The sequence below is a fragment of the Arvicanthis niloticus genome, chromosome 18 (genome assembly GCF_011762505.2).
Source record: "Arvicanthis niloticus isolate mArvNil1 chromosome 18, mArvNil1.pat.X, whole genome shotgun sequence".
Classification (NCBI taxonomy): domain Eukaryota; kingdom Metazoa; phylum Chordata; class Mammalia; order Rodentia; family Muridae; genus Arvicanthis; species Arvicanthis niloticus.
Window position 1 is genome coordinate 14,286,949 of NC_047675.1, and position 144,179 is coordinate 14,431,127.

Sequence of the window (144,179 nt, forward strand, 5' to 3'; positions counted from 1 at the left end):
ATTAATAATTATATATGCTGCCCTAAGAGATTTCAATCGTTATTAACAGCATGGTGCCTCACAGCTCCGTGCAGTTCAGTGTCAGCAGCCCTGGATGGTGACAACACTATGCCCATTTCACAGACTAGGAAGGAAGGAAACAGTTTCAAAGGTTCAGACCATTATCATCCTAGCAGGAAGCATGGCAGTGTGCAGGCAGACGTGGTGCTGGAGGAACCAAGAGTTCTACACCTTGATCCGGGGCTTGAGTATGTATATGAGACCTCAAAGCCCACCCCCACAGTGACACACTTTCTCCAACAAGACCACACCTCCTAGTAGTGTCACTCCTCAAGCATTCAAACAGATGAGTCTATGGGAGGGGGCAAATGTATTCAAATTACCAGAGGGAAGAACAAAAATGAAGAATAAACAGTTATTGCATCTATGGGGCTTACACCCTGGGTGGGGGAAAAAATAACAGCACACAGAGGGGAGCCCTGTGACAGGAGCAAGAGGCCCCTGGCTCATGTCAGCTCTGTTTCTGCCTTTCCAGGAAAAGTCTTTCCCACCCTCAGCAAGACTCTCCACATCTGCTGTGCTCAGGAGGGCTCCACGGGGCTCCGTGCAAGCAGGCACCAGGAAGCTCTTGGAAAGACAGCTTTCTCCACTCAGCTCTCCTGCACCCCTGACTGGAAGCTCCCTGTCCTGCTCTTCAGTCACCTGCCCGCCCCTCCCAAGCCCTACAGCCTCTTCTACAGCCTCTTCTGTCTCATGCCCTCCAACTGCAAGGCCCTTTCCTCTTGGAAGCAGGGCCTGCCATCTTTCCTTTCTTGACTTCTCTACGTGCTCTCACGTGTTTTGTGTTCTTTCTCTCCTATTCCCTGAGAAACTTTCAAACAGAGCAACATTGCACTAATAATTTAAGTTCACTGCTGTTTCCTGTACCTCAGTGTGTCTGCGCTTTGACAGGCTTTATTGGCAGAGCTGTGGAGAGTAAATTAAAGCCCCCGTGACTCATCCCTTGTAGTTTCAGCTGTGTTTTCTAAGAACAGGACATTCTCTTACATAGCTACAATTTAAATGTCAATGAAAGAAACCGTATATCAACACACTATTCTTATATAAAATAAGTTTCGTATTTAAAGATCACAGTTGCCCTTAAAATGTCTTTTTTTTTTTTTTTAACTTTTTTACTCTTTTTTGACCCAGGAACCAGCCTGAGAATACATATTGCTATGAATCAGAATGCCTGGCTTCCTCCAGAGTCGCTGTTCCTAAGCTGTCACTCAGTGAAACCCTGTCTCTATGTCAGTCCTCAACCCACAATCGGTGGCTCCTGGTCCCTCTAGTCTTGTTTTGGCCCCTTTGCTCCTTTTTCTCCTTCCCATGTTGGCATTTCTGCAGGTCACAGCCTCTGGTTTATCTCCCCTCCCCGAGCCATGTCTGCCAGAGTCTGGGGAAAGAAAGCTTGCCTGGAGTCAGCCAGACCCAGATCTCAATTGTGGTCTCTCCTAGTCCCTGCCCTGTCTCTGCTTTTCAGACTTCCGTGTTGTAAGCTGCTCTGAGTGCATAAGACAGTGGACTTTGCAGGTATCCAGGAGGATCTTCCTGGGTGCTGTCAGGATGCCTGGCTCAAAGTACACCTGGGTGGATGGAAGATGTGTATGGTACCCGGCAGAGTTCATGAGGCAGGAAAACAGGGCATTCATTCTCTGCTCCTGAATGTCCTTCTCCCCCAGCTCTACCCAGTCTGACCCTCCCAAGCTTGATGGAGTCCAGGCTTCAGACGAAAAGCACATTTAATAACAGCAGGAGTCAGGGTGTCTGGGCCTGCCGTACATACCTATAATGCCAGCACTTTGCATGCAATCCCACCCATTCCATGAGCATGATAATCACCCATAAGTTAAGCCAGCCAAGGACCTCCCCTCACAACTCCCAGCTTGCTACACCAGAAGTATCCTTAAACCTTTGCTGGGTTTGGGGACCTGAGGCTTCTGTCCACCCACAGTAGGAGTGACAAACTGCCTGTGGAGTACTCTTGACATCAGATTCCTAAGCAACATCTGGGTCCCATTAAGCAGCAGAATATTAAAAACCAGGGCTGGCTGGGATCCAGCAGGAGGGGCAGGGCCACCACTCCCTTTCCAGGGTGATAGAGTTGCCTGGGCCTCAGGAGGCCCACCCAGTTTCCACAGGCATTCTGAGGAAGGAGAGGGGAGTAGTGTTTGCCAGCAGCCCAATACTGAGTTCTATGCTGACACGCTGGCAGACTGCTAGGGGGCGCTCTGCCTGTATGAGCTTGGAGTTGATGGCTGCATCTCCACCTTGTGCAAAGGACCGTGCAGTCACATGTGCACATGGGGACATCAGGCCACTCCTTGCCACTCGATGCACTGGGTCCCTTTTAATCATGCTCTGATATCTGATTCCCAGAGCAGCCAGAACATCCAGTTCAGTCTTCACTACCCAGAAAGGTCAGGGGTCCAGCAAAGGTCATGCAGCAACGCAGGTCTCCACCCAGATTACTGCACTGTGAATAGAGAGTAATGCTGCCTTCACTGGGTGCCAACTTAAACCAGATCTCAGCGACTATTTGAAAGATCTCTCAGACACTGAGCCACCAACCAGGCAGCATACAGTAGCTGACATGAGGCCCCGACACATATACAGCAGAGGACTGCCTGGTCATGGTCTCAGTGAGAGAAGATGCACCTAACCCTCGAGAGACTTGAGGTCCCAGGGAATGGGGAGGTCTGGTAAGGTAGGGTGGGGTGGAGTGGGGACATCCTCTTGGAGATAGGGGAGGAGGGATAGGGTGAAGAACAGTCGAAGTGTGGACTGGGAGAGGGATAACGACTGGACTATAAAAAAAAGATAAAGAGTAAATAATAATAATAATAATAATAATAATAATAATAATAATAATAATAAAGAAAGCCTCATTAAATTATCCTCAAAATAATTGGTGCCAAAGCTAGGAAGATGGCTCAGAAGGTAAGGCTGCTTGCTATGTAGGCGAGCATGAGAATCTGAATTTGAGTCCCCAGCACCTACACGACAAACTGGGCTTGGCTACACAGAACTGTAACCTTAGTGTTGAGGGATAGAGTCAGGTGGACCCTGTATGGAAGGAATAAGACAGAGATTTAGGAGAAAGATGCCAGATATCCTCTTCCAGTCTCCACATGTACTTACTGACATGCATGTACCCCATCACACTCACACATGTGCACACTCACACAAGGGAAAATGAAAAACATTTCCAGGCTGTTTTAAGCCACCTGCTGAATAAATTAAGCTGGGAACCAAACTGACCTTGTCATGGGTTGGTATGATGCTGTTCTGTGTTCAAATGCTAAACACTGTATCCCAAGACCTGGTCGCGCCAAAATGAGCTTTTTAATATAAACCTTGCTCTCCGAGGTATCCATGATTGGTTACTAAAGATGCCTATAGCCTGGGCTGGGCAAAAGAGAGGTAGGCAGGGCTTCTGTTTCCAGCTTGGGGTCTGAGACAAAGGCCACAAGGGAGGAGGAGAAGAGGAGAAGAAAGAAGGCACCATGGGGTAGGTGGATCATGAGGGAATGGCCATTTGGAGTAGGAGCAGCCCAGGTGAAACATGGCAAGTGACACCTCAGGATTACTGACAGGGAAGTAGACAAAGTAGCATAGGGGGTTGATATCTGCCCAATTCTAATGCTTTGAGGCTTATCATAAATATAAAGGTTTTGTGTCTTTTATTTAGAAACTAAATGGTCTAACGTGGGAAAAAAAAAAAAAAAAAAAAACCCAAATAATATTTGCCACTACATGACCTGGCATCAAGTGATTGGATTCCTGCATGAGTTCCTGATACTGGAATTCTGCCAGGGTGTCCCTCTAGGCTATGCTTTCAATAAGGAAGTGGGGTGGGGCTCACCTACTCCTCAGTACGTTCAGGACATGTCATAGGCAGGAAAATATGCCCAAGTCACCCAGCATCACCAGCTTTGGGAAATTTTGCCTTCAGGTGAGACTCCAACAGAGGCATGAATCACCCTGTTTCTCTGTTCTGTTTCTGCTCTCAGTTGGATTTAGGCCAACGGAATCCCTATGGTCTATAAGGGAAATGTCTGCAACTAGCACTCACATGAGCAGCTTACAAGGACAAGTAAGTGGCTAGGAAGAACATGCTGGGTTTCGTTGCATAGGGACGTGTGGAAAGACACAAAAAAAGCAGCCTTTGTTTGGGAAGCAGAGCCTGGCAGCTGAAGCTAAGCAAGGCACATGGGCAGTGCCTCTGCCTGCTGCTGAAGCCGTGCCTGCCAGGCTCAACCCAGCAGCTGTGCTGATGTGGTGACTGCAGGCTCATGCACAAGGAATCAGGGCAGAGGAGACGGAAGAGCCCTCCAGGACCAGGCAGGCCATGCTTCAGTCTGCTATTGGGGAAGTTGAGGCACAAACACATTGTCAAGTATGGACACTTGACAAGATGATTTCCTGAGCCATGTAACTTGGGGATTTCACTGCACACGCACCATCTCCACAATGCAGAGATCAGGTCTGTGATCTCCCTTAAGGCAGGGGGGAAGTGAGTGAGTTCTCCAGTCAGAAATCTTCAAAGACATGCTCTCTGAAAGCATCTCACCCACTGGGAGGACTGCACTGAACAGCTGTCTAAAAGATATACCTAGCTCAAAGAGCTAGCTCTAGAAAGGCAGGGAGATGTCACAGAAAGGGGTTGTAATATTACAGCCATTCACTTCTTGGAGGTGCCCTCATATTGTACAAAACCAGCTGTCAACTGGGCCCTAGTCATCTCTTCCTTAGTCAACCAATAATAAGGCACACCCAATGTGGTGTATATGAATGCTTGGCAGCAGATAAGCATTGTAATGGAAGTAGAAACTGTAGGCATTTGAGCAACTTCTTCATGTAACTTGCTTGTGCCCTCAGGATCTCCTTAGGCTTGATCGCATATATATCACTGATATTTGATACTGGATCACTGATGTCATGTCCTATTGTGTGGTGGTCCTACTGATATTTTCCAGTTTATGACGGGCAGCTCAGGTTGCATGGTAACTTGGTGGCCCATTATCTAACTTTCAGTTACCACTAAAGCCCATAGCAGGCCAAGAGCTGTCTTTCAAAGAAAGAATAGTCATCTGCAGATGACGGTAGAACCTTGCTTCAAAATCCAAAGGTATCCTTTGTGATCTGTAGGCTTAGATTTGTTTTCAAAACCTAGTTTATTTAGGGTTCCTAAACACTTTAGCCTCCCTTCTAGCTCACCAACCAGAGGTAGGGGAGAAAAAAAGTTAATAAGAAAAAAATGTTATGGACCTATTTAGAAGTAGTTCCTTGGGGGCAATTCCACTCTTTGATATCAGCAGTCCATTTCAATAAAAAACACCAAACATTAATCAGTAGCAAAGGCGAGATCCAGCAGAAACAGCAAGGATCCTCTGAATCCCCACAAGTCAGCAAGAGCAGCCAGAATCAGCCAGAATACCATGAGAAGTTCCTTGGTATTTCTCTCTACAAAGTGAAGACCAGCAAAGACCAGCAAAGACCAGCAAAGACCAGCAAAGACCAGCAAAGACCAGCAAAGACCAGCAAAGACCAGCAAAGAAAGACCAGCAAAGACCAGCAAAGCGTTGCACCAAGTAGCAATGCAAGAGCATCTTCTCGCTGTTTTTTTTTTTTTTTTGGGGGGGGGGGTCCATTTACATTCTTTCTAAACATCAGGCATCCTCTCAAGTGTCTGTTTTCAGCAAAACACCACACATCCTCCCACAAGACAGCCTCCAGAAAAACATCACATGACACACTGAGTTGTTAAAGAAATCAGAAATTTCTTCTCCTGCCAAAGGCTCCAAACAGCATCTGTATCCCTCAAGTACCAGTCTGATGGATCACATGACCCAAGTGGTAGAGCAGCCTGTGAGGCAGCCTGGATCTGCTGAAGAGCCTCCTTTTGGTGCAGACCCCACACTTAAAGCTAGCAGTTTCCCAACTCACTTGGTATTTGAACTGGAGTAACTCACTGAAGTGAGGAATATGATGTCTCTAGAATCCAAATAGACCCATTAAACATGTGCTTCTTTCTTGGTGATAGAGGGGCCAGATGCAGTAACATATCCTTTGTCTTAGAAGGAATATCTCTGCAAGCCCCATAGCCCAAGAGTCCTAGAAATTACACTGAGGTAGAGCACCTTGAATTTTTGTTGGATTTATTTCCCGTTGTCTTAGTTAGGGTTACTATTGCTGTGATGAAACACCATGACCAGAGCAACCTGGGAAGGAACAGGTTTATTTGACTTATACTTCCACATCACAGCTCATCATCAAAGGAAGTCAGGACAGGAACTTAAACAGGGAAGGAACCTGTAGGCAGGATCTGATCCAGAAGTCATGGAGGGGTGCTGCTTACTGGCTTGCTCCCCATGGTTCGCTCAGCATGATTACTTATTGAACCCAGGACCACCAGCAGAAGGATGGCCCCATCCACAATAAACTAACTGGGCCCTCCCACAAGATTATCTTGTGTCATGTGACATAAAACTAGCTAGCACAGCGATCCTCTGGTATTACCAACAAGTCCAAAGTAGTTGCTGCCTCTTGCTCACTGGGTCCAATCAGCATAATGTCATCAGTATAGCGGATCAATATGACATCTTGTAGAAGAGACAAATGACCAAGATCCCTTTGAACAAGTTATGACACAGGACTGACTGAAGCATTAATGTGTCCTTGAGGTGAACTGTAAAGTGTGTTGCTGGCTTTGCTATATAAGGGTAAATTACTTTCTGGTACCTTTCAGACAGGTACTGAGAAAAAGGCATTTGCTAGACTGATAATTGCAAACCATGTACCAGGAGGTGTGTTAATTAGCTCAAGTCAGGACACTACATCTGGTACAGCAGGAGACTGTACCAAATAGGAGACTTAGAAGATGTGGTTGCTAGGCAGTGTCATCACATGCAGGAGTCAGAGGCAGGTGGATCTCTGAGTTTAAGGTTAGACTTGGTTTACAGAATGAGTTCTAGGACAGCAGTGGCTACACAGAGAAACCCTGTCTCAAAAAACTTAAAAATAAAATTAAAAGAAATTCATCTTTATGATCCTGTTTCTCTAGAAACAACACTGATATGAATTTCTGTATTAGTGGCTGTGTTAAAATTGCCATGACCAGGGGCTGGAGTGGCTCAGTGTTAAGAGTACTGACTCCAGGGTTCAATTCCCAGCACCCATATGGCAGTTCACAACTGCCTGCAACTCCAAGATCTGACACTCTCGTACAAACATACATACAGATAAAACATCAATGCACATAGAATAAAAATAGATTATTTTTTTAAATGCCCTAAAAGTGACTTACCAAAGTGTTTTGTTTTGGCTTATGGATGCAGAGGGAAAGTCTGCAATGGTGGGGAGGTGTGGTGGCAGGAGCAGGGAGCTGAGATATCACATTTCTACTGCACATAGGAAACAGATGACATACTGGAAAGGGGGTGAAGTCACAGCTTTTTAAAAATAGCTTTTTAAGATTTATTTGATGTTACATGTATGAGTGTTTTGTCTGCATTTATGTATGTGTACTGTGTATACCTTGTCATGATAGAACATCAGATCCCCTGCAACTAGAGTTACAGATGGTTGTGAACCACTGTGTGGATGCTGGGAATTGAACCTGTGTCCTTAGCAAGAACAATAGTGCTAAGGACAAATTATTTCAAATTATTAAAGAATTAAAAAATGCAGTGGTCCCCCTTTTTAATTTTTTTTTTTTCAAAAGGGAAGGTTGGGAAGACTTACGGAAACACTGCCTGTCTTAGGTTGGAACAAATGACCCAGCCTCCCTTTCCCATCTTTGGATACTAAACAGCCATTGGTTGAGCTCCTGTCTTAGGATGGTGAGGCCTCCCTTTTTAGGGGTAAGGGTCTTGAAGTGTTCTCTTACCTGTCATTGACTAACCGGCTTAGTGTGTAAGTTAGGGGATAATCCTCGTTAGTCTTGATGACAGAGGTTTTACAATCCCCTACTTCCAGCCTATAATAATGGACCTGTATGGGTTTCGTATAAAAGCCATCAGTTTGTTGAACAGCATGGACCCGAGAGACAAGAGACTTAACAATGCCTGAATAGTCAGTATAACAGCAACACTCTTTTTTAAGGGCAACACATAACTCCCTTTGTCCAAGGAGTAAAAAGTATAAGCCTCTTCTATTCTGTTTACAAATGTGTTATAGCAGAATCTAAATCTATCATAGCTTTGATCTTAGCAAAACAAGTGAGGAAATCTCCATCCCTGCTCAGTCAATCTCAGACCCAAAAAACAACTACAGTAACTGTGGTAGTGGGTCTTCCCCTGGGTCTAAACAATGTTCTCCACTAAATCATAAGTTGGGGAATTAAGAGTTCAATAGAGCCACCCTGGAGGTATGGGTGGTGATGTCTCCTTCCACACTGGGGACTTCCCAAGTCAGGTTTGCTGGTTGATCTGTTCCAGTTTGAAGGCAATTGAGAAGCATCTTCATGTTTCCTGTGAAGAAAAAATATGCTTCTCAGGGGGTTTTCCTCCCTGGATCTGTTATTATTGTCTATTTGTTTAATCAGTCTCTCTGGCAGCCAGAGTGCAGCATCTGCAGTTTGGGAATATATGCAGACAGAACCTCTTCCCCAGATAAGCACTGGATCTGGCCCATTCCAGGTTCCAGTTAATGGGTCTTTCCAGAGGACTGTTGCAAAATTCTTTTTGGTATCAGGATGTCAGAATCTATCTGCAGCAGATTTTCCTTCAGAATCCAAAGTTTAAAAATTTAAAATAAAGAGTGTGTGATGAAGGATATTTCTGGGGGATCCCTTGGTAGGGTACCATTCCCCCTTTTTAATTTTTTCAAATTGACATTTAATGGTTCAATGCACCCTTTCTACCATATCTTAGCCCTGTGGATTATATGGAATACCCGTTTTATGTAGTATTCCCAATTTTTCACAGAATTGGTGGAAACTGGAGCTTATATGACCTGGGCCATTGTCAGTCTTTATCTGTTTAGGCACACCCAATACAGCAATTGTAGCAAGTATATGAGTGATCACATGCTTGCTAGTTTCTCCAGATTGTAATGTCGCATAAATGAAACTACTGTATGTATCTACACATACATGTATATATTTTTGCTTGCCAAATTCATTATAATGAATAACATCCATTTGCCAGATACTGTTTGGTATCAGTCCCTTTGGATTTACACCCAAATGAGGAACTGGTAAAAGTTTAACACATGATTGACATTGTTTAGCAATTTGTCTAGCTTGTTCTCTGGTAATTTTAAACATAATTTTTAAAGTTTTAGAATTAAGGTGATGTAACTCATGAGCCTTTATGGCCTGATCCAAGTTAGATAATCCCTTCTTCACTTTTTCCTAATCCTTTCCCTGGGGGAAAATACAGAGTTTATCATTTGAGCCGTGATTACTTCATCAGGGCTGCACATAATCAATCCCAACTGGGATAAAAAAATCTCTGCCCCAGAGATTAATAGGAAGGCCCAGGATGACATACAGTTGTATATTCCCTGTATTACCTTCTTTATCTTTCCACATCAGCACCTTAGAGCTTTGTTGTTGATTTTGACTTTGGCCAATACCCCTTAGATTGGTTAAGGTTGGGGTCAGAGGCCAGGTGGCAGGCCAATCACTTTGTTTTAGAATAGTCACATCGGCTCCTGGGTCAACCATGTCTTGGAATGCCTTTCCATCCAGCCATAGTGTCATCATAGGTTTTTGTATAACTATAGGCTGTACCCAGTATGCATCAGAGGAACCAAAGCCTTGATTCCCTCTTTTAGGATTCTTATATTTGTGATTAGTAGGGTACAATGGAAGTAACAATAGTTGAGCTATCCTCATTCCTGTAGGAATGGTGACTATGTTCTGTATTGCCTGTGCCATTACCTTAATCTCACCTTGATAATCATTATCGATTACTCTAGGAAAAATTTGTAATCCCTGCATTGTAGTACTGCTTCTTCCCACTATCAGACCAAACACATTTGGATAGAGTGGTCCAAACACTACAGTGGGTAAGGCCTGAGGTCCCATTTTGGGGATTAATACTATGTGGGTGGCAGAACTGAGGTCTAGTCCTGCACTTCCTGGTGTTGCTCAACTAAGTTCAGACAAGGATTGTTGTTTGTTGGTAAGAAACTGACTGCTCCATAAGCCTGTTTTGTCTTATGTTGGTTCAGGGCCTGGAGCTGGCCCCTGTTCCCGTTTCCCTGGTTATGGGAAAGGGTGTTTCCTTGTGCGTCTCGTTTGGACCTACATTCACTAGCCCAATGCCTTCCATGTTTGCAAAGTGGGCAGAGCCCAGGCTGTTTTCTGGGCTGTCTCTGGGTTAACTCATTTTCTGCCTTGCAATCTCTTGCAAAGTGTCTAGGCTTGCCACATTTAAAACAGGCCCTTTGGTTTCTACTTGCCAAAAAATCTCTTACTGATTGTCCTTGCATGGCAGCCACCATAGCTAAGCCCTGTTGGTAGGAGGGACCTATGTCAGAACAGAGTCGGATATACCCTGTAAGGTCTGTCTTTTTCCTGTAGTGTCTAACGGCCGCTTGGCAGGTAGGATTGGCATTTTCATATGCAAGTTGTTTCACATTATCTATACCTGCCTCTGCATTACCAAAAATCCTCCCTGCTGTTGTCATTAATCGATGAACAAAATCAGAAAATCGTTCATCAGGTCCTTGTCTGACTGCTGTTAAGGATGCACCAGGGTCTCCCTTTGTCGGGAGTTTATGCCAAGCCTTCATGGCTGCATTTTGAATTTGAGCAAATAAGCCTGGGTCATATTGCATCTGGTTATCACTAGAAGCAAATTGCCCTTCTCCTACTAAGGAGCCGGGGGATTTTAGCAGTTTACCTCTTGAGACATCTTCCCTGTCCTTAATTTTTGTAGCTGATTAATTAAGTTCTGATAGTCTTTTTTCTAACTCTATTTGTTGTTTAAGAACAGATATTTTTTTCCTGTAACTCCCATCTGGGATCTATAACCACCATCTCCATTGGGGGAGCATTTGGAGGCAGAGGTGCATAGGGAGGGGGTCTTTGGGAAGAGGGCCATTCAGGGTCATAATGTTCGGCTGCCTCTTCCTCTAAGTTAGCACAATCTGGCTCTGACAAATCATCATCAACCTTTGGTTGTATTTTAGATTCTAATTTCGAATAAATATGTTTCTTTTTACTTTGAACATGAAAGATAGCATTCAAACAACGAAACAAAAGCAGACAATTAACACATGTGAGCAGTAAACAGCAAAATAAAAACAGAGAGTTGAGTTCCGGCTGACTTATTTCTTTCCCCATTTTCATTAACATGACTTACCTTTCTCGAAGTGTCAAATTCCCACAGTGACCACCTTCGCTTCACTTTTGAATTTTCAGCAGATCCTTCTTCCAGCAACATCCCTCACTGGGTCTCTCATTCTTGCTGTCCCACGTTAGGCGCCAAAATTGTTGCAGCCCAAGCTGCCCTATGTTTGGGGGCCAGAAATGTTGAGGACCGCTCTATCAATGTTGGAACCCCCACTGCCAAAAGCCTTGGGGGTTAAACTGTTAGAGCTCACACTGCCCCAAGCTGCTCCAGTCCGCGGGTCGGGGTTCAGCAAGGGAGAGAGTGAGGATGGACGTGAAGAATGGAGACCAGACAGAGTGTGATTCAATCCCATTTATTCTTCAGTCTCTCTTCTTCTCTACAAGTCCCTAGTCTTGGGTTCCTAGTCCCTAGTTCTTAGTCCCTAGTGCCTCCAAGTTCCAAGTTACTTCTTCCAAGTGCTAAGTGCCTAATGTCTAATTCCAAGTTCTTCCTCCAAGTGCCAAGTGCCTAATACCTAATAATAACTCCAAGTTGTAGTGAACTCTTCTGTCTCTTGCCTTTTATATGTCTCACTTCTAAGCCACACCCTTAAGTCACATCCTTAAGTCACACCCTTAGGTCTTATCTCTAAATCTGATCTCTAAGTCACACCCTTAAGTCTCGGCTCTAAATCACAGCTTTAAGTCTCACATACCCAAGGCAAGATCCTGGGTATCTAAAACAAGATGTTATCAGAGTGTGCTCAGCTGTTGTAGGCTAATGTAATCAAATCTCTTGTCAGGGTATATAGCTCAAGATGGCTGCAAGGATGATAGCCGCCTTTTGTCGGCTCCCCACAACCTTCCTTCAGCTCAAGGGAGAAATGAGTGGGTCCTATGTTCTCCAGGCAGAAGTCCTCAGAGAACTCTGGGACCTGTCTCTCCTGACTAACCCACTCTCCACGCAGCCCAGACAGAATATCGTAGAAGACCTGTTTGGGGAGTTTGAACCACTGTGTAGTGAAGAAGTGGGTAGTTGATGGGGCTCATGTGTCTGACCTGCCCTCCTTCTGTCTTTTAAAAAAGATCTCCTTTTACTGATATGTATGTATGTGTGTGTATCTGGTCAATATGGTGATTCCAGTGGGCTGTATCTCTGTAATGACCTCTAAACAAGTTGAAAGTTTGCTTAGCTCAACTTCCTCTCTGTATTTTAGCCTTTACCAGATTCAGAAGCTATTCTGAAGTAGAATGTTTTGTTGAGTTTGACTGAATTTAGTAGTCATTTAGGAACAGGATCTTGCTATGTGGCCCAAGTTGGCCTTCAATTTGCAATTCTCCTGTCTCAACCTCCCAAGTGTAGGGATTTAGGTATGGGCCACCATATTGACTGTTTTTAATAAACTGGATTTTAATTGTGATGCCGAGGTTATAGTTACCAACATTTGGTTTTGTCCATTCTGGTTTATGATCTCAATGGGCTGGGTGTGTGAGATTTGTGAGGCCTGTGTGAGTCTCTGGGTTCTATCCTAAGCCCTACAAAAGGAAGAAAGAAAAATGGGTGAGGAGGACTGAAGGGAGGGCTGGAAGGAGAGAGGGAGGGAAGAAAGGAACAAAAAAAAAAGTTAATAATTTGATTACATTAAAAACGAAATAGCAAGCAACTGCCCTATCAAGTCACTTCACAGAATCCTCAGGCTCCAGGTGTCATCCACCCATAGTCTGCAGGGTCTTGCACAACCTCATTCTGAAACACCAATCTTCCCACTGGTGTGCAACTGGGCCCACTTCTCCCCCATTCCAGGTGTCCTCAACTTTTCCTACTGCCCGGAAGACCTTGGTACCTGGCCCACTCAGCTTCTGACAGCTCAGTCCCACGGGAGCAAATGGGCTTTCAGACAACCCCAGAACCTTGCCTTCAAATCCCTGCTGAGTACCAGACATAACAGAACCAGACTAGTGCCATTGTGCTCTTCCTGTGTTTTGGACCCACAGAACCCATAAGAGCTAACAGTAAGGCTAGGGACGGCCCAGTGTTAAGAGTACTGGCTGCTCCTTAAGAGGACTTGGGTTCAATTCCGAGCATCCAAATAGCAGCTCATAACCATTTGTAACTCCAGTTCATGGTATCTTACACTCTCTCTCTGGCCTTCGAGGGCAATGCCCAGAAAGCAAAACATGAAGTAAACATGAATACATGAAGTAAAAATTAGCAAATATTTTTTTAAAATTAAAAAAGAGCTAGTAATGGTTTTGTTTGCCACCTTTGGGGGAATTTTTGTTATATAGCATTGGATACCATGGCCATCACTCTTCTGACTCAGTTGTGTACCCACAGAGTGTTCTTTGTACTCATCCATCATCACCACACATGCTAATTTGAGAAATATATCATTCTTCCACAAAGACAGATGGACACAGGCTGTTCCCCTTCACATACTTTCAGTCTCTGGTCTCGTATTCAATTCATACATCCTCCTCCATGTTCCTCCTCCAGGAAGTCTTTCAGGATGAAACCCCTATTGTCTCTGGTTGCCTCGATCACTTGTCACAACTGGACTCAGGTAGTATTAGTGCCTGTTACAGCAATATTAGGCCAGTAGACAGTATGACATCCTCAGGTCATGTCAAATGAATGTAAGTTGGCAGGAGTTCGTGGGAAATAGTACTCCCCCAACATCAAACTTTGTCCTTTGAAAGCTTTTTGCAATTTCCTTGCTCCTATTACTGTTTCTGTCCCCACATTCATTTCTCAACAACAAAGTACAAGCCTCTGACCCCATCTATTCTCAGAGGTCCCCCTCCACACCTAGATTATCTCTGAGGCTTCCTCTGAGATTGGCTCCTCCCATTTCATATGCTAGAGACCTTCATTCTTGTTTTCTAGTTTGATGAAAATTTTGACATGCACAAGGGGGTACAGAACAAAATGCATTAGATTTTCATGAAGCCAGAAGAGGGCATCGGATCTCCCAAAGCTGAAGTGACAGTTTTGGGCTGCTTATTGGGGGTTCTGGGAACTGAACCCAGGTCCTCTGGAAGAGCAGTAGTGCTCTTAGCTGCTGAGCCATCTCTTGGTGACCTAGAGGGCTTCCTGTAGAGAAAATCTCTTACAAGCATCACCTGTCAATATAAAAGCTGATGGCCAATGAGCTGAGGCAAGAAATAGGAGGTGGAACACTGGCAGGAAGAGAGAGGATTCTGGGAAACAGGGAGAGAATAAAAGGAGACACGGAGACACGGGAGAGATTCAAGCGAGATGCTGAGGGACTAAGGGGACAGACATGGGAGACAGACCTAAAGTAGCACTCAGGATAGAATAGAGAGATTGGAGAGAGATGTGGGATGACAGGGGGAGGGAGGGACATTGAGAAAGACACTAAGGAAGAAGCAGACCGGGACTGAAGGAGAGGTGACTAACGAAGTGGTAGACATAGAATAGTTTGAATGGGTTAAATAGATTACGAGCTAGTCAGAGAATAAGACAAAGCTGTGGCCAAGGAATTTATTAATAAATAATTGGTCTCAGAGTCTTTGCTGTTGGGAAGTAAGAGGCCAGGAGGGGAAAACTGATTTATTATTTTACAGCTATATTGGTGTTTCTGCACATGAACTACATGCCAAGATAGGTCAGCCAGCTAGGAAGGCCCTAGGTTTGGACCAGAATAAGTATGTAGGGATACAGAAGCTGGAAGCGGGGGACTGGGAGGGACTGGGGATGCCATCAGGGGTCCTGGAGCCAGGGCTACTGCCACACAATACCACTTGAGGATCTGTCACAGGGTGGTTGAGCTTCACTGTATAACACTGGTCCTTTCTGTTCCTTCTCACCAGGGTGCCATCTTGGTCCCCACCTGCTCAGCAGGGTCAGTACTTAGGGTTTTGTCTTCTGTACATTTTACTTTAAGTATATGAGCCATCTTGAGCTCTTTCTGCTCTACCTGCTCTGAGACAAGGTGGACATTCACATTTTGTTTGGCGTATGGGTTGTACTAGTTTTCTGTGCCACATAATGAATGACCACACTCTTATTCACTCGATAAACACACGCTTGTCATCTTACTTCCTGAGGGTCAGGAGTTTGAGTGGTGGCAGAGCCTCTCCCAGGCCACCACCAGGCTGTGACCATGTGGTGTTCACCGCTGAGGTTTGCTAACTGTGGTGGTTGGATAGGAATGGCCCCACAGACTCATGTGTTTAAATGCTTGGCCACAGGGAGTGGCACTGTTAGGAGGTGTGGCCTTGTTGGAGGAAGTGTGTCACTGGGGTGTGGGTTTTGAGATCTCAGATGCTCAAGCTGCACCCAGTGTGACACATAGACTCTTTTTGCTGCCTGTGGATCAACATGCAGAGCTTTCAGCTCCTTCACCAGCCTCATGTCTGCCTAGATGCTGCCATGCTCTTTGCTTGCCATGATGATAACGAATGAAACTGTAAGCCAGCCCTATGGGGTTGGGAAGCCATGGAGCCATGGGGAGCAGGCTTGGAGCAAGAGTGGGGTCGAGACATGTCCAAATCCCAGAAATCTCATCCTGAGGATCAATCCCCCTCTGCCCCAGACCTGTGTGTCCCCTGTGCACATAGCCCTGTGCCCCTACCTCCACCCCAAGGATGTCACAGAGCCCAATAGCCAGGTTAAATTTCCTCTCCCCTTATGCAAATGAGTCATCCCCAGCACTCTGGCCTTGGCCAATGATGTACAATCATCCCAAAAGCCCCTATCCCCTCAAAGGTTTTAATAGCATTTGTCCCCCACACCCCCACTAAATGAGCTGTCCCACTGAAGCTGTCTCCTGAGAGTCTGTTCTTGCCACACTCCCCACTCCCTGACGGCTTGTTCACTCCCAGCCATTCCTGCCTTGCTTCCCTTGTCAAGATCTATCCGTTGTGACCTTGGGCAATCCCAGGGGAGTAGAGTTTCCCTGGTTTTTTGTTTTTTTGTTTTTGTTTTTTGTTTTTGATAAGAGTTGCCACGGTCATGGTATCTCTTCACAACAATAAAACTCTAAGACACCAACAAAGAATCCACTTCCCTGCAGTGGTAAGAACAAGGGCCTGGCTGGTCACAAGCCACCCTCTCACTCCTACAGGCTCCTGACAGATCCTTATTTCATGAGCTTCCCACACACACACCACCTTCCTTATCAGCCAGCAAAGGGAGTCTGGGGCAGCTGCCTAGGGCAGAGTGTTATCCCTCCCCTAAGAAATCCCCAGATTTCTGGGATTTGGACATGTCTCAACCTGATGGTTCACACTCACAGTCAAGGTGTGAACCATCAGGTCACCATCCGTTTATATCTCCCTACCATGGGGGCTCATCGTGTGCTGAACATATCTTGTTTCCACCAACCAGTCTGAGCACTCCATTAAAAAACAAAACCAACCAACAAATAAAAACTATAAACAAGAAAAATGTGCACCCATTTTTACTCCACTGGCCTGTCTGTCTGTCTGTTAACCAAGAAGATGAGTTCTGATGATTGCTTTTAGACCAATTTGAAACCAGAAAATGTAAGTCTTCGTTGGTTGTTTCTTTTTTCCGAGAATGGTTGGGCATCAAACAGGGGCTCACCCTGTAGCCCAGGGTGGGCCCCAACTCAAGATTCTCCTGCTTCTGCCTCCATTGTGTGTGACCCAGAGTTAGTTTGACCCTTTGCCAACCTGCTGGGAGCATGAGTTGCTTTGACTGTTAAGAACATTCTTCTACATGTTTCCTTTCTCTTCACTTCTTTTCACCAAGGATTAGAAGAGCTGGGTCAAGGGCAGATGTGGGTTAATTCCGTTGTGTGTGAACTCTTGCTATTGGTCTCCTCTGCTCTGGGGAAGAAGAGATTCCTCCAATCAGACTAAAGAGTAGCAGTTTTCAATCAGGCTAGAGTAGCAGTTTTCAGAGATTAGCTCCTTCCCCCAATTCCTGGGTTGGAACCCTTGCCCAGTGTGGGGGTTTGTCCTCAGTTCTGTGAGGCCCTGACAGGGTGGGAGCTACCACTGGGCTCTAGACAAGCCTATTAAATGGTCAGGCATCTGAAAAATAAACCATAGTCCACCTAGTTCTGGGCCTGGCTCTGGGTCCTCCATGGAAATCTGCTCTGCCCTCAGCCAGGTTGAGAGGGAATCTACTCCAGCAACCAAGTTCCTCACAGACACATCTTGTATCTATCAGCTGCTTGCTGCCATCAGAAGGCAGAGAGGTGCTGGCCAAGTAGGTGGCCAAAGTCACTGCCCATAAGGAGAGTACATTGCTCTCAGCCATGTGTCTCTGTGCTCTTGTGCCTGCCCAGAATGCTGCTAAAACCCACAGCTGTAGCAAAGGGCAGTGACCTTGCCTTGGGGACCCACAGCCACCCAGTCCAGCAGCAATGAGGTCACTTGCACATGTGTCACATTCTGAGGTACTAGCACACACAGGGGAAGAATGAGCCCAAAGGAATCCAGAGCTGAGCTGGGGCCAGGATTGGGTGTCCTTGACCAAAGAGGAGATGTATTGTGGATGACAGGCAGGCACTTCTGCTAATGGTCACCTAGTCATTCTTCAGTGGACAGCAGGCACCTCTGGGCTCTGGATGCAGGAAGTTCTGCTCTGGACAATTACAGAGTTTGGGAGGACAGAGCTTTGAAGAGAAAGCTTTCTGGCTGGGGCTTGGAGAGGGCACTGCAGAAGGACCTAAAGTGTAGGCTAGCTGAACACTAAGGTTCAGAGTTAAAAATATGAAGCCCTGTATGTATGTGTGCATGTGTGGGTGGGTGAGGTGAGGTGTGCGCCATAGGGGCAATACAGCCTTCCTTTTCTTTATTTTCTCTGGTCTACCAGATGGCACAAGGTTCTAACCTTTCATAAAATATACCTTTTCTTGGGAAGCTGTGGTGTTGGTTTTCTGTAGATGGGCTCTTAGGGGGTCCCTCTTGGGGCTGCCCAGGCGAGAAGTCCAGGCCCTGGGGAAGGTAAGTCCTACTTAGGCACAGAGACCTAGAGTCCCACACAGGGGACTCGGGGCCTGCCTTGATTGTACTCTGCCTGATTCCCATTTGAGGGTCCTGGTCAGCCTGTGCAGAAGGAGCTAGAAAAGACCTTTTCTTGATTTTTTTGAGATTGGGTTTCTCTGTGTAGCCATTGGTTGTCCTAGAACTGACCATGTAGACCAGACTGGCCTCAGACTTACTGAGATCCGCCTGTCTCTGCCTCCCAAGTGCTGGGCTCGAAGGCTTGCACCACCACTGCCTGGCTTCAGAAGAGATTTTTTAAAGCCTGCTAGAAGTCCAGGCTGTGGGCGTCATGGCAGAAGTGAGGACCGAGAGGTGAAGGGGACTCTGGTCCTGACAAAGTCTTTTCTTCTGGGTGTCAGTGATGTACAATGTTGCTTTTTGACAATGTGGCAAGCATGTGCTTATGACCTGTTTCCTTTCCTATATGTCAGTTATGTATCCACAGGTTAGCATAGAGAAAGGAACTTGCTCACAGTGATATTTGGGCTTTGGGGGATAAAATGACAGTGGTGGTTTTTGTCTTTCCTTCCTTCCTCTTTCTCCCTTTCTCCTCTCTTTTTGTCTCCTCTCCTCTCCCTCCCTCCCTCCTCTCCTCTCCTCTCCCTCCTTCCCTCTCTCTCCCTTCTTCCTTCCTTCCTTCCTTCCTTCCTTTCTTTCTTTAAGCAGGCAAACCAAGTATACAGAGTGATTAGGGGACTCTGTAAGAGAGGCTACATCTTATGCCATGGTTAGTAGTCAATCTTTGCCCTCCACCCCCAAAATTCATTTGCTCTGTATGAGGTAGGTAGGTAGGTAGGTAGGTAGGTAGGTAGGTAAGTAAGTAAGTAGACAGATAAGTGATAGATTGTTAGTTGGGGATGAGTCCTTATGCATGCTATCCAACAAGTAGTTGCCCTACTCTAGCTTCACTTCATAGCGCTCTCAAACAGGAAGCATGCATTCTTCCTACTATCGAGGAATGGTTTCATCCCGCCTAACCACACATGGAGACTAGTGATGGCTTCCTACTGGGGCGATGACCCATCTCCCTTGATATCCCCGTTATCTGGTCCAAGGCACCCTTGGGCCACCACATACTATTGACAGGCCAAGCCACTGAAAATGCATCCCCTGGACTCAGCAGTGCACGTTGGAGAAGCGACCCCAGCACTACCCCTCAACAGCCACTGCAGTGGAGGTGGCTTGGTTGGAAACTGAGGCCATGTTCCTAGTCCTACATCGGGTGTCTCTGAAGTAGAGAACACAGGAACAGGAAGGGCTTTCCAAAGAGCTTGGAGCTCACTGACTTTCCACAGGTCTCCACCTGAAGAAGGGAAGCAGGCCTTACCCAGGTCTTCTTCCCCATCTTTTCAGCTTGAAGTGCCTAAGTTCTTTGAACCTCCCCGTGATGTCCATTTCCTTGCCAGGACAGAACTCGGAGGCAGGGCCTGCCTTACCTAGCCTTGTTCCTTTCCACACACTTCCCTTGCCTAGACACCATGGAGATGTTCCCCATGGATGCTTAGGCTTAGGTGTTTGTGGAAGGTTGCTGCCATCATAGAATGACTGAAAGACACCTGGCTGTGGCTTCTGGGCCATTCGGTGGACAGAAACAATGCCACTCTTGGAGTGTGCAGACCAGGGTACAGGTCTCAGTTCTGCTGTCCTGCCTCTCACCTGCACTGAAAACTAGTTCTGCTAGCCCTACTGGCTGTGGCAGAAATGGAGATGCAGCACTGGCTGGGGATGGGGAGGACTCCTGAGGAGAGACAGGAAGCCTGGGATGGTCAGCTTTGCGGGAAGCAGAATGCCTCACTGCCAGTTGGGCTGGGGTAGCTCTTTGCTACTTTGTGGGTCCTTCTTTTTCCCACCCTTTATCCCACACCTGCTCCGGTTTCACCCTCTATCATTAGATAGGAAAAAAAGAAGGATAGAGGAGGGGGAGAGAGAAAGAGAGATCCCTGAGTCTAATTTCTTTCCTTTTGTTTCTTCTTTGAGCATGACTACTGATACCACAAACAACCTCCCTGAACAACCAACAACCACTCACCCCATCTCTAGGGCCCTAGTCTCTGAAGAGTTCCCAGAATTCCAAACATCACACAACCCCAGAACCTATCTGCCGATAGCAAAACCATGTCTCTGTTAGAGCACAGAGCAAATTATAGCTGCTGCAGACAAGTCTGAAGCAGCCCCGTATCCCCACACCTGGGATTAAGATGAAAACATATTCTTCTAATATCTTTGTGCTTTTTCACGATACTGAAATTGTAGAATTGTCACTACAGGTTGGAGCTTGCTCTCAGGCCCTGAATCTGTGACGCTGGTTTCTTTGGTTGTCTGTGGCAGGAACGTGGGGCTGCCATGCCTACTGGGGTACTTCAGGATAAGGATACTAGAGTAGTAAACAGGTGCAAACCTGAGTCAGGATCGGAGATACACAACCATCTGAGCCAAGGCCACTTCTATGGCAGTCCAGGACCTCTCCCACCAGCACTCCATAGTGTCCTAAGCCAGGGCTCCGGGAAGGTACAGGGAGCTCAGCGTCACTTTCCACTGTCCACTGAGAAGGGGCTCTGGTTGATTCTGGTCTTGGGGGTCCTGAAAGTGTCAGACAATGAAGAACACTCTGAGGGAAATACCACCACCATCTTCTGGGAAGACAGAAAAAAAAGGGGGGGGGGGTTGAACTCTGTGGTGGTTTGAACAGGTTTGGTCCCCACAGACTCATGTGTTTAAATGTTTGGCCCATGGGGAGTGGCACTATTAGGAGGTGTTAGCTTGTTGGAGTAGGTGTGACTTTGTTGGAGGAAGTGTGTCACTGTGTGGGTGGGCTTTGAGTTCTCTATGTTCAAGCTCTACCCAGTGTGGGATTCCAGTCTATTCCTAGCTGCTGGCAGAAGGCAGTCTCCTTCTGGGTGCCTTCCAATCAAGATGTAGAACTCTCAACTCCTCCAGCACCTTTGTCTTAGGGTTTCCATTGCTGTGAAGAGACACATGACCATGGCAACTTTTATAAAGGAAAACATTTAGTTGGGGCTGGTTTACAGTTTCAGAGGTTTAGTCCATTACCATCATGGCAGGAAGCATGGAAGCCTGCCGGCAGACACGGTGCTGGAGAAGCAGAGTATTCTACATCTTGATCTGAAGGCTGCCAGGAGACTAAATTGCACACGGGGTGGAGCCTGAGCACAAACCTCAGAACCCACACCCACAGTGACACACTTTCTCCAGAAAACTACACCTCCTAAGAGTGTCACTCCCTATGGACCAAGCATTCAAATACATGAGTCTATGAAGGCCAAACCTATCCAGACCACCAGAGTTCAAGCCCTGCCTTACAGGATTGCTGGTGGTTGTGAGCAACCAGAGCCAGCTGGGTCTCCACACACTGTGAACCATGGCTAAGCAAGGTAACGAACAAGTTTGGTGAAAAGATCCAACTGTTCCTTTCCCTTGTTTCTCTTCCTTCAGAAATTGCCCTAGATGTGATTAGTCGTTTCTTCTAGGATGTGAGGACACAGGGGTGGAGACGGGATCAGGAAGGGCAGTCAGTGGCAGCCAGCCAAAGCAGGTGCTGAAAGCCAGCTTCAAGGCTTGACACATAATCCTGATCCCAGTGCTGTCCCCTTCTCCCACCTCTTCTCAGACAGAATCTCACATTGTATTCTAGCCTGGCCTCAGACTTGCAGCAACTTCTTTGTCCCAGCTGCCCAAGTGTCAGGATTTCAGGTACACACAGCTGCTATAGCTTGCAGCAACACTCCCGTAGGGCAGTGTTCAGCTCTGAGGGCATGCTGGGATCTGTGGGGGCAGTACCCCTGTCATTAAGCCTTCCAGAGACTTGAGAGGCTGAGGAACTTTCTCAAGGTCACACAGCACTAGGTCTATCAGACCAGGGCCCACACATTCACAACAGGACCACTCTAACTGCATCCTTCCTTTCCTCCAGCACTGTCTCTGTGGTTTCCTTTGGGTAGAAGGGACTCGGAGAACATGTAAAGTGACCTGCTGCTATACCCCTGTAGGCCACTCAGGAGGACCCTTCTTGCTGCCTGTTTAGGTTACTGCAACTTGAGACTGATCCAGGAGCCAGACAGATGGCAGACCAGTGCAGGCCTGATTCCCTTTGCTGGGTCTAAACCCAGACGGTGTGAATGAGCAGGGCTAGCTGAAGAACTGGAGGGAGATGGCAAGCAAAATCCTAGAAGCTGTTGACTACAGTATAGAGTTCTGTGATTTGCAGCAAAAGCCACCCAAACAGGAAGCAGAGTGGCAATTCCAGCCCCTGGGCCACACCTCTGGCACTGGTGGTAGGATTCGGGCTCAGCTGTTTCCCAAGAAGTCCTCCCTGGCCTTGGCAGCACCAGGTGTCCAGAGAATAGAAATGTGAACTGCTTTTAGTTTATACAACTGGCATAGCATGGTAGCCCTCATTTGGAACTCCAGCACCTGAGAGGCTGAGGCAGGAGGACGACCATGAATTCAAGGCTGGCCTGGACTAGACTTGAGTGTGTCTAACAACCAAGCAACCAAGCAACCAAGCAACCAAGCAACCAAGCAACCAATCAAAACCTGCTGGGCATGGTGGTATTCACCTGTAATCCCAGTGCTTTGGAGGTTGACACAGAGGCAAGATGATCATGTGTTTGGGGACCCAACCCCCAACCCAACCCAACCTCTAACCCAACCCAACTCAACCCTCAACCCAACCCAACGACCTCCCTAGACCTAGAGCTGGGTGTCTCCCATCTAACCTGCCATGCTTTGTATAGGACAGTGGGGTGCTTCACTAGAATTAGACATCTGATTTCAACGGATTAATTCCAACATGAAACTGCTTCACCAACAGGACTTAAGAGAATCCTGGGACTGGTGACATCTGCGAAAGCGCTTCCTTGACAAGGGAGCTCAGAACTCAGGGCCAGGAGTCCCTCGATCATGCTTCTTCCCCATGGCAGAGAACAGTGCTAATGGCTGCTCTGGATCACCCCATGGCTCCTACTTACAGTGGGGAAAATCCCTGAGGAAGACTGTCAGGAGTGGCCTGGGCCAGCCGTCTGCTCTAGATGGTTCCATCTGGTCAGGATTCCAGGTCTAGGCAACTTTGCCCAGGATGGTATGTGCTGAAGTACCACCCACCCCCACCTCCAAAGGGGGACCCAGGCAATCGGACCCACCCCTAAACCTAACAGAAGTGGGTCCTGTCTCTAAACACAATCACCACAGATCCTTCAGGGACCTGCTGCCAAAGCCGCAGTCAAGAAAGCACCATCCTCCAGCTCACTTGAACAGACATTTATTGAGCACCTACCAAGTGCAAGGCACTGTTAGGTGCCACAAGAGATACAGAGTGACCATATGGTCCCTGCCCACGAGGAGCTCACAGTCTAGAGGGAGGCAACACAGTACACAGTTGGCTGCAGCTACACCTGCCAGAGTGGTAAGAGCCAGAAGCGAGACACCAAGTGCTGTGGGGCCACAGAATAGCATAGGGCTGCTTCTGCTCAGAACACAAGAGAACTCAGGGCTGGGCCTTTGAGGAGGCAGGCTGTAGGGCAGAAGGGCATTTCTAGAAGAGGAATAAACATGAACAGGGCTCATGGGGAACCTAGATCTGGGCGGCTGGGGTGAGGATCATGGCGAGAGACAGACAGTCAAGTATGGCCACAGGGCAGTAGCCATGGACACAAGGCTCAGAGGGTAGGAACTTGATGCTCTAGTGCAGCTATAGATCACAGAGGAAGAGGATGATGCAAAATGGTCCTCTGGAAGATGAACTTGGAGTCCCCGGAATTAGGGGGAGGGAAGAGCTGTAAGGTAACCAGTGAGGGATCAGTGTCATGGAGGATTGTGGGAACAAGTGATGGGCAGTAGCAAGCCAAGGGCCAAGAAGGATACATGGGACCTCAGGGTTAGGTGAGAAATGGCAGGCTGTAGGCCGAGGTTCTGGGAGGCAGGATCCCACAGGGCTAGCTAGAGGACTGGTGTCACAGAGTGGAGGAGAGAGTTAGGAGAGTGGTTACTCCTACCTAAGTCCAGTTCAAGACCACCTACCACAGCAACTCAGGGCGTGTGGCAGTGACAAGCCTCCAGGCTCTCCTCTAGAGCACTGAGTCCACCTGTCAAGGTGGTGACTGACAGCCTGCCTTTGAGCAAGGGTTGCCCTTTCTACTGTGAGGCCTAAGGGTGGTTCAGCTTGAGAACCACCTGCTGACAAACTGCATTAAAGATAAGCAATTAAGGAGAAGAAAGGAATGGAGGGCTTCAAGAAGGAAATCAAAGAAAGTAAGGCCAACGGCTTTGCTGTCTGTAGCTGCTTTATTAACGAGGAAAATGGCAAGCAGTGATTTCCAAGGCTACTCCCACATGGTGGGCAGAAGCCAAGTTTCCAAACTGGGGAGGGGAAAAGTGGGAAGGCAGAGTGAAGCCTTAGAAGCAGAACGAGGCGTTTTAACTAAAGGGATCAGAGGGACCAAGTAACGATGCAGGAGAACAGTGCAACTGATGGACCCAGTTGAGGTGGCTCAGAATGCTGAGGAGGGACAACACTGGGGAGGGGTGGGAAGCAGGCAGAGCCTGGGTGAGCCTGGTGCAGAGGACCTGCCTGCAGCAGATGCCCCTCCCAGGGGGAGGGCTAGGTACTTGGGACTAGCAAGGAGAGATGGAGTTCTCTTTCATGCCTTAAATGGTCAGCAAGTCCTAGCGATACAGCTGAGTCTGCCAACCTCACTGGACCAGGACAGCTATGGCACGTGTGCGCATGCACACACACACACACACACACACACACACACAGTCTACCAGACCCCTTGTCAAATGACCAAAGGTGTCAGCCTTAGCTGTGCTGGCCACCTCACCCAAACGTCAGGATACACAGGAAGCAGAGGCACTCCACACAGGGAGGAATTCCAAGGAACTCAATGAGGAGGCACTGAAGGATGGAGGTCAGCATCTACAAGCACTTAGCAGCAACAGAGCTTTGGATGAGGCAAAGAAGCAAGTTGTGAGCTTTCTTCAGTGGCTGGATAACTGGGCTTTAAATGTTATACCTAAATGTGACAGATTTCACAAAGAATCTAGAATTATATTTCACATTATAATCTACAAAGTAATTAATGCCTTTTGGTTTCCTCCAGCTTTTTCTTCCCTCCTATATGGAACAAGGGGAGATGAGTAGGTATCTCTCAGAAACAATACTAAGAACACAGAAGCACACACAACTCAAAGCTCAGGCTGCCTGCAGGGCCTTTGAGAGCCTGTGCTCCTCCCTGCCAGCATCAGGCTGAGGTAACTACAGAGCATCCTGGCTCTCCTGGTTCCCAGCAACGCTGGACTGGGAAGCCCTGGAGACAGCTCCACCTTGGTACCTTTGCTGTGCTCCCAAGCTGAGGCACAGGGTGGGGAGCTGTGGTGGGTCAACTCCTGGGGCTGGCCAGAAGTCTCTGTTCTCTATTTGCACAGCCTGCAGGACTGAAAACCCCTAGTGACAGATGACAAACAGCTCCCCAGCAGGCTGGATCATCAACAAATTCAGGAGAGAATAAATATGGCCACCTAGAAGGCTCTGTATTCATCTCCTGAGGGATGCAGGGATCAAATGAACCAAGACACAGCATGGTGGCAGCATTCTGTGATCTACAAAGTCCCTGCACCACGAATAACAAACCAGCACCAAGTCCTCGGTTACTTGTGGGACCAGGAGAAAGACACTCCACAGGGCAGTGTATTTAACCACGAGGGCCTAGAGACAGCACGGATGGAAAACGCAAAGCCCTTTGAAGGTCCAGGTGAGTCAAGACGCTAAGAATGACCAGGAAGAGTTTCACAGACAGACTTCAAGCTAAACTGAGAAAGGACAATACTGAGATAACTGGTTCTGACAGACTCAGGAAGAGCTAAGGAGCCTCTAAGACAAAAGAAGGGAAATACAGGAACTTTGATGTCCCCTCTGAAACTACTAATGCTATTTATTGGCTTGGGTCATCCTTGAGAATAGAAAACTTTTTGGCAAAGCTGTTCAAACTCCACTTGGGGGGTCTCCTCACCAGAGGCTTCAGTGCCTACCTTGCCTTCTGAGGCTAAGGTAGCTGTGGAGCCAGGTTGGGAGCATGGCGGCCATGGCTGGTGAGTGCACTATGGAGCTACGCAAGTCAGAGAGTATGCTGGGACTCAGTTCCCTTCTCTGTCCAGCGGAGGGGAAGGAGGGCAGGGCCACGTGGCCTCTAAGACTTCCCACCTGCTCTTCAGAGTCTGACTTTGGCCACTGGTGACAGCCCAGGCATCAGGTGCCATCTAGTGGCTCTGCTTCTCCACTCACAATGGCTCACTGAGAAAGCCCCACAAGAGTGGAGCTGGCCAACTCTAGGGATAAAGGAGGGGAGCACACGCCATCTTTAGCGGACAGGACAGATTACCTCAAGAAAATAGACTTTAAGAAGTCTTGCTTTCCTTAAGGAAGCAACTCCTTTTTTTCTTATATATTTTTTTAAAATTTTATTTAGAAAGGCTAACCATATTCATTTGTCAATTTTTCTTCTGCTTTAAGGAAAATAGTTTAAAAAACATAAAATTGTAAATACACTCGAGAGTAACCGCTATTAAACAGTTCTGAACAGGCAGAAAATGGACTTTCCTTTTACAGAAAATGTTAAATCTGTAATAGCAGCATAATTTATATATAGAAAAAAGCTGGCTTTGAAAACCCAGATTTTTGTGTACACAAAACATCTCCCTCCTTTTTCTATACAACACAGCAATGTTTTCTGGGAAGGCGTCTTCACATCACAGTACTTCCCACAGTCGGTGGCTCCCTCGTTTGCCACCATCAGCGGGCTCTAGCCCAGCCGTCAGTCCAACACCAGGGCAGACAGGGCATTCAGGTCTTTCATATACGGATGAGCTCCCAGGATCTGATCAATCTTCAGTTTCTGCTCAGAGTCAGGAAAGATCTTCAGCAGTGCCTCCCTTAGCTCGCTGGTCTCTGCAGAAGATCTCTGTGCTGGCATGGGAAGGTTCTGCTGCATATTGGGAAGGGTGGCCAGGGGTGTGAAGTGGGGCTGCTGGGGAAGCCAAGGGCTTGAAGAGGCCTGGATCCGGGGTGGAGGCTGGTGGCTGGTGTTGGCTACCTGGGTGCTGGGACTCCGGAAGCCAGGGTCAAACGTGCCCACACTTGGCAAGGCATTGAGTAGCGGCTGCATGTCTCTGTGGACGAAGTGAGAGGGACAGTAAGAAACCCTTTCAAAGCACCTATGGCTAACACTGCAGGCCTGAGGAGAAAACCATGGGGTGGTGAAATCAGCCCCCTAAGAGTGGCCTATATAGGGTACCCGGTACCATTTCCAGACTCATAAGGGAGCAATCATCCCTAGGTTTGACAGCACCTCACCAGTCTTCTGTCTTAGGGCTGGTCACACTTGTTGGTTTTTTAAGGTTCCTATTCTTCTGTACAGGGTCAGCTTACAGAACTAAGGAGAGGTAACTCTCCTTGCACATAGAGGCAACTCCAACAGGCTCATGGAATTCCTGTCTTCAATGAGGTCTAGACGGGTACGTGAGCTCTCGATATACATGCATGTGGTGTTCTATGTGCATACAGGGGACATCTGTCCTGCTCAACAACTCCCACCAATTCTAGCTGCAGCTGAGAGCTGGGAGAAATAGTGTCAATTTCAGAAGCTCAACAACCTACAAAAGCTACATTAAACTTAATGGCATCCCCTCACAAAAGAGTAATGGCAACGGGCCAGCAAGCACTTTGAAAATGACACTAGATGGGACGCAAAATGACCTGAAGGGCTGATCCTGTCACCTGGCTACTGCAGGACTGTAACAGGTAGCCAAGAACCCACCTCTAGTTTGACCTGGGCCTTAGCTCAGCACGGGGCCCAGACATAGCCTCAAACACAGGCCATGAGGCCTAAAATGCAATGCGGATTTCCAATATAAGACATGGGGTAGAGGGGGAAGTGAGTGAGCACATGGCAGGCTGTCATTTCCTCAGTGTGGACAGATGATCCTGTCTGGGATTTAACATCTCAACTGTGATAAAACCCAAAGGCTCAGAGAGAAATGATCAGCAGATTAGGAAGCTGAATGCACGCTGGTCTCCATTATAGAAGATGCCTCTATGACAATCAACCCACCTCTGTGCACCATCAAGTTCCAACAGATGGTCCCCAAAGGCACAAATGACAGATTAGCAGCCTTGGAAGTTGGGAGAGAATATGCCTTCTCCTTTTAGGTACCCAGACCCACCCTATGCAAAAATCTGCTAGAGGGTCCACAGAAATATAGGTTCTTTTGGTTTTAAAACAGAAAAGATCTGCCACTGGTTAGCATGAAGGAAGCTGTGGTTAACAAGGTCACCCGAGAATTCTGAACATAGAAACACATAACCCTCACTTGTCAGTCAGTGTCAGACAGGCTTTTCCATTCAGTGACGGTAAACTGTAGCTGTCTGCTCTCTAGCAGTGATTTCTGAGCAGGACGTGAGTTCACATCAGCATTGCACACTCCAAACAAACAATTCCAGACAGTTCATAGAAAAGCACCCCACAAAAGCAATCTGATAGCACCAACTGAAGTTATCACCAGCTTGAAAATCTGCTGCTCGGAGACTTTCGAGAATATTTGTGTTCTCTTAGGATTAAAATGAGAAGGAGCCTCACACAGGGCAGGCCTGGACCCCCAGCATTCAGGAAGCAGAAGCAGAAGGATCAGAGTTCGAGTTCAGCCTGCTGGCACAGAAATGGTCTAAAGCAGGTGGGCAGGCAAAAGGAAAGTGAAAGGCGCATACTGAAGACTAGCCTTGGAGTGACTGCTTGATTGGGTTCCGTCAGTCACATATCATTAATCTAAATAAGGCTTCAAAAACCATGCCATTTCCAGTTATCAAGAACAGCGCCTGCTCTGAAACATAACATTTGAATGACATAATAAACCTTGACATACAAGGGAATGCAAAGAAATACCTAAGAAAGACCTCCTTTCGAAGAAATTCTTCTAGCCGAGGTCCGTTTCTTCCCAGAGGGTCATCAGGAACCATAAATATGTCCCCCACGAACGTGTACTGAAGCAGTCTACAACACAGAAGGTCACAGTGCTGACAAACAGTACCCTCCACTATTGTAGGAAATGGGACATATCTTAAAGTAGCCTCCCCATCCTGGGGCAATGGTCAGTCTAAGAGTTCTGACTGCTAACTGACCCCACACTCAAGTGAAGTAACTTTGGTAATGGACACAGTTACACAAGCAGCTTTTCTCAGCATCTTCTACCAGATGAGAAACGCTGTTAGACTGTCTGCTTGGGACTCAGCAGGTGGACCACAAAGATTTAGTTTAAGTGAAACTGGAGACAAATGTGTTCCTAGGCGAACCTCTGAAAACAAGGTTCTAGGAAGAGCAACCCAAGGGTGAGCAGGCATTACTCATCAGGGACAGGTTGAAACCAGAGCCTGCTCATCAGGAAAGTCTTGCCTGGCACACCCGGAGCCATGGGTTCTAGCACCTTACAAAAAATAAAAAGTAAAAAATTAGCTGGGTGTGGTGGTATGTGCTCTTAATCGCAGCACTCCAAAGTAGAGGCGGGTGAGGTGGAGCTCACCAGAGCTACACAGTGAGATCCTGTCTCAAATAAATGAATAAACAGTAAAAAACTTCTACTGTGTATGTCTGTCATCCGCATTTTGGTTTCTGAGTTGCTTCTCTGCCATCTAGGTTGTTTTGAGCCCCCTTGTGTGCAGACTCGTGTAAAACACACACCAGTCCGTGCAGTTAACAGCTCACTCAGCAAGTGCCCACCAGGTCAAAGACCAACGCTTCTCCACTCAGCCCCAAGACCTTTGTAGCAACACAGAAGTCAAAATGTAGATAGTAACTCATTTTTATACAGGAGTTTGTGACCAAGCTGTCTCTCTCTGTTAAACGTTTAAAGTTACACTGTTTACTGTCTGTGTGCAGCATGCCTCTGGAGGTTACTGTCTGTGTGCATGCATGCGCCCCTGCAGCATGCCTCCAGAGGTTAGAGGGAGCCTCTCCTCCCTTCCCCTGTGTGGTTCCAGGGGCTGATCTCAGGTCCTCAGGCTCGGCACTGCTCATCAGCCCAAGCCAAAAACCCTGTTAGGATGTAGCAGGCTATAAGGATGCAGCAGGCAAGGGGCAACTGTGAAATCCCAAGAGAAATGAACATGGGCACATTCACTTCACGTTCATATTCGAGGTGTGCGCATGTCTGTTTTAGTCCTGGAACCACGGCTTCTTGAGTGAAGCGGCTGCTCAAGTACACAGGTCTTCAGACATTCAGCAACTGAACACACCCACAGAATCACCAAGAAAGGCTGCACACGAAACTCATGGAAAACACCAGACACTGAAACTAAAACTTGAAAGACTCGCCTGTGTACCCTCAGGTGCCCCCTTCCCTCAACAAAATGTTTGTGTCCTATACTCTTGCTGAGTCACAGAGCTGACATTTCAGATGTCACGAGGTCCAGTCTTGCAGGTACTCTTAGAAGGCCAACCCTGACCCTTACTTAGTCCACCACCCCAGCAAGCAGAAGCTACACAAAATGCAAACAACAAACTTCTGATCAAAGCAAAGAAGAAAAGATTACCTTTTTGTAATAATTTCTCTCCAGGACATTGACTCAGTCACAAACTCTCTGAAGTTATCATTTGTTACAATGATACCCCCAGTCTTGTCCGCTAAGTGCAGAAGGAACCTATGGTAACAAGAGGGGTCAGAATGAGCCAAGATCACACCTAGCTGGAGCAGCTAAGGAAATGAAAGGCTGTTCTCTTCTTGGAAAACGGCCAGTTGAGCCCAGGCTGGACACAGTTAGGCCCCTGTCAACTGAAAATGTTCAAATGATGAGTATTTCTGGAATTATTGGTGTGATTATAAAACAACTTTTCATGCAATCTAATTGTACAAAAAAGGATTGTAACTATGAGTCCTACATTTTCTAGAAAAGCTCCTACAATAAACTGTAGTAAGGACGCATGAAGGCTTGAGTGAGTTAAAGGTAACAGGCCTGTGAAATCTCTACCTTTCAGCTGCTTGGCTGCCTGAGTTTAGTTCAGTGTTAGTTACTTGATGGTCAGCTGTGCAATTTTAAAAAGCAATCCATTTTCTGCTTTGCTTTAAGAAGACAAAATACAATTATGTTCTAATTGTATTTTGAGAGAAAAGTTTCATTTTAACAGGAAGGGTGATATGTAGGAGGAGCTAAGGTGGAAGGAAGAGAAGGAGTAAGAAGAGGAGGAGGAGAAGGAGAGGAGAAGCTAGGTGATGAGAGAAAGAGGGGGGAGACAGGGAGACAGATGTTCATGTATCTCCACTAGTCAAAGATAGTTGATATATCTAGGTTGGGTAGTGGGTTACACCTCTGATTGAGCATTACCAAACTTATAAAGCCTTTGATTAACATTTAAAAAAAAATGTATAAGTGCAAAAAGGAAAAGGGGACATGGGATAGGGGTTTTCTAAGGGGGGGGATGGGGAAAGGGGATGGTATCTGAAGTGTAAATAAAATATCCAATAAAAAAAAAAAAGAAAAAAAAAAAGACATCAGTCAGAACCACCCTTCAGTTTGGCTTAAATATAGACAGATTCATTTGGTTAGGAAGGGCCCAGGGTGGTGAGACAGGTTTGCATTTTAACAACAGTCCTTACAGTGCTGGTGATCAAATGGAGGGAGGGCCTGGCATGCTAGGCAAGTGTAAGTGAGGCGGAAGTGCAGTAGAGAAACTACCAGGATGGACGCTCCATGGCTGGGGAGAAGGGTTTTATTAGAGGGTCTTAAGTCTCCCAGGTTGGCCTTGAACTAAGTAACTTGAGGATGACTCTGACCGTCTGATCCTCTTGCCTCTACCTTGTGATGCTGGATTACAGTGTGTGTCATCATTCCTGATTTGTAGGGTGCTAGGAATAGAACTAGGGCCTCATGTAATGGTGCTGAAAAAAAAGTAAGAATTAAATAATAAAGAGTTGTGTCATACTGCTGAAGATTAGTCCTGTTCAAACCCTCTCAAGATCTTTGTGAATATCCAGGCATAGCAGTGCACACCTTTACATCCAGCACTTGTGGAACAGAGGCAGAGGTAATCTGTGAAGTCTGAGGACAGCCAAGACTACATAGTGAGAACCTATTTAAAAAAGCAAAACAAAACAGAACCAAAACCTGTGGAGTTGATGGAAATGTTATTTTTTGAATGAGAACAAAGAAAATGAAACAAAAAAGAGATCTCTGGCATCAAAGGTACGAATGACTGTCCTCCTTAGCAGCCTCTAAGTATGAATGAACACCGTTCTTAGCAGTCTCATTTCCAAGATCTCAGGAACCTTAGAAGGTGTTTTGTTTATTTATTTGTTATACCTGCATCCCACCCGCCTCACCCAGGGTCTCATATATTCCAGGCAAGCTTAGAATTCATTGTGTAGCTGAGGATGGCTCTGAATTCCTAAACCTTCTGCTTCTGCCACTCAAGTGTTGAGATCATGGGTTTGAACTACCACGCTTGGCTGACTTCCTGATTTAGGAACATTACAGTTTATTTTTAAAGCACATACATTTCAATGCTGCTATTTACCCAAATGTCAATAAAAGTAGATTGGAAGGCTTCTCTTATATCCACTGGGATACACACCCATGTTCTTTAATACCCAGAGAGCTGCAGAAGCCAAGCAAAAGCCTCAGCTGCAGGTCTGGCTGTGAGAAGAAAGGTCAGGACCTGAAGGCTTCCTGCCTGAGCTCCAGGGCTCCTGAGCCTGTTACAGCGGTCACACAGGGTTCCCTCAGGACAGATTCCCAGGGCTGCTCTGAACCCTGTCCAACCCTTGCTCAGCTCTTCTCACTGTTCTACAATGGCAGCTTGGATCCACCCCACCTAACACAGTCTCTTTCCTGTCAGTAAGTGAATGTCTACTGTGGCCCTAACTCACCTCTTTCCCATTCAACCATATACCAGCTTGGGTAACAAATAAAGCCCTGCCTTCACTGGGAGGGATGTGGAAATGGACAGAGTAACCTGGAGAAGAAGGGACAGACAGCCTGAGGAGCCCAGACACCATGCATGTTACTACAGACACGATAGCATGAGAACAGAGTTGTAAACTACATACTACGGGTAAGGTTGGAATCAAAATTCCTCCTTTTGGGGATGGGGATTTCACTGTGTTAACCTGGCTGGCCTGAACCAACACAGAGATCTGCTTAGATCTGAAATCTACAGAGTGAGTTCTGGGCCAGGGCTGCATGGTGAGACCCAATCTCCAAAAAGAAAAAAAGAAAAAAAAAAAAAAAATCAACCAACTACACACCTGCCTTTTCCCATCTTAGACATATTTACTAAAATAAACAAACTCCAAACAAACCACCCAAGTTTCTTCTGTGCCATTCCTAAACTTACAGATTATCTTAACGGTCTTGATAATGAGTTTGGAACTGAGTTAAGCAGATCCCTTCAGAGTGCAGACCTATCTGGTGGACAGGAAGCTGGCTCCTTACCACCCCACTCCCACCTTGGGAAGAAAAACAGCCCTTCATACCTGTCATCATGAGAAGCAATTCTTTCTCCAAAGACCATCCGGGCAGGAGTTAAAGATAATATTCCAAGCTCCTGGAGCTGGGTTAAGAAGTGCTGTTCTGTTCATGGAAGAAGTTGATATGTATTCAGCAAAGACTATCTTCCCAGATGTGTAAATAAATGAATGCAAACCCAAATATTTCACTTGGGGACTTGCAGAAAGACTCTTTTCCCCATTTACTCAACTTTACTAACTCACCAAAAGAAGAAAAATCAATGAAGACTCACACTAAGGCAAGCCCAGCATATGAACTGACTGGGTAGATTTTAAACAAGCTAACAAAATATTCAACTCAACTGCCTCAAAATGACAACTAAACCAGAAACCTATACTTAATCCTGCCCCCAAGAACTTTCCCAAAAGTAAGTAGAGTATAAAAAGAGAAATGACAAGAGTCCCCCAAAGCGGGGGTGTGGGAGTGGGAGGGGAGAAGCCCTCTCAAAACGGGGTTGCAGGAGTGAACTGCCATTGTACCAGCTGAGAGAGGCTGCTCGCTCTCCTGCCTGGCTGCAGCTTCCTCTTACTCTTAGCTGTCTGTACAAGTATTTACTGGTTTTCACAGGCTTGAGTAGTGACAGAATGGAGGGCCAATGCCATACTATGGAAAAGCAGACATAGGCAAGAGAAGCTGAGAGCTGAAGCATAAGATTCCCGTGTTTGCATTTCTTACCAAAGCGGTGGCCAGTGACCTGACCTGACCTGACCTGTCCCAAATGGGAGGGCCCCCTGCCTCCAAGCTACATGCTATGTAAGTCAGTACTGACACTTAGAAAAGAAAGGAGTGGATCTGCCTCGATCCTTGGGGAGCTTCTGTGCATTTTCTCCCAAATAAAGGAAGCTGGGAACACTCGGAACTGCCATCTCCCTCATGTCTAAGTTTCACTTCCTGTTTCTGTGCTAGACAAATCTATAAAATTATGACCACCACTCCCACCCTGTTTTACCTTCTTCTCTAGGTGCTCTGACTACTGTGCTAGGCACAGCCTTTTCACCTAAGACAAAAACAACCTGAAGTTTCTCTGGAATATTTCACAATTTATATGAAATTTGAACCTTTTATGTGGGGCCTGTAGGTTAGCCACAAAGTACTATATGGCAAACAGAAATGATTCATAGTAAGCCATCAGACTACTGAAAAGACATATTTGAAGGTTCTAAATGTACCAAGCAACCATTTAAAAACTATCCTTTAAACACTCAAAAGCCCAGGCTGGTACAGCCTCTCTAGCAGCTAAGCTCTCTCTCCACCCTTCCCCTCACTTCTTACACTACAACACTGTTCACCTGAGGTGTGTCTACACTAGGCCCCTTAAAAGTCCTACTTCATACTTAAGATGACCCTGATCATCCAGACTTCTGCCCTTCCTGCTCCATCTCCTGAGCACTGACATCACAGGTGTGCATATCTAAGCGGAAATACGGGAAGATCACTGGGACTCACCTGTGATATGTGAACAATTCTATTCTAAGCACTAACTATCTAACGGGAAATATGGAAGATCACTGGGACTCACCTGTGATGTTAGGATCCCGTCTTGTTCTCCACTGCGGGACAAACACTGTGATGTTTCTGTTGCCGAGCTTCCAAAAATATTCAACTGCAATTGCTATTCCACGGCAACTAAAGAACTTTTTCAGACCATGGCTGGAAGGAAGGACAATTTCTTTCAGGTTAAAGTGTATAGAAAATCTAGGTTTTACCACAGAAAAGAGCAACCATACATAACAAAAACAACACAAACATGCCTTTATGTTCACATTTGTTGCACAGTTGGCTGCTTTGCCACGTTAGACCTGCTGACCGAGCCCTTCCTGCAGCTTAGAGTCGTGGGTCTTTTCCCTGTATCTGACTGAGTATGCTGTTTCAGTGGAGGGCGGCAGGCTTGCTGTAATACTTGCTGTAATATTGTGGGTTTTAAATGTATTCTACTGGGGAAAAAATACTATTCCAAATTTCTGTCCAATCACTGGCCTCTAAGAACTTTAACTTCTTGTTTGAGACAGGGTCTTGGTATATCATTGAAGCTGACTTAAATTTGTGATCCTCCTGCCTCAGTCTCCTGAGGTTTGGCATTACTGATGTATATACCTCCACTGAGAGAGTATCCTGGCGGTGGTGGTTTTTTGTTCCGTCTACCCCACTGTGGATCTGTGTTGTGGGTCAGGCCTGGGTCCTCACACATGCTCTGTCAGCACTCCACCACCAAGCTCCACTGCCAGTGTACTTCTTAGAGCTTCTTATGAAGTTTATTACAGAATTTGTCCCTCAAGCAAAAACAGTTCAGTAGCTGTGACAATGCCTGTGCTGTGCCTTCCTGTGGTTGAGGACAGGAATAAAGATGTGACTCTGCCAATACCACAGTACTCAATGTTGCTGCTGCTGCCTCTGATGGGTGGTAGGTACACCACCCACTTTCCAGGGAACTGAAAAGTTTCCTAGTTCAAAGCTTATAAAGAACAATTTGAAAACAAGATTCAAATGAAACTAACTAGGGCCACGGGGACTGTACGGAATGAAGCAAAAAGCAGAGAAAAAGGTAAGCATGTAAGAAGCAAGCTGGAACCTGTCAATCCGTAACAGTCACCGTGCTCACTGTCACCACTCAACCCTGCCATAGCAATGTGACAACAGTCAGACAGCTGTAGATGACAAATATGGCTGAGCTCCTGCTTGTGAAACAAAAAGGGGCTGCACTCAGACCAGTGTGTGACCTCCGCCCCCCTCCCCCAAGTCTGGCAGTTCATTTCAAAATACAAAGACAGAAGCTAGAGAGACAGTTCCTTGGGTAAGAGCACTTGCTGACCTTGCAAAGGGCACAGATTCCATTCTTAGCACCCACATGGCGGGTCACAACCATCTGTAACTCCAGTCTTAGGTGATCAGAAACCCTCCTCTGACTAGGCATGTATATGGTACACATGTAGGCAAAACATTCATGCACAATAAAAATGTGGGTATACAGCCCCCATATAAAAGTACAACACGTGCAGCATGGTGCACACACTCCTCATACATACTCACATAGTAAGTAAATGAATGCAATAAAAATAAACAAAGCCCCTTCATTTTTGTCTCAGGCAATTAAATAAAGGTGAAGGAGAGAAGTCCTTCCCACACACATCCTCTGCCAGCGTTGGCTTCCAGGTCCTTCTACCTCTGACAGGTCAGAGCCAGCAAAGGCAAATTCTCCATAATACATGTGCCAGGTGGTTGTCCTCTGGTTACTTAAGCCTCACCCTCCCTCCAGCCCTCTGAAGGCTCAGTATTGTGGGATGCAATCCGGCAGAAGACCCGTTCTGACCTTTCACCACCCAGCTTTCATCTACTGTGGGGGCAGGACAGAATGGCCTGTCTACAGCATGGGGCTAGCTGGAAAGTGGTGTGCTGGGGCAGACTCAAATTTCCCCACTCCTGGCCAAGGCCCTCATGCTATACTATAGTATGCTGCCAACCCCATTTGCATCCCTGACCCTTGAGAGCAGGAAGAGTGGATTCAAACAGCTGGTTTGTCAAGAGGTTGAGCTGCTCACAGTTCCTGCCCTTCGCTACAAGATAAAGCCTACTCTCTTTTTCCAGAGACCCATTAAAAACAAAACAAAACAAAAAAACAAAAAAACCTGAGATTAGATCTTATCCCAGAAAACACATACAAGCAATTAAACTCACTGCTGCTACTGTAAGGATGTATCTGCATGACACTTGTTACTGGGGGAAAAAAGGAGTTAACTGGGGATCCTGTTGTTTTTAAAGAATAACACAAAAATCGTTTAACACCAAAGACAGGCCTGGAGTTAAGTCAACCAGTTCTGACATGAAGACCCCAAATCAAGAGCCTCCTACTTTTTAAGGGAAACCTGTTTAGGCCTCTAAAACCTTAAAAAGGGTCTCCACGTTAAAAACAAACACACACACACATGCACACATGCTATCCTGGCCTTCTGAGGGGGTGTGACAAAGTCTCTGGAAGCACTAATGCTGCCCCAGTTTTTTTCAGTGTTCTCTGAGGTAAGATCGTAACATGTTTCTACCCTGAAAGTCTCCAGCGTTAAAAACAATGTTTCCAAGTTTGGGTAAGTAAGTATATAGACTTATCTAGAAAATAAAACTACATAAAAAAGAAAAAAATAAGATGGCATGTTGGGGATGTGGTTGAGTTTAAGCCTCAGCCCCAGGGAGGACAAACTTTAGTCGTGTGGAGCTAAACGGCTGTCCTAACAGTGGACAGTCCAGGAAGGACTCTGTTTACACACAGAGACTCTGCAACGGAGAGGCTGGCAGACAAGGAAGTATAGACCAGGGGTCTACCCTGACCTAGAGAGCATATATTCAAGGTGCATAGAATACCTTCTACATTGGGGGCCAAACCATGAGGCTCCCACACATGCAGGAAACACCTCTGAGCCTGGGAGGGTAGGTGTACCTGCTCTCCAGGGAGACTGATTTCCTGTTCCATGCCTCTGGAAACAAATTACCTGGCTGTTTTTCACACTATAGCAGCCAGTCAACATGTCTAGAGCAGAGAGCTGACATTACTAGCACAGGTCATCAACCCAGACAGGGCAGTGTGGGAAAACAGTAGAAAGCCCTTTCTCCCCAAGTTAACCAGGAAAGCATGATTTCTTTCTGCTTCCACTTAATAAAAAAATCGTTGTGGAACCTGCTATAGAAAGATCAGCAAGAAGAATGGACAGAATGTAGTTCTGACAAGTAAATGGGCAAACCCCATCTACACGGAAATCACCAAAGCAGACAAGTCAGGTGCTCTCGGGCTGGGGTTTCAGCCACCACTGCTGTGGAGCCAGATACCGCAAACACGTCCACTGACTCATTACTGACTCGTTCACGGTAACAAGGGGGAAACGAACCAAAACCATACAGAGTCAGCAGCATAAGGCAGGTGTTCTGGAATCTTTCATCATATATACGAGCTGCAGACATCATGGCAGACAAATAAACAGCAGCAATCCAGGGTGGAGCAGTACCCCCTTCTGCTTCAGGGGAGTTCCCACCAAGATGGCCTTGATGCTCTTGATGGCCTCAGATTTCCTTCTCAATTATGACAGCACCTAGCTAGGTCAAATGGGTGAGGGTCCTCTGAAGCACTTGTGTGTTCAATGATGATAAGGTCTGGACATTCTAATCTTAACTTCTGTGAAGACACAGGCAGTCCAGATGCAAGGGAAGACATTGTGGCCCCAAGTGTAGGTGTGACCCTGGGCAAGGTTATGTAAGTTATTCCAAATTCTTGTTCCAAAAAAACTCGTGGAAGATTCCATATCACACACACACACACACACACACACACACACACACACACACACACACACAAAGCAGCAGGCTGAGAATGAAGTTTTAGAAGCAGAGAATTTGCCCACTGTGTATAAGAACCAAAGTTCAACTCTCAAACAGCACTGCCAAAAACATTAAATTAAAAAACATTTGGTCTCAGTAAAAATGATCAGAATGACAATCGTGTCATCAAGTTATAAATTTTGATTTGTAACTTCTAGCTTCCACTTAATAAAAAGTCATAAAACCTGCTATAGAAAGATAGGCAAGGGCAGGAAATACGACTACTAACATTCCATGTGAATCCACTCTGTTTTAGGGTAAAATCTTTTACTGTTGTTTTCTAAGAGTTTCTCTGTGTAGCTCTGCTGAGTACGCTGGCCTCAAATTCAGAGGTCTGACTGCCTCTGCCTCCTGAGTGCTGGTTATAGGCGTGCGCCCTCTTAAACACAGACATCAGTAAGTCTGAAGAAAAGTCAAATCCTTTAGAAAGAATCAGTATCCAAAAACAGTAAGTGGCTGGGAAGAGTTGGCCCAGTGGTTAAAAACACTTGCTGCTCTCGCAGAGGGCTGGAGCACAACCCTGACACTATTGTGTCAGGCTCACAACCAATTGTAACCTCAGCTCCAGGGGATCCAACACCTCTTCTGATGCCTGCATGCACCAGCTTGCGTGTGCACAGCCTCCCTGTGTCCCTATACCCATACACATAAATATAAAACTGATTAAGATAATGGGGATAATATAATAATTCATCTCAGCAGTTAAGAGCACTTGTGGTTCCTCCAGAGGACATGAGTTCCTAGCATCCACGTCTGAGTGTTCACACACCTGTGTTACTACATACGGCATACACAGACACAGACACAAACACAACAAGCAAACAAATATTAAAAATGCATGTTAATACATGTTTGATTTAAGTGATAACCACTGTTTTTCAAAAACAGCAGCACTATATCCAAGTGCTGTCTGTGGTGTCTGTCTGTGGAGGCACACTGTGTGCAAACTGGAAGGAATCAGAGATGGAGCCCATCCTGTCTTGGGGGAGCAGCAGCACTGCACTCATGGTGACCACTGTGAGAGGTGCTATGACTGGCCCAGGGGGAAAGTACCTGCGGAAGAAGCATGAGGACCTGAGTTCCTATCCCAAGCACCCAGGTAACAAGTGAATGTGGGGGCGCCCACCTGTAATCCTAGCACTGGTGAGGAAGCAAAGGCAGGAGGAACCCTCGAGTTCCCTCAACCAGCTAATTTACCCTCAACCAGCTAATTTAGCCAAATTGGTGAGCTCCAGGTTCAGTAAAAGACCCTGAGTCAAAAACAACCAACCAACCAACCAACCAACCAATTAACCAACCAACCAACCAAATAACTAACCAACCAACCGACCAACCAAACAGCCAAGGGGGAATGCAACAGAAGACACTAATCTTAAGCTCTGGTCTCCACATACACACAGAGACACACACATACAGCATGCACACACAGCATCATTCCCATGCTCAGCCTTGGTTCGTCTGCGTTTATTGTTCGAATATCAATTTGGGAAATCTTTCCATAGGTAGAAAGGTTTTACAGAGGAATTAACTTCTTCAAAATCACGACATTAACTCTGTGCAGTCAGTCAGTTTAAGAACTTTGAACAGTGAGGAAGAGGAGCCAGTCCTGGACCACAGGTACTTGAATGGTTCTTCCAGTTTTACTTAGGTAAACCAATGTGAGGTGACGATGGGCAGCTGCTTGGGGACAAGGACACAGGCACAGCACTTTCAACCTGCCTTTCATTTCCAACCTCGATCCTCCTGCCTTCACCTTGGCAGGGCTGCAGTTCAGGAAGGGGCTACCACACCCAGCTTACATGGTGTGGTGGATAAAACCCAAGGCTTCAAGAATATTAGGCAAGCATTCTACCAACAGGGCCGCATGCATCCCCGGCCCAAACTGCTAAACTTCTAATATTGAACATGGTGACACTTTTTTTTTTTTTTTAAACTATGACAATAAATGAAAACATAATCAATGATTTATTTTTTAAAAAAGAAAAGCAAAACAATGCTTATACTTGTTAAAATTCATACCACTAGGCATGCACACCACTGAAGTCTTGCACATGGTAGGCACAGACTGGAGGGTCTCCATGACTTTGGAGCCTGCCTGGTTAACAACATAGCAAGCCAGCGAGAGCTATAGAGTAGGGCTCTGACTCTAAACCAACAGGCCAGGTGTAATGGGACATGTCTATAATCTGAGCACTTAGAAGGCAGGCTAGATCTTTTTTGAGTTTAAGGTCAGCCTGGCCTTCAAAGCCATCTCTAGACCAGGGATACATGGTGAGTCCATGTTTTAAAACAAAAACTACATACCAAAAGTTACAAGTCATAAATCTGGGCTGTGTAGACTGTAAGGCAGGATGAAGGATGACAAACAACTTAATGGATCAAACCCCACCAACTGGGCCTTTCCACTCGTGGACCACACTGCTGTCAGCAGCCATGACTCTTTGCCACCCTACGGCTCCAGTGCCACGAGCATGGCAGGAACAGTTGCTGCTGGAGGCACCTCACCAAGCACACCAAGTTCATATGGGACTTGACCTAAGAAGTGTGTGGCTTTGCTCCCCATCAGCAGTGAGCTCTGTCCTGCTGCCAAGGACAAACAGGTCCCAGAGTTCATCAAGAAAAGGACACATACACACTGAAAGAAAGGGAGAGAAACTGAGCAAGAATTCTTACCACCACGAGGAAGGCAGTTGCCAAGATACAAAGTCCCCTCTTTCCTCTGAGTAAGAAATAATTCCCAGAAAGCAACACGGACTGTATCTGAGACATACTCTGAAGTACTTATGGATGAAATACGTATCTGAGATTTCCTTACAAGCACCAAAGGGCTAGAGGAAGCGCAGCAGCAAAGCGCTGCCCGAACCAGCAGAAGAGCCTGGCTTCCAAACCCAGTCGCACAGGGAAAATGAACAGAATAAAACAAAAAATAAAATACATTAAATGGCTTAAAGTGGTAGGTAAGAAGATTCCAGATGAAACAAGATTGGTCATGAACTACCAACTGTTGAGGAAGCCCACGAAGAGTCTTCTTGTTTATATCTGCTTGTAAATTTTAATGAAACAAAAAAAGAAAAGAAAAAAAAAGTAGTACTAGAGATATTGAAAGTGCTACTGCTCTTTCAGGGAGGCTGAGCTCAGTTCCCATAGCAACACAGGGAGGTTTGCAGCTGCCTGGAGCTCTGACTCCAGAGGAGCCAGTGCAGTTTTCTGGCCTCTTCTGGCACCTGCAGATATGTGGCATGCATTCACACAAACACACATGCATACACATGAGGAGGAGGAGGAGGAAGAGGAGGAGGAAGAGGAGGAGGAAGAGGAGGAAGAGGAGGAGGAAGAGGAGGAAGAGGAGGAGGAGAACTAACGTAGGTGGCTGGAGAGATATCTCAGCATCCAAGAAAACTTACCACTACTGCAGAAGACTTGGATTCGGTTCCCAGCACCCACACAGTGGCTCAAACGGTCACTGTAGTGTTAAGGAATCTAACACCCTTTTCTGGTCTCTGTGGAAACCAGGTATGCACTTGATGGACATAGAAACATGCAGGCAAAACTTATACACATAAAACAAAATAAACACATGCCAATAACTAATTTTTCATGCTTGTAATAGAAGCACTAGTGGAGACAGGGCAGGAGGACTGTGACTCTAAACACAGCCTGGTCAGCCAGCCTGGGCAACTTAGGAAGAGCAGCTCAAAACGAAAGATGAAGAGGATTTGGGAGACTGACCAGGGTGGAGTGCTTGTCTCACTCAGAGAAGGCCCTTGCCCAAACATGAGTACCAGAAAAAAAATGCCATAGTTTAGTATTCCTAAAACTACAAGACATGAGTGGATCTTTTAGGATCCCAGGAAGATGCCATAAAACACTCAGTAGCACAGAAGACTCCTCTCAGGGTCTACCGCCTGTAGGAACTGGGAGTCAAGAAAGACTTGAATTCTGTTTCCAGCACTCACAGCAGGTTGCCCAATCCACCCACAACTCTAGCAACAGGGGATTGGAGACACTTTTCTGGCCCCTGTGTGTAAGGTATTCATGTGTATAAATCGACTTTCAGAAACACAGATACACTTAATTAAAAATAAAGTATTCTTGAAAATGTTTTTGAGGGAGCCGAGACAAGGACCACCATTAGCAGGCAGACTGGGCTCTAAGAGACTGTCTTACGTCTTGTACTGGGAGTTTAATGGTAACACAAATTTCCAAGTGTAACTCACTTACAGCTGTATCCTATGTGCCAGAGTGATGTGTAATGTGAAAATATAGACTCTTACCCACAGGAATAGGGTGAAGGGAAAGTTCAGAACCCCAAAAGACCAAATGTCTGGCCTAATGCTACTTCTATTCTAAATGTTAATTTGGGTCCCCAGAATTGTTTACAAGAGTCTTAACATAAGACACTGAGGGACCCTGTCCCCAGTTGGTTCTGACTGGTAAATAATGTTACAGGCAACCAATGTCTAGGCAGGGCAGAGAGAGGCAGGACTTTTAGGCTTCCCAGGCTTGGGACTGGGAGGAGGAGAAGGAGGAAGGAGATGCTCCAAGCCAGAAGAGTGTGGAGGGGAGGGAAAGAGAGACATGACTGAGAAGAGTGCAGGACAGAGAGGCATGGCTGCCATGTGAAGTAACAGGGAGAGTGCGGCCCAGAACGCAGCCCAGTTGTGCAGCCCTCTGGGCCCAGAGCAGCCAAGATAGTTTAGTAAGTAATAACTGCATGGAGGTTAGGAAACAGCCCAGCTATTGTGTTGATTAAGGCATATTAAAATATAAAGGCTATGTGTGTGTGTGTGTGTGTGTGTGTGTGTGTGTGTGTGTGTGTGTGTTTAATTCATTCAGGACCATAAACCTTGTTGGGGCAGGTAGCAAAGCCTACTGTTGGGATTTATATTTTAAATAATTATTTCAATATCAAATGCAAAACTTTACAAGCAGCTGGTCTTCCCCAAGAAAGGATGCAGATCCACTAGAATATATAGGACAGTCTATGTACATATACATACATGTACGTGTACACACACACACACACGTGCCCCTCTGACACTGCTTAGAAAACTAAGAGTACTCTGCAGAGTGACTTACGTAATTGCAACATTACTCCCATCAATAACAATATGCTTCAAGTCTGCTCTTCCTGGTTCATTTTTTAATTCCAGCTTGTATGGTATTTTTAAGGTATCTCGGAACCTTTGAACCCCCGTAACTGAGGAATCAATATGATCAGAGGATCCTCCCAATCGAGTCTCAGGAACTGAAGGTATCAGCTTGGGCAGCGGCAGTGGTGGAGAAAGTGGGGGAATATTTGGCTTGGGCTGAGGAGAGCTACAGTGGCCAGACCGCTTCTCACAGGCAGGCTTCGCATTATTTGGAAGCAAAGGTTCTGTTTGCTGTTGAAAACCATTTTCAGGAAAAGCTGGGTTTCTCTGTTGGTGCCCTAATGCTCCCCTTGAAACAAAACTGACATCTTTAGGGCTGGCAGAGGCAACAGAGACCGAGGGGCCATCAGTCTCCAGGTCTACAGGACAACCTGAGTTCTGTTTTGAGACCCAGATCTCATGTTTCTGTCCCACTGGCACTGTTCTGAAAGAATTAATTCTGCAATTTGAGGTACACTGTTTAGAGTCTTTGAACGGTAACTGAGAGAATCTTTCCACCATATTTTGCTCTGTGGGACTCTGTGTTTTCTTTGGAGTGGAATCTGCTGTGAGTTCATTTGTGGTGTTCCCTACTCCTGTACTTCTGCTCTGACTGGCCTCTGGATACCCAGTGCAAGGTGGAAAGTCTCTGTCTTCTTGGAGCCTTTTATTTTCTTTTTCAATCTCCTCTAAGAGCAATAATGGTTCTGTAGAAGGCCCATACTCCCTAATGACCTTTTCAACAATCTCTTGGGAATAGCCCATGGTTTTAAAGAAGTTAACAAGGATATTGTATTCCATTTCTTCTGTAGTGTCTTTTCCATCAGGGCTTAGATTTGTAGAGTTCATAGCAGGATCAGACAGGTCAATGACTTCATTTCCAGCTGATGCCTTACCATCTTGCAAAAGCTCCCCTTCTGGAACATTCTCTAAGGAAAACTGCTTCTTGGTATGCCTTTCTTCCGTATCAGAAGACCTCCTCTTGTGACAAACTCTGTCTTTGGAAAGAGCATCTTCATTTGGACTTAGACCATTCACTGGAACAAAAAGCACATCTGGTGAACTAGAAAAGACAGTGTCCATTTGTTTTGTAAGCTCAGAAACAGGGGTCCTAGCTTTATTTCTGGAATCTTCCTGTACAACAATTTCATCTCTAGCAATACTCGGTCCTGTGGCAGCACTCTGTGTGAACTCTGGTGGCCGCACATCTCCAACAGTAATGACATCATCATCTCCTGTTTCAAACAGACTCTCTTCCCCCTGTGTGAGACTCAGTAGTTCCTTCTTCAAGGAAGTAGGCAGAATCAACAGGTCCATTGTGTAACTGTCTGCATGGGCCTCAACAAACTGTCTGAATTCCCGTTTGATTTCTGACTCTCTCTGATTACTGGGGAGGTTCTCATTATTCTCAAAGAGCTTCACAAACTGCTGAATGTGACTCCTGGCCATGACCACAGCCTCAGCGCTTCCTCGGATGCCAAGAAGCCCAGTATCTAAAACGCAGAGGTCAGCACAAGTGTCCTGAATTAAGCTCTTCAGAAAGAGGCTCTGTGCCCCCACAAAAATGCAGTGCATGGCCTTGGGGTAGCACTCCCTCTCTTCCAGCTCAGGCTCGCACAGCCCCTTGATATACTCCTGTGAAGAGAAGACAAAGTTAGACCAACTCACCGTGTTCCCCAGGACATGACTGTCAACAGCCAGGCTCAATTTTTTTAATCATTAAACATATCTATAATTTGGAGCAATATGCCTTGATTTCAACGAAAATCTAAAAAGTACAGTTCTGAACTTTGTGAGTGTGTGGGGGCTATTTGTCTGTTTCACTCTGACCTGTTTAATCATCTTTAGAGGAACTAAAACTTTGTCTAACGTACAGAGTGGGAATGTATAACCTTTTCACTGTGTTTTGCATTGTGATCTCAGGGGCTTGCCTAGTTACACAGTGGATAATCCCAAGGATGGATTCATTTACATTTAGAGAACATCTCCCTGCTACCCAGTCCTTTATCACAGTGGGGTCATCTCCCTAGAAACAATAATCTGATCAATGAGTTAGGAGAGAATAAAGGCCTCTGGTTTCCGGAATCAACAAAAATGATTGTCCTGCTTCCAGGTCTCTTGAAGACATTAGAAACGATAAGGCTGAAGTATACAGAATGCTCACAGGACTGCCACTGGCTGCTGCTGCTGCTACTGAAGAAGGCTTTAGTAAGGTTAAGGTAGGGGGCCAGGGCTGGTGAGATGGCTCAGCAGTGAAAGAACTTGCTGCCAAGCCTGCTGGTGACCTGTGGAATCCACGAGGTAGAAAGATAGGATCAACTCCTGCAAATCATCCTGACCTCCACACACATGCTGTGGCAGCACACACCCACACACCCATGTGTGTACACACCTACCCACACATGGACATATACACCCAATAAATAAATGAAAGAAAACTTTTAAGGGAACTAGTTTCTTTAGCAAGTCCACTGCTACTGGAGACAAAAATCAAGTCAAGCAATTAAATGTACACACACACACACTCACACACACACAGTGAAAAACAATTGTTAATATCTCCACCAACTTTGGCTCTGGAATGTGGTCTCAAATTCCACAAATACTTGTGGTGTAGTCTTGCTCAAGCTACCAAACCGAAGCTCAGACTCTTCAATAGCAAAGGTAAGAATGGCGAGGTCATGTATAGCTAGGGGACCTAAAGTCCTTATAATGGCACCTAGGCACACGGTGGGACTATTTCTTCGATGATCAGTGAATCTTCTGGATCATTTGTGAGAAATGAAATCTAACCTATACCTTCAACTAAAATTAGAACACCATCCCCCAAAGCATTGCTATTTAAAAGCCTGGCCTGTGCAGCACCAGTCAGCAGGTTTTTGAGCTCGAACTTAATATGCACTTGCTGCTGACAGCCATGCCCCTCAAGTAAGAATTCATATTCGCATATACACAATACACACACCTACCTCTAACCTTTGTGCATATATTTAGAACCACTAAATCTCAGTAAATCAAAAAGTAGAAAGGAAGAAATTCCTATCCAAATAGTATGGTGTGTCCCCAGGCTGTCACTGCTCTGGAGTCCTGTCTGTACCGAGGTCTGTGGTCTTAATGATGAAGCACAGAGTCGTCTTGTCTTTTTAATAAACATAATCTTCTATTTTTGTTAACATGAAAATTTAGTTAAACCAAATAATGAATTGTCTTCTCTTCCTGAATATCCAAGCAGTGTTAAATACTGATGCCAGCAGCCTCAAGAGCTCCACGTGGGATGTGAGGACATGGCTCAGCTGGTAGGATGCCTACCTAGTACACAGGGCCCCAGTTTAGATCTGTAACCATAGAAAATCAGGCACGGTGCTGTATGTCTACAATCCCAGTAATTAGGAGGTTGGGGCAAAAGGAACAGAAGTCCAAAATCAACCTCAGCCACACAGAGGCAAGGCCAACCTCAGCCACTTGAGACTGACACAACAATTCTCTGGGCAACAACTGACTGCAACTTGTTTGAATTTATGATATATTTATATAATGGCTTTAGATTACTTTTATAGGAGCTGGCTCAGCAGCCTTTCCAGAGGTCCACAAGTTTGGTTCACAGTATTCATGTTAGGCAGCTCACAACAGCCTGTAATCCCAATTCTTGAGGATGTGACACTTGGCCTCTGTGGGCATCTGCACATTCCCATCTTCCTACCACATGCACATAAATGAACAAATTCTTTAAAAGGAGAAAATATTTTATAATGCATTTTACCTTAAGCTGATAAAAGTTTCAAAAGAATTAACTTTTTAAAAAAGGCAGTATACAGACTCTGTACAATCCATTTATTTTCCCGATCACTACCTATATGATGATATCAGAGACTCACAACATCTGCACTGTATGTATGGGCCTACAGATCTTGAATAGTCCATCACATGGCTTTATAAAATCATCATTCTGTTTCAGTGTTTAGAATCATTCTGTTACTAGAGATTTCCTTTATCTTTTTATGGTCACACCAGTTTTACCTTCAATCTCCTGGTAGTTACTTACTTGTTTTCAAAGTCATAGTTTTGTGGCATTACTACTATTATGAAAATGGAGCTATAACTTAAGAGTTAAAGATCGGGCACACACATAAAGTGCTGTGTGTGACTGTCCATGCACGGGCCGCCCTGCTCTTGACTGTATCTGCCCAGCATCATCTTCCTTCCTCTAGCTGTCCACCTCGGCCCTGTTGCTCTTCTACCCTACGGTCCCTTCTGCTTTCCCTTCTACTTTCCTATCTCTCCCTCTCCCTCCTTCTCTCCCTACACACACACACACACACACACACACACACACACACACACTCGATTAAATCCAGGTTCTACATAAGAATACTCGATATCTGTCTTTTCCAGCCCCCATCTTCCTCTCTACCCTGCCCACTTAGGTCCCTTCCTCTCTCTTACCATAGCCCTAGGTCCTTCCTACTTTCTATCTCAAGGTTGAATGGCAGATGCGTCAGAGTTCCTTTCCCCATCTGCTTGCTGATGGCATCTAGGCCGGCTCCATGCTTAGCTACTGTGAACGGTGGTGCCACGTGCATGGGTGTGAGTGTAGCGGTGCTGACTATGTTCCCTGTTCAGCTGAAGTGGTTCATACTAGAGGCTGTGGCAGAAGGGAGGGTCATGCAAGATTGTTGTGAGTTTGAGGCCAGCCTTGGCTATACAGTGAGACCTTGTCTCAAGCAAACAAAACACCATAAAGAAAAATAAAACTGCTACGAAGAGTTATATTCAGATTTTTATGTCAGTTTTCAGCTCTCTGGGATCAATGCTGAGGGGCATAGCTGCTGGCTCACATGGAAAACACACATATTTAGTTTTCTTAGAAGCTGCTCAACTATTTTTCAGATGACTATATAATTTACAATACCCCAAAATGGATGAAATCCAGTTTTCCCAAAACTGCCAGCTTTTCATACTGTGAGTTTCTATTTTTGACATCTGAGAACAAGTGTGGTACACCTTAGCTCCTATTTCCTCCTGGCTGACCAGTGGCCCTTGACCATCTTGCCTCATACTATCTGTCCTCTCTAGCAAAAATGTCCTGCTGGTCTTAAATCACTGAATTTTGAGAGCACCTTAAATATTCCAGTTTTTCATAGGAAATGTGGTTTGCATCTATTTTATATACACTGGTATTGAGACGGGGTCTCATGTAGCCTGAGTTGATCTCTACCACACCTGGCCATGTGGTGATCTATATGCTAGAAATCAAATCTATGGTTTCAGACATGCTAGAATATGAAAACCAAGCAACACCCACAGACCCTTCCTTCCATTATCTATGGATTAACAGGTGTTTTGTGGTGGCAGAAGTCTGACATTTTAAGAAAGCTGTCTGTTTGTTTTCCTTCATTAAGCTCTGACTCCTCCCAGCTCGCCTATGTCATCTTATCCAGGGTTTATATTTAAGAGTCGAGGCTTTAGCTCAGCAGCAGGATGACTGCTAAGGGAAGCACGAAGTCCTGACTTTGGTTCTCAACACTGGTTAAGGGGGAAAGGATTTTTTTTTTCCTTCAAGACCCCAAAAAAGGTGTGTGGTGGTGCCAGAGAGCTGGCACGGGAGAGCTGGTACAGCACTTTAACAGACTGCGCCTCTTCTAGAGAACCCAGGTGCAACTTCCCAGCGTCCACTCGGCAGCTCACAACCCCCAGCAAGCAGCCATATTCTAGTCTTTAGAGAACACTGCACCCAACAGCCAAAATATATTCCTCTCAAGAACCCACAGAGCTATCAAGATGAATATTATGCTGACCATGAAACAAATCTCCACAAATTGAAAAGAACTGAAATTATATAGAATGATCTGACCACAAAATAGTCAAACAAATCAGCTACAGAGAAGAAGACTCTCCTCATGACTGGAAAGTAGACACTGAACGAATGAACGGCACACTTCTAAGTAACTCATAGGTCAAGGGAATTTTCCTTTTTCTGTTCCTTTCTTTGGAAGGGCCTGGATCTTCCAGACACATGCGCTCTTTTTCACAGTGCTAGGTAGGTGCTCTGCTGCTGAGCTGCACCACAGCCTGGCTAGGGAAATTTCTTAGGAATGCATTGAACTAAATAAAAAGAACATGAACTACCAAGGCGCGACGGGAGCAGCCCTGAAAGGGATGTTTACTTATATTCTCATTGGCCTTTTCCAACAGTCTCACGTGGCCCTGACTGACCTAGAATCCACTATGAAGATCACCAGGTGAGCCTTAGCTTGGGGATCCTTCCACCTCAGCACCCTCATGCTGGGATTACACACACAAACATGACTAGGTTGAAAAAGAAATTTGTAAGACACAAATGCGAAAACAATAAACAATGGGTATGACAACTCACACCTGCAACCCACCTTAGTAGCAGCTGCAGGAGGAAATGCTGGGGGGCCGGGAGCGGGGACATGAACTCAAGGGCAGTTGGTCTACAGTGAGGAAGCTGGCCTCTGCCTCCTGAGTGCTGGGTTACAGGTGGTCTCTGTGCATGCCCACCTTTTACATGGGTTCTGGGGATTCCAAGTACAGTTGCCAAGCTCATGCAACTCGTGTTTTACCCACAGAGCCCATTCCCATTCCCATTCCCCACATGTAAAGTGTAAGACACCAGGATCAAGGCACTTGTTTTGTCTCTTCCTGTGCTGGGAACCAAAGTGTGGGACTTGTATGCATTAGACCTGCGCTCCACCACCGACTCCAGTCCCAGATCTAAGTTTATTTACTCTTGGATCCTTCCTTCTCCCCCTTTTAAAATAGCTGCCAAAGACAGATGTTTAAAACACAGCATACAATGCATACTTTTTGTTTTTAGCAATTAAATCAAGTTGAAGCACTCAGGAGCAGGTGTGGAAGTATAATCCCAGCCCTGAAGAGGCTGAAACAGGAGAATTCTGAGTTTAACAAACCAATCTACTAGGCTACATAATGACACTTTACACCAAAACTAAACAAACAAAACATCACAATAGGAGAAAAGTATCCAATTGCACTTACTGAGGCGTTTGCTACTTCCATGTAAACTGTAACAATTTAGAACTTTAGCAATTCTTTTAAAAAGTTATTTTTGTCATTTTCAACTAAGGGATGGGGAGGATACACACCAGAGAGTAGGTACCTACAGCGGACAGGGCATCTAATTCCTTGGGAGTTACAGGTGGTTGTGAGCCACCTGACACAGGTGCTGGCAATTGAACCTTGGTCCTTGCTCTTAACTGCCCACCTATCTCTCCAGCCCTCAACTTGAGCAATTCTTACGCAGGTGGCTGTTAGCAATGGTTTTCCTTTACTTTGGTTTTAAACTGAGAATGCTCCATTCTACTCTTAAATGATAAGTTCCTTTAAAAGGGAATGTTCCATAAAGGTTCTTGCTGTGTGTGATGGCACAAAACTTCAATCCCAACCCCAGGGGAGAGGGGCATGTCATCACTGTGCGCCTCAGGCCAACCAAGGATGCACAGTGAGAAACTGCCTCATGAACAGCACTCTGGAGTTGCTGGTGCAAAAGTGTTGATTTCACCAACAAACTTCATAAAACATTCATTTCTCCTTCAGAAGATTAGCTAAGGGAGACACACTAGTTTACATTCTTTGTGACCACGTACCACAATCCATGTTTGAAAAGGGACTAATGGCTGTATATTTACTTTATGAGACAGGTCTTTTGTGGTACAGGCTGGCCTTGAACTGACTCCTGAGTTTTCAGCTTCCACATTCCAAATGCTGCTATTCGAGTTTGTGTCCCCATGGCTAGTTTGATAAACTGCTTTTTTAATGTGCTGTTTGGGGCTGGAGAGGTGCTTCTGTGATTAAGAGCATGAGTTGCTTTTCCAGATGACCCAGATTGGTGGCTTACAACCCTCTGTAACTTTAGTTCCAGACGATCTGATACCCTTTTCTGGCCTTCAAGGGCACTGCATGTATGTGCTGCACAGACATACTTGCAGGTAAAATACTCATATACGTTAAAAAAAAAAATCCCTAAATAAAATAGAAACAGGGTGAAATGTCATTTTGTCAAATTGCAGGTAAAAGGTCATTTTAAATGGTCTATTTCCTTTGACATGTCACCAATAAATATCATTTACATATACAAGAGTTAGCAAATTTTTCTTCAAATTGCTAATTGTCAGATGTTTTGTCAAAGAAAATCTAAGTGCTCTCTGCTCCATGAACAATTTAGATGTACAAGTTCTCACCCCTCCAGGAAACTGGATACTTTGTACATCAGTACCTGCCCATGGCCACACCAGTCCTAATCCACACACACAGCAACTTTTTTTTGTTTTTTTTGTTTTTGTTTTTTTGAGACAGGGTTTCTCTGTATAGCCTTGGCTGTCCTGGAACTCACTCAGTAGACCAGGCTGGCCTCGAACTCAGAAATCCGCCTGCCTCTGCCTCTGCCTCTGCCTCCCAAGTGCTGGGATTAAAGGCGTGCACCACCACTGCCGGGATTTACACAGAAAAAGAACCTTGACTTCTAAGACATTAACTATAGCAACTAATATGAAATTCTTGTATTGGGTTCATTTGCTCATTTTATAAAAAACAGATTTTAGTCCCGGCAAGACGGTTCAGCAGGTAAATGTGCTTGCTGCCAAAGCCTAGTGACCTGAGTTTGGTTCCTGGGACCTACATGATGGAGAGAGAGAACAAAACTCCTGCAAGATATGAGACTGGGCAGCTAGTGCCAAAACTACACAGTGAGTTCCAGCCAGCCCAGGCTGATGGGCTAGAGATCTTGGTACCAACAGTAACATTGAGGAGGATGCCCAGCTTCTGAGGTTTTAGTTGCAATTTTGCTCTAATCTTGTGGGTTGGTTCTTTTTACACTGGTTCTTTGCTGAAACTTTTGGTTTTGATAATTACCTACTGGGGATTTTTTGTTTTGTTTCGAGGCAGAATTTCACTGCTTCAAAATGTAGTCTTGGTTGTCCTGGAACAAAGACTACCTATTCCTGCCTACTGAGTGTATACCACCATGCTCTACAACTGGGGAATTTTTATAACAGGTGGTTTAGCTTTTATCAAGTGATTCCAACATCTGCGTGTTCCTCAGTAGTAATGTTTGCACCCTTTCCTGAAAGAATTAAGTTTTCCCAATAACTCATATGCCAAGTCACTCGTTATCCACACTGAATGCTAGGGTACGAGATGCTAAACCTAAGTTCTAAGAATGTTGGCATGTTTGAGAGATAACAGATCTGTCTTATGAGTTGTGGTGAGTTTTGGAATGTCCCTATGCAAGATGATGCCATGCTGTTATGTTCAGTTCTGAAAAGCCTTTTGTTTTTGTTTGAGACAGGGTCTCTCTGTATGTAGCCCCGGGTGTCCTGGAACTTGCTATGTAGACCAAGCTGGCCTTGAACTCAGAGATTCATCCACCTGCCTCTGCTCCCCAATGCTGGGATTAAAAACATGTGCCAACCAAGCCCAGACTCCCTGAAAAGCCTTTCTTAGGCGTTTGGGAGCAAGTGTGCACATGGGCAGAATGGAGCAGTGTCTAGAAAGTCTACAAACTGTTGTCACCACCACAGGACTAGAAAAAGATGGGGGACTGGGATTTGGCAATGTCAAGTACTAGGTGCCTACTTCCTGTGCCTCCAGCCAGAACTACAGGGTCCTCTCTCAGTGCTCGGTGTGTGCCCTAGAATCCCACTTCCAGGCTGAGCTCTGTTGTACTCAGGCTAGATGATAATGGAAAACTAAAGACACCAGAGCTATGTGGCATCTTCCTTGTAAACCCAGCTTTCAGGAGGCTGAAACAGACCTGACTTCAGCTCAAGGCTTATCTGGGCTAGCAAGGACGTGGGCAGCAAGATGGCTCAGTGGATAAAGAAAGGTTCCTACTGACAAAACTGACAACCTAAGTTCTGTTTCCAGGACCCTTGCAAACTTCTATGCATATCCTCACACCCATACTCTATCTCAATAAAGAGTAAATCAATCAGGCTAAAAAGATGGCTCAGTGGTTGAGAGCACTGACTGTTCTTCCAGAGGTCTTAAGTTCAATTCCCAGCAACCACATGGTGGCTTACAACCATCTGCAAGGGGTCTGATGCTCTCTTCTGGTGTGTCTGAAGACAGCAATGGTGAGTACATAAGATAAACAAACGAATAAGATAAATAAGTAAACCTTAAAAAAAGAATAACCACATCAGTAAGTGTAGTAATAAGCCAGCTAAACTTGGTGGGGGCAGTAAACTCATTACCAATGGCTTGTGAGTCCTCTAAATTTGGGTCTCTTCCAATTTATCTGTTCCTGTTTACTTCCCAAGTCTACAGTGCCCTCCCCCACCTGATTAGATCTCTTCCTAGGCTGCAGCAACAACTGGCAAGGTAAAGGACGAGTTCTTTTTTCTAGACAGAGACCCCCAAATGCTCTCTTAAAGGGCTACTTCCTAACTGATCCACAGTAAAGCCTCCCTATGAACAGAGTCTGCCCAGATCCAAATCTCCAAACTTGACTTTGAAAAGATTTTCCATGAAACACATAAAGATGCCTGTGTGGGAAAAAAAAGCACGGCTATGAAATGAATGCAATAAACGGAATATAAAACAAAGAAAATGAGGGAGGCAATCCCGGGTAATTCAGAGTTCCTCACACAATTTCAGCACTGCAGATGGTGCCCAGGGAAAGAGCATTTGGCAGCATGAGGCTGGAGTTCCAATACTGTTTTGGTGTCAGTTTCTGTTCCTATGATAAAATACCCTTCAGAGAGCAACCCTTGGGAGGAAGGGCTTATTTTAGCTCACAGTTACAGGAACAGTCTACCAGAACAGAAAAGTCAAGGTGGCAGGAACTTAGACCAGCTGGTGACAAGGTGTCTAGAGAACTCTCGCTCACTCCTGCTCAGCACACTTTCTCTTTTCACAGTCCAGGACCCAACCCCAGGAAATTCTACCACATCAACAAATGCAATCAAGTCAGTTCCCCCACAGGCCAGCCTACTGCAGCACACGATGCCTCACGAGACTCTCTTCCCAAGTGATTCTAGACTGTGTCACACTGACAATTACAATGAACCGTCACAAACCCTTCCTCAGTACAGAAAAAAAATATTCACACTTTCTAACAAATACAAAATGATACTGAATCCATGCAACAGGAATCAGGATGTGAAAAGAAAGGAAATAAAGGAAATCAGAGTGAAGAGTGCTGGTAAGATAAGAGTCTGAAGTAACGCAAGGCACCCTACGTACGGCTAGAATTTCACCACTAAGACCGGAGCAGGAGGAATGCCAAGTGTAAGGCCAGCCTCAGATTCAAAATGACATCTGCTCTCGAAAACACCACATCAATTTTAAAAAAAGAAAAAGAAAGAAAGGAGGAAGAAGCGAAGGAGGACTGGAGAGGTGGCTCAGTGCTTCAGAGCGTGCCCTGCTCTTGGAGAGGACCTAGGGTCTGTTCCCAGCACCCATGCTGAGATGCACGATCACCACCTTAATTCCAGTTCCTGGGGCCCCATGCCAGGGTTAAAGGCAAGCAGGCGACATGCCCAGACTCTCCTAATTATTTTAAGTTTCAAATATACTTTATTCACATAAATCAAAGACTTAAAAATTCATCTCAAGAAGGATTAACAAACTTTACACGTTCATTTCTAATACAAGTTTAAAACCTAGAATAGAAAGAAACATGAAACTGTTGGTCATAGTGAGGCTGGCCTTTAGTCCCAGAACTCAGGAGGCAGAGGCAGGTGGAGCTCTGGCCCAGCCTGGTTTACACAGTAAGTGCCAGGCCAGCCAGGGCTACACAGTGAGAGCCTGACTCAACAAAGAAAAAAGGAAATAAACAAAGATGAAGACAGGGTCTTTTACAAGTAGCTTTCCTCACCACGATCAGCAAGCAAATTTAACATATTCCAGAAAAAAAGAATTTGGAGAAACATGCGCAAACAGTCCAGATTATATTAAATGCAGTTTTGCTTAAGGCATGAAAGAACTTGGCTTATTCATTCACCTGTTCATTCACTGTAGCTATTAAAGCACCTAACATGTGCCAGAAACTAGCGAAGCAAAAGGTCTGAGTGGGTTCCTGTTGGTCTAGAGACCATGCCTTGGCAAAAGTGGGACATGTGGTAAATGGGAAAATGGTAGACATGGGCTAACCTCGGCACTGCTCCGAGGAAAACAGAAACGTGGGTGTAAGACCTAGGTAATCCTGGCCATGCCAGACTTTGCTTCCACCTGAGGAGATGGCAACAACTGTACATTGTGTAAACAGTGAGAAATGTTGGAGCACTCATCCTAAATGCACTGCCTCCATCAAATCCCTTCCCTGGAGGCTCAGGAACTCTATGGAGGAGGAGACAGAAAAATGTAAAAGCCAGCAGGGATGGAGGGCACCAAGGAAACAAGGCCTTCCCAGTGCGGCAGGACTGATGGCATATGAACTCAGAAACTGGCAGCAAGAACACAGCTGCGCAAGTCCAGGCCAGATGGATACCAGTGCTGGGAGAAGTGGGCACAAGCCCCATCCCTAACTGAAAGGCCATCTCCAATTGCTAACCGCTCAGAGGAAAAATTAGTTTTCTCCAATGGGAGTCTCAATGGGTATACAACCCATACTTAAGGGCGGGCCCCATGCCCAGCAGTAGATGACCAACGCATAACTCTTTTTGGAGGGTTTTTTTTTCCTTTTTTTTTTTTTTTTTCTCATAATGCTTTGTCTGGACATATTTTACTTTAACCCTACAGGCCTTTTGCTTATATATCATAATTTCTGATTTTGTCTTTATGGGATTTCTATGTTTGTAAATGTGTATGTCTCAGCATCTCCATATGTGTTTCTTATACATTTTCTTTGGTCCCCTTTTTCTGTTTGTTTTGTCCTATTCAGGTTTACTTGGTTTTGTTTTATCTATTTTTTTTTCTTCAGATGCCTGCTTGTTTTCTAATGAGAGCAAGAAAGGGTGTGGATTTGGTAGGATCTGGGAGGAGTTGGGTGAGAAGAAATAGCAGTCAGAATATATTGTATGAAAAAATTATTTTCAGTTAAACAAAGAAAAAAAAAACCCTTCTCCGTGTTAAGCTCATTACACCTGAGTGTGTGTGTATTCTCGGTGTCACACAGCCAACAGAGAATGTAAACATGCTGACACTCCCGACTAACCATCACCTCCTCCCACCCTCCCTCGAGGGTCAACCCCAAGTCTCAGCACTGAGCCAACATTCCCCTTGTTGAGACATGTTTCCCCAGGTTGAACTGGCTGGCCTGGAACTTGCAATCCTTCATCAGCCTCTGGAATGCTGGAATCACAAGTGTGTGTCACCACGTCCCCATCCAAGTTCTCAGTTCTTAGAAAAGCATCCCATAAGCCCAGAGAAATGCTTCAGCCAACCTGTGCCACTCAGGAAGTAGCTCAAACCAGAAAAGAGCAACTCAAGAGCAGACAGGACTCCCCAGGGAAGAGCCTTTCCTAGGGCTATTCACCCTACTACAGTCTCTTCCTGAAAGCAGGCAGCGCTAAGGAGTTTTGAGGACAAACAGAAAAGGGTACAGCCTGCAAAGCATAAGAAACTGAGTGACAACTGAGAACAGCCTGAAAGCAACCACCAGAGTGTGTAGAACTCTGCTAGCTACCAGAAGCATCATGGAACAGAAAGCAGGGTGCTCAAGCCCACTGACCATCACTGAGAAGCTGTGTAGGCAAGGACGCTGTTAAGATGCCAACCTGAGCACGTGTTGGATATCTGTCTTCCCAGTGCTTCAGCCTTCTTGGGTTATGATACTCTGTCTCAAAACAAAACAAAAAGAAAGAAATGCTCTACTCTATCTCTAGGAAAATAAGCCTTTTTCTTTTGTGCACTGGCGTGTATCTAACATCAGGCCTACTCAGTGAGTTTCAGGACAGCCAGAGCTAGAGACCCATCTCAGAACAACAAAGAAATGTGTGCGTGCACGCTCCAGCATAGGCTTCTCTGTAAGCTCACAATCAGTGTGCAGGTGCCTGTGGAGGTCAGAAAAGGGCATCAGATCCATTCAGGGAATCCAGATTGGAGCCACCTCATCTGGATCCTGGGAATTGAACTCAGGTCTCCTGCAATAACAGCAAATGCTCTTAACCATCTCCAGTCCAGGCCCTCTCCACTCCTCCTGTCACTGTCTGTAAACATGCCTGGGGTTCCTGATAGGGTCACCCCCATCGTGGCCCTTCTTGCACCTTCACAGTCTATGAAGATAGTAGCTTGTGCCCCATTTCACAGTCGACCTCTTGAAAGCTGGGTTCTGTTTCTATCCAAACAGAATCACAGAATTTTGACAATGACAATTACAGAAAGCATTCTAACTTGTGTTACAGAGCAGGGCACTCTCAAATACTCCATCTTTGGTAAGTACTTCCCTCTTCACAGTTGTATATACATACTATGTATGGATACAGTCTGACATGGGTGCAGCCATCTTGAGTCATAATTGTCACAATCCTACCCCCAGTAAACCTTGTTGGATTTTCTTTCACTTTCCCAACAAACAATAAGCAAATAACCAGTCAGTCACATGTTAGGCCTTACAGTCAGACCTTGGCTCTGGGGACATGCTCTCTGCTTAGATGGTATTTTCAGATAAACCAGGTACATTCCACAACAGATGAAGTCACTTTTCTTAAATACGATGCCTCTTTCCTACCCAGACTGTGGAAATACAACTGGTCTTGCTGCCCCTCCCCTCTGTTAGCAAGCACTCAGCAAACTGAACCCTAAGCAATCAAATCTGTCTGCCTCTCTGGACTCACAGGACCTGAGGACTACTCTTCGTAGAGGAAAACTGGGTTTGTCCAGGGGATATTACTTAAGTTGTCTTCTCCTGACTGTGCTCCAAATCCTTTGCTCTCATTTTCTACTGCTCCTAAGACGTGTACAGCTCTCAAAACTATCTCCAGGTACACACCCACTCTCAAGTACACACCCACTCTCTCCAAGCTCCAATCCTAATTTTTATTATCCTAGTGATAACTTCAAATTTCTGCCTCTAGCTCAAGCTATTAGAGAGCAAGATTACCTACTCCCCAGCCTTCTCATCCATCACTCTATTCCAAAAATGCCTCAAATTCTCGCCTGACTTGCAGCTGACAGCTCCCTCCAACCTGGCTTTGGTCCCAAGTTCTCTTTTAATGAACAGTGGCTTAGACTCATCATAAACACTACAATCAACTACAAATATAAACCTCTTTCTACCCCCCGATTTTACTATGCCCTTACTACAATAACTTGTCTACTTCCTTGTTACAGTATAAGAGGTATTTCTGAAAGCACATTCTAGAAAGCTTCCTGCTAGGCAAGACCAGTATTCAAGATCTGCAGGGTGTCTGCTCGAAACCTCTGGTTTGGATTAACATGTCCACTTATTTTTGCTACTTTAACTGTTTTCTCCCTCTACCCTTCTGAAAACATCATCTGAGCAAACAGGAGGTACATACGCTAATCTCCGCTTTATAAACACAGTGTCTTATTAAACTGTAATGTTATTGCAAGCCCAGTAAACAGGACATTCTAGACAGTGGGAACTACTCATAGCCATCAAATTCAGTTACTCCCAAGCAAATATAATTCTCTAAGCTTCTGGCAACATCAGGAAACATACCTGGCTTTGACAGCTTGAAAAGATGTTCTTGGCATCTCCAGCACCTAGAGGGTGGAAGACAGCTGCTGCTGATCATCCTGCAGATACAGTACACTCCTCCTCATACACCCAAATTACATGGCCCAAGTCACATCACTGCTGAGAAACCTGAACAAATCACTGTTTTGGTAGGTGATTTGTAGGTGGCTGGAAACATGGACCAACATCTTGCAACAATGATGTGGTTAAACATTAAAAAGAGTGGCCGACCCAGGTGGATCTCTCTGAGTTCAAGGCCAGCCTGGTCTACAGAGTGAGTTCCAGGACAGCCAGGGTTACACAGAGAAACCCTGTCTTGAAAAACCAAAATCAAAACAAAACCAAAAAAAAAAAAAGTCACTGTCACTCTTCACTACATAGAATTCCAGGTCAGGTTTGAATACATAGAACCCTGCTTTGAAAATTAATTAATCAATTAATTGAAATATAGAGGTTCAACAACCAAGATGATAACTCTTTGAGTTGGTAGAAGAGATAGCCCTAAAGGCAAGGTTTCTTTGCTCTGTGAGATATTAGGTAGCCAATTTATTCTCCAATTCACTGGCTTCATTCTAGCATTCTCTTTTGTTTTGTTGAAGACAGGGTCTTACTACCTAGCTCCAGGTGGCCTGAAAACACTATATAGAAGAGGCTTGGCCTTGAACTCAGGCTTCAGCCGGCTGGTACTTCCTGAGTGCTGGGATTAAAGCAGTGGCTCTCAACCTTCCTAATGTTCTGACCCTTTAACACCGTTACTCATGTTGTGGTGACCCGTAACCATAAAATTTTCATTGCTATTTTATAACTGTGATTTTACTACTGTTAGGAATCTTAATGTTTAAGCATCTGTTTTTTCCAATGGCCTTAGGTGACCCTTATGAAAAGGTTGGCCAATCTCCACAGGTTGAAAACCACTGGATTAAAGGCATGGGCCACCATGCCTACCACTTATGGCCTTGTTAATTCTGGTTATCTGCCTGTCTGAAAGTTTGCTTGTGACTTTAAAAGGTGTTTTACCCTTTGGGAGCTTGTAGGACCCATTAAAATGCCCAAGCACATACCCGTTAGAGGTACTAGCCTAAGTGGTCCCCAAAAGGCATCTGGTTACCTGTTTAAATACAAACTTGTCCTATTCTTGGTCCCAGAGTGAGTCCTCAATAGCAGGAAGCCTTCACTTCTCTTCCCCTCTGTTGTCTTCTTGTCTTCTGCTGCTCTGTTGGTGTCTTGTCACTCCCGGCCCTTCCCTTCAGATGGCTCACTGGTCTCAAAAGGGCCAACCTGCTGCAGCTTCCTGAGTGATGGCGACCACAGGAGTACTTCACTATGTCCAGCTCCACCTGCCCCCTTGCCAGGTCCAAGGACGATTCTGCCAGTCTCAAATGTGCCTTTTTATGCATGAATGTATTCTAAGCACCTCTGCCAGCACCCTGACCTTTGTGGTATGATCATGTGGTTATCTGTCTAGCAGATAATTAGGACCTACTTTCAGGTGAGATTAAGAAACTCTGAATATGGCTGGTATGCAGCTCAGTATCACAGTGCTTGCTGGTATGAACTAGGCCCTGTATTCCATCCCCAACATCACAAAAAAGAAAAAAAAAAAAAAAAAAAGAGCCATGGTGGTGCAGACTGGTAGGCGGCAGCACCAGCGCCAGGCTACATCTCTTCTCTTAACACAGAGCCCTGATAGTTGGAGCATCAGTCACTCTGTGATCATGAGGGAACAGCCCCTAACCACTTCGACTTGCTTATCTTTAGACTTTTCTTTTTCCCCTTCGTGTTACTCACCACACAAAATTTTCTTGGACGTGCTAGGCAAGCCCTCGACCAGCTTCTTTATAATTTCTTTCTCTTCTTTTCATTTCTTTGCCCTCCCTTGCTTCCTTCTTTCCTTCCTTTCTTTCTTTTTTAGCTGAGGACAGAATCCCAGGATGGTCTTCAAGTCACTACTCAATCCAAGTAGATCTCAAATTTGCAGTTCTTCTGCCTCAGCCTCTGAGTAGCTAGCTGCTATCATGGTGCACATCACCAATGCTTGGCCATCTTTAGATTTCTTCAGTGGAAAAAATACTAAGTTCCTATTTGTATAGGCATCTATTATTACAGGAATTTTATTAACAATAGAAATATATTAACATGCATCAATCTAACTATAGCACTATCCCAGCACTAAGGGAGCAGAGGCAGGCAGAAGTCTGGGAGGTCCAGCCAGGGCTACATGGTGAGAATGTCTTTAAAAAAATAAACAAAACCAGAGCTAAGAGCTTTAATCCTCTGTGAGGTGGGGCTGAGTGAGGGGCCATGAACAGAACAGGCAGATCTTGGCCAGCCTAGTCTACACTCTTGTCTCAAAAACAACAGGGCTAGGGAGATGGCCTAGTGGGTAAAGGTGTTTGCAGTACAAGTATAACCTAAATTCAATCCCTAGAATTCAGGCAAAGGAGAGAATCAACTTCACAAGTTGTCCCCTGACCACATACAAGCACGCATGCACGCACACAAAGCCCTCACACATTGTAATAATTTTTCTAGAACAACAAAGCAACTCCTTAATTATTACAGAGATTTACTCCCCTATAACTTCATTTGAAATTTAAGGATGCTAACTTTAACAATTATATTAATTTAGTAAAATATTAGCAAACCCCCCAAGATATTGAACCTTGATTTAATTAAAATCCTTCAGAAGAGGGGCAGAGAGACAGCTCAGCAGTTAAGAGCACTTGCTGCTCCTACAAAAGACCTGGGTCTGGCTCCTGTCACCCACAAGACAGCTTACAACTACCAGCAACACCAGTTTCAAGGGGATCTGATGCCCTCTTCTGACCTCTGCTGGTGTTAGGCATGTGCGTGTGCGTGATGTACAGGCACACACAATGGCAAAGCACCCATATACATAAAAGCTTTGAAAGATAAAGACATCTTTTAAAAAATCCTACACTCGCCCGGCAGTGGTGGTGCATGCCTTTAATCCCAGCACTTGAGGGGCAGAGGCAGGCGGATTTCTGAGTGAGGCCAGCCTGGTCTACAGAGTGAGTTCCAGGACAGCCAGGGCTACTCAGAGAAACCCTGGCTCGAATTTAAAAAACAAACAAACAAACAAACAAAAAAATCCTACACTCAGCAAGTAAAGTCACCTGCTGCCAAGCCTGATGAAAGTTCAATCCCTGGGACCTGCATGGTGGAAGGAGAGAACCAGTTTTGACAAGTTGACCCCTGACCCCCATGCAGAATATGGTCTAAACAGCTCCAACAAAATAAGTAAGTAAATATAATCTTTTAAAAAAGATAATTTTATTTATGAGTACACACGGTAGCTGTCTTCAGACACACCAGAAGAGGGCTCAGATCCCATTACAGATGATTGTGAGCCACCATACGGTTGCTGGGAATTGAACTCAGGACCTCTGGAAGAGTCAGTGCTCTTAACCTCTGAGCCGTCTCTCCAGCCCTGTAAATACTTAAAATGAATCCTACAACATTGGCTGGGAAAGAACAGGGAAGGGGAAGCTATGGCATCAGCAGTGAGCATCTCCTATTTCAACACTCTGGAATAACCCCCAAGTAATTGGCCATAAAGGACACTGAGCCAACCGTTGTTTCTTAAGACGATTTTCACAACTGTAAAAAAAAAAAAAAAAGCATCATTCTAGGAAATGCAAAAAAGCCACACATCCCTTTCTGGTAAAATCAACACAAAAGCTCCGTGATATTACCCAGTGGTACATTTCTAAGTTATTCCCGCTATGAACAAGTCTACTGTCTATTCATGAACCAGGTATCACTCTTCCAAGCAAAACGATCTGAAATCCCTGCGATTCAGACCCTCAAGAACTCTCAGAGCGCCCATGGGAGCCCTGCTGGCATGAGTCTAGCCTAGAATCTCACCACAGCCTTTCCACCTCCTTGTCCTCAAACTCCAGGGCCCCACTCTGCCTTGCTCACTGCACTTAGATCTGCACCTGGGAAACATCACCTACAGGTTCCAAGGTACAGCGACACTGTAAGTTCAGGCTCCTGACTCCCTCAGGTCCCTACCCTGTCCACAGAAGTCCCTTCTGGTTGTTTCTTTACCACGGGTTGATTCACTGAGACAGCGTTGTGGGGCACCTGATCTTCTGCTGCTCTCTTCTCTGAGAGTAGAAGGAAGTGTATAAATTTACTAGTCCTGTCTCTTACTTTCTAATGTAGACTTTATTTTTTATTTACTTATTTATTTATTTATTTATTTAGGTTTTTCGAGACAGGGTTTCTCTGTATAGCCCTGGCTGTCCTGGAACTCACTCTGTAGACCAGGCTGGCCTCGAACTCAGAAATCCGCCTGCCTCTGCCTCCCAAGTGCTGGGATGAAAGGCGTGCGCCACCACCGCCCGGCCTAATGTAGACTTTAAAAGGGCAGGTCAAAAGGCAGGTCAAAAGCTCCACCTGGATCACTGACATGTTTTCTTCAGCATGTATGATTGGATTTCATCACAAAACTTTTTTGTAAACCGAAGTTCTCAGATCCTCCACCCCCAACTCAGCGGGGGGGCGTGACATATGCTGAAGACTTGACATCCACTGGTTGATTCAAGCTTGATTTAGAGAGTTGACACTATAGATCCAGGAAAATTATGTCTACCAGTATCTGATACAGCATCCTTTCAACTGCAGGTAAAGCTTTTGGGGTGTATTAAGCATGACACTAGCTCTCATCATACCAAAAGCTAAGACCACTATCAAGATGGTGTCTGGCACCTGCTGTAGCCTGGCCACCTTAAGTTTCCAGCAAGGTTTTTGCAAACTTCCTTGCCACCCCCCACTCTTTCTCTGTCTTCCTTTCCTCCCCTTCCTTCCTTCCTTTCTTTTTCTCTTTCCTTCTTTCGTTTCTTCCTGGTACAGTCATGCTAGGGAGTTCTGGCGGGGATAGAACTTGCCATGTAGCTGTTATGAATAATTTATAGTAATCCTCCTTGCCTCTGCCTCAAGAGTCCTGGGATGGTGGGTGTGTGCTACCAGATCCAGATGACTTAGGACTGTCTTTTGTTCTGACTACGAAAGTTTATGTAACTGCTTCCATGTTAAGACATGTTATTCAGTGGTACACACCTTTGATTCCAACACTTGGGAGGCAGAGTCAGGCAAATCAGACACTGAGTTCAAGGCCAGTCTGGTTCAGGATGGCCAGGGCTACACAGAGAAATCCTGTGTCCAAAACCAACAAAACAAACAAACATTCTGAAGCAGTCAGAATGTGTGCTTCGAGACCATAGCCACTTGTAACTGTCACAGAGTAAATCTCTTGTTCCCTTTGGCAGCAGTGTTTTTACACTACACAGAACATACATGGAATTAGAAATATAATATGTTCCCTCACCCACCCAATGGGTTAAGTTCTCTCCAGGTTTCTTATCTTCTCACACTGTCTTAGTTCTAATATTGCTGTGATGAAACATCATGAGCAAAAGCATCATGGGAAAAAAAGGGTTTGCTTGGATTACATACACTGAATCACAGTCCACCGAGGGACAGAATGCAGAAATTCAAACCAGGCGGAAATCTGGAGGCAGGAGCTGATGCAAAGGCCATGGAGGGTGCTGCTTACTGGCTAGCTCTCTCTATGACTTGCTCAACCTGCTTTCTTATAGAGTCCAGGTCCACCTGCCAGGAATGACACCACCCATAGTAGGCTGGACCCTCCTCATCAATCACTAATTAAGAATATGATCAACAAGCTTACAGTCCAATCTTGTATTTTGTTAATGGAGGGTCCCTCCTCTTAGGTGACTTTAGCTAGTGTCAAGCTGACATAAAAGTAGCCAAGGACACAGCTTACCTTTGAAGCTGGAGTAAAACCACATTAGTATGTGGCTGCTGGACATCACTGACAGTATCTGTACTTGTATCACTCTAATTTCCCACACCCCTCCCCCTTTCCCTCCCTCCCTCCACAGATTCCTCCATGCTCTTTCACTCAAGGACCTGCGGGAAACTGCACATTCCAAACACCTCTGGTTTTGCCCAAGCTCTCCCCTCCTTTGGAAATGCCCAGTTCCTTCACCCTTTGGAACCTCACTGATCAGAAGCCTTTCCTTTTCTCATGACTGTAATGCTTTGGACACACAGCAGCTGCTACGTGAATCCCACGGTCCTGTTTCCTTGGAAGTCTCTCTACTAGGTTAGAGGAACCTTGAGGTTAAAGGAACAACCACACACTGACTCCCTCTTGGGTAAGCTTTTCCTTAATTGCTGACCACTAGCTAGCCGTGGTACATACCCACACTCCCAGCACTGAAAAGCAGAGAAAGGAAAATCTCTAGTTGGAAGCTAGCCAGAGCTACACAGCAAGCCTTTCCCTTAAAAAAAAAAAAAAAAAAAAGTAAATACAATTCTTAAAAGTTGACTACCTAGCAGCCCCACCACCACCAGGTAAAGAATATGAACCACTCCTACCAGGGTTTAAACTACCTTAAATCTCTAGGTCCACTCAGGTCCGAGTCCACCCCACCTATGTCATCTCAGCCTCAAGACAGTGTCCTTTCACTACTGGCTCTCTCTTTGCCTTCAAATTATCCATCCAGGAGTTTCAGACAATTGTCCCCTGGCCAAACCCTGAATACTCCCTCCCAAATATCCAAGGTCTTGAGTCAAGCCAGCCTGTTTCCCAGCCACTGTATCTCACAAGGGACCTTGACATGTTCTTGTCATGATATTCCACCTCAGACATGGTTTTCTGACTTCTATGTCTTTGTTAATAATGAGATACCTAGAAATCTTCCGGGCTTTTCAAAGTCCACCCACGGGGCTGCCCCCTCCAGCACACACCCCTGGGCAGCCAATGCCTTTCTCATTACTGGAGGCCTGGCTGATCCACAGGCCAATCTCACAGCTCCATTCTGAGAAAACTCCATTCTGAGAGCCAGAGCAATATGCCCCACCCCAACCCTCAAAGCACTGTACCACTGAGCTGGACCCTTGATCCCATATTGTATTCGAGGCTGAAGAGGTTTAAGGCTTTTCTTGGGCTGGGGTATAGCTCCACAGAACAGAAGTGATTATCTAGCATGTACAAGGCTCTGGGTTTGATCCCTAGCACTACCGAAAAACAAAACAAACAAACAAAAAAAAAAAACAAAAACAAACTTTGGTTTGTGAAGCTGGGTTCCTCTGTGTAGCCCAGGCTTGCCTCAAACCACCACCTTCATGCCTCAGCCTCCAGAGTTCTGGGACAGCAGTATGTTCCACCATGACCGTCTGGCCAAATTTTTCTTTGCTGTATTTCCCCCTCAATGCCATTTCTCCTTATACCAAATTAATAGTTTCCTTCCCCCCCCCACCCCCCCGCCCCACCAAAAAAGTTAAAAAATAAATCAAACTGCCCTTGAGTGTTGCAGTCAACTCTTACCATGAATCTCAAGGGAGAGGAAAAGGGATTTTTTGTAAGTGGGAAGGCTACATTATGAATACCACATGTTAAGATAGCCGGGAGGTGGTGGCGCACGCCTTTAATCCTAGCACTTGGGAAGCAGAGGCAGGCGGAGCTCTGAGTTCAAGGCCATCCTGGTCTACAGGGTGAGTTCCAGGATAGCCAGGGCTACACAGAGAAACCTTGTCTCAAATAAATAAATAAATAAATAAATAGATAGATAGATAGATAAATAAATAAATAAATTAAATGACCTGGCAGGTGACATTACCATTACCAATATACCATATGCCACACCGTTCCCATCAGCTGTGCTAAGCTATGTGGTACTGACAGACAGGCCAGAGAGGACTGGGGTGGGGGACTGGTGGAGGTAAGGCTTTTCTGTAAACAGAGGGAAGCATCTTCTACCTCTGGGGTGTCCTCAAAAAAAGTGGCAGCAGGAAGAGTCCAACACACGGCCAGGAGAGAGCAGTCTGCTGTGGAAGTCTAAGAGCAGCTGCCATAGCCATTAGAAAACAAGATGCCTGTCACCTAGGGGCAGAAGGACCACCACTGATCCAAGGCCAGCCAGTCACCACAGCAAGCTTGTCTCTCACAGTTCTGAGAGTTCAGACTGAAAGGAAGCCCCTACCAGGTTCCAGGCTGCCAGAAGGAGTTCCTGAAGGAGGATGACTCTGAATAGAGAGTGAACCAGGAGCCTAGGAGCAGGGAATTAAAAGCAACCAAGCCGGAAGGGACACCACCAGAAACGAAGGTCTTAACCAAAGCACAGGCCAGGGAGAGGACAGGGATGAGTGCCTGGTGAACACTTATAAGTGACAAGCCCTGTGCAGCACAAGAGTGGGTGCACAGCGGAACCAACGTGATCCAACACCAATAGGTTCAGCCCACACTGTGAAGAAATCACACAAATAGTGCCTTCTAGCCTACACATGCTAACCACAAACGTTTGTTTGTTTGTTTTTTAAAATTCAATCTAACTACAGCTGGAGCTACAACTCAAAGTAATGTAAAATTTGTGACGTAGGATTAAAAAAAGTAAGGTCTCCCCAGAACTGAAGTGTTTAACAAGCATCGCCAGGACTGGAGAGATGGCTCAGCAGTTTAAAGTACCAGCTGCTCTTCCAGAGGTCCTGAGTTCAATTCCCAGCAACCACATGGTAGCTCACAACCATCTGTAATGGGATCTGACACCTTCTTCTGGTATGTCTGAAGACAGCTACAGTGTACTCACATACATATATAAATAAATCTTTAAAAAACAAAACATCGCCCATGTGGATTCTAGAAACAGATACCTTACCCACAAATTTTGGTGCCTTATAGGTGGGAAAGTTTGGAGAAAAGTAGTTAGAAGGTGTCCAGGAAGCTCAAAACAAAGGGCTTTGAGACATCGGTGACTTCAAACCGAGAGGAGCACAAAGGAGCTTCCTCCTAAGTTCCCAGATCTGACTCTCCAGATACCACTGAAGAGGAAACATCACCTTATCCCTCAACTTCCTACTCCTCTTCTGCACCTTAAGATGCTACACAATACACCTTCAGCCTTCTCCAGCCCACGGCTTGTAGGACTCTCTTGCATAGAAACAATTAAATTGCCGTTTTCTCCAGGTAATCATGTCGACTACCTGGCTATTTCACTGACTCAATGAGATTTTGGAGGCATAAACACCTTCGCAGTCAAATTTTGCTGTTTTCTGGTGAGGGGGAGGGGCTGGTGGCGGTGTTGAATCTGAAATACTGATTATACACAAGGTGAGTCACCGCCTAGTTTCAGTTTCTCCAGTTGTTCATTTAATAGAAGGAACAAGCTCTATCAAGGCGTATTCGCCGGATTTTTAAAGCCTGCGTATTCCTTTTGTGGTACTCGGCGGAATGTCAGATGTGTAACAACCATCGTACAATCGTAGAACACCAACACTACAGGAATAATATTTTTAACGCGGCTACCAAATATCCTACCTCTGAAGCGTCATCCTTATGCTTCCCCGTCCTGATTTCCTAGAGGTTCAGGCCTAAGATTCCCAAAGGATTTAGAAGCCCTGTCGTGGCGGCCTGGAGGGTGAAAACCGACCACGAGCACAGAGCAATGCGCACATCTAAGGGGCTGGCGGACAAAACGCGAGCCCGCGCAGCGCGCGTGCTCCGGGGCCTGATCACTCTGCGTTCTGCGCACTTCGCGAGGGACCAGTAAGGGGATGCTCTCGCAGCGCCCTTTACAAATAGGGACACTGAGGCTCCCGGAACGATCCCGCTAAGCCCCGTGGCCCGTGCGAGCCAGGCCGGACTCACCTTGGCGCTGTGCACCGCCTCCTGGGCGCCCCGGAGCTGCAGCCAGATGCGCGCGGGCAGCGGCTCCTCCGCCCCGAGGGCGCCGAGCACCGCCAGGCCCACGCCGAACAGAGCCTCGATGCGCCCGCGGCTCCGCTCCAGCAGCGCCGCCTTCTCGGCGGGCGCCGTGAACTCATCCAGCACTACCCGGGCCGCCATGGCGGGCGCGGCCTCCCGGGGCGCCGGGGGCCAGCGGCGGCGACGCCCCCTCAGCGTGCCGCCGCTGCACCGAGCCGCTCAGGAGGCGTGGGCCGTGCCGGCCTCCTCGCCCGCCCGCAGGCCCCGCTACACCATCACGACACGGCCGCTGCAGCTTAGCAACTGCAGGCAGAGACTCCCCGCCGCACCGCTGCCCCGCTGCCCGGCCGCTGCCCGGCCGCCGCCGCTGCCGCCGCCGCCACAACCGCCACGCATGCGCTCAGTCCGCCGCCGTCATTGAAGCTCGCCCGCCCCGTCGCGAAGGGTGCGTTGGTAGGCTGAGGGCGACGGAAGTCGACGCCACACGCTGTCACCATGTTGATTGTGGGCAGGCGTCGGCAGGCGAGACCTGGGTGGCCATATTTGATGAGGGCCTGATGCCTTTGGGCATCTAGTAGGTGGAAGTTTCTGCTTTTATATTGCTAGGCAAATAGTGATTCTTTTCCTTCTTTTTACTTCCTTCCCTTCCCCCCTTTACTTATTTGAGAGGAAAAAAAATTCTAACAGGAAAAGAAAATGGGACTACCAGCAGAGAATCGAAAGGCTAAATTCCTGGTCCAGTGTCAATTACTGTAATCCCAGTGGGGTAGGGGAATGAGGTAAGCAGAAGGCAAGCCTGAGGTACATAGTTCGAGACCCAGCTTGAGCTATCAAGTGACGCCTTGTCTCAAAAACCAAACGAGAGCTGTCTCTGTGGTTAAGAGTGCTTGTTGGGTACTCATAAGGACTGGGAGTTTGGTTTGGATACCATCAATCATATATCAAGCAGCCAGGCAAGAAAACACATCTTCAACCCCAGCTCTAACGGAGTCCTGAGGGCTTGCTGGCTTGCAGCTTAGCTGTCAAAAAGCAAAGGGGGGGCCACAGATTCAGGGAGAAACTCTGCCTTAAAGGAGTAGATGACATGACGTGATAGAGGAGATCACCTGAAGGCCCTTTCTGCTTAGAAAGAGCGACACTTACCGTCACACACTTATGCCCATACATTCACACATAAACATACACATAACTCTAAAATAAATCTATTCAAGAAAAGTTGGGCATGGTGTCATACACCTAGAATTGTGGCAGCACTTAGAAAGTAGAGGCTAGAGTATCAACTCTTCAAGACCAGCTTTGGCAAGAGCCAGACCCCCTTGATATCTCTCTTCTCTCCCACTTCCCTGTCTCTGTTCATGGCCAGTCTGCTTTCTTTTCTTTCTTCTATGGACTCTTCAGATGTCTCTTACCCACAAAGGACAAACAAATACCACAAAAACAAACAAACAAACAAACAAACAAACAAAAACCCCAAAGACCTTCTCCTAATGGAGTGGCCAGGTGGGCAGTTTCTTGACTGTATCCCTGGCATACAGGAAAGGTAAAAGGTAATTTCAACAGGGTTATTTGTGTTATGTGAGGGGCACAGATAATAGGGACCATACTGTGGGACTAGGTCAAAGAAACCCAAATTCTTCTTCAGGTCTGTTTTCTATCTGTTAAGTCGGAGGCATCACTTGACTCCAATGCTTCCCAGACATAAGTTTTCTTGAATCCTTAAAAACAAATTGTGGCCGGGCAGTGGTGGCGCACGCCTTTAATCCCAGCATTTGAGAGGCAGAGGCAGGTGGATTTCTGAGTTCGAGACTAGCCTGGTCTACAGAGTGAGTTCCAGGACAGCCAGGGCTACACAGAAAAACCCTGTCTCGAAAAACAAGACAAAACAAAACAAAAAAAAATTGTAAAAGATAAAGTGTTGGTTTCTGTAGATGATTTTTGCTACTTTCTTGGTTCTTCTTTTTCCCACACTTTATCCCCCGTTTCATTCCCTATCACTAGGTAGGAAAGGAGGATAGAGGAGAGGAGAGGAGAGGAGAGGAGAGGAGAGGAGAGGAGAGGAGAGGAGAGGAGAGATCCCTGAATCTAATTTCTTTTGTTTCTTCTGAGAATGACTACTAAGAAAGAGTAACCAACCCCACCTATCGGGGTTCCAGCACTTATATACCCTCTGAAAAGTTTCCAGAATTCCAAACATTGCACAATCATAGAAACCATATGCAGTTGACAGAACCAAGCCTCTACTAGAGCATGAGGCAAATCATAGTCAGCTGCTACAAACAGTTCGAAGCAGACCAATAGTGCCACACCTGGGATTAAAACAAAGACACACTCTTATAATATTCCTGTGTTTTTAAAGAAACCAAAATTCCAGAATTCTCACTATAGGTTTTCTTCCTCTGTATCTTGGAGGGAGTAAATAGGACTAATGGTGTTAGCATTCTGTCTAAACATCACCCCACAGTTACCTGGCAACAGCCTGGTAGGCCTGACTCACTATAAAAGGGGCTGCTTGCCCCCTCCTTGCTCTCTTGCCTTCTTGGTCTCTTGCCTTCTTGCTCCCACTCTGTCCCCTTGCCCCTTCCCCCCTCTCTCCCCATTCCCTTCCCCCCTCTCTGTCCACATGCTCATGGCCAGCCTCTACTCCTCTACTTCTCTCTTCTCTTTCTCTGCCTCTACTGCCCTCTTAACTCCCCTCCCCATGCTCTGAACAAACTGTATTCTCTACTCTACTGTGTATGGCTGGTCCCTCAGGGGGAAGGGATGCCTTGGCATGGGCCTGCTGAGACACACCCTTTCCCCACACCTCATCACACATCCACCAAAACATCTCTCTTTATCTTTTTATAAACACATTAAATGGGAATATTGCTTAGCTTTTTGTATTGTAATTCTTCACTGCTACAGTAAACAATGGTAAACCATAGTTCTACTGTGACAGCATAATTCCAACACAATAAATGCTCATTAAATACTAGCTATTATGTAAGGATCTAGTTCTTTATCATAATTAACCAGAAAAAAATTACTAATGGTAATGTATCATAATCCACATAATGGGGGGTGGGGGGGAGAAGCAATCAGCCTGAGATTTCTGAGCTGAGCAGAATTTAAGCTTCAGGTTCCATCCACATTGATGGTACTCCAGTCAATTCCCTGAAGTCCCAGCTTTTTTTTTTTTTTTTTCTTTTTTGGTTTTTTGAGATAGGGTTCCTCTGTGTAGCCCGGGCTGTCCTGGAACTCACTCTGTAGACCAGGCTGGCCTTGAACTCAGAAATCCGCCTGCCTCTGCCTCCCAAGTGCTGGGATTAAAGGCGTGCGCCACCACCGCCTGGCTAGTCCCAGCTTTTTTGTCCATATTCCCAAAGATTTTGGTTTCCTGGAAGCTGCCCAGTGCATCATGGGAATGACGCAGTATTAACAGTCAGCCTCCAGCTTCTGTAGAGTGAAAAATTATAAAGGCCATTTTAACTGAAAATAAGATTTCAGGCCTTCACATTCCAGGTGAAGGACACTTGCTGGATTACATTCCTCAAGCCTCTCCCATGGGAGAGGCCCAAGGCAGGAAGACATATTCCTGACCACAGATAAAAGATGCTGCTACTTAGGTGGGGCTATAGCCGGAAAAAGTAAAGATAGTTTATCTGAAATGGCAGGATAAAAAACACAATGGCATGGTAAAAACCACATTTTTGAGAAGAATGAGTGTGCAGAGTGATTTTCACATGACTCTAGATCATTTGGGCTGGATTCCTCTGAAATGTTCCACTGTTCTTGGTTACCCCTCCCTCCCTTGGTCTTCCCAGTGCTATGTTCAAAATTTGTAAAACAACCAATCATGTGTAACCGCGCGAAAATGCAACCATTCAAGTGTAATCGTGCGAAAATGTCTTCCTTTCTCCACCCATGCTATAAAAGACCCTTTAACCCACCACTCTGGGCCAAAACCTTGCTCTTGGAGCTAAAGAGCTTGTAGATTTGACCGCCAGCTAACTTCCCTAATAAAGCTTCTGTTGATTGCATCCAGGTATGGTTTTTTGTGATCTTTGGGTGGTTGTGATCTCCTGAGACTTGAGGAGTATGGGGGTCTTCACTTCCACTCTTTTATCTTTTGGATTTTTGAGACAGGGTCTCTCTACATAGCCCTGGCTGTACCTCCCGAATGCTGGGATTAAAGGCATGTATGTACCACCACATCTGGCTCAGCGTCCATTCCTGACTAATGAAAACATTCTTGCTGGGGGGGATGCAAACTAGCTATTGCTGCCGAGTTAGGAAATTTTTAAAGTTTCAGACTTCATGGCAACACTGCGTAAGTTTATTACTGTAGAGTGAAAAATTATAAAGGCCATTTTATGAAATATGTGTAGATTTTTCGCCTTACAGAACTCGGAACTGAAAATAAGATTTCAGGCCTTCACATTCCAGGTGAAGGACACTTGCTGGATTACATTCCCCAAGCCTCACCCAAGGCAGGAAGGCATTCCTGACTACAGATAAAGATGCTACCACCTAGGTGGGGCCATAGCCCTAGAGCCGGAAAAAGTAAAGATAGTAATCTGAAATGGCAGAATAGGACACAATAGCATGGTAAAACCCACATTTTTGAGAAGAATGAGTGTGCAGAGTGATCTCACATGACTCTAGATCATTTGGGCTAGATTCTCTGAAATGTTCCACTGTTCTTGGTTACCCCTCCCTTGGTCTTCCCAATGCTATGTTCAAAATTTGTAAAACAACCAATCATGTGTAAGCATGCGAAAATGCAACCATTCATGTGTAAGCGCACGAAAATGCCTTCCTCCCCCCACCCCATGCTATAAAAGACCCTTTAACCCACCACTCTGGGCCAAAACCCTGCTCTTGGAGCTAAAGAGCTTGCTGTTTTGACCGCTGGCTCCTCCCCTAATAAGCCTCTGCTGATTGCATCCAGGTATGGTTTCTTGCGATTTTTGGGTGGCCGCAATGTCCTAAGACTTGAGGAAGAGTCTCCGGAGTTTGGAGCTCTTCATTACAGCCAGACTGAACTGTGGACGTGGTCTCATCTTAGAGGGAGAAAGGGAAAGATCTAAACACATTAGAGTTAGAAATGACAGTGGGGAGGGTGGTGAGAGGGATTATCCCAGATAAAATCTATCAGGGGTCTGGGCTGCTGGGGTTTTCCATGTTTCAGAAATTCAGGCAGGTGTTCTCCTGGTGCCTTACCAAAAGATGACTCAGTACAGGGAAGAGAAACACTGGGCTTGCAGACTAGCAGCTTCCTCTTCCCTCTGGGCTTTTCCCCTGGTGTCCACACAACCTGCAATCTTGTTCCGTCAAGTCAATTGTGGGATTGGCCGAGGCATAGTAGGTGGTAAGTGTGACCTTGCTGGTGTAGGCACCCAGAGCCCAGTGCTATCAACACAGCTTGTTATTTCCTTTGTTGGACTCAATGGAATTGCTTTTGTTCATCAACTGGGCGGGGCTTCCCCCTGTCCTGTTCCTGTTCTTGTGTTTCCAGTAACTTCCCTGCCAGAGTTTCTTTTGTTGCTTAGTTTTAAGGGGAGGGGGACTAGTCTTTAAAAGCACAAAACAGCACCTTCCTTTCTGGATTCTAAAACTGCAGGAGTCACTGGGCTTGATAGTACACACCTGTAATTCCAGCTTTTGTGAGGCTTGAGGGTCAAAGTTCAAGGCAAGGTTTCACAGTACTGAAGTGTATTCAAAGAAGCACTGAGTTGGAACATCATGGAGTATCTACAACTTTTTGGTATTTTTCTCCTAATTAGAATTCTTTGTGCTTTGTATTTGTTCAGTATTCCCTTTTGAGAACCTCTCTTGCTTTTCTGAGTGTAAAGAACAAGAAGTGGGGGGGGGGGGGGCGAGAGAGAGAGAGAGAGAGAGAGAGAGAGAATGTTAAAGCAACTCCCTTCATTGCTTCATGCAGCTTCTAAACCACAACTTCCTCAGATGACTGGCCTTGCCTGCCTGACTGGCCTAGCCAGCCCAGGATCTTGATGGTGGGATGAGAGCTTTTGGAGTCTGCATTCCAGACTCTACTGTTTTTTGTTCTAAACTCTGTAATAACCACATGTAATACTATGGCAGAAATCTCTTCTTCATCTTCTCTGTCAAGAAGGGCAAGTAGTTTTCCTCGCTGCTCCTCAGACAGGTAGCATCTGCAGGAACATAGCTCTCTCTGCTTCCTCCACTTGTCAATCATCCTTTTCCAGAGGCAGAGGAAGATTTCTGAGATGGTGACTTTCTGGGAAGCTCGGTGCTGTGTCATACATTCACCACCATGCCTGTCACTGGTAAAGTGTTTCTACATCAACCATACCCTCTGATATCACTTTTATCAGTAATAAATGTTAAATCTTTAAAATAAAAACTGCTTGAGATACTGGAGAGGTGGCTCAGATGTTAATAGCACTTGTTCTTGCAAAGGATTCAGTTTGATTCCCAGCATCTACATGCCCTGCTCACATGTATGATTCAAGTTCCAGCATCTACATGCCCCACTCACATGTATGATTCAAGTTCCAGGGGATCTGATGCCTTCCTTGGGCACAAGCCACATACTTGGTGCACAGACATACACTTAGGTGAAGCACCCATATACATAAAAATAGCTAAATTAAAACTTTATCTTAAATTATGTTATATGTGCATGTGAGTGTAGGGAGTCTTGGAGGCCAGCGATGCTATATCCCCCGGAGCTGGAATTACAGGCAGTTAGGAATTTTTGGACATGCATGTTGGGAACCAAACTTGGATCCCAAATAGTACACACTCCTGACTATTGAGACATCTCCCCAGCCTCCAAAATAACATCTTAATCTCTACCAAACTATCTAGCACTGCTGCTGCTGCTGGTACTGTGGATAAGTGTAGTGTAGACACGGACTCCTCTCAAGCTCTCACCACAACAGGTAAGAATTTTACCACTGAGCTACATCTCTGTCTTCTGCCTATTTGCTTAGCCTCTAAGTCAGAAGTGGATGTTCACTGTTCACTGACTTCCTGAACTTCCCTTAGAGATGAGGACAGAGAGGACATTGAATGCCTTTCTACCCTTGAGCTAGCACAAGCAAGAAGAGATGATGTAGACGTAGAGGGATGGCTCAGCAGGTAAGTGCAGCGTGCTGTACTTCCAGGGGACCTGAGTTTGGTTCCCAGCACCCATGTCTGGTAGCTCACTTGACTATAACTTCACTTGTGGGTTATTCAAGGCTTCTGGTCTCTGTGGGCACCTGTATCATGTGTGAGCACACACCAATACACATAATTAAAAATAATAAAACAAATTTTATATTAAAAAAAAAGAAAGGATAATGTGCTCTCGTGGACAAACCCCTCATTCTTGACCCGTATTTACCTTAGATGTTTTAAAAAACAGAACTGCGCACTTAGGATGTTGCTTCCCTGCCAATCAATCTGATTTATGATGCTAAACAGACTGAAAACGCTGCTGGCCGGCAGTGTTTCTTCCTGTAATCTGGGTTTCTGCTGTAATCACTGTCATGCAGGGTAGACATCAAAACTACAGTTGTGCTTCAACTACACACTGTATCAACCGGCTTGTTTGGTGCTCCGAAAACTGCATGCCACACTATAGCTTATCTCAGGCATGTTGGAGTCTTTAGATCAGTGGTTTTCAACTTCTGAGTTGTGACTCCTTTGGGGGTCGAATGATCCTTTCACAGGCAGGTCACATATCAGATATCCTGACTATCAGATATTTACATTACGATTCGTAACAGCAGCAAAATTACTGTTATGAAGTAGCAATAAAAGTAATTGTATGTTTGGGGGTCACCACAGTATTAACTATGTTAAAGTGGCAGAGAATTAGGAAGGTTGAGAAGCACTGCTCTGGATCAGGCCTCTCTGCTCGGTCTCCTCCTGTCTCAGAGAAGCCCTTTCTCTGAAGTTTGTCTGCCTAATGATAAACTTCAAACAAGGAACTTAGTGGTCATGTGTCCTGTCTCCAGGAAAACTCATCTGCTAGGGAAGATCAAGTCATTCACTGGAAAAGTCAAAGGTGACAGATTTTGTTATCTACTGATGGACTGCTCTTTGGCAAATTTTATTACCCAAGAACCTCTCTGCTTAACAAGACATTTTGGCCCCAGGGATATATCTCACTGAAGAACTGTTTGCCTAGCTTGTACTAACTCTGTTACCAGTAACTGAGGAAGTTGATCTAGGACTCAGTCCCTTCTAGCCAGCATTTATAATGGTTTCATAGACACTTTCCTTTCAGAGAAGCCTTGCCCTCAAAACTTTAAAGAACTCAGGGGTAGTGCACCTGCCTAACATGTATCAGGCCTTGGGCTCAGTCCCCAGCACTACTACAAAGTGAAAAGGAAGTTGGGGTTTGGCTTACATTCTGGTAAGCCAAGTCCCCCCGCCACAGGTTCTAGCAGCCCTGCTGTACTCCTGTTACTGGAGTTGTTAGGGTCAGAGCCTAGGCCTGGTCAGCCTTAGCAAGTGAAGCTCAGCCACCCGTGCTCGGTAGGCTAAGGAAGAAACAAGCAGTAAGCTAAAAGCAGAGAAGAGTTAGGAAATGAGGCCACACTGGGACAGGGACAAAGAGAAGAAGCACAGTGACTTCCCCATCCTACACACACACACACACACACACACACACACACACACACTCCAAGTCCTCCTTTGGGTAGAATAGTGTAGGTAGAATTTTTGGTTGGTCAGCTGGTTGGTTGGTTGGTTTGTTCTTTGGTTGGGTGGGTGGGTGGGTGGGTGGGTGGGTGTTACAGGCTCGGGGAGACTGGGGAAATCAAATGAATGTGTATTGTTGGCATGGGAACAGCCATGTCAAGAACCCCAATGCCTCAGCCCCATAGGAGTGGCCAAGAATTTCCCAGGGTGAGGTACTGAGGGATGGTGGCAAAGCTTTCCTCTGGTCTGAGTGAGAATGTTGACAGTGTGTGCAGAAACTGTCAACCACAGCTTCCTCCTCTGGGATGACTGCAGCCTGAGACTGTTCTCGTATAGAGACCTTCTACTGAGATGAGTTAACCTCACTGCTTGTTCAGCTGTATACCGTAAACCTGTCTCCTTCTTCAGCCATGCACACCACATCTGCCTCTTCGCTTCAGGTGATAACAAGCACGTTGAGTTTCTGGGTTGCTGTTGTTACACCTCCATCAAAGAGCAAGGCTCACAGGATCCCAGTTTTTCAATCCATGTGTCTGTGTGTCTGTCCTTTCTTCATTCCTTCACTGCCCAACTTAGGTCAATCCCTGCAGCATTGCAAGACAAAGCATAGGCCAGAGAAGGGCTTACTTAGTCCCTTTGAGGCAGGGTTTCCTCACTGAGCCTGGAGCTCATAATTTTTCTAGCAGAGCAATATCCTTCTATCTGTCTTCTCTTCCCCAGTGATGGAGTTCTAGGCCTCTGGGCCATACCCACCAGTCCTTCTGCCAGCAGAGCAGACACTAAACTCCAACCACCGCCATCTCTCTAGCCTCAGCCCTCGGGTTTAGGTTGAGATAGAAAGCAAGGGGCTGGAAAGATGGCTCAGTGATTAAGAACTCTGTTCTGTCAGAGAGCCTCAGTTTAATTGCCAGCACCCATATGGTGGGTCCCAACTGTAACTCTAGTTCCAGAGGATCTGACACCTTCTTATGGCCTCCCAGTGTGCTAGGCACACAAGTGGTGCAAAAACGCACATGCAGGCAAAGCACCCACACCAGAAAATACAATAAAAAGATTTAAAAAGTAAAGATGAGGTATGTACAAAGAAGCAGTCCTATTAAGGTGCGGCCTCAGCTCTAGCCTCTCCGGTAAAGCCTGACAGTTTCCTGGGGAAAGTCCAGTGTGTTCTTGCCCGTTGTCTCAGTGATCTGGTAGCCAAAGGGCACAGACACTAGTGTCTCTGTTAAAGCACAAAAAGCTTATTTTTTTTCCTTAGCTCAAGAAAAATCTTGTTGTGTTTGCTCTCTCTCTCTCTCTCTCTCTCTCTCTCTCTCTCTCTCTCTTCCTTTCTCATTTTCTTTTTCTCTTGCAGTGATATGGATTGAGAGCAGCAAAGAGAGTAGGAGACTGGAGCCAGTTAGGAAGGCCTGGGAAGGGGCCCTAAGAGCAGCAGTTCTCCAGCCAGGAATGCCAGGGAGTCCTCTTCAGTGAACAGCCCTGTCTGGGCTATGTGACCATGGGACTGAAGCTTCAGTCCAGACACTAATCCCTTCTAGAGAACAACTTTAAAATAGACCTCTAGATATTCATGGTGAAATAGGTTTTATCCATTGCCCAGTTTCAGCCCATTCCTGAAATGAATTGAGTTCACTCTTGAGACGGGAGAATGCTGTGATAGAATTGGAAGTCCATCAGAGGTGTTCCCTCTGGTCAAGAGAAGGGAGTCTGTCTGTCCTAGGTGGAGTCCTAACATGGCAAGCAACCCAAAGCATGAGAGTCCAGCTAGGCCAGGCAATTGTCTGGTGAAGGAGACACCCCTTAGCAAACCAATGCCATGCTAAAGAGAAAGAAGGAACAATTCTCTCTGTATGAGGTAATGATCCCTTGACTGGGACACTGCCCCTTTTCTACAGAAGTTCCTGGCACAGTCACTTATGGGGCAGAAAACTATGTGACTCAGTTAAGGCCACCTGCTTTCATGAATCACTTTGCCTTTCTTTCTTCTTTGCCCTTTTGAATACTTGCCAAGGCTTGGCCATCCTCTTCCGGACACTCTGACCTATTCTTTCTCTGTGAAGACATTCCTGCCCCCTTCTGCCTTGTGGCTGTTACAAATAGCCAAGCTTTCTCTCTTCCTCTTCTCCACCTTCCTCTTCTGGGAAGCTGCCAAGATTTACAGCTTACCATCCTTCAGGGTTTTTAATTTTTTTTTAACTCCAGTAAAATCATCCTTGTGCTTTCTTTTAAGCCTATTCTTAAATTCTTTTATTAATAAGACTAAACCCCAAAAGAGACCCTGATTTCCCAGTAACACGTGGTACCCTAGGTGAGACTCTGAGCCTTGACTGTGCTGGGTAGGCACGTTATCACTGTTTTACAGTTCTGGTCTTCTTTGGCACTTTTATTAATCATATCATCAAAGCTACAACTTCTCATGATTAACAGGAGCAACTTATAAAAACCATTCAACATAGGCGGGGAAGCAGCTACTGGGACAGGTATCCCACAGAGACTGCCTACCAGTTTCTACATCCCTCTAACTCACAGAGGTTTTCTAGCATTCTCTCCAGTAATTTCTCAATTGTAGCACTGTTGATTTGAACCTGCCAATACTCTGTTGTGTGTGTGCCCACCCTGTAAATTGTAGGGTGTTTTGTTAGCGCCTTGCTCTGCTCCACCAGATTTAAACAACTGCCAGCCCCTATCCCCAGTATAACAAAGATAAAAAAGGTCCCCAGACAGTGCCTGGTGGGTGGACTATCTGCTAAGCCAAAGCATCGCCGTCTTCAGGAGTCCAACTAATGTTCACCAATGTCATCTCTGCCTGGCTTGTTGGCTGTCTGACCTTCCTTTTCAGGAGGAGGAAGGAAGGTTGACAGGGACTCTTGCCTGAGTATCCAACCATCCCTCTCAGTAAGTTCTGCATAAACTGGATGTGGCCTCGGGATATCTGGGAGGGGCTAGAATATATGCAAAGGGAAGGATGAGTGGAGGAGACTCCATCTATGTAGCTGTGGGGAAAGCCATCATTCTTGCTGGGTGCAGACCTTCCAGTGTGGCTGTGGTATGGTCACCTATGCTTCTGCCTGTGACCCTCCATCTACTGCTCTTGTAAATAAACTAATAAACTCATTGTTTGCCCTGAGTGAACTGTGGTGGTATTTATTGTTCCTTGGTTTGTTTTGAGCCCTTAAGTGGAAGTTTCGATATGTTTTTGTCTACCTCAGGAAGGAATTTTAGCAACATATCCTGATGTTGAAATTTTCCCCAGTTGGGATTTTTCTGGTCTATAGTTAGTTCAAAGAGACATTGCTGAGATCAAGCTAGTGTTAACTTAGAATCTTTCTTCAGAATGCACAGACACAGATACAGACATGGACAGACATAGAAACACACACACACAGGATGCATGGTGCATCACCTTTAATGAATTGTAACCATCCTGGCAGAAATGAATATATTCTAAAAAGATATCTGTGTCCCTCATCTGACAATCAAACTATGAAAACAACGGGCACTAAGAAACTAGACTTCTGTGGTGGTTTCAGTAAGAATGCTCTCTGTAGGCTCAAATATCTGAATGCTTTGTCACTGGGGAGTGGCACCATTTGAAAGGGTTAGCAGGATTAGGGGTGTGGCCTCTTAGAGGAAGTGTGTCACTGGGGGTAAAGTTTGAGATTTCAAAAGCCCATGCCAGGCCTAGGTTTTTTCTGTCTGCTTATGGATCCGGATGTAGCTCTTAGCTACTGTTCCAGCACCTGCCTGAATGCCACCATGCTCCTCACCAGGACGATAATGGACTAAACCTCTGAAACTATAAGCAAGTCCCCAGTTAAATGGTTCCTTTTATCAGAGTTGCCTTGGTCATGGTTTCTCTTCACAGCAACAGAATAGTGAATAAGACAACTTCTCTTCTTAGTTTTAAAGAATTATGTTTTCAAAGATGAAACACAGAACTCTTATTGACCCAAGAAATTAAGCAAGGAAACAGTATAAGAGATAGAGACATACACAGGCTACAAAGAAGGTCACCCACCTATTGGAGAAAGCCCCAACACACACCAATACACACACACACACACACACACACACACACACACACACGGGGGTGGGTGGCAGAAGCAGAGGGAAAGAGTGTAAGAGCCCAGAGTGGGAAGGTCTTGAGCCAAAGCCTTGGTATGTATGGCTGATAGTTGGTTCTGGCTTCTAGTTGGGAGTTTTGTGGGAGGCTGTTAACTGTGGGTCTTGGTCCCCTTCCACATGGTTGCCTAGGCTTTCTCTTGCTACGGTAGTATAATTTATTAGCCAGGTCATCTGGTAGAAGAGAAAACTTTGACCAAGTATCCATGGGGACTAGTTGAGTAAAATAGTAATGTTCACTAGGTCTGCGGTAATACTCAAGGAGGTAACACTCCCTAGTAGTATAAGAGAACTGTCTGGCAGAATGAATATATTCTAAAGAGACACTTGTGTGCCACTAAGCACACAAGTGTCTTAAGCACATAAGGCCTCTAAGTCACCATTAACTGGTTCCTCCCTCTGTCTCTGTGTAAGGCTTCCTCCTTTACCTTTGCCACCCAGGATTCAGAGACTGTCTAACCACAAGCAGTTCTACGGACTCACCAGCTTCACAGTACAGAAACCCCACCCTCCTCTTCCACCTCTGCCTCAGGGGCCTGATGTCATTCTTCTCAGAGTCTCTGCCATGATGCCTTTTTTTTTTTTTTGTGTTAATAACTCTTCTAAAATCCAAAAGGTCAACCTGAATCATTGTCCCCGTTGGAGCCTCAAACCTTTTGGGGAATAAACTCAACCCCCTGGGCAAACAGGGTCCAACACTGTCCAACACGGTTTGGTCACACATGACCTTGTCCTGCTTCCCTGCCCAGCATCTCTGTGACTCCTTTTATGAACGCTAGGTACCACAGGTCATACGTTGGCTAAACCTGCTGCTCCCTTATGGTATAGGACATCCCTGCTCGTCTCCTTGGGAACCTTTGAGAGTAGGGCTTTTGTTGTCTGGTGGGCCTATAACTCTCTGAGCTCATATCCTTTCTGTGGCCAGCATTCTTAAAGATCTTTTGCTTGAAAATGACAAAAACAAAACAAAACAACAAACAAACACCAAAAAAAAAAAAAATCCCTTAACCCAAATGTATAACACATTGAGAGATTGAAAGAAGCCCCAGACAGGTATTGTGTGTCTACCTGGTAAAGGTAGAGTGTGTGACTGAAGTGGCTTTGTGAATCAAGAGAGAAATGACAGGTACGTATGGATATCTTCCACCTGTGTCTTTTCCCAGAACCCTCCAGGGCAAATAGAAAATCCCTTCCAAAAGTTGAGTGCAGAAGATTTTATGTGTAGCTAGGCTGGTTTCCTACAGGAAGGAGGCTAAGCCTGCCATCCTAAGTGACTTAGTAGCTCTGGGGGGAAGCCCACCCATAGAGATCTCAGTCTTCCCAGGAGGGGAGGATGTGTCAGGAGAAGGGAGGTTCCACTAGAGGTGTGCTGTTGTTCCCCATAGAAACTATGGAGAGTGCAGGGAAAGGCTACTCCTCACAGTAGGAAGTGCTCAGTCTGTCAGTACTGCTGAGATCACCCTGGGCCCTACTCCCAGTACCCTGTGTACTCATTTTAAATTATGTTCAAACTGAGTTTTCAGCCTGGGCCTTGCCCATTTGACAAGTAAACCTTTAACTCCATTTTGAGGGTGGACCCACAAACAGCGTCGTCCTGTATCACACAGCACAGATAAATGAGCTATGAGCAGAGAGGGTGCCACCTGTACAGTTATCAGAGTAAGCTAAGATTGCAGGGACACTCGGGCACAAACCAAGTCGCATCAGGGAACTCAAGCCCATAAACTTATCAGACGCCAGCCAGGATGGTAGTAACTCTCACCTGAACCCTGTAACATGTATTGGGATGACAGCAGCTCCACAAATCTGTCATCTGACAACAGATGTGTGTCAGGGACTGGCCGGCAGAAAATCGTCACTGGGACCTTACCTCAGCTTGGTCCCTGCTGCTGTTGTGGCCTTCTGCTATCATCACCTGCTCAACTACCTGCTTGGTCATTTAGACCCAGAGCTGGGTTTCCTACTGAAGCTTAGGTATGCCCTTTGTCCCAGCCGCTGAGGCTCTCTTTACTGTCCAGCCTGCCTCTCCTGCAGCCTGAATCCACAGCAAGTTTCTTCCTTCTGGCTTATTTGGATTTGCTGTCCTATCAATACAGACTCTGTTTGCATTTCTATCAGCCTACTTCTGAAACTGTTGAATTCTGCAGTCCACACTCTGCCATTGCCCCGGAAGAACTTTTTGGGAGGATCCTCAACTGTAGGGACCGTGTGCACGGGCATGAGTGTGTGTGTGTACTGTAGGGATTGTGTGTGTGTGTGTGTGTGATTTTTATTCATTCTCCAAACCACATAAACACAAAGAAAGACAAATAGATGTATTTACTGTGTGCTGTGTGCAGTGAAAGCTAATATTAGGAATTAAGCATTCACCTGGACAGCTTACTATAGCAGATGAAAGTATCGGCCATTCAAAACACTGCTCCTTGTACATTTATTGTTATTTTGTAAATTCTGACTTTATGGAAAGACACAAACATGTTCACCTGTTTCTGGCTTTTCTTGTTCAGGAAAGGGACCTTCATGGCAGACAGGATGGGAATCTGAGAGACTGTGAGGCAGAGGAGGCGGGGCTGTGATGGCTCCACTTTGCCTGCAGAGAAGCATGTGGTTTGTACCTGCAGTTGGGTGAGAGACGAAGGAGAGCACGGGGTATTGAGAGGTGGGCAGAGACCAGAGCTGGATGCCTTGGTCCTGGGGCAGACAGTTGCTAAGAAGTTCTCCGAATCATTGGTTGGCAAGGGCCTGTGTTCTTGTATACACTCTTCTTGTTAGGAGGGTTCTTTCTATCAAAGGTAGTTAACTTTTCCCCTCTCCCTTTGTACCAGTTGGCGGGTCACAGCAGATTGTGATGTCTGGCTCCCACTAACTCTGGCAGGAATAAAAAAAGTAGCCATTTTAGTGAGAGTGTTCACTAGCCTAGCTGGAGTTCTAGTGCACTCTTTTTGCAAAAAGAGAAATTGCCTTGTTAAAATTGGTTCCACTTTGCTCCTGTGTTCCTATTTGTGACATCAAGATGACCCATCTTCAACACAGATGACAAAATGACAGCACTGTAGTTTACAACATTCGTGTTTTGCTGTTTTTATTAGTTTTGCTTTAGTGTTTTTGTTTTGAGACAGGGACTTACTATGTAGCTATATGGCTTGGAACTTGCTATGTAGATTCAGACTGGTCTGGAACTCACTACATAGCTCAGGGTAGCATTAAACTCATAACCTCCTGCCTTAGCCTTTTAAACACTGGCTTTACATGCTATCAAGTCCACTGGATAAATTTTACTTTGCAGAGGAAGGCGTGTCTGAGCTGAGGACAAAGGGCTGCTGTCACATGGAGAAGGCTTCTGGAGTGATGCACTGTGAGCCGCAGTCAGGCCTAACACCTCGCTGGTCACAGATGGTTTTAGAGCTCAGAAGCCAACTGAGACATACCTGCATTTGTGACTGGTGTAGGTTACCGTATTAGTCAGGGTTCTCTAGAGGAATAGGAGTGATCGAATGAATCTCTCTATAGGAAAAAGGGACCAAGAATGTCTTAAGGCTGTGCTCCAGCTAATCCAACAATGGCTGACATCCAACAGAAAGTCTAAGAATCCAGTAGTCGTTCAGTTCAGGAGCCTGGTGTCTCAGCTGGTCTCAGTATGCACTGGAATCCTGAAGAAGTAGGCTCTGATGCCAGCGAAGGAATGGACTTACTAGCAAGGCAAGAGCAAGGGGGCAGTGATCAAAAGGTTCCTCTTTCCATGTCCTTTACATAGGCTGCAGGCGAAGGGTTGGCCTAGATTTAAAATGGGTCTTCCCTCCTCTATATAAATAAATACATAGATAGATAAATAAATAATAAAATCTGGATTTAGGGTGGTGTCTTCCTACTGCAATTGATTTAATTAAGAAAAAATATCCTTCACAGGTGTGCCCAGCTACTTGGGTTTTAGATGATTCCAGATGTGGTCAAGTTGACAACCAAAAATAGCCATCCCAGTCGCCTTAGAATCTCACATGGCGAACTTCATATGTAACCCATGATATAAAGGCACTGATACTGGCTGAAGACATCTTCCTGGAAGGGAAGAAGACAGAAAGCAATGTCAGCAATAAAGAAGGTAGAAAACTCTATATGGCCTTGGAAGATGCAGAGAGCTTTTCTGAAGTGGGACAGTGCACATATGTCTTCTCGCCCCAGATAGATGTTTGTTTGTTTGTTTGTTTGTTTTCACAACCTGACTCAGGCCAGTGGGAATAGGAAACTCCAACTGAGACAATGCTTCCCTCAGAGTGGCCTATAGGCAAGTCTGTGGGTTATTTTCTTGATCTGTGTTTGATTTGAGAGGGCTCAACCCATATAGGCCATGATGTCACTGGGCAGGTGGTCCTGGGATGTATAAGGAAGCAGGCTGAGCAAACCACGAGGAGTGAGATAATAAACAGACCTCCATGGTCTCTGCTTCAGTCTTACCTTTGGGTTCCCACTTTCAGCTCCTGCCCTGACTTTTCTCAGTGATGAAGTAGGACCTGGGAGTTTTAAAGTGAGATAAATAATTTCCTTCCCAATTTTCTTTTAGATTTATTTATTTATTTATTTATTTATTTATTTATTTAATGTATGAGTGTTCTATCTGCATGTTCACCTCATGCTGGAAGAGGGCATCAGATCACACTATAGATGGTTGAGAGCCACCATGTGGTTGCTGGGTATTGAACTCAGGACCTCTGGATGAGCAGACAGTGCTCTTAACCCCTAAGCCATCTCTCCAGACCCTCAATTTGCTTTTAGTCATAGCCTTTATCACATCAATAGAAAGCAAACTAGAACAGAAGATGCATAAAATTTGCTCCCTGAGCACAGACAAACATTTAGGTTTTTCTTTTTTTCCCCTAGATACTTCTGCATAAGAGGAGCTGCCAAGGGAGGGGCTGGAGAATGTGCTTGTTCCTAGAATGTTGTACAGCTACAACTGTATCTGAGTGAGCTCATCTGGCCCCACCAACTCTTAGAAGGTGGGATTATACCCATCTTACAGACAAAGATACAAAGGCTTAAAACAACCAAGTACTTCACCTGGAACCCTCACGACTAGGAAGTGACAGAAGAGGCACAGCATGCTGTTCTGATATTCAGGACTTCGCTGTAGAACTGAGGGGCAGAGGTTCCTTGGTTCTTTAGGACTGAGACCTGTGACCTGTAGTTTAAGGGGCTATACAGTCCTACATCCCCCAGTCACAGGAGACAGATTAACTAACCCCAACTGTTCTTAAAAGAGATGCTAGGTGCTGAGGTAAACCCCTGAAGCGTCTCCCTGCCACAGTCCTGAGTCTGGGTCCATGAGGAGCCTGCAGTAGGGTTTGCTGTAGAATTTCATCTAACTGCTCTTTGCCTGAGAAACCAAGACTAGAGTGAAGCGTGCTTCCTGCAGCCTTTCCTAGATCGGCCAGGGCTCCTCAAGCACACAGGCTACTGAGGTTGTTTACTAAAGGGTCACTAGCACCTCCTTGTCCCTTCTCAAGACACTGTGTCTTTCCTATTGTCTGCTCTAGCCACAGGGCACCTCCACTATAGCAAGGGAAGAGGTGGGAGCCTGTGGACTAGGCAAACAACCAGCTGGTGTGGGAAGGGGGGTGGTGGTGGTGGTGTAAGGAGCTCCCCTCCTTAAGATGCCAGAACACTTGGCCTAAGACTCCAAGGTCAGGCAGTCTCACAGGAAGCTGGGTCTCCGCCCTTCCCCTCCAGCTTCCTAGTAAAAATAACTGAGCTTCCTGAAGCATTCGCATGTGGCAGGAAGGCCGGCCGAGCTCAGAGCTGCCAGGTTACTACTGAGATTCCTTCTGCTTTGTAACGGATAGGATAGAATGTTCCCACTTCCCCCGCCCCCGCCTCGCCTCCGTCTTCACTTCTGCCCTCTTTTTACTTAGAATACCCAAATTCGTCTTAAGGAAGAGCTCTTTGTCCAACAGTGTGGAAAAACCATCACTGATAATATGTCAGGTAATTCGATGGCAAACAGACCGAAAAAATTTGTAACTCCTGTGTTTAGTTTTTGTTCTTTTCTGTTTTGAGAAGAGGTTTTGCCTGTCATGTAGTTGGTTGGGCCAGACCAAGCCAGGCCCCTCGTTTCTGTTTTTTTGGGGTGTGTGTGGGTGGGTAGGATGGGTGGTGGTGTTTGTTTGTTTTCGTGTTTTACATAGTTTCCTTGTGAAGCCCAAGCTGGCCTGAAACTGGATAGGTAGCCTGGGTCGGTTTTTGAACCTACAGAAATCCTCAGAGTACAGGCACGAGCTCCTGTGTTTATCTGACAGTTTACTCAAGGAGGATATTTCAGTTCTCTTCCTCTTTTTCCCTCTTGCCAATGTGGTACTCAGACTCCGAGCTAGATAGATGATAAACATCTTTGCACCTCTTGTCAGCTGAAGGAGACGCTTCTGCTTTGAGTCGCCTATGCCCTTGGCGCCACCTCCTGGTCTCATTGCGCCAATGCAGCTCTGTTCCGGGGTGACTCCAAGCCTCCTTCTGAGCCAAGCCTGAGAAAATCCGGGCCAAAACCCTTGGGCCAAACTTTCTTTACTCCAGCATCTCCTCACTCAGGCTGGTGCCCTCTGCTCTCCTAGGAATGAGGAGAGCTGCTGGCCTTGGTAGGGGATTAGAGAGATTGCTCAGTAGCTGAGAGCCCTTGCTGGCCTTGTAGAAGAACTGAGTTTCAGTCCCAGCACCCAGGCCAGGCAGCTTAGCTGTGCTTTCAGATCCATGGGATTCAACACCTTTGGCCTACATAGGCAACCCCCCCCCTCCTTCCACCATCTAATCGGGGGTGGCACTTAGCTCCTTCAGGTAAACAGGCCATCAGAGTCACTACGGAACAAATTTCCCCTTGACCTAGGGAGCCACTTTTGAAGAACTTCTATGTGTCCATGACTGCAGACTTGGTGGAACTGTGAGCTAGGATAGCAGAGGCGATTTCTGTTCTGAGGCAGACCCAGAGAGCGAGACATCTGTGGCCCAGCTAACCATAGGCCTCACTGAATAGCTTCTGGCTCCAAGTGAGGCCTGGGCCGCAGTTTTAACTGGCACCCACTGGGCCTGGGCCTCATTAACCAGGAAGAAACAACACTTTTCCCTAGCTCTTCTTCCAAGCTCCATGGGAAGCAGCTACGTGCTGAACTGAGCTTTCTCTGGTCTAGGGTCTGATTTTCCTTTACAAGGAAATTCCTTCATTGCTTATCATAGATTCTTGAGGCGCGCTTGTGCGGTGTGTGTAAGCTTAGCGAAGTCACTTGACTTTCATAAAGACAAGGGAACAGTATTTGATTCAAGTCAGTCAAATTTTAGTTTTAATTTTGGTTTTTTTTTTTTTTTTTTTTTTTTTTTTTTTTTTTTTTTTTTTTTTTTTTTGGTTTTTCGAGACAGGGTTTCTCTGTGTAGCCCTGGCTGTCTCACTCTGTGGACTAGGTTGGCCTCGAACTCAAATCTGCCTGCCTCTGCCTCAAGTGCTGGGATGAAAGGCGTGCGCCACCACCGCCCGGCTGTCAGTCAGATTTTAGAACTGCTCCTTCTTATCACCTTCCCCTCTCCTCTCCTCTCCTCTCCTCTCCTCTCCTCTCCTCTCCTCTCCTCTCCTCTCCTCTCCTCTCCTCTCCTCTCCTCTCCTCTCCTCTCCTCATCCTGCCCCTCCCCCATAGTTCTCTTCTGCCTCCTCCCTCTCCTTCCTTTTTCCCTTTCCCCTGTTTTCCCCCTCCTCAGTCCTCCGCAATCCCCTCCATCCTTCCCTGCCAACTCTGCTACGCTTTACATACCAAAGCAAACCTGCCATCGAGGTTCTCCCAGCGTCCCTCAGCCCCTTCCTGGCAAACCCTGCCCCATCCCTGAACTTTCCAGGGGCAGGGGCTGGGCTCCCCCCCCCCCCCCAGCTCTTTCCTATATAATACAGAAATTTTGGTCTCCGCCTCCTCCTTCTGCTCTTCCTCCTGCTCTTCCTTCTGCTCCTCCTCCTGCTGCTGCTCCTCCTCTGCCTCCTGCTTATGTGGTTAAAAAAACATGGGGGAGGGACTAAGGGGGCCCAGAGGGGACAGGGACTCCACAAGAAGACCAACAGAGTCAACTAACCAGGACCCTTTGGTGCTCCAAGAGACTGAACCACCAACCAAAGAACACACACGGGCTGGACCTAGGCCCTTTGCACATATGTAGCAGATGTGAAGCTTGATCTTCATGTGGGTCCCCCAACAACCGGATCAGGGCTGGTCTTGATTCTGTCGCCTGCCTGTGAATCCTGTTCTCCTACTTTGGCTGCCTTGTCTGGCTTCAGTGGGAGAGAATGTGCCTAGTCCTGCAATGATTTGATGTGCCAGGGTGGGTTGGTAATGGGGTTGGGGGGGGGGGGGGCTCTTCCTTCTCAGAGGAGAAGAGGAGGGGGCTGCATGAGGGGGAGAATGTGGAGAGGAGGGGAACCATGATTGAGATGTACAGTGAATGAATAAACAAATTAATGGAAAAATCTCCATAAAGCCAGGTATAACTCTAGCACTGTGGAGTCTGCAGCTGAAAGAGTTTCACTTTGAGGCTAGCCTGGGCTACTCAGAGAGACCTTGTCTCAAAACAACAGCAACATTTATGGGGCTAGAGAGATGGCTCAGCAGTTAAGGGGGCACATTACCCTTGCAGAGGACCCAGGTTGGGTTCCCAGCACTCATGTCTGGTGGCTTACAACTGCCTATAACCCCAGTCCTGGGGAATCCGATGTCCTCTTCGGGAAACCATGGGCACCTTCATTCACATGTGTACACACCCATCCTCACATGCATATGCACATAATAAAACATAAACCTTAGAGATGATGGCATCCCACAGAATAAACAAACCAAACCTAAAAGAACTATGACAGTTACAATGTGTTTAGCGCTGCTGCATAGCGTTGTAAACCCATCTGACAGTGGTGAAAGAACCCCTCTGACTGTTACAATGTATTTAGTGCTGTTGCATGGCGTTGTAAACCCACCCATCTGACAGTGGTGAAGAGGGCTTTTGCGTGTGTGCATTTTATTGCAGTTATAATAGAAGAATTCTATAGCAGGGTCTGCTCATCCTCTTGTTCTCTGCAGAGCTAGTGGACTCTATGCTGACACAGGTAATCATTTCTCTCACTTTTCTTTTTCTTTCTTTTTTCTTTTTTTCCCCAAGCTTTATTTATTTAATGTATATCTGCATGTACACCTGCGTACCAGAAGGAGCATCAGATTTCATTTTGAAAGGGGTTGTGAGCCACCATGTTGTTGCTGGGAATTGAACTCAGGACCTCTGGAAGAGCAACCAGTGCTCTTAACCGCTGAGCCATCTCTCCAGCCCTACTTTTCGTTTTCTTAATGGATCTTTTCACATTAAAATTTATTTATTTATTTTCAAATGGGCACGAGTGTTTGCTTACATGTACACACGTCCACCGTGTGCATGCCTGGTTCCCTCATGGGTCGGAAGAGGGCACTGGATTCCCTGGAACTGGAGTTCAGGTGGTTGTAAGCCACCAGGTATGTGCTAAGAACTAAGCCCAGGCCATTTGTAAGAGCAGCTAGTGTCCTTAACCACTGAGCCATCCCTCTAGTCTGCCTGTTTATTTGCATAGTTTTCTTTTAAAAATTATTTTATTTATTTTGAGACAAGGTATCACCATGTAGACCAGACTGGCCTCAGGCCTTTTCACAATCTTAAAGCACACAGAACTTCAGATATTATACATCTTTTTTTTTTTTTTCTTTTCACACAGGATTAAAAAAAAAATCACTCTGCTGTCTGTCTTTTGGGATGTGTCTTGGAGCTTTCTGTGTGCTAGTCATCAGGATCTTGGTTGCTCTTTCCTTGGCTGGTATAGTAGCTCTCTACGTAAGAACCACTATGGGGGCTGACAAGATGGCTCAGTGGGTAGAGGTGTATGCTACCAAACCTGATGAGTTCAGTCCCTGGGACCCAAGAGAATAGACTCTGCAAGGTTGTCCTCTGACCTCCATAGCTATATCCTGGCTCATGTGCATCGCCCCACTCCAAACAGAGAAATAAATGCAAACCCAAAACAAACAGGGTAACCTCTATTGATCATCAGTCTCTCCTGATGGAGCTTAAAGGTGCTCTAGTCTGTGGAAGACATGTTATCCATAGTGGGAATGAATGGGCTTAGCAGCTCAGGGGTTAAAATGAGCCCATGCAAGCAAAATGCGTTGTGTATTCATTCTTGGAAATGGGTACATTCCACAGCCTAGCCTGGGCACCCTGTCTTGGGAACTCAACGCTGTTTAACGCTGTTTCCTCCAGGGCTGGATCCCTGCTAAGTAGTAGATATGTCTGTATAGGGTTTACAGTATCAACAAGAGTTACCACACATGACAGAAGTCATGTGGTCAGCTCATGTCACTGGAGGCAGGTAGAGTCCCAGTTCTCATCCAACCCCTTTCTGGAATCCTTGAATGGGGAGCAAATATTGACAGATTCAACAAAATGGCAGGTGGTTGGGAGCTGTGGATTTGCTTTAATGCTTGTATTATGTAATAGGTTCCCAGAATTGCAGGAGAATCCATATGTAAGGTGCCGAAGGGCCCTGCCCCCAGTTGGTTTCAATTGGTAAATAAAATTGCGGTGGCCAATGGCTGGGCAGGAAGACAGAGGATGGACTTTTAAGATTCTTGGGCAAGGGGACCAAGGGAGAAAGAAGAACCACCATGTGGGGAAAGCAGAAAGATCAGGCCTGAGAAGTTCAGGACAGAGAGACAGCCAACTTGTAAGAGTCGGGGACTGTGGCCCAGGAGGGCTGAGGCTTGGGTTTGGGGCAGCCAAGATGGAATATAGGTTTTAGTAAGTGATCCAGGAACATCGGAGGGGAGTGTGTTATCAGTGGGGAGGCTTGGAAGTGCCAGGTCACTGAGCTGTTGAAGGCATATTAAATATAAGGCTGTGTGTGTGTGTGTGCGTGTGCGTGTGCGTGTGCGTGTGCGTGTGCGTGTGTCTTTCATTTGGGAATCCAGAACACTGGGGCAGGTAGTGAGAAACTTGTCGTTGCTGAGGCGATTAGAACATACTAATTGGCTACAGTGGGGTCTGCCCCTCGCTATGCTGCAGGTGGCGATCTCCCCCAGGGCTATGCTAGTGGCCTACCCATTAGCCTTTTCTCCCTCCCTGCTCATTGGATTTAGAGGTCCCTAAAGTGGAGATCATTTGTCTCTGAGGTTCTCACAGGCTTGGGCTTGTGCACTCAACATACACAACAGTACCTGAACACTTATCATGTGCCGGATGCCTCACTAAGTGCTTTTGTGTTTCATCATCTGAAGTGGATGCTATTAGGATCCTCAGGGCTTATTTTAGTTAGTTTGATTGGGTTTGACTTGTCGTTTGAGATAGGGGGTCTCACTCCGTAGTTCAGGTTGGTTTTGAACTCACAGCCATCTTGCCCCAGCTTTCTGCATGCTGAGATTACAGATGTGTGCAGTGCCTATCTTTTTAGTTTTGAGAAGAGAATGATTAGACAACTCATTTGAGTCACACAGCAACTAAGTGGCAGATTGCTGATATAGGCGAGGTGACACTATCACCTTCCCCTTTGCCAGTCTCCCAGGCCATCTCAGTGACCTTTCTTGTTTTGCTTAGAAAGGCAGGAGAGAAAGCTCTGTGGGGTTCACTGTAAAACAGTGACCTGCAGGTCAAAAGAACTGCATTGTGCTTGGGGTATGATTTTGTAAATGAGTACTTGTTACAACCCTGGGACAGTTACTTAACGTGCTTGTTTCTCACCCAAAACAGGAGCAATTTCCTGGGTTATTGTGAGGATGAGTTGATGGGTTCGTACAGTACACACTGGGAACATGAACACTGCATTTATTAGGCAATGAGTGGACATTCTCTCTCTCCCTCTCTCTCCAACTCTCTCCCTCCAACTCTCTCTCTCCAACTCTCTCTCTCCAACTCTTTCTCTTTCTCTCTCTCTCTCTCTCTCTCTCTCTCTCTCTCTCTCTCTCTCTCTCCCTCTGTCCATCTCTCTACCTGTATATGCACTGCATGCATGCTTGGTGCCCGTGGAAGACAGACAGACGTGAGCACTGGAACCCCTGGAACTATAGTTAAGGAGGTTGTGAGCAGCCAAGTGTATGCCGGGAAGCAAATCTGGTTCCGCTGCAGGAGCAGCAAATGCTCTTAACCACCAGACCCTCTCTTCAGCCCCTGTAGTAGTTATTTTTGAGACAAGATCTCCCTGCATAGCCTAGGCTAGGCTCTAACTCATGATGCACTTGCCTTATCCTCCCAAGTGCTGGGAGTTACAAGCATGCACCACCACAGCTGGCTCCTGTGTTTTTTTTTTTTTTTTTTTCGGCATTTAAAATATTTATGTTATTTATTATTTCGTCTGCATATGATGTGTGTGTGTGTATGTGCATGCGTGTGTGTGTGTGTGTGTGTGTGTGTGTGTGTGTGTAGGGCAGGGGATAGCTCTGTGGAGTTGGTTCTTTCCTATGTGGGTTCCTGAGACTGAATTCAGCTTGTCAGCTTATGAGACAAGTGTTTTTATGACCCGAGTCATCTAACTCGTCTGAGCTTCAGTACTTTTGAGGTGGTGAGGAGGGTCTTGTTTGGGGCTGTAGTACCCAGGCAGCCTTTTTTTTTTTTTTTTTTAAATCTGACTCTTTCTGTCCTTGCCCAACCTGTTGTTTTGAAAAAAGCAGCTTTAGTGAATAGGAAAGGTAACAGAGGCAACAGTGCCACCTTGTGGCCAGAGCTCAGCATTGCCATAGTGAAAGGCTGGACCCTGGATCGTATTAACCAGTTCTCTTATGTCTGGTGCTTGCTGAGCATCCCTTATGCTGGGCTAGTTTACTGAGGTCTCTGAGCAGAGTACACAGTAGATGCTGCCATGGCTTCATTTCAGGGCTCTTGAGAGACTTGGGGTTGAGAGATTAAGCAATTTCTTCATGGTCAAGGAAAACAGAGACCAGACACAGAGCAGAACCCTCAGTAGCTTGCTCCAAAATTCACGATTGTAATCGTTTTCTGTGTTACCTCTGTTGCAAGTTGGGCACAACTCCCAGTTTTAGACTCTTCTTAGACTCACATATTGTTATTTCTTAGTAGGCAATGCGCCCCAGGCGGGAGGAGAGAGCTGAGTTTTGAGGTCAGCTCCTCTTTCCATCCTCAGTAATTCATGTCACTTTTCTGAGTTTACAGGTGACAGGATGGTGATATTGGCCACTTTGCCTTATAGTATCTTATAGGAAGCAAGGAAGAGCTTGGAAAGCCCCAAATTTGATTTAAGTGATCCCTTGTTTGGGCTACAATGGACGCCACCAGCCGAGGAACTGATGCAGAACCAGTGTGTGGACCACAGATAATTTATTCACCCGTAGCCCATACATCTGCAGTTCACTTCAGATCTGAATACTGCTCAGACTCTTCAAAACTTAGCTTTTCAGTGGCTGGAGATACAGTTTATTTGCTATGAAGGATTAAGGACCCCAAAGCCTCAGGTGGCCCAAGAAACTCAGGCCAGGAGAGCTGACTTGATACCTGGGCTCTTAGGACGTTTTGATGAGCACCAACCTCTGCTGGGATGTACCACTTTGAGACTGCAGGGGAACTGACCTGCAGGTAGAATCTTCCATCCCAATCCTGTTCCACCCTATAAAACTGACCCGACCTGCTGGCCTAGTAATTCGTGGACACAATAAGGACTGCAACCTGAAAGAAGAACGGGCGAGACAGGGGAAAGAACTCAAGGAAGCAAATACTTGTCAAGAGTCATATATTTAGGCGCAAAGCATTTATTTATAATACATTTTGCAAAGGGAGGAGTAAGAGGGATCCAGGTGATGGGAAAGTACAGAATCTTCTTGGCCTGTGCCCTGAAACAATGGCGGTCTAACTGCTATTCTCAAAAGATACGGTACACTGCTTTGAGTCTATAAGTATATCTATAACTGTCAAGCCGGACCTTGTGGTTGCTAGGGGGATGAAGCTGCAGGGGATGTAACTATCAAGCAGGACCTTGTGGTTGCCAGGGGGATGACGCTGCAGGGGACATTGTGCAGGTGGGGAGAAGTAGGGGGTGAGGGTAAGAGGCGAGAGTCCTGGCTTCTGACATAAAACTCCCAAATGCCCCCCTCCCCCAGTACACACAGTCGCCACTTCCACAGAGAGACCACAGCCTTTGGTTGTTCTGATTAGAGAGTTCTGCTTCTGGAGATACCCTTGGCTTTTTGTTATTTCATGTCATCCCATTGATTTCGATCTAACATCCCTCACACTGTACAAAGCTCTGGGTCTGATGCCTAACACCAAGTAAACAGGACATGGTGGCATGTGCCTGTGAGTCTAGCACTGGGGTGGTGAAGACAGGAGGATCAGAGGTTCATGGTCATTCTTGGCAATATAGCAAATTTGAGCCACCCTGGGCTACTTAAGATCTTGTCAGAGCAGTGTAATATCTTTTCCCAAAAGAGGAGCTTCCACTCCGGCTGGCATTAGGATCCTTGTTTTTTCCTTCTCCGGCAGGACACTTCCTGGAGATATCCCAATTTTGAGAGGTCCATTGTTTCAATAGTCTGAGACTTAAAGGGCACAGATACCTCCTCAGAGTATCCCCATTTTTTTCCAGCATGATTGCATTGAGGGGGATTGGAAGAAGGGCTCTGTAGGCTTAGAGTTTTCAAAACCTACTTTTAATAAGGGTTCTCAAATGCTTTGCTCTCCCTTCCAGCCCACTGTCCAAAGATGGGGAGAAAGATGGTAACTAAGACAAGAGGATGTAGACCTGTTTAGAAGTGGTTCTTTGATGCGATTCCGATCTGTTTGTCAGGATACCAGCAGTCCAGTTCAGTAGTGTCAGGATTCCAAACCCGAGTCAGGAGGAGTGGCACAATCCACCAGAAACCACCAGGACTCTTGCAAATCGGCACAAGACAGCGGAAGCAACCAGGACCAGCTGAGACACCAGGAGGAGTTCTCTGCTGTGCCTCTCTCAAGGAAGCAAAGAGCAGAGAAGACGCAAGACCAACAAAGCGTTGCAAAGCCAGCTATGCAAGAGGACCTTCACTGTCCATTGAGTCCTACTTATACTCTCTTCAAACAGCACATGTCCTCCCACAGGGCTTGCCTCAGCAAAATACCACATGAGTCTGCATCACATGACACAACCAGAAACTTCCACTTCAGGGCTCTTTGATCAGACTCTGTGATAACACAGGTTGAGACCTAAAACAAGCAGGCACCTCTGTCCCAGCATTCCCTCGCCCTGATGGCACCAAGCCCTTTCCTCTATATGTTAACGAGCAACAGCTAGTCACTGGGAGTTTTAACCCAAACTTTTGGTCATTTCAGGATCCAGTCTCTTACCCTTCAAGCCATTATAGCTGTGGCATGGGGCTGGCTCTTTTGCCTTCAGTGACTGGCAGCTGTGGCTCTCTAAACTAATCCTACAACAGATTACACTCTTGTGTGCCCTATCAGGTCCTAGAAACTGACTTGAGGGCCTCCTGTGGGGTCTCAGGTAGCATAACCAAGGAGAACCTGACTCTTCTTATACCAACTCCAGAGCGTACTAGAAAGCATTGCCAGACGCTAACCCAGCTGGCTCGCTGCCAGATCCTGATTATATGGCCTCTTTACAGAACTGCATAAATCAGACATATAAGGTCCCCAACATTCTGACCCTGAAGTGGCTTAGTTCACTTATAAGAAGGGGACCTCCCCTTCTATCACTCTATCCCATGGGTCTAGACTCTCTTCAGAGCCTCAACCATACCCCCTGTCTGTGGTATTGGGGCCTGGACCCTTCTAAAAGACCCTACTAAGCTATTTTGTGGTATTAATAAAACTCTTCTAACAAAATCTCTCTCTCTCTCTCTCTCTCTCTCTCTCTCTCTCTCTCTCTCCTTTTTTTAAAAAAGCTTATGTTATTTTTATTTATATGAGTACATTGCAGCTGTCTTCAGACACACACTAGAAGAGTGCATCAGATCCCATTACAGATGGTTGTGAGCCACCATGTGGTTGCTGGGAATTGAACTCAGAACCTTTGGCAGAGCAGTCAGTGCTCTTAACCGCTGAGCCATCTCTCCAGCGCTTAACAAAATCTCTAAACAAGGAGAAAACCTCAGTGTTCCTCTGCAGCCCCAGGTGCCGTTCAGTACTCTCACTGAATTAAGTCATTTCCCATTTAATCAGAAAGCACCTCAGGGGTAATTCCTGTCCTCACAGAACAAATTGTTCTTTTCTCGGCTCTCCTAGTCCCTACAGGCCGATAATGGTCCACTTTCATTTCTAATATCACTCAGGGAGTGAGTAAAACTCTCAAAATTAAGTATATTCTCATGCTGTTTAGAAAGGTTGAAAGAGTTAATGTAACTTAAGAGATGTTCACCAAGCTCATATCAAGACTCAACAGTCTTGGCTTCTTCCCCATCGGTATTGCTGTATAAAGATCCTGCATCAGCTCCAAGTTACCACTCACCTCAGCCCTTCCCCCAGGATGAACTTAAAAAAAAGTTCATGCTGGGCTTGGAGAGGGGAAATCTGTCTGTCTGTCTGTCTGTTTCTCTGTCTGTCTACTTATTTATTGTGAGCACCACTGAGAGGTCAAAGAACAACTTTCAGGAACCAGTTCTTTCAACAGGTGGGTCCTAGGGATTAAACTCAGGTTTAGCAGCTGGAGCCTAACATACTGAGCCATCTCTCCAGTCCCAGGCTGACCTTTAGTTAGATACATTATCTCACTGAGGCAGCCACCATTACCATGAGAGTATATTCTTAATCTGATTGTACCATCTAAAGTTTTTATATTATACTTTGCTTAGAGAGAGAAAGAGAGAGAGAAAGAAAGAGAGAGAATGTGTGTGTGTATGATGTGGTATGTTATATGTGATGTGTCTGATGTGTATGTTATGTGGCCAGCATACCACATAAGGTATACGAGGGCATCGTATACCTTGGAGCTGGAGTTTCAGACAGTTGGCATACTGCCTGATACAGATAAGTGCTAGGAACCAAACTCAAGGCCTCAGGCAGAATATCAATCACACTCAACCTTGAGCCATCTCTCAGATTCTGCATGGCTTCCAGGGATTCTCACTGAGGTAAGATAACCAGGCTGTGATATAAGCTCTTTTACCCACTGAGCCATCTTTCTCTCCCCAGAATACTTTCTTGCAGGAGAGAAATGTTCACAGTTTACTTGAGAGTATAGCACCCCACCTTTGGGACAATCTTAGTCATACCCAAAACAACATTGTTCCACTTATTTTGTTGCTACAGCTATGGCCAAAGTTGTCTCTGTTCCATGACAGAAATCGGATGGTCATGTTATAGTTGGAGGAAAGTAAAATCTGTATTGGATATCAGTATGGGGCTGAGATTCAGGAGTTGGTGGCTTCCCTCAGCACACATGTATATATGCAGGGATAGGCCTCTGCTTGTGGGCCTTCTCCAGCAGTGCTATCTCCTTCTCAGGAGGAATTTTCATCTTCAAAGGAGTTGATAGGATGTGATTATAGTGACTCCAAACTGTGTAAGACCTTTACGTAGACTTTCATTTATACCAAGAGCAGGTCAGGCCGGGGAGAGGACTTGGAGTGCAGAGAGTCATTGGCGTCAGAAGGCATCGCTGTCTCTATTCTTTGTCTTTGTTCTAGATTTGGTTTTTCTATGGCCATATTAAAATGGCTAATTTTCTATGACTTTATTAAAAATACTTCCTATGTCTTTGGAATGGAATTTGTCTATGCTCGAAATTCATAGTTTTGCCCTTTGCATGAGGTTTTAAAGATCTTGTGTATTCTTTTCATATGTTTATAATAATTTGTTATTGTCCTTGACTGTATTTTTCAATTCATATACCTTGTCTTCAAGCCCTGATAGTCTATCCTTTCCACACCACACTATATTTGTAAGACTTTCCAGTGACATTTTAATTTGATTTATTGAAATTTTCATTTCTGGTATTTCATTTTGATTTTTCATGAGTATTATCTACCTCATTATTGAATTCCACTTCTGACCCCTGTATTGACTCCCCTTTTTATCCAGCTGTTTGTGTTCCTTTGCAGTTCTTTCAGGAGTTTCTGACTTCTTCGATTTCTTTGCTCATACTTACAATCATTCTTTTGAATGCTTTGCTGGCATTTCTTCTAAGTTTCTCTCATTGGTGGGGATCATTACTCAAAGATTGGTGGGTTTTGGAGGAGACATACTGTTTGATTTCTTTCTTTCTTTCTTTCTTTTTTGTTTTTTTGAGACAGGGTTTCTCTGTGTAGCCTTGGCTGTTCTGGAACTCACTCTGTAGACCAGGCTGGCCTCGAACTCAGAAATCTGCCTGCCTCTGCCTCCCAAGTGCTGGGATGAAAGGCGTGCGCCACCACTGCCCGGCTACTGTTTGATTTCTTATGTTACTTGTGCTTTTGTGTTATATCAATTGTTTTTAAGAAAATTAAGTCACCCTTCTTTCAGTGGACGTGTTCATGATGTTAAAGAGAGAGTAGGCTGTAGAAAGGTTGAAGAGTCATCTTCCTCTGTTGGACTGTTAGGCTTTATCCCCATGACTCTTCTAAGAGAAGAAAACTGTTTACAACAATTACTCCCTAAAGGTATACTCATATGAAAATGTAGTAATAATAAAATACAAAACAACTGCTCCTTAAGTGCTAGCAATGTTGGGGAGCAAAAAAAAAAAAGATAGAATTGTGTGTAGTGATATATTAGCTATGAGTGGAAAGAAAAATTAAAATAAGGAGAAAGACATAGGAAGACTAGTGAATTGTACTGTGGAGGAAAGGACTTATTTCAGTTTACAGATTATAGCCCATAATCAAGGGAATTTGATCAGGAATCTCAAGATGGAGCTTGAAGCAGAAACACAAAAGAGTGATGTTCATTGGCTTACTTCCTGCTTCTGCTAAGTTAACTTCCTTATACAGTCCAGACCACCTGCAGGGGGATGGTACCACTCTCAGTGGGCCAGGCCTGCCTGGTGGGGCCCACCCACGTCAATCATTAATCAAGAAATTGCTTCACAAATATGCCAATCTAATGTAGGCAGTTCTTGAACTGGGTTTCCTCTTTGGTGACTCTGGTTTCTGTCAAGTTGTGACAAAAGCCAACCAGCACAGACAGGTATTAGTGTAATGATTCGAGCTTGTCTCTGGGTCTATTTGTTTGAAAAACCTTTGCCCATTCTTTTACCCTGTGGTGAGTCTACCATAAGTGATATTGTATGTTTCTTGGAAACATCATGAAAGTGGAATTCTGTCTTAGGATCTAATCTCTTTGTCTTTTGACTGGTAAGTTGGAGCCATTGATACTCAGAATTACTACTGAAAGATGTGTATTAATTCCTGTAATTTTGTTGATTTTTGTGGTGTTTGGCATTTTCTTAGTCTTTGTTTAACAAATATGTTAGCATTTTTTTCTCCTTGGCTTCTTGAACGTGTTTATCATTCTTTCCACTCCAAGTACTCCTTCCAGTCTCCAGAGCTTGCTTCATGGTCATACACTGCTTCAGCCTGCTTTCATCATGGAAAGCTTTTCCTTGTCTGCTTTTTCCCTCCGGTACGAGCAGGCATCTTTCTGGATATAGTAGTCTGGGTTGGAAATTGTGGTCTGCTGACTTTGAAATACATCCTTTCACATCTTTCTGGAACTTAGTTTCCATAGGAAAGCCAGCGGTTGTTCTGACAGACGGACATACCTTTATAGATAACTTGGGCCCTCTAGAACATTCCTTTACAGATAACTTAGACCCTCTAGAACCTTCCTTTACAGATAACTTAGGCCCTCTAGAACATTCTTTTACAGGTAATTTGGGCCCTCTAGAACATTCCTTTATAGATAACTTAGACCCTCTAGAACCTTCCTTTACAGATAACTTGGGCCCTCTAGAACATTCCTTTACAGATAACTTGGGCCCTCTTGCTCCAATGCACTTTCTTCTTCTGAATGTATAGTGTTTTGACTATTAAATCACATGGAGAGGGTCTTTTTTCCTTGTCTTGTGAATATGATGTTCTCTGGGTCTCTTCTACTTGGAAGAACATCTCAATCCTTAAACCTAACACTTTTTTTCTTAATGATTTTATTGAAAATATTTTATATTCCTTTTGCATAGAATTCTTCTTATTCTATGGCTAAAATTTACAAGTTTGTCTTTTACAGTGCCACATTTCTCATTCTACTTTCATATTTTTTCCAAAAGTTTATCATAGACTTTGACCAAATGATCCAATTCATGCCTTATATTTATTTATTTATTTATTTTTATTTATTTATTTTTTAAATTTATTTTTTATTGGATATTTTATTTACATTTCAGATGCAATCTCCTTTCCCCATTTCCCCTCCCTAGAGAACCCCTATTCCATCCCCGCTTCTCCTTTTTGCTTTTATACAATTTTTAAAATGTTAATCAAAGGCTTTATAAGTTTGGTAATGCTCAATAACAAGATGTCCATACAATCAGAAGTGTAACCCAATACCCAACCTAGATATATCAACTATCTTTGACTGGCGGAAACACGTGAACATCCGCCTCCATGTTCCCCACTCCTCTCTTTCTCTCTCTCTCTCTCTCTCTCTCTCTCTCTCTCTCATCATCTAGCTCCTCCTCTCCCTCTCCTTACTCCTCCCACCTTAGCTCCTCTTACATATCACCCTTCCTGTTAAAATAAAACTTTTCTCTCAAAATACAATTAGAGCATAACTATATCAATTTGTGTCAGTAAGGTACAAGATAGACCTAATACCCAGTCCATCATTTTGTTTACTAACCAGAACCTCTGTCATTTCTCCTAACTAAGAGACTTAGTTCTGAACCTGGCTTTTTTCTTGGCTTTAGAATGAATGTCAGCTGAAAACCATCTTTTCTCTCAAAGTAAATAGCCGGGATTGGCTATGAGACTATAGGTCTTCAACCCCGTCAGAAATCCAGAATGACTGAGTTAACTGAAATTATGGGAAGCACAAAGCATAGCTTCTAAAACTTAGCCAATTTATAGAGAACACTGAACACCTAGACAGTCTCTGTACTACAAAACGTTGGAGCACCCGATCTTCAGCCTTCTGGCCCAGGATCACCTGATAGACCTAGTGATGCAGAATTATTAAGGGCTGATTACTGTGTCTTGGCAGATAAAATCAGTCGACTATTCTGCAAGTGTGTCCCTTTCTGGACAGTAATTTGTCTGTAGATGAAAAAAGGCAATTCTTGCCTAGTGGCTGTATCACCACAACTGGAGTAACCCAAAGACGCTCAATTTCTTCTTAGAATCCAAGACAGGAAGCTGTCAGGAGCAGACAGGTCTCTAATCAAATGAACACTAATACAGAAATGTTTGTAACATCAATTCTGTGGACTTCTGAGTTTTTGAAAATCAACTATCCATGTAAGGCAATCTGGACTTTTGTCTGTTAACTCTTCTCAGCTATTTCTAAATAAAATATAGAAAACACCCTAACAATAAACTCAGAGCCATGAATTTTCTATAGGCCCTTAACTCACAGGCTAACCATTTCAAATCAGTTAGAAAAAAAAAAAAAAGAAGGATTGGGTATAAGTCTTGTATTCCTAAATGTGTTACATAGGTACAATGCCTATGAGGGTAATAATATTAATCTCACTTTTATATCAATAAGAAGCTCGTACCAATGAAAACCTTAAATTTGAAATCAAAGTAAATTTTGTACCATTTAAGAAATTACAACTTCATCTTAATAACAATTACACATATTTCTACCAATAGGTTATGACTATGCAATAAATCCTAGCTAATCCTCCCTGGTCCAACAAAACCACTACTTTTCCCTAGAAAGATGGACCAATATTAACCACCTCAGCCCCCAAGCCCAGGGAATAGGGGCACCGACTCTTCATTAACTTCTTCAAGCTGATTATGGGCATTGAGATATTAGAAGAGGGGCTGGGGGAAGAGTAAATTGATAAGCATGCCTTATATTTAAATCCTGATTGTTCTGTCGTCTACATGGTGCGTTCCATTGGTGAGACTTTGTTTGACTTACTTTCCAGTGTTGGATCAGTTTTGTATTTTCCTCAGTATTTCTGTCTTTTTGTTGAATTCTAGTTTCAAATCCTGAATTAATTCTCTCATTTCATTCAGTTGTTTGTATTCTCTTCATTCAGAAGATTATTTGTGAACTCATTCACGTGTGTGTGTGTGTGTGTGTGTGTGTGTGTGTGAGAGAGAGAGTGTGTGTATCTTCTTTTTAAATTCTGTGTCTGACATCTCATCTAAGTTACTGTTACTGGTGATCATTACTATTGGGGTGGCAGATTTCAAGGAGACATGTCTTGCTGTCTTGTGTTATTTATGTTGAGACTTGCCTACCTGGACCCAGCTTTTTAGTTAAGTCTTCCTGTGATGCCTGTGTTGAGTTAGCATTTGCTTCAGTGTTTGTTATTTCCTCTGGTTGGTACTGATATTGGTTCGGCTCAGTGTTGCTTGAATTCTAGTAGTAGAGACATCTGGTTCATGGATGGAGAAATTGAAGGTATCTTGGCTTAGCTACAGCACTGGCTTGGCCTCTGGCCTCATAAATCAGAGTCCGTACAGTATGGTGAGAGTTTGTGCTAGAGGTGGTAGTTTTATGTTCTCTGATTCCATGATCCGGAGTTGAACAGCTTTATAGGAGTGTGTGCCAGGGCCATGATCCCTAACGTCATAAGTCAGGGTGCTCATGGAATATTCTGCATGTACGTCTGGTGTAGATGGATCGAACACCCTCTGGCTTCCCTAGTTGAAGCAGGAGTGTGCTCTGGGGTGTGGGAGGGGATCACACACCTCTGGCTTTACCAGCCAGTTGAGCACAGGGTGGAAGAAGTGTGTAGCAGATGTCTCTAAAATGCCCAGCTGGGATGAGCCTGGGGTACACATGGGAAGTCCCAGAGTCTTGTACCCTCTTCAACCATGGTGAGGGTTCAGGGCAGCAGAAGTGTTTTCAGGGGGATTGGGAGAGTGGAAGGTCTTGAGACTTCTAGTCTGACAGACTGGGGTGGGGTATAGAGTGATGGGAGCTCAGAGCAGCTGATGACAGAGCCCTCTTCTCTTGCTGGGGTAACTGTTGCTGCCAGCAGTAACAGTTGAACCAGGTTCACCTGTAAGAGAGGCTGAGGATAGGGAAAGGGTGGGAAGAGATGAAGCCAGGACAAAGTTCTCTGATCAAGGCTCGAAGTTTAATAATTTGCTTTCACATATAAAGGGGAAGCCCCACCCCCCAGAGTCTCTTCTTGGTTCAGCCCAGGGGCTGGGCAAGGAGATAGCAGTCCAGAAGGTGTCAAGGCTAGCTCAGCAGGCAGTCCATTCTTCTTAGCTCAGGTAGCAGGCTCCAAGGGCCAAGGCTGGTAATGCAATGCCTCTCCTAGGTCCTACTGTTGTTTTGTCTATTGTGGTAAATTACTTTGCAGTCCTGCTCAGGCCTGGGGGAAGGGCACAGTTCCTCCCTTAATTTTTTAAGATGGCAGTGCCAATATCTGGACAGGGCACAATTTCATCCTGTCTAGGGTCTCAAGTGGCTGGGCAACCGTGCCTGGCTTAGGTTGGCGTTTATATTACTCCTATATTACCCATCATTGAGGAAATCATACATAGCATATTGATGTATGCCTCTGCCTTAGGTCTATGGGAGCTAAAAATTACTCCTATAATTACCCATCATTGAGGAAAACATACATAGCATAATGATGTATGCCTCTGTCTTAGGTTTATAGGAGCTCAAAACACTCTTACCCATCATTGACTAACCGGCCACCATTGGCACACTCTTTAGACCAAAACCACATTCAGACCAAAGGACCTGTGGGCATGCGCTAGATGCAATTCTTCACAGAGATGTGTAACTGCCAGGATGACTAGATGAGCTTGCTGAGAACAATCCTGTGTGAGGGCAACCAATCTGCTTAAAATATAAGATTCAAAGGTTAAAAGCAACATGATTATTCAAGCAATGTAGAAAATAAGGTTGGAAGTGGAAGTATTTCAGTATCTAATCCAACTGCTAATTAGCAGGGATCAGACACAAAGTCTGGCCACCAGGTGGGTAGCTTAGTAAAAATTACTTACTCTCCAGTAAGAGTGGAGACTATATACCAAGTTAAATAAGCTGGTTGATAAAGATTTTGAGCCATCTTCATCATTAGAATCATAATTATTAGGCTCAAGATCTGTGTCCACTTGATGGACCAGTCTTTCAGGCAGCCATCAGGCTCCAATTTCTTTTTCTGAAAAAAATGTAGACTGACTCACAATCCCAAATTAAAACAGGATTGGGACCACACCAAGTACTGTTAAGGGGTCTCTCCACAAGACCCTGGCAAATGAGCTAGAAGTAACTGGATGCCAGTAGGAATCCACTGCAGACTGACCTTTAGCATTAGTTTGCAGAAAATTTAAAACAAGACAAAAGCAAGGTGTGCTTTTGGTGACCTTGGGGTATAATTCCCCCTTTCTAGTTTAGAAAAGCCATTTTTTTTTTTTTTTTAAGAATTACTTGTAAATCCAGGGAAGAAGCACCATTAGCTGCTTTTCCCATATTTAGAGAGTTATGAAAATATTATTTTAAAGTTTTATAATCTCTCTTTAACAATTTCTTGTCCTTGAGGATAATAAGGAAATATCAGTAATATTAAATTGTGAACAAAACATCTCAAATGTTTGACTGTAGCCAAATAACTGTAATAGTCAGTTCCATTATCTATCTTAGTCTGATATGGAACACCAAGTACAGGAAAATAATATAGGCAATAACTAATTATATTTTTAGTTGCTCTTTTGTTAAAGTAGTTGCAACTAAAAGGTCTAAAAGGTGTCAAGTCACATGTACATATTTTAATTTTTTAATAAAAAATGAGTAACATCTATTTGTCAAAATTGATTACATATAAGTCTTTAAGGCTTAACACCATTATGAAAACACTGAAGTTTTTTTTTTTGGTTTTTCAAGACAGGGTTTCTCTGTGTAGCCCTGGCTGTCCTGGAACTCACTCTGTAGACCAGGCTGGCCTTGAACTCAGAAATCTGCCTGTCTCTGCCTCCCAAGTGCTGGGATGAAAGGCGTGCGCCACCACCGCCTGGCTAAAATTGAAGATATTGAGAACAAGTTTTTGTAATTTAACTTGTACACTTTCTAGAAATGTCAAATTGTTGTCTTAAGCTATTATTATTTTGATGTTGTAAAGAATAAGACTGTATGGCCAATTATTTTTGAAAGGCCTAGAATATGTCTAGTATACAAATCTGCTCTGGCATTGTCCTGTGGTTCAGGCAATCCAATGAGCTTTTAAATGTCTTATAAAGTTAAGTAACAGTACATGTTTCATAAATTAAGCTGTATTTTTATAAATAAAATTTGAGAATTAGCTATATCTAAAAAAGAAACAATTTTAAGCAATTATAAATCATGAGCCATATACTGGCTATGAGTATATAAATTGAAAGCTTGATTTTTTTAGCATTTCAAACAGTGGCTACAACACATAATTTAATTATTTGTGTTGAAGCAGGGGAAACTCAAGAAAATACACATATGATTTAATTACATATATTGTCTTCTCAATAGATGAGGCATCTGTAAATATAGTAAATATAGTAAACATCTTTTCTATGGGCTGCATGAATAGTAAATTTTAGGAAATATAAAAGCATGTATAGAGAAAATTATAACATATGATTATCAAACTTGTCTAAAATGTTTGTCATGTAATAGGCCAGATATCATTATTTTTCAATAATCAATTTAATTGCTATTTGGAATAAGGAATAAACCTTTTATCCAAAATGCTTTTAGGATTTTATCATATAATTTTGTATTAACACAATTATAATTTTATAATAGGATGTTTAAACTTTATTTGTAGATATAAAAAATAAATCTACATTAATAGTTTCTTTTGTCAAAGGGCTGCTGTGGACATATGAGTAGTAATAACACAAACAGCCAACAATTTTTCAGTCTATATAATCTATCTGTTGATAACTAACAGTTTATTCTATTTTCAGCAAAGCTATCTCTCCTTTATGGTTAATTGTCAAGGGGAATTAGGACTTGTATCCCTTTGAAAATATCAAACAGAGGTTTAAATCCTCCTATGGTAAGCTTAAGATAAGATTTTAGCAAATTAACATCTCTTAACAACTTTTAAAAATCACTAAACGCAAATCAAGATTAAAAAGCAAACCATTTTCTTTTTGTATGTACACTTACAAGCCAGAAGAGGGCACTAGATCCCCACCACAAATGGTTGTGAGCCACCATGTGGTTGCTGGGAATTCAACTTTTATGTTTTTAATTATAAGTCTAGCCTTTAACGACTGAGCCATCTCTCTAGCACCAACTATTTATTTTTATTAGAATTTTCTGTGTCACAATCTGCTTAGGATATAACTGAGGTCTCAAATATTGAAAAGATATTGCCTTTGAATCTTTTTTGGAGCAACAAGTATTCCAAAAAAATTTTAAAGCTCGTTATATTGGAGCAAAGGCTTGTAGAAAAACTTCTTTAGAGAAATCTGCCAATAAAGTATCACATAATGAATAATATATACTAAAAGATTTAACCTCTTAATTTCTAACATCAAAGTAAATATATATATATATATATATATATATATATATATATATATATATGCAATTAACCATTCTTTGAGGCAAACATTTCTAATGATATCGCTTCATGGGCTCTTAAAAATTATGAATAAATTTACTGACTGCAAGCCTCCCACCTTTACCAGAAATGTAAAGGGATGGTATAAAACCATCTTTTATATCTATAATAATTCTATATGTATTTACAGGAATGGCAGCTGGAGTAGGCAAGTCAGGCTGTATAAATCTTAAATTTGAACTTTATTTTGGATTAATTTAATAACCAATCTTTTTTAGCTGAGTGAGAATATCAGATAAGGGCCAACTTTATCCTCTAATAATTGTTACATATATTAGAGGAATCCAAAGCATCTCATTTTTAACAACTTTGGAAGGAAGCAGATGCAAAAGAACCGAAACAAAATTGAACAATTTTTGTCAGCAGGTATAGTTATAACTCATGGAGGGAAGTAGGCATAATTTTAATGTCTCCAGCATAATCATAACTCTAGGCCCAAAGACTGTTGTAAAGTCTTTGGGTCTTAGGTTTACTGCTCCTCCCTTGCAAGAAACACCTTGCTGGTCAAGACCCAGGACAAAAGGAATGTTTGGCACCTGGGCTTCTGCAGAGTTCAGTCTGCATTGTCTTAATTCAAATGTAAATGTTCTCTGAGGCTTGGCTAGGCCTGAACTGTGTACTTTTTTTTTTAACTTTAAATTTAAACTTTAAACTTTAAAAGATAAGTGTTGTATCTTTTCTCTATAAACATGGGTAAATCAAAAAAATCTCAAACTCTTGATAGAACTACCAACTGTAGCCAATGGAATATTGGCAGTTTAACTATGTTTTTAAGCCTCTTTTGCAACATTAGAGTATAACCATATTTTTGAGAAACAAAACCAATCTTTAATGATGTAAGCAATCTATTTTCTCTAAAATCAACACCAAGCAGATTACCTTTATGTTATAAAGTTTTGCTGCCAATTCTTATATATGAATGCATGATAGTGCAGCTTTTAAGATCTCACTAAAGAGACATTGTTCTTAAATCTTATCTTTATACATCTGGTTTCTGAATGACTCTAACCCCGAGTTACCAATCTTAAGCCAACCTTTGTTACCAAGGTTGTAAACTTTTTTTTGTCATATCCAATAACTTTAGGCCGATAATCTATAACCAAGACATGTAGAACATATTTATACCTTAAAACCAATTAGAAACAAAAATGAAGTGACAACACATCTTATATATTTAAACCAAACAAAATTTCTCGCTTTCTCTAGCTGTAATTTTAAGATAAAAGCACCTTGTCACAGAGATTTTTCTACGACAAACAACTCTTAACTTCCTTATAGATTCTAAAAAATTGCTGGTCCCTTGAAAAGCAGCTAATACCAACAACCAATTGTTAGGAAGGCTTTTCCACCTCAGCTCCTTAGCTACAGGTGTTAAGCAAACTCATCAGCCGCTGCTCTGCATATTAAAACTGCCTTTGAAAACCAAGTTAGACTAGTCCAAGTGTTAGATCAAGCAATTTTAACGATCTTTTGAACATTAAACATAGAACACCACAAGACATAGACAGACCACCAATCATTCACACAATGAGACACGTGGACATTGGTGCTCCAAGGGACAAACAAAGAAGGAAGAATTATGGATACTGCTCAGTGCTCTGCCCTTTTTTGTTTTTCAAATTCTTTTAAACCCAGTTCCTCTCGTCTAAGGCTGCCTCTCTTGGGCCTATAAATACTCTCCTTTCCCCAACTCACTGTCACCTCCTATTCAATTATCAATAGCATTTTTACAAGCTCTCAAAGGCAAAGGGTGTTAGGATCTGCCTTCATAGTTCGTGAAACCTGTCCAACTGTTTCCCAGGTTTTCTTATTCAAGGTTTCTTCCTGTGGGAACCATGGGCAGTATGACTTTATTTCTGTCAAAAAATTTTCTAACATACTATTTGAAAACCCTGATCCTCCCGCCTGGAGCAATTCTTGTAAGCTGTGGGCGAATGCCCGGTTTGAATTCTCCTGACCCATAATTCGTTGTCAACTCCTAGGTAAATTTGACGCCGGGCCAACGCCTATTTCCTAGACCCTATCCCTGACAAACACACTTCCTGCAAACATGGCCTTCAACAATTAACCATAACTAGCGCTAGTATCAAAATCGTTTGCTACTTACTAAGTGTGCCGGATACTCTTCTTCTTCCGTTTTCTGTAGAGCTCTACACAAGACAACATCCCTCAGCTGGTCTCTTGTCCTGAGGTTCCTGTTCAAGGCACCATTCTGTTGCCGCCAGCAGCAACAGTTGAACTGGGTTCACCTGTAAGAGAGGCTGAGGATAGGGAAAGGGTGGGAAGAGATGAAGCCAGGACAAAGTTCTCTGATTGAGGCTCGAAGTTTAATAATTTGCTTTCACATATAAAGAGGAAGCCCCACCCCCAGAGTCTCTTCTTGGTTCAGCCCAGGGGCTGGGCAAGGAGATAGCAGTCCAGAAGGTGTCAAGGCTAGCTCAGCAGGCAGTCCATTCTTCTTAGCTCAGGTAGCAGGCTCCAAGGGCCAAGGCTGGTAATGCAATGCCTCTCCTAGGTCCTATTGTTGTTTGATCTATTGTGATAAAAGACTTGCAGGCCTGCTCAGGCCTGGGGGAAGGGCACAGGTAACCACATAGAGCAGTAAGAGTATGTGAAGGTGTGGAGGTTCTGAGACCATTAGCCCACTGATCCAGGATAAGTAGGGCAGTGGAACATGGTGTGGGTAGAGGTCACAGAGAGAGGAAGGATAAGTGAGAGATTGCAAGGTCTCTTACCTGTCTGGGAGGGGCAAGTGCAGGGCAGCAGGAATATCTGAAAGGGAGAGGAGCCCCCAAGACCTGTATGGCTGGGTGGGGTGCAAGGCAGGCCAAAGGAATGCATTTATTCTAGGTCTTGAGGATGCATTGTAGTTAGGAGTACAAGGGACTTGAAAGTGAATTCCCCATGATAATTTTAAGGGGGGAGACAATACGTGGAGGGCCTCTGGAATAAGGGAGGTATCCCAGTCACCAAGTCAGAGAGCTCTTCAGATATTATGATGGTTTAGGGTTGTTCTTCTTGACTTCCACCGTGCTACCAGGAGTTGCTTAGCAATTCAGAGTGGAGCCCACAGGAGAATTCAAAACATAAGTTTTAAGCCTCAACTCTGTTGGGCTGAGTCCTTCCTCAGCTGGGCTTTGTTTCTTTCCTGGGACTAAGTCCTGCAATACCAGGATGCTAGTCCCTGCTAGGAGTACCTCTGAGGTTATTTCCTTGCCCTGGGTAAAGTAAAGGTCTCCTGAAAAAAAAAGTGGAAAGAAAAAACAAAAGGTCTGGGCTGGTAGGTCACTTGGTTCAGAAAAGTCTTGCTTGTATGAGGTTTTTGGGGTTTTGTTTTATTTTCTGTGTTTGCTGTTGTTGTCCACCCCAACCCCCCCCCCCCCATATTGCCACTCAGGTTAAAAGTATAAATGAGCAAATTAATTCTATATTGTTTATTTATGTACATATTTATTAACATTTTACGGACCTCATGGGAATTTCCTACCACCTGGAAGACTAAATCTGGGATTAAATCCTCAGGGATGGCTCTGCTTATAGTGCATAGGTGGAGGATCAGGAAGTGAGACACAGCACAGTGGCATGGAAAAGAGGAGGAAGGTTACAGAAGCTCTGAGAAGGGCAAGAACCAGTGCCAGGCCTCACCTGAATCCTCTTTTCCCAGTGGTGGCTCATCCAGGTTCCCGGACAGAGCTTAGCCTGGCTTCTCACCATGTGTGTCTTATTCCTGGGCCACTGCCAAGGTTTAGGCATGAAGAACGGACATGAGCCCTGTGGCCCTGTCAGGATTGATACAGAAACCATCAGTTTCAGAGTGTCTTAGTTACTATTATAAATCCCATGACCAAGGATGCTTATAAAAGAAAACATTTAAGTAGGAGTTTGCTTACACTTTCTGAGCGTTAGTCCATGGCCATATGATAGGAAGCACTAGGTGAGAGCTTACATGTCTGCCTCCCATGATACAACCGGAAACGTCCACGTCAACCATGGGTTCAGAGTTGCAGTCAGAGAGAAGCAGGAGGCTCTGGGGCGTTCAGTGGGGTAAAGTTGAACAATGATGGTGTTTAGTGTTGTAAGGATATTAAGCTAATGAGTGTGAGAGTGTAAACGCTAAGATATGGTGCACTTCTTGATTCTATACTGAAATACCTGGGGCAAAGTCACTTTATCTATTTGAGACAGAGTCTCACTGTGTAGCTCTGGTTGTCCTGGAATTCGCTGTATGGACCAGGCTGTCCTCATACTCACAGGGAGCCTCCTGCCTTTAAGGCCTGCCAAATGCTGGGATTAAAAGCTTTCACCACCGCCAGGCGTGGTTACTTTATAAAGAAAAGAAATTTATTTAGGTCACAGCTCTAGAGAGTCAGAGATATTGTGCCATCAATAACTTAGCTCTGGTGATGACTTTCTGGGAGAGGCAAAGAAGAAATCACATCCTGAAAAACAGGAAGCGGCTCCAGAGGGGCTGGAGCCTCACAATCCTTTTGAAGGTGGATAGACCTTGTAAGAGATCTACCTCTTAACACCCACTCCCCCTCATAGCTACACACTGAGACCAAGTCCCTACTCCACCCTTCAATTTCCAGGATCCGCTATGCCTTATTAGTTGTCAGCAGCAGGAAGCCCGTCTGCAAAGGAAAGTCAATTTGCAAGAGGCTCAGCCTTGCATCAGAGGGAAGTTGTATGAATGGTAGACTTTAGCGAGAAGCAACAGCCTGTGACATCAGTGAACCCTGAGATACTGATAACCCACCATAAAGCAACCTTATCTAACCAGGGTGTTCCCCTAAACCTTTTCCTGGAACCTCTAAAGGAGGGTATAGGAGATTGCCAGGCAATCTGTCTCCTTTTCCCTTTCACAATGCACCTTCTCCACCATCTTTCCACTCTCTATAAGGGCTCTGCAGACCCTGTTAATCAACTAAAGGCCAGCAGGGGGACCTCAGTTGCTACCCAGCTCTACGTATTCTAGGAGCTCTGTGTTCCCATCTTAGAGACCTGGACTGCTCTGCATGGGCCTATCATTTTCATCTTCAGTAGCAAAACCAGGCACTTCCCCTTTTCAACTTTTAAAGTTCCCTTTCTCATTAGTAGGGCTCCTTTGAGAGAGGCAGAGGCAGAGGAACTAATTAAGGAGACTGGGTGACTTTGCATCTCCAGCCTTTCCCAAACATCTGCCCCACCGGCCAGAGGCAGCCGGAACCTGCTGCTAGTCTTCTTGCTCTTTTGAGAAACCATCAGAAAGCATCTGCAAACAACCATGATTGCCTTAAAACGGAGAGGAGCACATTTTCCAATTACAGCCTGGGTGATTGCTCTGGCTTTTAATTAATGGAGTGTGCATCTGTTTGCGGAGACCCCTTTGAATGTGCTTTTTTGGAGTTCCTTAATTAGTTACAAGAAGCTGCAGGTGTTCTGGCAGGAGCACAGTGGACCCGGGACAGCTTCCAGAAGAGACTCTTCTTTAATGTAAATATTTAGTCATCTGATGATGAGGCTCGTTTTAGAGTTCTCATTCCCGTTCGGTGTGCAAGCAGTGGTGTCGGAAGACACATCTAGGCTTCATTTGGATTGTTGACAAAATAAATTGAAACGGAAGAGACCAATTTTCATTATGGCAGACACTTATCTGCAGTTAGAACATTACCAGGATGACAAGTTATTCTCACATTGTCACATTGAGCTTGCTGCCTGGGTTTTTTGTTTTGTTTTGTTTTTGTGGGGCGGAAACCCGGGTGTAGGTGATGGGGTGCTGCGTACTAATTCTGTAGCTTGGATTGCATTTAATACCTGTTATTAAGAGGGACACTGCAGGAAATGAGTGAGTGGAGATGGTCCTGACAGTGTGGAAGAGTCATGAAGGCTTACCCTTCTGCATCACGTTATGAAAAATTGGAGATGCTGTTTCTTCCGGAAGTCATTGCCACCTCTGGATTTGCGTGCTGATGTTGCCATGTGAAAATGTTCCAGGCCGAGGTGAAAGCATCTGTGATAATTGGATGTGCGGGGGCGTCAGAGGGTGAGGACAGAGGGGTGGGACACTGTGCTCTGTGGATCAAGTGCCCCACAGCCTGGTTTGAGGGTGAGGTGTCACTGAGCCAGCTCTCCCGTTTATTTACATGTTGCCTTTGGCTGCCTCCATCACAATGGTAGCTATGATCATAGTTAGCATCTGGTTCTGCATAGAATGTTCTCCTGCCCTTGATTTGCTATGGTGTCCTGCACAAAGCTCCAGTGTCTGCTGCCGGCCTTCTTTCTGAACTTCTTTCCAGTTCTATGGGCTGAAGCAACACTGTCCCCTTCTATGTGTTTAGATGAGGCATTGTGGCAGAAGATTTTCCTAATCAGTTTTGTGTTTCCACTAAGAGCACATACCTCGCACAAGTAAGCATCACCGTGGGTTGAGAGATGCTGGGTCAAATTACTAGGTGACCTTAACAACTCAGCTGCTTCCTCTTTGTTTCTGTTGTCTAGAGAAAGGCCCTCCATGGGCTCATGTATTTGAATACTTGGTCCCCAGCAGGTAGTGCTGTTTGGAAGGGTAGGCTGTCTGGGAGTTGGAAACTTTCAGAAGGAAGTGGATTACAGAAGTGGGTCACGGGGTGGGTGGCTTTGGGGATTTATAGCTTAGTTCCATTTCCTGTTTTCTCCTTCCTGCTCCTGTTGGCTCTCTTTCTCACCACAATTGACTATGGCTCTCACAGAACTGTAAGCCAAAAATAAACCCCTTGCCCCATACATTGCTTCTGTCAGGGTATTTCATCACAACATTGAGAAAGTAACTAAAACAGATGGGAAAGATGATATCTAACGTCCCTAGCTCCTACACTTCAGTATGTAGGGGCCGATTCCTGCTATCTGAGTGGCAGAGCTGAAGTTTCATCTGGAACATTGCTTCCTTTCTGATTGTGTTCAGCCTATTGGGTCTTCCTTTGATGGTGGTCTTTAGGTGGCAAAGCAAGGTGGGGTTAGCTGGCAGAGGGGCTTTGCAGGGTAGCTTTGCACACAGACCAGGGGCCTCCTTAAACTACAGCAGACAGACTTGCTGGCAGCACAATGGGAGCTCACAGCTGTTGACAGGGATGCTGGAAGTTTGGGACCAGACTCTTGAGTCCAAGGACACTGGCAGCATTCCGATTCTGAAGTAGATGTTTAATGGCTCCTGCAAAGCCCCACCAGAACCCCAACCAAGCCCACTGCCATTCCTTATATGCATTACAGAGGCATCTGTTTTACGTTTGTGCTTGGGGTATAGTTGTGACCAGCAGTGTATACTGGATTCTGCCCGTCTCTACGGAGGCACCCTGGAACACTGGTAAACAGCGCTTGTGTTCCACCTCACCGCGGATGACTACCAATGCCATGACAGAAGGCCAGGAAGAAGTCCATGGAGTGGGGAAGAGGAACCAAAAATTCCCTGTGTGTTGGGGTTGGTGACTTGACTTTCTTTGGTTTGGATTCTCTTCAAGCTGAAGACCCATCTCCCTGCTGCCTAGCCTAACAAAAGACCCCACAATACAGGTATACCAAGAGGAGTCTGAGGCTGTTCACCACAGAGCTCTAGGGGGCGCTATTCACACTGTGCTCTAAACAAATGGGGGGTCTGTAGGGTTTCGGCTGCGTCCCAGCGGTTGCCTCTGGGCTAATGAACCTCTCCCATGCAATTTCCCTTTCTTTTCAAGCTCCCAGTAGCCCCCTGTGCTCTGCATCCTTAGAGACTACTGGGCCATATTTAGAATCACACTGGTGATCCAGACACATCAAAGGACTTAACCGGTACCTTCTTGATGTGACTTGGAAGGCGAGCACACCAGTTTTCATCTGAGTGTTTGTACAAATGCAAAGCGGTGAACCGATCATTTGCTCGTTTTAGAGTTTGTGTCCCTCAGGTGTGCCTCTCTCCTTCCCCTTTAAACCTTTACAAACCCCATTTTCCTCTGCTCACAAAACACCTTGTGGATCTTATGCAAGAAGTTAATACTAACCCTGTACCAGACAGGCTTTTATTTAATGCTTTTATTTAACGTTCAATGTTCAGTGCCAATGGAGAGAGATTACTAGCGATTTTTAATCAACAAAGGCGCCTCCAACAGTTGTTGAAAGCTTGAAAATAGAGTTTAAAAGAAGATTCTTTTTCTTCCAATCACCTTACAAAATCCTATACTTGGCTCTGCTTGGCTGAGCTGTTTATGTTCATTTTCGAAGGTTTAATAACAGGAAATTCTCTTTCCATTATTTTATCTAGAATCCTGTATTTTGACAGAAAACCAAGAAGCCTTTCCACTTTTTTTACATCTTGGTTCCCTCGCTTCTCAAAGTAAAAGTAGTTCAATTAAATATCATTTGAGGGCTCCTTCGAGGCAGAGACCTTTGGAAATTGCTCTAACCCTTTAACATTTAGAAAGGAATATTTATAGAAGTGAGGTGTCTTGGCAGTGTGTGCTTGCTGCTCAGAGAGAGAGAGAGACTCCCTGCATGTCCCTCTGAAGAGTGAAGTCATTCCATTTCCAGGCCGGCTATTAGGTGTAATGGAGAAGCTGCCTAGAAGAGGGGCCCCAAGTGTCACAAGCCCATCAAGCTGGAGCCATGTGGAGGCTGTAAGTGAACTTCAAGGAGAGAAGCTGCTTCTGTGTTCACTGGGTTAGGGCAACAGCAGGTTAGATGTTTGGGAGTAATCAAAAAATCACAAGGAGAGATTCCTTCCTGTAGAAGAAGGAGTACCACATCTATTTTCTTGTTCATCTAATATCTATCTGTCTGTCCTATCCATCCATCCATCCATCCATCCATCCATCCATCCATCCATCCGTCCATCCGTCTGTACCTCCATTTGTCTTAGAATTTATTGGCTAAGACATATTAAGCTCTTACTGTATTAGCTTCCTTATCCTCTTGACACAATGCTTGAGAGAAATAACTTGAGGATTTATTAGGATTGTGATTTCAGACGTGTTAGTCTTTCATGGGGTCTGTGTGGTAAATCAGAGCAGGTTAAAGCATGGTGTCACAGTAGACAGGAAGAAGAGAGAGGGGGATATCACTGCTGTGCTGGGTTTCTTCTTTCCCTCTTATTTTATCCGAGGCCCTTCACATGGGTGGTACGGCCCACGTTCAGGGTGAATTTTTTTCCTTCAGTTAATTCTTCCTGAAAACATCTGTACAGACAATCCCAGATGTGTGCGTCACCAGTCTCCTAGGTGATGTTAAATGTACTCAAGTTAATAATGAAGATTAACCATTAATCCCAGTGCTCAGGAGGCGGAGGCGGAGGCGGAGGCGGAGGCGGAGGCGGAGGCGGAGGCGGAGGCGGAGGCGGAGGCGGAGGCGGAGGCGGAGGCAGGTGGATCTCTGTGAGTTTGAGGCCACTCTGGTCTACAGATTGAGTTTCAGTATAGCCAGGGCTATACAGAGAAACCCTGTCTCAAAAAAAAAAAAAAAAAAAAAAAAAAAAAAAAATCCCCAAAACAAACAAAACAAACCAGCTCCTCCTCCAAAAACCCAACAACAACAACAACAACAACAGCAGCAGCAGCAGCAATAACAAGATTAACTAACCATCACATCGTCTACCAGATGCTGCACAAGCTTGGTACAGAAGCCAGAGAAACACAGAGGGCCTGAGGAAGAGACAGTTGCAGAAAGGGATAACGAAAGGGGAGATGGCAAGATGGCACGTGGTTTATTGCTGTAAAGAGACACAATGACCCTGACAAATCTTATAAAGGAAAACATTTAAGTAAGGCTGGCTTACAGTTCAGGGGGTTAGTCCATTATTGTCATGGTGGAAAGCATGCTGGCCTAGAGCCAGACATGGTGCTGGAGAGGTAGTTGAGAGTTCTACAACTATGTGAAGAGAGTGAGACTCTGGGCCAAGTTTCTGAGACCTCGAAAGCCCACCTACAGTGACACACTTCCTCCAACAAAGCCACACCCACTCCAACAAGGCCACACCTCCTAATAGTGCTACTTCCTATGGGCCTCTATGGGAGCCATTTTTCATCAAACCACTTCAAAGAAGTAGACCACATGTCCCACGCTAGTATTTCATATTCATTCATATTCAACTTCCAACACCTAAGTGTGGATTCTCTGCTGTGCACTCTCACAGGGAGAATCCATACTCAAATTCAACACGGACATATCCCCAGGGATTGTGGCAGACATCAGGTATACAGCATAAACAGACAAAACAAGACCTGAATTCTGTCTGAATTCATGGAGTCTGTAGTCCTGTGGGGTAAATGCACATAGGAAGCTATTTATAATTGTGGTACAAGTTACAAAGAAAGAGCAGGCACGGTTGTGACTTACTGAGCCATGACTACCAGTTTCCACATCATCCTAACGGTGTTAGCGCAGAGGAGGAAGTGCAAAACAAAGCACTAAGTGCAGAGATCCTTTCAGACTGTTAGAGAGGTGTCCTGAGGATGGTGAGCTTGGAGAGTATTTAGGAGAAAACTGAAGACATGCAGGTAGACATTCTAGGCAGAGGTAACAAGTAACGTGCGAAAGTCCTGGGGTGGAAGAGCTACAGAGAAAGCTGAAGTTGGCTCGTTGGAGCTTGGAAAGGGATGGGTGATGGAGTCAGGGCTGTCGAGGGCCTTGTAGGCTCCAGTGAGAGAGCAAGATCTTCACGCCTGGAAGAGAGCAGTGGCAGTAAGCATGTCTGAAGGCACAGCTCTAGGCGAAACCTCAACAAAATCGCATGGGTTTTAGATATCTCTGTGCCTGACGGTCTTCTTCATGATGTCCTAGCCGGTTACCAGGTAACCCTCAGTTTACTGGGTTTATAAATTAGAGTTTCATCATTATCTTGAAATTCTTAATATCAAAAAGTATATTAAGCGAACGTAATATTTCCACAATTATAAGTAATTTCAACAATCAAACAGACACTAGATACTTTTCTTCTCCAACTTAGAGTCTTATTATTTAGCCCAGGTTAGCCTCCAAATCACAATCTTCCCTTCCAGGGGCTGGATAGCAGGTATGTGCTACTATACTCAGATTTAATAACTTGGCTTTCTCTCCCATGTTTCTCTCTCCTTTTCTCTGGAGCTGGGGACAGGGCTGAGGACGTGCACATAGTAGGTGTATTTGCAATCTAGAGGATTCTCTAGAGAAACAGAGCCAATGGCATGAGTTATATATGAACCAATCAAGTCAGATTACATTAAAATTGCAACAACAGCTGAGTCTTACCTAAGAGGTGGAGAGCTTTGTTTAATTTCTTTTAGCTTTTTACCTAAGAGGTGGAGAGCTTTTTAAAATTGCTTTGTCTTGGCGGCTGCTGCCTCAGTGGTTGGAGCTGTTCCACAGTGGCTGTCTTTCACCAGGGAGGCTGACAACCAGTAGTTAGTTGCTCAGGCCACAGGCCTCAGCGCTCCCAACCTGGAGTAAAAAACCTGGAGAGCTGCTAGTCCCTAATCCGTGATGGAAGCCTGGAAGTGCTGGTTCTGATATCACTGGAGAAACCGGCAACAGCAGGAACAGGGTAAGTCCTTCCCATGGCAAGAGGGAAGGCCAAGAAAACACAGAGCCTGAACTCTTTCGTCTGCCACACCCTTTTTATCTGGACTGTTTCCAGAGGGAGTCCCTGACAACTGAGGTGAGTCTTCTCACATCATAGGTGATTTTAATCTGTGGTAAGCTGACATTAAAACCAACCACAGCTCTGGGCAATCTGTCACCAGGCTCTTCCTCTAGCCTTTTAGATTAACTATAATTCCAGCAATTTTGGGACTGGAGTAAAAATATTAAAAAAATTCATCACTGCTTGTGTATACAAGGTTTTTCCCCCCCGAGGATGGTAACTAGGTCTGAATAGGTCATTTTGGCCATTTCAAGTGTATAAGATAATATGAAGTATTTGTAAGAGCGAGCTCAAGTTATTTAATTTGAAAATCAAGGAGTGGAACTGAAAAGATGTCTCAGAGATTGAGAATACTTGTAGAGAACCTAGCTTGTGTTCCTGGCACCCACATGGTGGCTCACAGCCACCAGCAACTCTAGACCTAAGGGATCCAGTGTCCTCTCTGGCCTCTGCGGGCAAATGTACATGGTGCACATACAGACATATGGGCACATACACACATTTTTAAGAAGGGAGCTTAAATGAAGTACTATGGCTGGAGTAGGGTTTGTCCTCTGAAGCCCTCGATGGAATGTGACATGAGACAGCAGAGTTGGAAGTGGGTCTTTCATGAAGTGGTTAGTCCACTAAGAGGGATTAATGTCTTTCTCACCTTGGGTAGATTAATTGTGGCCATAGTGAGTGCTCACACTAACAGGTGCAGGTTTGTCAGGAGAATGGATGTTGCAAAGCAAGACTGCTCCTGATTTTCTCTCTTGTATTCACCCACTTGCTTTTCTTTGGGGTTTTTGCAGATAGAATGTAGACTTAGATTTTTCAAAACCTACTTTAATTAGGGTTTCTAAATGCTTCGCTCTCCCTTCTAGCCCACCACCCACCAGAGGTAGCGGAAAGAAAGGTTAATAGGAAACAGGGGTTGGGGACCTGTTTATAATAGTTCTTTGGGGCCATTCCAATGCTCGTTGACAGCAGTCCAGTCCTCTAGCAAAAACACCAGCATGAATCAGCAGCAGCAGTCCCGTCCACTTGGCAATCACCACTCATGAATCAGCAGCTGCAGTCTGATACAGAAGAAACCACAAGGCTCTGCCAACCTGCCAGAGACTGGAAGCAGCAGGAAGCCACCGGAATATCACAAGAAGTTCTTTGGTGAGTTACTCTCTATGAAGTGAAGACAACAGAAGATCAGCAACGTGATGCAAGGTGAACCAATACATGAGCATCATCAGTGGAACAAGGTAAACCGATTCGATAGCTTCCCCCCACTGTCTGTGGGGAACATTTATACTCTTTCTAAAAAAATCATGTGTCCTTTCATATGTTTGCTTCAGCAAAACCCCCTCTCACCTGTGTCTGCTTCACACGTGCTTGCTTCAGCAAAACATCCTTTCACCTGCCTGCCCCAGCAAAACATCATATGACAGCTGAATTTCGAAAGAAACCAGAAATTTCCACTTCAGTAGAGTCTCTCCATACAGCCCAGGCTGGTCTGGAACTCACAAGTCTCCCCCCTCAGCTTCCTAAGGACAGGAACGACAGGCTGGTGGCACTGCCCTCTGCTCAATTTCTTCTTTCCAGTTTTCTGTCATGTCACATGGGACACAGAACAAGATCTTATTTTTTTTTTAAAGAATTATTTATTTATTTTATGTATATGAGCACACTGTAGCTGTCTTCAGACACACCAGAAGATCTCATTACAAATGGCTGTGAGTCACCGTGTACTTGCTGGGAATTGAACTCAGGAGCCCTGGAAGAGCAGTCAGTGCTTTTAACTGCTGAGCCATCTCTCCAGCCCCAGAACAAGATCCTTACCAGGGGTTGGGCTAGTGCAGACAGCATCCTCTTGGACTCCCTGGCCTCCAGAATTGAAAGTCTAGATAACTCTCTTTCCTATATAACATGCTCTCAGATATTATATTACAGTACCGGAGATGGACTCTGTCTTAGGGTTTCCATTGCTGTGAAGAGACACCATGACCAAGGCAACTTTTATAAAGAACAACATTTCATTGGGGCTGGCTTACAGGTTCAGAGGTTCAGTCCATTATCATCAAGGCAGGAGCATGGCTGTGTCCAGGCAAGTATGGTGCAAGAGAAGCTGAGAGTTCTACATCTTGTTATGAAGGCAAACAGGAGAACACTGGCTTCCAGGCAGCTAGGAGGAGGGTCTCCAAGCCCAGTTCTATAGTGACATGCTCCCTCCAACAAGGCCACACTTTCCCAACAAGGCCACACTTCCTAACAGTGCCACTCCCTGGGCCAAGCATATTCAAACCACCACAGACTCCACAGAGAGGGATCATATTTAGAAACTGACATGGCTGCAGCATGTTTACGTTGCACTCTATAGATTGACAAATATTAAAAGTGAATTTGTCACCAAATCCTATATGGAAATTCCAGGCTACAGGTCCATAGTAGGATGTGTGACTTGACATTTTCTCCAAGTATTGTGATGTGAAAGACTGGGGCAATGTCCTCTTAGACCTGCACCAATGTCGGTATGAATAAAGAGCCAGACATGGTGGCACTGGCTCACCAGCACTCCAGAGACTAAGGCAGGAAGATTGGGAGTTCTAGGCCAGTCTGTGCTATAGAGCAAGGGCCTGTCTCAACAAGCAAGCAAGCAAGCAAGCAAGCAAGCAAGCAAGCAAGCAAGCAAGCAAGCAAACAAACAGCACTAAGTACAAGGTTCTTGAATCCTGTACCCCCGATGACATCCTCCAAGTCTCAAGCTTCACCTTTAATGATATCCTCATAGTGCTGTGGGTTTGGGATTTGGGCTGTTTATTGTGGAAGATCTCTCACTATGATTTGAAGCTCTGACTTCTGCTCAAAAAGTATAGGCTGAAGCTATTTAAGAGCTCCTCCCCCCCTCCCCCCAACCACAGATTGAGAGTCAGAATACACAATCTCAGTGTGTCTGGGCAGCAGCTAGGCAGCCAGAGTTACTTGGTAAACAGGCAGCCTTAAATCTAGCAGATGGTTAAATCTGGTGATGGCTGCCTTCAGCTTTGCCTATTCTGTTTCAGATGGCTACATCAACAGTTGTCTAGAGGGTGAGTCCTTGGACCATGAATTTTTTTTTTTTAAAGGCAGGACCTTTGCTGTATAGGCCAGATTGGTATCACTAACTACCTTTCTGCTTCAGTGATCCACATGTATCTACTTGAATGCTGGGATCCCAAGGGTGGGCCAAACTGGTTCATTTCTCTTTAGGGGTAAACTGTACCTTTTAATAGCATGCAAATAGATGTATCGAAGTGGGATTTCCAATGGAGCCTGGATTTTCAGACCAGGTTTAAAACCAGGGTGGGCCAGTCTTTAAGAGACGAGGATGAGGATGGACATATTAGAATGGATCCCCCAGGGGATCTTATAGAAGAGACCACTCTGTTCCCCAGGGTCCTGCCATAGGCTTTAAGCCCCTTCCCTCCCCTCCCCTCCCCTCCCCTCCCCTCCCCTCCCCTCCCCTCCCCTCCCCTCCCCTCCCCTCCCCTCCCCTCCCCTCCCCTCCTCTCCCCTTTCCTTTTCTTTCCTTTCATTCCCAGCAAAACACAGATCCAACTCTGCATAGAGGACCTCGCTGCTCATGGGCCATTGAGAAGGAAGTCTCACTGGTGTGGCTTGGTTTGCCTGAAGTCTGATTGAAGGGACCTGTCAAATCTCAAAGTACACTTTACCTAGTAAGGCTGCTTCCCTTTCCAGAGTCTGGCTGTGCCTCTGGGCTCCTGACGGCAGGGGGCATCATTTCCCTTTTGTAATTCTTTGGAGACTGAAGCCTGTCCCTCCACAGACCTCACTCTACTTTTCCCTTTTTTTTTTTTTTTTTTTTGTTTATGACGTTCATCCTGAGGTTAGGGTTGGCCTGTGGCGTGCAATAATACATTTAACCTTTGGCTTTGTGCACCAACAGGTAATCGATCACTTCCAAAGGCCAGGGAGCCGCCATCAGTATGAGATAAATGGAGATGAGCTGACCCTTGCTTCTAGTGATCTGCTGAGGGCAAAGCACAGATCTGACTGGTGTGTTTTATGAACTCTACTGTCTTTCTCATCTTTATTTAAAAGCAAAAAAAATTTTTTTTCCCCTACAAAGTGATTTATTACTTACCGTTTTCCAACCAAATCGGATCCCGGTGAGGGTAATCTCCCTTAGACCGCACATTACTGTCGAGCTGGTAAATAAACTTGAGGCATTTCTTCATTGGGCATGAAATAAAGATGAAAATGCTGAATTTGAAACCAAGCAGTGATAGTTCGGAACGAGGGGCTCTTCGTGGCACACGCTGTGCTGTTCCTCTGATCTCAATTTAGGCTGCTTGTTTGCATTACAAAACGATTGCCCAACCTGTCTTAGCGCAAACAGAAGAGCCGTGCCTGTCTTTATGTGAAAGTGACAGGCTACAATTGTTTACTGAGATCCTATTTCTAGCCACCTACTCTACTATCTCGTGACACCTTCTATTCTGTAATCTTTATAGTCTTCCTAAAAAAAACCAACAAAACAAAACAAAAATCGGCTAGATTTGATAGGCAAAATCGGTCAGATTAGGGAAGGCAAGGGGGAACAGAAGCCAGGCTCTGAGACACAAAAGGCTTCTCTGAGCTCTGACTACTACTCAAGGATACGTTTGTTAGCTTTTGTTGTGGTGTGCACTTGAGTTTGTGTGTGTGTGTGTGTGTGTGTGCACAGTCATGTGTGTGCATGGGAAGGCCTGATGTTGACACAGGGCGTCTCTCTCAATCAGCCTCCACTTTGTTGACTGACGAAGAGCCTGTTGCTGAACCCAGAGCATAGCAATCCTCGCTTGTCTGGCTAGCCAGTTTGCTCCAGAGATTCCTTCTTTCTGCCGCCTGAGTTCTAGGATTACAGGAAGCCTCCACATTTGCCAGGCTTCTCTGTGAGTCTTAAGGTCCACACTCTGGTCCTCATGATATAGAGCAAGGGCTTTATCTGCTGAGCCATCTCTCCAGCCCATAATAGCTTGCTTTTCTGCTTTCTATTTTATTTTTCTTTCCCAATTTGAGACTAGATATATGAACTTTCTGATTCCCTGATGAGACTGTGGACTTTAATTTGGCCTGAGACTTACAGAGCAGCACTGGAGAGGTCTAGTTAGCAGTTTGCTCCCTATAAGAGGGAAACAATATGTGCTGAGTATATTTTTAATCTTCTAAATGGATGTAGCAGCCAATTGAATTCTTCAGGGATTTAGTTTCTTCTAACCATGGGGCATTCTTCCTTATCTGTAAACAATAAAGCTGCCTACTGAAAGCAAACCTTGGGCTGGCAAGGCCTGGGGTCATTGAAGAGCCCTGGGGAAGGAAGGGGCTTAGACCCAGGATGAGTGGCAAGCCTTAAGCATGCCTTAGTTAATGGATTTGGCCAGACCACCCTGGTTTTCAGAAGTCCGAATCAGGCTCCTAATCTAAGGACAGCATGTGCCTTGTTGCAGGACCACCGGCTATGCGCATTATCCTGTTCTCCTTGGTCAGGCTGATGCCTTGTGTCTACTAACCTCCTGCTTCTCTGAATCACATCAAAAGGGTCCTGAGGACTTCCCAGTGCTCCAGGCTAGTGCTTCCTAACCACTGGGCTGTCCTCTCCAGGTATCTCTCCGAAGTCTGCACTCTAGACTTTGCATCCAGCCGTGCCTTCAGGAGAATGGAAGATACAATGTGAGAACAAAATTTGAAAGCAGCATTGTAACAATAACAAAAATTCATGGTCAGCAAAGACCACCAACAATTTGTTAAATATAGTCATAATAAAAATATTAAGCCCCTGCAGGGGCAGGGTGACAAAAAATAAAGGCATACAAGGGCATGCCCAGACAAGTCCAAACAAGCCCAAGTGAGTAATGGGCTATCTGGTGTTTACTTTTCTCTCCCTCCCTTTTCTGGGAGGTCCGAGTTTCTGCAAGTTCTGCCAGTTCTGCAAGTTGCTGATGTTTGAAATATCCAATCATATGTAACCGCGCCAAATTTTCCCGCTCTCCCCAACCCCTACCGATAAATATCCCAAGTTCCCTGGGTCCAGGGCCGGAACCTCTATCTCCTGTGTGAGATATGTTCCAGCCCGAGGGCCCTCGTCATTAAACCTCCTCTGCAATTGCATCAAGAAGGTCTCTCGTGTGTCCTTGGGGCGTGCAGGTCCGGACTTGGGTGAGGGTCCCCTTGCGGGGGGTCTTACAACAATCTCTTTAAGGAACTGCAGGGAATACAGTTTTATGATTTACAGTTCTGGTTGATTACTTAGAATTGCTCCGTGTTAGCCTTTATTTACAGCAATTTGAAGAGTGTTTGCTGTAAATGAGATCCATTTCTCTGTTCCTTTCTAGGATAAGGGTCTATAGAGAGTCCCCCTGCTCCTAAGGGCACAAGTCTCAGAAACGTTTTGATAACAACAGAGAATTGTAAGGTTCTGTGATAAGGTTTGCATAAGAATGTTCCCCACAGGCTCTGGTATTTGAACACTTGGTCTCTACTTGGTGGCACTGTTTGGGGAGGTTATGGAGGTGCAGTTCTGGTAGAGGAATTATGTCCCTGGGGTGGCGGGGGAAGGCTGTGAATGATTTCCTGTTTCTGCTGCCATAGCTTTGACTCATTGTCTGCTTTCTTTTCCTGTTGTGGACTCCATCTGGAGCCGTAAGCCAAAATAAATCCTCTCCACTTTCAGTTGTTCTTGGTCATGATGTTTTATCACAGCAATGGGAAAGTAATTGATACAAGGCCCAAGTGCCTTCCTGAGCTTCTTGAAGTTGCATTTATCAGGAAGGGAGATGAAACTCAGAGGAGCTAAAGGATATGTTTCAGTCACATGGCTGAGTACAAGTAATACTCAGAATGGCCGGACAAAGAATCTTCCAGAGAGAGCCAGATCAAAATCAATGCAAGTATTAGGCAGCACACGTGGTTTTGCCAGTGATGTTTGGGAGATGTTCTGTCGTATCTTGAGAGAACTTGGTATACAGGATACAGCTCCTGCATCTGAGGTCTTTCTTCACACTCTTCCAGGTGCAGCTAACCGCCATGCTTCCATGTTCTCCAACACTATGTTCATATGGACCACACGGAGGGATCCAACTTATTCTGGTGCTATCATTCCTAGATTAGATGGGGTTCCACAGACAGACACAGCCATGATTTAAAGGAAAATGTTTTCTAGGACTAAGGAGGCTGAATTCAAGATTTTTGGGAGGTAATGAGATGGTGGCTGGAGACACAGGCAGGAAGTGCTGTTTGAATCCAAATATCGTCTGCCCATGGAGTTCTTTCTCTGGCATACAGAGGTTGTTCTGTGCCCTAGTCAGGTCTTCAGTTGGTTGGATGATGTTTGCCCACACTACGGAGGGCCATCAGCTTCATTCAAAGTCTGCTGATACAAATGCTAATCTTAAAACCAACCAACCAAAACCAACCCCTCTTTCATAGGGCTATTCAGCACAATGTTTCAGTAAATACAATAGCACCATGGTGTAGCCAAATTAACTCAAAATTAACTGTGTCATTCCAATCCCTGGGTCTGGCTTGCTGTTGCACTGTGGAACCCTCAGAGGATGAGCACTATTTTATTTTGCACTCAGAAATAAACATCAGTGCCTCAGTACATGTATGTGGTCCTCTGCCGCAGAATCCCACCTTACTCTAACATCTGTCTCCCGGGTAGGCATCTCTTTCCCTTACATCATACAGAGATGTAAGGGAACAGACCCACGATGGAGAACTTAGGAAGTGGCCAGACCCAGCCAACTGCAGGTCCTAGGTGTGTGCCTTTTGCATTTGTACTGGTCAGTTTTCTGTCCTGTTACAGAAGGCTGAGACAAGTCAACTTGAAGGAAGAGAGGCGTATTAGCTCCTAATTTTAGTGATCTCAGTCGACTGGTTGGTTGGCTTTGCTGTTTCTGAGATTGTGGGAAGGCAGAGAGAGCATCGTGATGAGATCAAATCTGGTTAGCGCACATTAACTTGATGGAAGAAGAAACAGATAAAGAAACAAAGAGACAGACATGTACAGAGAAACTGGGAGAGAGACAGACCAACCAGGGTCCTCTTATCTGCTTCAAGTGCACAGCCCCACCCCTCTCATTTTCTCCCACTAAGCCCCATATCTGGATGGGTCCATTCTCTTCCCACCGCACAAAAGGCTGTTAACCAAACCTTTAAGAGACGTTTAAGACTCAAACTAAAACAACAGAGTGTCTTTATTTGATAGAAATCCTTTCGGAGGTGTTGTAAAGCTATTCTTTAAACATCAAACGATTTTAAAGTGTACATATGTATGTCCAAATGTATGTCTGTGCCCCATGTGCGTGCAGGTGCCTGTGAAGGCCAGAATAGGGTGTTGGGTTCCCTGGAACCAGAGTTACAGGAGGTTGAGAGCAACCACGTGAAAGCTGGGATTGGAACTTTGGTCCTCTGCAGGAGCAGCAAGACCCTTTAACTGCTGAATTATCTCTCCGGCCCTATTCTAAGGCGTGCTCTCTCTCTCTCTTTTTAGATTAATTTTATTTTTATATGTATGTATATGCACATAAATACAGGTATCCAGAGTTCAGAGGCATCAGATCCCCTGGAGCTGGAGTTGCAGGCAGATGTCCAGAAGCCACCTCCTAAGACATTCTTCCACTTAATAATTCTTCTTTTTCTTTTCTCCTTTTCCTCCTCCTCCTCTTCATCCTCTTCCTCTTCTTCCTCCTCCTCTTCTTCCTCCTCTTCCTCCTCTTCCTCCTCTGTCTCTTCCTCTTCCTCTTCCTCTTCCTCTTCTTCTTCTTCTTCTTCCTCCTCCTCCTTCTCCTTCCTCTGGTTTTAAAATTATCTGTGTTTATTTTGTTCTTTTTTCATTCTTCTGGTTTACTTATTTTTTTTTTATTTTATGTGTTTTAGTATTTTGCTTTCACACTTGTCTATGCACCAGGTATATGCCTGGTGCTTGAAGAGGTCAGAAGAGGGAATTGGATATCCTGTATCTTGAGTTATGGATGGTTGCAAGGCATGGTGTTGGTGCTAGGAATCAAACCAAGGTCTTCTGCAAAAGCAAAAAATGCATGTGCCACTGAACTGTTTCTAGCCTCTCACACCCCTGAAATATATTTTTAATCATTTTCTTATAGGAACTGTTAGCAGTCTGTCCTCATGGCCGGCAGCAACAATGCATGCATATTTCCCCATAACTACAATTTACTTGCCAATATCAATCTGTTCTTTAATGAACAGCTGTTAAGTGCCTAACCCTAGGTGTTTGATAGGTATTTGACATATTCGTCTGTCCATCTGCCTGTCACTCCTTCTTTCTGTACAGCAGATATTTGCTGAACATCTCCCATGCACCAACCATAGAATGTGCTAGGACCAAAGTGATGGCTAAGACCTGGTCCTCTCTCAAGATGCTCACAGTTGGGGATAGAGCCAGGCATGTTTTACTAGGACTCAGTAGCAGCATTGGTTTCCATGGAAGCCTGGGAGTCTATGGGTTTCATTGTTGCCTGGCACTCCACAGGAATCCTGGGAATGATGTGGATCCCTGGAATTCTCAGTCACATCAGTCAGTCAGGAGTAAAAGAAGAGCTGTGCCCTCCTCTGTCTTCTGACGAGTATGTTGGCCAAGGCAGTGTCACTCAGACCGTCTGGACTCTCCAGCACTTTGATCATCAGTGCCAATCATTGTCAACTGTATCGTCAACTACCCAGCCTTATTCAGGTGTAGGGGTCACCTGGAGCTTCCTTGGCTTCCTGTCTTCCTTCCCCCCTCAACTCTTAATACCAAAACCACACAGGAGACAATTGTTTAATAATGTTCAGGTCTTATGTACTTAGTGCATGCTCATTTCAGGGTTTCTTTCTCCCAGGCAACTCTGTTTGCAAAATCTACCAGGTAGAAGGTGACTTTCCATTGCCTTGGGGATTCACTCCCTCCAGACAGCCTTGGGGATCGAGGTGTCTTCAGAGTCCACACACACTGTTCCGATGACCTTCTTTTTATATAAGTCCTCAATTCATCTGTGTTCTAAGTCTTACCTATTTCTTCTCTTACAGTCCGAATTATTATTGTTGGCTTCCTCCTCTTCTAGTTTGCTTTTGCTGTCATGAACACCATGACCAAAGTAACTTGGTGAGGAACGGGTTTATTTCATGTTACAGGCTACATCTTATCATCAAGGGAAGCCAGGACATGTGTCCAAGGAAGGTACTTAAAGTAGAAACCAAGAGAGAAACACTGCTTATTGACTTATTCCCCCTGGCTTGCTCAACTAGCCTAGGCCCACTTGTCTGGGGATGCTACCACCCATAGTGGGTTGGGCCTTCCTGTATCAGTTGGTAATTAAGCCTCATACACATGCTACAGGCCAATCTGATTTGGGCAGTACCTCAATTGATATTCTCTCCTTCCAGGTGACTGGATTGTATAGACTTGGCATTAAAAACTAAAGAGCTCAGGCTCCCTCTTCCCAGACAATTCTGGGTAGTGTTAGGTTGACATTAAAAACTAACCTGCCCACTTTCCCCCTGGGATACAAGCTCTACAAGTGTGGGGACTCTTATCTGATTGGTCAATGTGTCTATCTACACTGCACGTGAGGAAATTTTCCACCCAGGTGATTTAAGGGAGCCTAGAAATAGTTGGAGTTAGTTACACATCTGGCTTCCCATACCACAGTACCTACAACCCTCTCCCTGCCAGAGCAGCTTTATTGATAGACACCTTACTGACTCCCTAAGCAGGGGCTCTGGTTTGGGGCTGACATCACACCCTTACTGGTAAGTAGAGCTTTCCAGTGAGGTTGCTAAGCCTACTGAGGCATGTATTCTGAACCTTCCAGGCCTCTCCTTAAGGGATGATTTGTGATGCCTCGGTGCTGTCTTCTACTCTTGCTCACATCTAGACTGTAAGTGCCTCCAGGCCACCATCTTTCATATCATCCCTACCACCCTGGGAACAGGGATGCCTGTGATTTATTCTGCCACGACTCATTTAAAAGTCTTAAAACTTGGATTTAGAAACTCAGCTAGCTCTCCCATGGTCTACACCCACAAGTTACAAGCTTCTACCTGGCAGGATACTGGAATGGATGAGAACTAGAGTTTGTAGTTAGTCTATGTGAGATTGAGTTCTGGGTCTGTTACTGTGAATTCAGGTGGCTGAGACTCAGCTTCCTCATCTGTGAAATGGACATACAGCAGCACTTCCCAGAGACAATGAGTGGAGGAAGGTGCTTGGGCGTGTTTGTTAAGTCAGGCAGAGGGTCAGGAAGCATTGCTCCAAGTTGTTGCCCTGTTATGTTGGCTGTTGGTCACAGTGAATAAGTATAACCTCGATGCTTGTGGATGGCAGAGGGTGGTGACAGAGAAAGAAACACTATGACTATAATAGGTGGCACAGTGGGCTTGTAGAGGCCGCTGTGTCTCATGCTGCATTTGGAGCCTTGGGCCCCAGGGAGAAGGGGGACAGCTAAGTTTCCTGATTGGTTTAGAAATACTTGTAATAAGTGTAGGGAGAATTCTACCAAGACCAAGTAAAGTAAAAATGCATATACAAACTCTCTGTCACATAAATCAGCATGTAAACAATGAGGTCTCCAAATTTATTAGACTGTTTAAGCTTGAAGGCAAAACTGGTAATGGTTTACCTGGCCTCCCATGAGCCTTCAGGGCTCCAGATTCAGCCCCACCACAGGCCGAAGTTCTTGGTTGAGTGAGTGCAACCTGACACAGGAGAAGCATGTCTTCTCTTTTCCTTGTGTCCACAGGTGGGGTTACCAATGTGGGACAAATCAAAGGCTACCAGGGAGACAGCTGGTGACAGAGAAGGCTGGAATTTTGGAGTAGTACTCTTGGTCAAGCACAGAGCATGAAGGAGAAGAAGGGTGGCTGAAGAGAAGCTACTGAGAGCCTAGAACAAGAAGAACCTGCTGAGATGGGAGCATCCGGCTTTTCTTCTGAGCACATGGAAGTGAGCACAGCTCAGATCTTCTGGAATTGTCTCCAAGGGCAGGAAGCCATTTACCTTCTCTCTTTCTCTTTTTGGGACACACACACATACACACACATACGTACAGACACAGATACAGACACACACAGGCACAGAAATACACACACACACACACACACACACACACACACACACACACACACACACACACATTTGTGGTTCGGATGGAATGAGCTTGGGCATGCTAGACAAATGGTCTGCCCCTGATCTGGGTTCCCAGCCCTTTGTGCTTTCTCCTGAAAGCTAACGTTTCCCTGGTGACTCATGTGACTGACTCCTGTCTCACTTGCTTTTTGGAGAGTCCGTACCTCACTCCTTGGGCTCCTGGGAGATGTAGGGAAACACTCAACATCCTCAAAGACTTCACTGATCTCACTGCAGGCTTTTGCTTGCTTGTTTTGGGGGCAGGGTCATTATGTAGCCCAAGATAGCCTTATAACTCCGGGATGCTCCTGCCTCATCCTCCTGAGTGCTGGGATTATAGACACACACCACCACGCCTGGTTTGAGATGTTTATTTTTTAAAACTATAACAAGAGCCTGATATGAGGCCTGACATGGGCCTTACTAGTGAAGAAGCTTCAACTATAGACACAAATTAAGGTATTTTGGAAACCTTAGTGTATGTATATATGTATGTATGTATGTTTGTATATATGTATATATGCATGTATGTATGCCTGCATGTATTTATTTATGTGTATTTTTGGGGGGACAGGATCTTGCCACGTAATCCAGGATGGCCTCTAACTCCATGAGCTTTCAGGTATCCCCTGTTCTGCCTCCCATCTTGCTACAAAGGCACTGGTATTGTGGACATAGCTACTACTCCCAGCTGTGTGTGGGTTGAGCTCAGGTCTTTATGTGTATGAGAGACGCTCTTGACCATCATGGCCTCTTCTCTCTTCAGCCCTGTGAGTTGACATATTGGACACCAGGGGAGCCTCATGTCTTGGTCTATATGTACTGTGATGATACAATACTGCGACTGGGACATTTATAAAGAACAGAACTTCCTCTGCTTTTAAAAAAAATTAATTAAAAATATTTGGATATGTGTGCTATATTTTTCTTTGAAACAGGGTCACACTATGTAGCTCTGGATGGCCTGGAACTTACAGTATAGACATGGCTTGCCTTCAACTCACAGAGGTCCTCCTGTCTCTGCCTTCTGAGTACTGGGATTAAAGAGAAACATGCTAAACTGTGTGTAATGTATTTACATAATTTCCCACATTCCTCTACTCCCTCCAACCCTGCCCCTCCCAAATTCACGACCCTTTTCCTTGAATTATTATTGCTATATTGTGGTTTGGATGAGATGTCCCCCATAATCTCAGGCATTTGAATTTTTGGTTCCCAGTTGGTGTCATTGGGGAGAGTTAGTAGGTACGATAATTTTAGACTAGGTATGTTACTGGAGGTGCACTTTGAGAACCCAAAGCCGCATACCATTTTGAGTTCTCTTTCTGCTTGGTGCCTGAGATTTAAGATATGAGCTCCTAGCCTTTTGCTCCTGCCACCATGTTTATTTTTTAGAATTGACTTTACACCCTGATCATGGCCCCCACCTCTCTCCTTTCCTCCCAGTTCAACCCTCAAAAATCCCTCCCCTCATTACCCCCTTCTCATCAGAGAAGGAGAAGTCCCCCCCACCCCCATCTTGGGCACTATCCTACCCTGGGACATTAAGTCACAACAAGACTAAGTGTATCCTTTCTCACTGAGGCCCAACCAGGCAGTCCAGTTAGGGGAAGGGGACCCAATGGCAGGCAACAGAGTCAGAGATAGCCCCCACTCCAGTTGTTAGGGAACCCACACGAAGAGCAAGCTGTACATCTGCTATAAATGTGAGGGGGCCTAGGTCCAGCCCATGTATTCTCACTCTTCAGTTGTTGGTTCAGTCTCTATAAGCCCCCATGGGCCCAGGTTAGTTGACCCCATAGGTCTTCTTGTGGTGTTCTTGACCCCTCTAGCTCGATCAATTCTATCACCAATTCTACCACAAGACTCCCCAAGCTCTAACTGATGTTTGGCTGTGTGTTTCTGCTTCTGTTTCTATCTACTGCTGAGTAAAGCCTTTCTGGACACAGTTATGCTAGGCTCCTGACTGGAAGCATAGCAGAGTTATCATTAATAGTGCCAGGGGTTGATTCTCTCCCATGGGATGGGTCTTAAGTTGGGCCAAGCATTGCTTGGCCATTTCCTCAATCTCTGCTCCATCTTTATCTCTGTTCATCTTATAGGCAGGGCAAATTTTAGATTGAAGATTTTGTGGGTGGGCTGATGTCCTCCTCTCTCCACTGAAAGCAACCCCCCCTGCTGGCTACAGAAGGTGGCCACTTAAGCATCTATAACTCCTGCTGCTAGGAGTCTCAGCTATGGTCATCCCCATAGATTCCTGGGAGCCCCCTCAATCCCAGGTCTTAGGCTAGTCCCAGATGTCCCCCATCGATTTTCACTCTCCTAGCCCTGTCCTGCCTCACCTCTCCCTACACCCGGCCCCCATCCCCATTCCTTTCTTTACCTTCTCTCCTACCCAGTTTCCTCCCTCCATCCCCTCCGTCCACCTCCAGTCTATTTTATTTCCCCTTCTGAGTGAGTTCATCATCCTTTCTTGGGTCTTCCTCATTACTTAGTTTCTTTGGGTCTGTAGAGTGTAGCATGGTCATCCTGTAGTTTATGTCTAATGACCACTTATAAGTGGGTACACCCAGTTAGACCAACACCATTTCTTGAAGATGCTTGCTTGCTTAATTTCTTTCTTTCTTTCTTTCTTTCTTTCTTTCTTTCTTTCTTTCTTTCTTTCTTTCTTTCTTTTTCTTTCTCTCTTCCATTGTATGGTTTTGGCTTGTTTGTTAAAGATCAAGTGTCTAAAGTGTGGATTTATTTTTAGGTCTTCAATTCTATTCCATTGATCAACCTGTCTGTTTCTATACCAATACAATGCAGTTTTTACTACTATTGCTCTGTAGTACGGCTTGAAATCACGGATGATGATACATACCTCCAGAAGTTCTTTTATTCTTTTGAATTCTTTTGGTTGTCCTGGGTTTTTTTTTTTTTTTGTTTGTTTGTTTTGTTTTTCTATATGAAGTTAAGAATTAACTCTTTTAAGGTCTAGAAAGAATTGTGTTGGGATTTTGATGAGAATTCCATTAAATCTGTAGATTGCTTTTGGTAAGATGGCCATTTTCACTATGTTAATCCTGCTAATTCATGAGCATGGGAGATCGTTTCATCTTCTGAGATCTTCCTCAGTTTCTTTCTTCAGAGACTTGAAGTTCTTGTCATATAGTTCTTTTACTTTCTTGGTTATAGTTACATCAAAATATTTTATATTATTTGTGACCATTGTAAAAGGTGTTGTTTTTCTAATTTCTTTCTCAGTCATTTATCATTTGTATAAAGGAAGGCTACTGATTTAGTTGATTCTGTATTTAGCCACTTTGCTGAAGGTGTTTATCAACTTAGGAGTTCTCTGGTAGAATTTCTGGGGTTACTTAGCTATACTATCATATCATCTGTGAATAATGGTACTTTGATTTCTTTCTTTTCAGTTTGTATCGCCTCAGTCTTCTTTAGTTGTCTTATTGCTCTAGCTAGAATGTTTGCATGCAGAAGAATGCAGATAGATCTATATTTATCACCCTGCACAAAACTCAAGTCCAAGTGGATCAAAGACCTTAACATAAAACCAGACACACTGAATCTAATAGAAGAGAAAGTGGGGAACTGCCTTGAACACATTGGTACAGGAGACAACTTCCTGAACAGACCACCACTAAGATCAACAATTAATACTTGGGATGTCCTGAAACTGAAAAGCTTCTGCAAGGACACCACACTTTTGTTTTGACATAGTGGACCTGTAAATCCAAATAATCTTTATTCTAGAAACTGCCTGGTCACAGTGTTTTATCACAGCAACAGAAAAGTAATTAACACACACATACGCGTAAATGGATAAGTAAATAAATACAACTGAGTCTATTTAGCACTTGCATAAAGTTATAGCTACCAAATCTCAAAAATATGGTTGCCTCAACAAGATTTGACCAGTGATGACACCAGTCCCCAGGGGTAGCACCTTAACTGGTTATCCAGTACCAGTGGTCTGCCCTGAAAACATACAAGAACTCGATTTCTATGCTTCTAGAGGCTGAGGGATCTGAGATCAAGGAGCCAGAAGGACCAAATCTGACAAGGGTCTCTGCTTTCCAAGCTGGTGTTTTGAATGCTGTGGGCTGTAGAGGGTCCAGGGACAGAGGGTAGGACAAAGGAAGGGCTTCCCTCCATCGAGGTCTTTATTGGTTTTTATTTATTTTTAGTTTCTGTTTCCCTATGTGTGTCAGGCAGGCCTTGAACTTGCTGTTCTTCTTCTTCAGCTTCCAGAGTTCTGGGTGAGCAAGAGCTAGTAAGCCAGCAAAGAGAGCTTTCTGATTAATTAAAAGTACTGGCTATGATATGGATATCTCCTGAGAGGCTTAGCCAGAGCCTTACTGAAGGGGTTTGTAACCCCATAGGAAGAACAACAATATCAATCAACCAGAGGTCCCCCCCACCCCCAAGCTCCCAGGGACTAAACCATCAACCAAAGAGTACACATAGCAGAGGATGGCCTTGTCTGACATCAAAAGGAGGGGAGGCCCTAGGTCTTATGAAGGCTTGATGCCCCAACATAGGGGAATGCTAGGGTGGTGGGGTGGGAGTGGGTGGGTGGGAGAACACCTTCATGGAGGCAGCAGGGAGGGAAGGTGGGATGGGAGTTTTTCAGAGAGGAAACCGGAAAGGGGGATAACATTTGAAATGTAAATAAACAAAATAACCAATAAAAATTTTTAAAAAGTACTGGCAATGTGGAAGGTATTCTACTAGTCCTTTGCTTCATGTAATATTCCTGAGAACATATAAGCTGGTCACCATCATGTTATTTTTGTATGTAAGGAAACCAATGTATACCATGTTTCAGAGCTTGTTGGGCACGGTGTTAAAGACTATGTAGCACTGGTGGTATACATCTGTACTCCTAGCAAATTGGAGGCTGAGGCAGGAAGATCAAGCGTTGGAGGCCAGTCTGGGCTACACAGTGAGACCCTATCAAAAAAAAAAAAAAAAAAAAAAAAAAAAAAAAAGAGTCGTAAAAAAGAGGAAGTAAAGATTAGAACAAGTGCCTTCGCTTCGTCGGCTCCCACATGAAAGCCATGCAGACAGATCCTAGAGCCCACTGGCTGCAGTGAACAGACATGAATGGTGTGTGTGTGAGACCGGGGTCTCTGAGACGAGTTGAACCCCCTGTCATAGCTGCAAGGAGAACGTTCTATTTACATCACCAAGCAGAGGGACATTAAATTTAACAGGCTAAAAAATGAAGTGTCAGACCAGACCGGCCACCCAGACAGCTGCTGACGACTTTTCCCACGAGGGTCACAGGTGAGGTGGCAGCCTCATTCCTCAGTGTGCTGGGGAGACTTTCTCCTGGCAAGGACAGGGAGGATTTCCTCACGTCCTCTCACCACTGGACAGCGTCATTTCATAGCTGCTGTGATGGAGTTAACAACCTCGAGGTTTGGTTTGCTTAGCTTTCTGAGGAAAGGTCATGCCGTGCAGCCTGGGCTAGCCTGGTATTCACTGTGTGCCCAGGCTGGCCTTGAATTCACAGTAATCCTGACTACTGGGCGTACAGATGTGAACAACCATGGGTTATTTAACCAGTTTGCTATTGATTGGTATTTGAATATTTTCTTCTATATTTTACTCTTTTAAATAATGCTGTAAGGAATCAAAGGATAAATGAGCCATTTTGGCCTTTTTGTACTTTTGAGGTGAAGTTGAGACAGGGTTTCACTCAGAAGCCTGGGCTGTGCCGGAATGCATAATCCCCCTGCCTCTGCTTCCTCCTGAGTGCTGAGATGAAGGTGTGTGCCAATGTATCAATGTACCAGGTCTGTTTTGCACTTTTGGGAAGACTGTGTGGCTCCCCTGTTGACAGCAGGTACTGTGCATGGGGTGGTAAGGGCTCTCCTCATTTCTTTTACCGTACAGGTTAATGGCTTTATTTATTTATTTATTTATTTATTTATTTATTTATGGAATTCCTGTCAGTGTAAACATGTGTGTCTCTGCTTCTGTGTGTGTTTCTTGTATTTTTCTTTATTTTTAACTTAAAGTTTTAAATGTATTCTTCTCTCATGTATTACATTCTGACAGCAACCTCCCTTCCCTTGACTCCTCCCACTTCCTGTCCCAACCTCCCCCTCCACCCCCTCTTCTCTTCTACTTCTCTTCAGAAAAGAGCAGGCTTCCCATGGATGTCAACCCACGATGGCATTTCAAGTTACAGGAGGACTAGGCACCTTCCCTAGTATTAAGGCTGGACGAGGCAACCCCGTAGGAGGAAAAGGGTCCCAAAAGCAGGCAAAGAGTCAGAGGCAGCCCCTGTTCCCTGTTAGGAGTCCCACGAGAAGACCAGGCCACACAACTGTAGGATATGTAGGAAGGACCTGGTCAGTCCTGTGCAAGCTCTCTGCTTGTCACTTTAGTCTCTGTGGGCTCCAATAAGCCCAGGTTAGTTGATTCTGTGCGTTTTCTTCTGCTTTTCTTGACCCATCTGACTCCTACAATCCTTCCTCTACCTCTTCCAAAGGATTTCCCAAGCTATGCCTAATGTTTGGCTATGGGTCTCTGCATCTGTTTCTCTCAGTTGCTAGATGCAGCCTCTCTGATGACAATTGGGCTTAGTTTCTTGTGCTTTTTCCTAACAGTATACTATATGAACATTCTCGTCTAGTAACTCTGGTCTCTCTGTCATTCCTCCCTCCCTTATCCTCCCTCCCTCCCTCCCTCCCTCCCTCCCTCCCTCCCTCCCTCCCTCCCTCCCTTCTTCTCCCTCTCCCCTCTTGTTTTGTAGTGTTAGGGATGGAATCTCCAGCCTTGGACAGACCAAATAGACATTCTACTATTGAGCCACACCCATAATCCTGCCTGTGTTCACCACTGAACATTAACTGTTTGAAACAGGGTCTCACTATACAACCTGGACTGGCCTGGAGCTGGTTTTATAGACCAGGCTAGCCTGGAACTCACAGAAATCCACTGATATTTGCATTTTTTCTTGAGATGGGGTCTTGTTATATAGCCCAGATACGCTTCATACTGCCTATGTAATCTAGACTGCCCATGAATAGATGGTCCTCTTGCCTCAGCCCCTGAATGCTGGGTAGCATTTGCTACCATACCTGGCTTGATGCTCACTTTTGATCTTTCCTGATACATGTTAACATTGGTAGTGGAAAGCTGTGTTGGTTATCAGTGCCTGTCTGCCAGGGCCAGTGTCTGATGCTCCTGAGAGGAGTCTCCTGGAGATGACAGCTGAGTGTGCGGACGGGAAGAGCAGCTGAAACCATAGGCCAGTGGGTACCTGAGCTGGCTTAGTCTTCAAATGTCTTTAGCACACTCAGCAAGGGAAAGAATCTTGCCTGAACTCATGCCAATCACATGAATTCAAACTTGGAACTGAATCTTGGGTCTGAGTCACAGACTTGACAACATACCCCAGTGGTTAGAGACATAGCCTCTAAATTCAAACTGCCTGGCTGAATGCCCTTGCATCCTTGGTAGCCATGTGCGTGGGTACAGGCTAGGCCTGAAGTTCAGATTTTTTTATCTGTGTTCCCATGTGGTTGCAAAAAGCAAAGTAGCCAGTCTGGTGTGATCTAGCCAAGCACAGTTTTATTAGCCTCTTATTAGAAGCATCTATCATTATTAATAGCATCAACTTTTCTGGTCTCTGAGTCGATTGAAATGAAAATGAGCATTACGGGAAAAAATTTTTAGTCCAGTCATACTTTGATGGCTGACAGGAGCTGACATTTCTGAGGGTCCAAACACTCATTTTGGTGTAGGTGTCTTCTGCAAGCCCTGAGATTCTGAGCAGAAACTACTAAAAAAGCAGAGAAAGGAACTTACTCATTCCTTCTTTATTTGTCTCTTAGGAGCTTGGGCTGTTCTCATTGACCAGAGGATATTGTGTCTGGTGAGGCCGGCTCATCTCTGGTAGTACAGGGCTTGCTCCCTGCTGGTGCTCCCATTCTTTATCAATGAATAGCTAGGAAGGGTGCAGTGAGCTGTGGGTGGTAAGGACTCTGAGTACGAACAGTGGATGCATGCTTTCACGAGGCACAGCTTGAGCAGAAGTGTATCATTCAGACATTGCGACCTCACTCACTGCTTTTATATCTCAAAGGCAATCAGTGAGCATTTTGCTCCTCTATCTGAGTCTTTGGCTATGAACTGGATGAACTAGCTGGGTTCTATAGCTGTGGTTCTAAGTGGCGGATTGATTTCAGGTCTGGTCCATGTGACTTTTATTCTTTTTGACCCAGAGACCAGCTAGCCATGGTCTCATGAGGATGGATGAAACACAAAGTGCCGAGGTACCAGACACAACACGATGCCACGTTTATCCATATCACAACAGCCTAAATAAGTCACGTCCTGAGCTCAAAGCCAGGAGAAGACCTTGGAATCGCACAGCAAAGGGAGTAGAAACAGAAGGGTAAGGAATTGGGGGCTAATATTCCAATCTGTCACAGAGGGAGACAGAAATTAATGTGTCAGTCCCATAATAATGAGCTACAACACATTGGAAGAAAGTTCCAGAGCACACAGAGCCTTGACTACAGTACCACGGATACTTTTCCTGAAGAAATTATGTCTAGGGTGAGACTTGAAGGTTACAGGACAGGGAAAGACACCAAGGAAAGGGAACTTCGTGTGCTAAGTTTCCATTCAAGAGGGAGCAGAGCAGCTGCAGGGGTGAGCAAGGGGTTGGGGGAGAAGCTGGAAAACCAGAAGGGACAAGATCAGCTATGTCCCTGAGGGTCTGCCAAGAGCAGCTCATGTCTTAAAAAGGGAAAGCATTGACTTCTTGCCATTGTCGCAGTTTTGCTAGGAATATACTCACCCACCTCCTTACACAGTCTTGTCTGTCCCCTCAGTGTGTATCAAGGAGATTGTGAAACATCTTAGCTGCCCTGGTGTATGAACCAAGTGCTTGTGTCACTCTCATGTGTTGGCATAGTAACCCCTAATGTGATGGAGCAGGGAGTGGAACTTTAGGAGATAATGATGTTATCAAGGGTAGGCCTCAGGAATGGGGTTAGTGTCCTTATAAAAGACAACCTAGACCTGGGGTAGTGATACTCACATTTACTCTCAGTACTCAGAAGAGGGAGGCAGGCCAATTTCTGTGAGTTCAAGGCCATCCTAGTCTACAGAATGAGTTCTAAGCTAGCCAGGGTTACAGATAAGAGAGATAGAGAGATAGAGATAGAGAGGTAGATAGATTTGCTAGCCAGGGCTGCAGATTTTACACACACACACACACACACACACACACACACACACACGATAGATAGATGGAGAGATGAAGGGAGGGAGAGATAGAAAGAGATAGAGATATAGAGGGATAGATAGATAGATAGATAGATAGATAGACAGACAGACAGATAAGAGGGGACTGAGAGTCAGCTTAGCCTTGGGTACTGTTATAGCAGCCTGAGCTCAGACACCTGGCCAGCTGGTTGCTGCTTTTCTGGTCTCCCTGTTCTTTGTATAAACATCTTCCGTAACCATGTTTGGTTCTATTTTCAGTTGTTTCTCTGCACTGCAGGCTGTGGCCTTTTGAAAGGCAGAGACTATTTTTTTTTTCCTCTGCTTCTCTGGTGTTTATTGACAGACCTTGGCCCAGATCAGTTGCCAGGAAATGTCTATTGTCTTGGTGATCAAATAAGCTTGTGGATGCAGGAATACTTTTTCAAATGTGGAATGCCAGTCATTATTGTCACTCACAAGATCTGTCTGCTGCCATTGTTTCTCCTGGTGGGAGGAGCAACCTTAGCTACAAGAGGGGGAGCTAGCACAGTGGATGAGAGAGGTGGCAAACTGGAACCCTTTCGTGGCCAGGAAGGTGAGATGAATGGGGACTAAAGGCTGAGGTGAGCCCACTAGAGCAGAGGAGAGAGGAGAGATTACTCCATTATGCAGAACTGCTGGCTCCTGTCATGTACATCCACTGGGCGCAGGGCTCTCGGTTACCACATCTGACTTGTTGAGAAGAGGCTGAGAAGTCAGATTTCCCTTAGTGAAATGGACATCTAAAATGCAGGCAATTCAGTATGAAGTTAAAGAACACTTCTGTGGAGGAGACATGAGATGTAGCCTGTGGAGGAGGAGACATGAGATGTAGCCTGTGGAGCTTCTGGCCTGTGGAGCTTCATGACCATGAGCTAATGGCATAGATCAGAGATCTGGAAAGAACTAGGTCCAAGCCCCAGTTTTTTTCTCCTGTCAGGAAGATGACCTGGACGCTCTGATCTTGTCCTCTCTTTCATGAGATGGAGGCAGCAACAGAGCTCACCACATGGAGCTGTGGCCCTGCATTTAGCACAGGGCTCACTTTCCATTGCTCCTAGGTTTACCTCTCAAAACAGCTTGGAGCCTAAGGGTTTGTGGTTAGGCATAGTCTGTGGCACTGGGGAAGAGCAGCCAAATGAGATGGGGGACAAGTTGGTTCAGAAGCCTCTGAAGGTTTGATGTTGAGAATGAATGAAGTCTGTAATGATCACTTTTGAGAACCAAGGGGGAAACAGAGAGGTTCCCAAGCAAGTGGGCAAATTACCTGCCTTAATCTAAAATATCTAAGTAGCTGCTGAATAAGTACTCAGGTGGTTCATTCATTCTTTCACTCATTAACAAGCACTCAGGTCATTCATTCATTCTTTCACCCATTAACAAGTATTCAGGTCATTCATTCTTCCACTCATTCACAAATTCTCAGGTTATTCACTCATTCATTCATTCACAAGTACTCAGGTCATTCATTCATTCACAAGTACTCAGGTCATTTATTCATCCACAAGTTCTCAGGTCATTCATTTATTCTTTCATTCATTTACCCTTGATTGGGGCTGCATAGTAAAGTTCTAGGGTGCCTATGAGGATGCAATAGCTATTGTTAAACTTATGATAAAGAGTTTGGTATCTTGAATAAAAGAAAGGAGTGGGGCAAAGGAATGGTGGGAAGTAAATCCTCTCCATGCCCTTTACAGATATGTGATGGACAAGTTAGGAGAACATTCTCTGCATCTTATTTTCTCATCTGCAGAATGGGGATCACTGATATACTGATTCTTGGGGTTTCCAGGAGGAATTACTGGGTTAATACCTGAGAGTCAGGTACAGTGTCATTGGGATTGGGGGTAGAGCTAGCATCTTGACTGGGTTCCCTAGAAGCATATTCTGGGATCCTGGTGAGCAGTTTTGTGACACCCCAAATTGTCATGACTTTGAGAGAAAATAAGCTACTACACATGCTTTTAGCCTGAGGT

General features: G+C 45.1%; 1 protein-coding gene and 1 long non-coding RNA gene across 4 annotated transcripts; both read right to left on the minus strand.

The window, feature by feature from the left end:
- Positions 1–23,572: 23,572 nt before the first annotated feature.
- Positions 23,573–70,163, minus strand: N4bp1 (NEDD4 binding protein 1). Of its 2 annotated transcripts, XM_034522379.2 has the most exons (8): positions 61,099–61,502; positions 59,973–60,016; positions 44,313–46,000; positions 35,395–35,525; positions 33,842–33,938; positions 30,906–31,013; positions 29,263–29,370; positions 23,573–27,493 (listed from the first exon to the last, which is right to left on the minus strand). In XM_034522379.2, the coding sequence occupies exons 3-8, from the start codon at positions 45,938–45,940 to the stop codon at positions 27,139–27,141; spliced, it is 2,427 nt and encodes an 808-aa protein (XP_034378270.1). In that variant the 5' UTR covers positions 45,941–46,000; positions 59,973–60,016; positions 61,099–61,502; the 3' UTR covers positions 23,573–27,138. The 2 variants fall into 2 exon arrangements, with proteins under 2 accessions (XP_034378270.1, XP_034378269.1); XM_034522378.2 differs by lacking the exons at positions 59,973–60,016; positions 61,099–61,502 and adding an exon at positions 69,691–70,163.
- A 51,150-nt stretch (positions 70,164–121,313) lies between these two features.
- Positions 121,314–125,321, minus strand: LOC143435041 (uncharacterized). Of its 2 annotated transcripts, XR_013105012.1 has the most exons (4): positions 124,912–125,321; positions 124,030–124,119; positions 122,142–122,376; positions 121,314–121,955 (listed from the first exon to the last, which is right to left on the minus strand). It is a non-coding gene; the product is annotated as an uncharacterized LOC143435041 (long non-coding RNA). The 2 variants fall into 2 exon arrangements; XR_013105013.1 differs by lacking the exon at positions 124,030–124,119 and having other exon boundaries at positions 121,316–121,955; positions 124,912–125,309.
- Between the last annotated feature and the right edge of the window lie 18,858 nt (positions 125,322–144,179).

Excerpts from the sequence above, each read along its gene's own strand:
- N4bp1 (XM_034522378.2), bottom strand. The coding sequence starts at position 69,888 with ATGGCGGCCCGGGTAGTGCTGGATGAGTTCACGGCGCCCGCCGAGAAG. Across the intron at positions 35,526-44,312 it reads GGGAGTAATGTTGCAATTAC|CCATGGTCTGAAAAAGTTCT; the intron begins GTAAGTCACTCT and ends CCTTCCTTCCAG. Across the intron at positions 33,939-35,394 it reads ACGGGATCCTAACATCACAG|AACAGCACTTCTTAACCCAG; the intron begins GTGAGTCCCAGT and ends TTCCATGAACAG.